Here is a 144,179-nt window from a genome sequence, read left to right on the forward strand (position 1 = left end):
GTCGCTCCTCTCATTCTCCAGAGAGGCCACAAGAAGTGAGAGCTGGAATCTGATTGGCTACCGATCTCTTGCACTAGTTTGGACACGTGACTGTCACACAGCCGCACTTTTATAGACACAACGCGGATCACATTCTCCAGGAATGTGTCACCTCTATTGTAATGTTCGCAGTCAGGTGGGGAAGCTGCAGTGTCGCCGGCGCCCTCTGCCGCCCTCTAGTAGAACTGCAGCCATGGTGACGCGCCTCCCGGCAAGCGTCAGGCAGCACGGGCGGCATGGTGACGCGCATCCGGCGGGGAGAGGGGAGTGCGCAGTAGTCACTGGAGAAGAGGAGCAGGAGGCCGAGCTTACCGGTGTGCCTGTGAGTGTGTAGGCGGGCAGGTCCATTCGGACCCGGGTTGGAGTCTGGATCCCTCAAAGGACGAGAGGAGGCCGGAAGAGGGCACCGGAGCTGACCAGCCCGAGCCTTCCTCCGGACCGGCGTGTGTCCCCCTGTACCCCGCTGCTAGCGCGGAGGAGAAGGAGGGACCTGTGCACCGTGCAGCCTTCCCCGTGCTGCTGACCCCGGCCTCTCTGTGCCCCGTGGCCCTGCACCCTGTTCTGGTGGCCGCCATCGACCTGTCCTCCAGCCCCGCGGAGTGTGCGGCGGAAAGTCCCCTGATAGTGACCCGGACGTCAGCGGTGACAGGAGCCGGCGCCCAGGAGGAGGATGAGGGCAAGATGAGCAAGAAGAAGGCGGCGACCGGCAGCAGGATCATGCTGGTCAAGAGGATCCTCATGAAGGATGGCAGCTCGGTGAGTGGGTGATTGGACTCTCTATCCGTTTAACGGGTCAGGTCTGTGTGCTGGACCCGCTCCTGGTTTTGGCTCACAATCACGGATCAAACACTGAAACCGGCCTTAGGACTGGACAGAAGTCTGGTAGCTGATACACCTTGAAAGTGGACTCTGTTAGGACTCCGTTTTTTTTTTGCGATCCGTATACGGAACCATTAATTTCAATGGATCCGCAAAAAAAAAGGAAGGTACTCCGTATGCCTTCTGTTAACATTTTTCCCTTCAAAGATAGAACATGTCCTATTATTGTCCGCATTACGGACAAGGATAGTACTAGTTCTATCGGGCCAGCTGTTCTGCAAAAACGGAATGCACATGGATGTCATCAAAATATTGAAAAAGCCATACGGTCATGTGCAAGAGGCCTTAATGTAAACTTATTGTGGCCTCTAAAATGTCAGTTTGGCCCCTGGGGTCTGTAGTATTTGGCCATTCCTGGCCTAGGCCCTGTACCGTATAACATCTCGGGGGTTTAGAGGTACTTTGTGGTTGCGGAGTCTTGTTTGCTGTGATGACTTGCAGGGCTGAGGAGTCGGAGTCGGGGGAAGTTTTGGGTACCTGGAGTCGGAGTCGGCAAACAATGCACCGACTCCAACTCCTACTAAATTTAGATTGGAATAAAAAAAAAAAAGCAAGTTTAAATGTCCCAATTCACAAAAAGTTATAATTAATGACTTCTCTACTGTAAGAATAAAGACACGTTAAGTGACCGTGAAGAAGCATGCTTTTCATGTGCTTCACTATATGGCGAGTCGGAGTCGGAACATTTATCTACCGACTCCACAGCCCTGATGACTTGTCCGTTCTTCTGCGGACTCCTCCGTCTGGATGGTGGCTTCCTCACATGTTCTCCTGGGTTTCCTTACTCGGATACGAGGCCTGTGTTTTTGGCTTCACCCGAAGTTCAGAAATCATTGCAGACCATACTCTGATCAGCCGTAACATTAAAACCGCTGCCAGGTGAAGTGAATAACATTGGTTATCTCCTGACACGGGCACTGTGCCCAGTTTCTGTCCGTGTGCACTCAAACGCCTCCTAGCTGCAGTCGTCTTCACCACTGATATCATTTTGGAGTGTGTATAGCTGTGTGATCACTTTTTATGGCATTATTATTTTGGGAAGGTGACATACTCCTGTAACAGTACGGGCGTTTTGGGATGTTTTTTATTTTAATTTTGGGGAAAGGGGGTGATTTGAACCTTTGTGTCTTTAAAACTTTTTTTTTGTTTTAGACCCCCTCCTACGTGACATGAACTTGCAAATTTCAGATGACCTTTTCCACAGTGTGTATATACCAATGCAGTGCTCCTACCTGAAATCAATCTGTAATAGGGCTGGCAGCCTTGTGCAGGCCCAGGCCATTTACCAATAAGGAACACCTTCCCCGATCCCAGGAGTGCTCCCGAGTTTCCTGCTTTCACAGTGCTGCCTTAAACGGTAGGCTGTTTTGAGGTGATCCAAAATTGGCTCCAAAAAACTCAGTGTGAACTGGCCATAACATAGTACATAAGGCTGAAAACAGACATCTGTCCATCCAGTTCAGCCTGGTATCCTGCAAGTTGATCCAGAGGAAGGCAAAAAAAAAAAAAACATGTGAGGTAGAAGCCAAATTTCCTCATTGAAGGGGAAAAAAATTCCTTCCCGACTCCATTCAGGCAATCAGAATAACTCCCTGGATCAACGACCCCTCTCTAGTAGCTATAGCCTGTAATATTATTACACTCCAGAAATACATCCAGGCCCCTCTTGAATTCCTTTATTGTACTCACCATCACCACCTCCTCAGGCAGTGAGTTCCATAGTCTCACTGCTCTTACCGTAAAGAATCCTCTTCTATGTTTGTGTAAAAACCTTCTTTCCTCCAGACGCAGAGGATGTCCCCTCGTCACAGTCACAGTCCTGGGGATAAATAGCTGATGGGATAGATCTCTATACTGACCCCTGATATATTTATACATAGTAATTAGATCTTCCCTCATTGAATAATTTTGATAATCTTTCTGGGTATTGTAGTCCACCTCTTTTCAAAACTGGAGTAAAAAAAAAAAAAAAACATTTTGGCACAGGTGATCTGAAAAAGTAGCAAAGCCCCTCTTTTACCACATTTTGAAGCCAGTAAAATGGGGTGTGGGGCGTGTTTCCCCCCCCCCCCCCCCCTTTCTATAGCCGAGTGAATATTTTTTTCATGCCAGATCCTCAGGAAACTGGACTGATGCAGTAAGTTATATGACACTTGTAAACTGGGCAGTAACCTAGGAGGAAACTAGGTCCTATAAAACTTTGAGAATACTCGCTGTGCCAGGGACAGAGGCTGTACTCTCTCTTTGGCGGTCCCATAGAGATAAAAGGAGTGGCAGTGCACATGCTTCACCTGCCGGGTATAGGGGCCCAGTCACCAGTCTGCAGATTTCACAGGGTTAAATGTCAGGCAGATAGGTGATGGGATAATGCAGGCCGTGGGGCGGACACGGTGTGTGGTTTAGTACTACAAGCGTTGTCTGCGGCTGTACCTGTATGTTACCATGCCGGAGCATGGCATCGGTAACTACCTGCACCTCCGGGAGGTCCTTTTTGTTTTCTTCACATGGAATTTAGACTGCTGAGCTGTAGGCAGGACCTGGGGACGCCCTGCAGGTAATGGGTACGTGCTGTCGCTGTGCAAGCGCTTCTCTGCTGAGGCAGGTGTACTGTAGAGTCATGTGCTGGAGGCCACAGTACAGGACTAATACATTCGTAGTCCACATGGAGGAGCCGCCTCTTATTCAGGGATTTAGAAGGGTTCTTTTCTAGCTTTGACAATGAAGTCTAAAGACCCCTTTACACGGCCAGGCATCTTCCAGATCGTAGGACCTCCCATTAGTGATTATCTGCCAGTGTAAAGGTGCTGCCGAATACCCGATGAACATAGATTGTTTGTGCGGTCACCTAAATCGTCGTTTGCCGGCAGCAGATCCCGCCATCTAAACAGCATCTGCTGCCGGCAAACAGTGTCTGTATGGGCAAGAGCGATTGCAATAGTGATCCGTACTCCCCATACTGTGGAGGAGATCCCTGCTTATAAATGTACTGGTCTCCTTCACTGACCAGCAGGCGCTTCCTTTCCGACAAGCGTATGCTAAGGCTACTTTCACACTAGCGTTAAAGTTTTCCGGTATTGAGTTTCGTCTTCAGTTCAGTGACTTTTACGGTATTTGGCTGGAGAAAATGCTGCCGCATGCTGCTGTATTTTCTCCGGCCAAAATTTCCATTGAAATGTATTAATGCCGGATACGGTACCAAGTGTTCCAGAAAAACGGATCAGTTTTCCCGGTCTGCGCATGCGCAGACCTTTAAAAATGTGAAAAAAAATAAATGCCGGATCTGTTTTTCCAGATCACACCGGAGAGACGGATCCAGTAGTTCAGTGCATTTGTCAGATGGATCCGGAAACAAATGATATCAGTTTGCATACGGATTTACGGTTCCGGCAGGCAGTTCCAGCAACTACAAATAGTACAGGTGCCATTTTGCCCAAACATAAGTCTAAGGCCTCATGCACACAAACGTATTTTCTTTCCTTGTCCGTTCCGTTTTTATTGCGGAACTATTCACTTCAATGGGTCCGCAAAAAAAAAACTGAAGTTACTCCGTGTGCATTCTGTTTCTGTATGTCCGTATTTCTTTTCCGCGAAAAAATAGAACATGTCCTATTATTGTCCGCATTATGGACAAGGATAGTACTGTTCTATTAGGGGCCAGCTGTTCCGTTCCGCAAAATACGGAATGCACACAGATGTCATCCATATTTTTTGAGGATCTGTTTTTTGCGGACCGCAAAATACATACGGTCGTGTGCAAGACCCCTAATTTTTAAGTTCAGAATGTTATTTATTTAGTTCTTTATTTGGCATTCATGGCAGCCAAGCTGTCCCTGCCTTTGTCCCTTTCTCAGCCTCAGATCTGCCCCCCCACCTCCATCAGCCTCCTATCAGACTCCCCAGCCTACATCTGCCTCGGATCAGACTCCCATCAGATCTCTCAGCCTCAAATCAGACCCCTCAGCCTCAGATCAGCCCCCATCCTTAACTTTATTTAATAACTATTAGCCTCCTTAGGGGCTAGAACCCTTGTCTTATTCACCCTGATAGAGCTCTTAATAAATCCAGCGCACCTTTGCCCTGCTGTGCGCCAGAAAGTGAAGTCTACACCAGCTAGGGCTTGCGTAGACTTCAGCTAAACTTCTGGCGAAAGTTATAGTAAATGCGGCGTCAAGCGTGCAGAGAAGCTCAAAAAGTCGCCTTAATGTGTGACTTTTTATCGACACCGTTGTGGCATATAGGGCTTAATAAATGTCCCTCAATATATAGAACAGGAATTTAAAGGGGTTTTCTGAGATTCACATATATTTCTGACCTATTCTCAGGATAGGCAATCAATATCAGATCTGTGGGCGTCTGTCACCTGGAACATCCGCCAATTGGCTATTTGAGGAGGCTGCGACACTACTATGAGCGCTGCAGCCTCCCCGCAGCTTACCAAGTAGGGTTGTCATGATACCCAAATTTTTATTCGATTTCGATACCATAAAAAAGTATTGCGATACTCGATACCACGCGAAAAAAATAAAACACCAAAAAAGCTGCGTGCATTCTGCATTTCATGGACCCTCCAGCCCATAATAAAACAGTCCTATCCTATTTTTTAGGGGGACAAGGTGACAAAAAAAATGGCGAATCGCGTATTTTTTATTTTTATTTTCCTGTTACGGTGTTCACCGCATAGGAGATATATATATATTTTTTTTAATAGTTTGCACTTTTTCGGGTGTGGCGATATGTAAATATTTTATTGTTTATATATTTTATATGTAAAATGTGGAAAAGGGGCGATTTAAACGTTTAGTATTTTGGTGTGTTTTTTTTTTTTTTTTTCTTTAAAAACTTTTTTATTTATTAACTATTAGCCCTCTTAGGGGCTGGAACCTGGGATCTTTTCATCCCTTGTCCTATTCACCCTGATAGAGCTCTATTATGGTGAATAGGACTTCACACTCTCCCTGCTGCCCTGTGCCTAGTACACACAGCAGCAGGGAGCTTACCATGGCAACCAGGGCTTCAGTAGCATCCTGGCTGCCATGGTAACCGATCGGAGCCCCAGGATTAAACTGCTGGGGCTCCGATTGGAACTGCCACTGCACCACCAATGAGGAGGAGGGGGGGGGAACCCTGTAGCCACTGCCACCAATGAATATAACAATGAGTGGGGGGGGGGGGGGGGGCGCCTGTGGCCACTGCGCTACCAATGATTAGAGTAGTTACAATACGGGGAAGGGGGGGGGGGGGGTGCACTGCGCCACCAATGAATATAATTAACACATTATTTAAGTGTAGGCAGTGGGTGCCAGTGCGCGGTATCGCATACCCGACACCTGCCCTCTATGACATGGCGCTGGGATCCCCAGGATTTAACCCCTCAGTGGCCACAGTCCCTCCCCTCCTCAGTACTAAGCTCCCATTGGTGGCAGCGGCACAAGGCGGGGGGGAGGGAGGGACTGCCTCCTCCACTGTGCTGTTGAGGAGAACATGGCGTGCGCTCGGAGCAGCGTGTGCCATGTTCTCTAACGGATACTAGGCTGTGCAGCCTAGTATCGTTAAATAGCAAGTCCAATATCGTATCGATTGGGTATCGAAACTTCAATACTCGGTGCAACTCTATTACCAAGTGCAGCACCGTCCATTTGATAGTGGCTTTGCTTGGTATAGCAGCTCAGCCCTGTTCACTTGAATGGGATTGAGCGCCACCTAGGTCATGTGACTGAATGTGCCATCACTGGCCTAGGAAGAGACTGCAGCACTCTGGTCTCTTCAGACAGCTGGTCGGCAAGGGTGGCGGGAGTTGGACCCCTGCCGATCTGCTATTGGTGACCTATCCCGAGGACAGGTCGTCAATATCAAACTCTCAGAAAAGCCCTTCAGAGAAAAAATGGGCAGTTTTGCCCTAACTGACGCCAGAGGTTTGAAGGGAGACCAGGTCCCATGAAAATCTCATGACACGACTTGCTGCTGTCCTCCTGCCTCAGTGGGCTTTTGTGTCAGATTCTGTCTGGAATGTGTCGCGTTCAGTAAGTAAAATGATCATGCCATTAAACCTGGGCACATCTAGGTGGCTTGGCACAGCGGGTGGTGAAACATTGCTGCTATTTTAGAAACCAGGTCACCCCTTTTCCTCAGACACTAGCGGGAGGCTTGCTGCTACCACTGAAGTGACACATTTGTCACCCGGCTCCTGACTCCTCCATGTACATGATGGATTTGGCATGGTTGTAGCAGTCATATATAATATGCATTGCTTCTTCTCCAACATGCACTAATTGTCACTTAATCCTGCTTAAAAATAGAAGTCGTCATTTCATAAGCGCAGGTTAAGCCTAGCTAAGCTCGTCTAATGCCTCCATGTTCTGTGGGGGGGGGGGGGGGCGCGAAATATCAGGCTATAGCGCTGCCATAGGCGTCCTGACCTAGGAGTATGGTCAAATAGGAGATCTGGGGAAAAGCCCCAGCACCGGGAGGGAACATCCTGAGGGAAAAGCCCTTTAAGAGCTGTGCTGTTTCTCGTAGGTGGTAACAATCAGTACACCATCTCTAGACGTATTCCGAGATGCGCTAAGTTTAGCAGACAATGGGAGACTTGGATACACTGACTGTAATAATTGTCATCTTGATGAATTATCCCCTATGGTCCTGTAGATTTTGGATTTCAGCCCCCCCTCCCTCCATGTAGAACAACTTATAAAGACATTTTGCCAGATACATTATTGCTTAGACCGTTTCTGCACCATAGGGGGAGAGGATGTGGGGGTCAGTGCCGCCAGTAATTCGCTGCTAAAGCCTAGTTTGTGTTGGTTTATCTATGGAAACGTGGGGGTTGCTTTCTTTCTGTTGTCCTGTGCCTTTTCCTGATACTGCACTTCAGTCACATATACTGAAACCACTAGTTTCCATCATATTATTCTTCATTTTACCAGCCAGAATGGCGCTGCATGCTGTCCTTTTTTAGCCGTCTTCTGGTAGGTAGAATTGTTGTTGCTCGTAGTTCACCTGATGCCCACCGCTGGGTTCCAGCTCCGTAGGTCCTGGGTCTCCCAGGGTCAACATACGGTATGATGCGGGTCACGTGACTGCTGCAGCCAATAACTAGCCTCAGTGGTGACCTGTCCCCAAGCAGCATGCGACCAATAAAGGCATGTGACCACAAAGGGGACTGGAAGCAGCGGGCCCTCAGAGCTGGAATACAATGAGCTGGGCCTTTATTAATGCTGCTTTGTGGGTTGGACAACCCTCTTAAAGGGGTTGTCCTACAAAAAGTATTCAAGCCAGCACCTGGATCTAAATACTTTTGTAATTAAAAATGTTGTATGCCCACTGAGTTATTCAATAAGATCTGTATAGCGCCACCTGCCATTTGCCCTTTTTCTAGTTTTCCTGTTCTGCTCACTGAGATGGAAGCACATGCTCAGTACCAACCTTCAACTACCACTAGCTGCAGCAGAAAGGGCATGCCCCCTAAGTTCTCAGCTCGATATAAATCTAGCCTTGCAGCAATGAATGTGGAGATCTCTGGACCCATGTGAGGTCCAGGGCTGGTTCTAGGTGTTTTAAAATAGATTGTCATGTACTATATGATTGGAATTTCATTTCTAACATTAATCATGGGATAACCCTTTAAGTACATGACGCTGTGTGCAATGTTGGAGAACTCTTTGAAATGACCTGATCATCTAGCATTTTCATAAGAGAACTAGGTTAATGTCCCATTTACAGGGCGGGCGGTCAGATAATTTTCTATGAATCGGTGCTGCTTAGTGTGACAAACCCCCCCCACCATGAAATTATGTGCAGTGCCTTTTAGGGGCCTGCCTTCATACATAGTCCTGTGAACAGCCTTTGCCATGTGCATGAATAGGGTTTTAAAGGGAATGTTTTGCCTCTTAGAAACCAGATAGCGAAACGTATTCCTCTTTGCTAATGTTTTTTATTTTCTAATAGCCTTTTTAAAAAAAAAATATTTAAATTATTTCTGAGCATGCCTGAGCTGCAGTTAACAGCATTTAGCGATATGCAGTATGTCCCGTACAGAGGTCAGGAGGGAGCTGGTAATCTTTGACAATCACCTATTGTTAATGTTAGATCCTGTGTTATCTATGACTACAGGTGTTATCCTGCCTGTGATGATGATGTGTGATGACTGCTGAAAAGGGATTGCAAAAGATAAAAAAATTGCCATCCTATTATTGGGCTTGGTTGCCAGAATTTCAGAAATAAAAATAGAGAAAATCCCCCCCCAAAAAAAGCCAAACATAAACATTTGATTTAATAGATAATTTTCTGATGAAGCATTTAAGAGTGTTTGATTTGTATCTTGTCATTTGTGAGTCTGGGGTCCAGCTCTTTGTATAGCTTCATGCACATTTTTATTATTATATATTTTTTTTTTTACCCTTAAAACTGAGCACGAGGTTATCTGATGCTATTCTGTGTGCTGTTAAGGATTTTGTGCTCATGTGACATTTCTCAAATTCTTTTCACAAATGGCTGTCCATGTGACTCCATCCAGGCACTTTCTTACTGACCGGACTGACCCGGAGGCTACATCTCACACGTACAGTTTGTGATTGACACAATGGGCGACTTTAAACCCTTTAGGACCCTGCCATTTTTCACCTTAAAGGAGTATTCCCATCTTAGACAATAGGGGCATATCGCTGAATGGAGGGCTGCTGCGCATGCGCATTGCGCTCTCCTTCGCTTTCGGGGCTCCGTTCTCGATATAGGTGTGGGACCCGCACCTATAAGACAATGGGGGCATATCCTAGAGATACGCCCCCATTTTCTGAGATGAGAAAACACCTTTTAAGGACCAGGCCATTTTTTGCAAATCTGACATGTCACTTTGTGGTAACTTTAAAACGCTTTTACTTATCCAAGCCATTCTGAGACTGTTTTCTCGTCACATATTGTACTTCATGACAGTGGTAAATTTGAGTCAAAATATTTCATTTTTATTTATATTAAAAAAATAGCAATTTACCAAAAATTTTGAAAAATGTGCAATTTTCAAAATTTCAATTTCTCTGCTTTTAAAACAGTGATAACTCCTAAAATAGTTATTACTTTACATTTCCCATATGTCTACTTCATGTTTGGATCCTTTTGTAAATGAAATTTTTTTTGGCGGGGACGTTAGAAGGCTTAGAAGTTTAGAAGCAAATCTTGAAATTTTTCAGAATATTTCCAAAACCCACTTTTTAAGGACCAGTTCAGGTCTGAAGTCACTTTGTGAGGCTTACATAATATAAACCACCCAAAAATGGCCCCATTTTAGAAACTACACCCCTCAAGGTATTCAAAACTGATTTTATAAACTTTGTTAACTCTTTAGGTGTTCCACAAGAATTAAAGTAAAATGTAGATGAAATTTCTGAATTTCCCTTTTTTGGCAAATTTTCCATTTTAATAAAAAAAATTCTAGTAACAAAGCCTGGGTTAACAGCCAAAAAAACCCTCAATATTTATGGCCCTGATTCTGTAGTTTAGACACACCCGATATGTGGTCGTAAACTGCTGCACGGGCACACGGCAGGATGCAGACGGAAAGGAACGCCATATGGTTTTTGGAGGGCACATTTCACTGGGATAATTTTAAGTTGCCAAGTCACATTTGAAGACCCCCTGATGCATTCCTAGAGTAGAAACTGCCCAAAAATTACCCCATTTTGGAAACTACGGGATAAAGTGGCAGTTTTGTTGGTACTATTTTAGGGTACATATGATTTTTGGTTGCTACACTTTTTGTGAGGCAAGGTAACAAATAATAACTGTTTTGGTACCGTTTTTCTTATTTACAATGTTCATCTGACAGGTTAGATCATGTGTTATTTTTTATAGAGCAGGTTGTTACGGACGCGTCAATACCAAATATGACTTTTTTTGGTTGTTTCAGTTTTACATAATATAGCATTTTTGAAAAACATGATTTATTTATTTTTTTGTGTTTCCATATTCTGAAAGCCATGTTTTTTTTTTTTTTTTTTGGGGCGACTATCTTATGTAGGTAATTTTTTTTTCGGTATGAGATGTCGGTTTGATTGGTACTATTTTAGGGTGCGTATGACTTTTTGATCGCTGGAATTACACTTTTTGTGATGTAAGGTGACCAAAAAATGACTTTGATCACCAGGCAGTACATTTACATCACTGGTCTTTAAGTCCCATATATATGTACGTCATGAGTCCTTAAGGGGTTAAGCAAAGCAGTGGCGTAAAAAAAAAGTTGCACGCCATATTTGTCCACTTTTGAGCTGGCGAGAGGTCGGTGCTTAGCGGGAAGCAACTGGCATAAGTTACTGCTCACGTCTATTCCAGCCCTTACCAGTTTCTGGCAGATGGAGTACCAGAGCTGCACCTCCAGCACGCAGGGAATCAATGCTGGGGGAACGGGAACGCCGGTCTTGATAAAACTTGAGGCATGTTCCTCTCCTGACTTGTGCCTGCACTACAGTCGGAGCCTATGGAGATCATATGGTGATTGGTTATGGAAGATAATCTATAACTAGGCTGGACCACGGCTGCTGGTATCCAGGATAAAGGAAGGGCGTATTATTCATCCAGGGTGGAGGAAGGGTGGAGGGTCGGAGGAAATCCATTGTCTATGTACAGTAATACAGCAGGAGTGTAATCCCACAGGATTCAGTGTATTATTACACACATTATGAGACTTCTCGGGTAAGATTTTCTTCCTGTTTCTGTACAGTTGTGGAAGTATCACAGGAGGAAGTAATACATACAATATTGGGCCAATTTTCCTTATATTACGGTTGTATACTGTATATTGCGTCAACATATTCTGCAATGCTTTACAGACTGGAATTACTGAGACAGTTTTAATAGGAAGCCAAGTAAAGGTTTTCTTTTTTGGGACTTAAAGGGAATGTGTCCATTTTTTTCTGCCAGTTAAAACCAGGTAGCAACACATCAAACTTTTTTTTCTAATTTGTTTTTATTTTATGATTGCAGACTTTTTTTATTGGATTTCCTGAACATGATTATGAGGGCAGCCATCTTGCCTGAGCGGCTGTTAACTGCATTTAGAGATATGCTTTACAGCAGCCACCATGGGCAATAGACAGAAGGGGGCTTCTGTGGGAGACTTGCTCTTTGACATGGAGAGAGGTCAAGAGGGAGAAGATTAGCTGTGATATCACCTATTGTGAATAGTGAATTCTGTGATCTCATTCAAATCCTGCCTGTAATGATAAGCAGATAACTGCAGTAAAGTAACCTGCACAGGTCAAAAAGTGGTGACGATTATTAGGCTTAGTGACCAGTGTGAATCCTGCAGGGTTTAAATTTCATAAATGTTCTTTAAAAATATGTTAACATAAAAACTTGATTTAAAGCAGGGGGGTGCACAACCTGCGGCCCCCAACCATCTGGCTGCACACATGTATGGCTACTTTCACACTAGCGTTCGGAGCGGATCCGTCTGATGTTTCATCAGACGGATCCGCTCCTATAATGCAAACGCTTGCATCCGTTCAGAACGGATCCGTTTGCATAACAGTTTATTTCAGATCTGATTTTTCACTTCGGAAAACTCAGATCCGACAGTATATTCTAAACACAGAAGCGTTCCCATGGTGATGGGGACGCTTCAAGTTAGAATATACTGAGAACTGTGTACATGACTGCCCCCTGCTGCCAGGCAGCAGGGGGCAGACCCCCCCCCCCCCCCCTCCTGTATTTAACTTATTGGTGGCCAGTGCGGCCCCCCCTCCCTCCCCAGTATTAATTGTAAGCAGTGCGGCCCCCCTCCCTCTATATTCATCGGTGGCCAGTGCGGATATTAAATATGAGCAGTGCGGTCTCCCCCTCCCTCCCTCCCCAGTATTAAATATGAGCAGTGCGGTCTCTCCCTCCCTCCCTCCCCAGTATTAAATATGAGCAGTGCGGTCTCTCCCTCCCTCCCCAGTATTAAATATGAGCAGTGCGGTCTCTCCCTCCCTCCCCAGTATTAAATATGAGCAGTGCGGTCTCCCCCTCCCTCTATTCATTGGTGGCCAGTGCGGATTCAAAGTATTGTGATCAGTGCGGCCTCTCCTCCCCCCCCCAATCATTGGTGGCAGCGGAGAGTACCGATCGGAGTCCCAGTTTAAATCGCTGGGGCTCCGATCGGTTACCATGGCAGCCAAGACGCTATTGCAGTCTTGGCTGCCATGGTTACTTAGCAACAAATAGAATCATTATACTTACCTGAAGAGCTGCGATCTATGTGACCGGCCGGGAGCTCCTCCTACTGGTAAAGTGACAGGTCTGTGCGGCGCATTGCCTATAGACCTGTCACTTACCAGTAGGAGGAGCTCCCGGCCGGTCACATAGATCGCAGCTCTTCAGGTAAGTATAATGCTGCTATTTGTTGCTAAGTAACCATGGCAGCCAAGACTGCAATAGCGTCTTGGCTGCCATGGTAACCGATCGGAGCCCCAGCGATTTAAACTGGGACTCCGATCGGTACTCTCCGCTGCCACCAATGAGGGGGGGGGGGGGGGGGGGGGGAGAGGAGAGGAGAGGCCGCACTGATCACAATACTTTGAATCCGCACTGGCCACCAATGAATAGAGGGAGGGGGAGGCCGCACTGCTCATATTTAATACTGGGGAGGGAGGGAGGGGGAGACCGCACTGCTCATATTTAATACTGGGGATATTTAACATCCGCCCTGGCCACCGATGAATATAGAGGGAGGGGGGCCGCACTGGTTACAATTAATACTGGGGAGGGAGGGGGGCCGAACTGGCCACCAATAAGTTAAATACAGGAGGGGGGGGGGGGTCTGCCCCCTGCTGCCTGGCAGCACCTGCCAGGCAGCAGGGGGCAGTCATGTACACAGTTCTCAGTATATTCTAACTTGAAGCGTCCCCATCACCATGGGAACGCCTCTGTGTTAGAATATACTGTCGGATTTGAGTTTCACGATGTAACTCAAATCCGATGGTATATTCTAACATAGAGGCGTTCCCATGGTGATGGGGACGCTTCAAGTTAAAATATACCATCGGATTGGAGAAAACTCCGATCTGATGATATAATCCTGACTTTACATTGAAAGTCAATGGGGGACGGATCCGTTTGAAATTGCACCATATTGTGTCAACGTCAAACGGATCCGTCCCCATTGACTTGCATTGTAAGTCTGGACGGATCCGTTTGGCTCCGCACGGCCAGGCGGACACGAAAACGCTGCAAGCTGCGTTCGGGTGTCCGCCTGCTGAGCGGAGCGGAGGCCAAACGGTGCCAAACTGATGCATTCTGAGCGGATCCGCATCCACTCAGAATGCATTGGGGCAGTACGGATCCGTTCGGGGCCGCTTGTGAGAGCCTTCAAACGGAACTCACAAGCGGAGCCCCGAACGCTAGTGTGAAAGTAGCCTTAGTCTGTCTTGTGGCTGCTCACATTAGATGGGGGCCCTGGAACTGGAACTAGACATTAATAGTATATACTGTGTGTTCAATATGCCATAAGTATAGTTCAGTTGTTAATACCCATTTACATTTTATTTTTTGGCCCTAGTCATAGGTTGTTTGGCAATGTGGCCCCCAACTAGAAAACGTTGTGCACCCCTGATTTAAAGAGTAGGTCTTTCTGAGGACATATTCACTATAAGTATTTTTGGGGGTGCCTGGTGTCAGACCCTCACCAGTCAGATATTGATGATGTATCCTGAGGATAGGACAATAAATATTTAAAGGGGTTCTCCAAGTTAAGTCACCAGTCAAGGTGATAAAATAACTAAAGACCTTGCCGTTCATTGTGCTCTGGTCCTTCAGCAGGGACGCCATCTTCCTGGCTGCAGCAGTGATGTCTAGCACACACCTGGTCACCTTCCATCACAGCCCTTGACGCTTGAGGCCTCTGATTGGCTGCAGTGATGATGTGGTGTGTGGGGGACGTCACCACTGCAACAGGGAAAACAAACACCGGTCAGGCCGTCTGAAGCTTGGTGCAGGAGGAGGTAGGTGAGAAAAGTGGTAAGGCTACGATGACTATAATGGGATCCGATGGTGATCTGGCCACTTTGAGGCATAAATATATATATAGGCTCCAATTAGCTTAGAAAATCTTCCCTGTTGAGTTGAGCTTGGTGCCCTTCTGTGAACGCCAATTGTCACTTAAAGATGATCTTTTATGTTTTTTTGATTGAGATAAATACCTTTACTTGGGGAGGAGCATCGGTACAGGGAGGAGGAGACGCCAGGGTTTCTCAATGGGCGCCTCCTTCTCCCTAACTGTGCCGCGATCCAATCACATCGGAGAGCGTCACAGCCAGGGAGGAAAAAAAAACTCGCCTTCTCCCTGGCTGTGACACTCTCCACTGTGATTGGACCACGCTACACCCAGGGAGGAGGAGACTATGCCCATTGAGGACCCCTGGCACCTCCTCCTCCCTGTACCGATGCCCAGTATTAAAATACTGAGTTGGAAACTGCCGGGGAACACAGTGGGGCACAGGAGAGTTATTTTAAAATATCAGGCAGGGTGGTAGCATCAGAGGGGTGTACCCTGCAAGTAAAGGTATTTATCTCAATTAATAAAAAACCATGAAAGATCCTCTTTAATAGTTAAAATGGTCAAGTCTCACTACAAAGGTCTGTGGGTAGCTGTAGCCTTCCATAGAGAAGCCTGATTTACTGCTGTAATCTACTTGGCTCTCTGTAATGGCACCAGAAGCCCAGGCACACAGCCTGCAAATCTCCTGATGTGCACATTGGACTGCACCTCGAAGGGTCTCTGCTTCAGATGTACCTCGTATACAAGGCGGCCACCTGCAAACATGGCGTACCCAGGGATGTCTTCAGGGACACCGTGACCGTATCTCATGTGAGTGGGTTCAATCTGGAGGGTTCATTTTCATCTGCCACTTTCTCCTGAGGGTTTGGCAATAAAGGACATCTGGCAGTAATCAGGTCTAATGGTAAGTGACCACTCGTTGGTCTGACGTCGGGAAGAGCTGTAAACGCGTTTCACTGCAAGGGCCTGGGTGACGTGCAAGTATTTTCTCCATATCCATGTGTTGACCGAGCTTTTCATGGTAACACAGACTGTCAGTTTATAGGTGCTGCTTAGAAACGGACAACGTCACCAGCTCAGATCTTCTCTAGTGTACACTGAGAGTCCTGTGACCGTGATATATGCTGGATCTGTTCTTCATACATCATGTGTTGTACAATGCATGAGCCATCGGAAAATGTCATACTACTTTTGAATCCGTTTTTTCTTGTGACCATGTAAAATGATAGCAGTATTCACACTGGCCACTAGAACCGTAGATATGGACTAACACATCCTGATTTGCTGTAAATTGTCAGTTTTGCCGTATGTCCCTCCATGAAGAGAGCTATGCAATACAAGTAGTGTTGAGCGAACTTGTGTTTTAAGTTCGGGTTATCGAAGAATCGCATTATGGATTCCGCTACCACAGACCATAACGGAATTTAGAATCCATAACGCGATTCTTCGATAACCCGAACTTAAAACACAAGTTCGCTCAACACTAAATACAAGACATTTTATTCCATACAGGTAAGTATGCAGTATGTCATGTTATGGCCACATTAATGGCAGACGTTTTCAGTCCACATAGGACCTTTCTCAGAGGTACATCTATGGCGTGGGAACAGAAGAATGCATGGACAGGTCCCAGTGGTAGGACCCCCACCAATCTCGGTTATCCCTTAGGGCTCATGCACACTACCGTTGTCATTTTGCGGTCCTCAAAACACGGACACCTGGTATGTTCATTCCGCATTTTGTGGAATGAAATTTTCGGCCCCTAATAGAACAGTCCTATCCTTGTCGGTAACGCGGACAATACTAGGACATGTTCTGTTTGTTATTGTGGAATGGACATCCGGTCACTGAATGCACTTGGAGTCATTTCAGTTTTTTGCTTTTTTTTGTGTGTGTGGCGCCCCATTGTAGTGAATAGTTTCACATATGAGACACATAAGAAAAAAAAACAAAAAACGGAACAGACACAAAATTTGTGTGCATGAGCCCTAATCCTGTGGATACTCACCAGCTTCTTACAGCTGCCGCTCCAGTCCTCACCTCCGGTCTGTTTACAGGCTGCAGATATCAGGCTGCCCTGTGTGTCACATGACCACTGCAGGGCCTGGCCTCAGCGACCTTGTGTGCCGTATGCTGCTGAGACCAGTGATTGGCTGTAGCGGTCAAGTGGAAACACAGACTGGCGGTGAGGACTGAAGCGTCGGCGCTGGAAACGGCAGGAGATTAAAGGAGTTTTCCAAGTGTATTATTCTCATGACCTATCCATCTTTAGGATATATCATAAGTATCTGATTGGTGGGGGTCAGACACCCGGCAAACTTGCTGTTTGAGGAGGTCGGGCTGCGGCCGCCTCTCAGATTACGAAGCACAGCACCATACATTGTACAGCGTCTGTGCTTGGTACCGCAGCTCAGCCCCATTCACTTGATTGGGACTGAGCTGTGTCTAGGCTTCGTAACCGATAAGCGTGACGCCACTCGCCAACCGTAAGCTGCGGCACTCCAAGGAAGCAGTTCTACAACCCCCTTAAGCCTTTTTGGGTTAGCATAGAGATTGCTGCAATGTAACCTGGATCTCCACTTATTGTTTTGTGTGTGAATCTATAGATGACACTTTTACTGTTCATGACCGCTCCATTGTGTGTGTATTTTATTGCAGCATGTATCAATGCCTTAGTTTTCTTCTTTTTCATCACAGCAGCAAGGAATGGGAAGGCCGAGTGTGTATCATGCTGTTGTGGTCATCTTCCTGGAATTTTTTGCCTGGGGCCTGTTAACGACACCAATGCTAATGGTGAGTATTACCTCAGCATTACTGCTATTATACTTACTTTCCTGCTTATCCATGACCTGACTCTAGACTGATTAATACTTCTCCAGAGTATAGCTCTTAAGTGGTAGATCAATGAGGCCCCAGCGTCCACCAGGACATTTATAAGCTTTACTGGCTGCTAGAGGGGTAGCACCAGTTGCACCCACAATGATCAAGCATCATATGTAATATAAATTAATATGGTTAGTGATATCTGAAGTGCTCTTAAGAGGGCTTTTCTAGTTACAGAATACATTACTGGGAGAGAAAGTAGAAAAGAAAAAACAAACTTTTTTTTTCTGTTCTGCTTTTTCTACTTTCTTTTTGTATATTTTACAGTGTTCCATACTGGAGAGCCACATTCATTAAAAGTCAGTTTTTCACAAGTCCTGACATTTAGTCCTAGCACACATTGCCTCTCTCGGGTCAGTTAGGATCACTATTTCAAGAAATGAAATGTCAGAATAATACCAGAGACAAGGATTTATTTCGGCTTTTCTTTCTTCACATTCCCGGCGGCTCAGAAGTTGACTGTGCCTTAAGGGTTCCAGACATGTCAAGTCTTTAGGAGCTTCTGATTAGATGTGTACAAGTCTGGTACATTATTGGGAGCAATTTCCAAATGCCTGAAGGTACCACGTTTATCCGTTCAAACTATAAGATGCAAGTTTAAATACCAAGGAACCACGCAGCCATCGTACCATTCTGGAAGGTGATCCTTTCGATCTCCTAGAGATGTATTTCGGTACAAAAAACGCATATCAATCCAAGAACAGCATTTGACCTTGTGAAGATGCTGGAGAAGCCAGGTACAGACATATCTATATCAACAGTAAAACATGTCCTATAGTCACACAGTCAACACTGTTCCAAAACTGCCAGGTTACAAATTGCAACGCAACGTGGGGACAATCCTCTTACTTTTTGGGGAAATAACCTCTGGTCTGATGAAGCAAAAACTGAACTGTTTGGCAATAATGAATGTCCCCTACAAGGGAGGGGGAAATCGGCCCCACCCTACTGCCCTCAACCACCATGACCAGGGTGTAACTCTAAGGGGTAGTGGCACTCCACAGCTTAGTCTTGCACTCACTCCATACTCAGGCTACCACTTACTTAAAGCACAAACCCCCCAACCAGTCAGAATGGGTTTTCCAACTTGAGTCAATTAAAATGTTCATGGTCACGTATTTTTATTTCCCATCATCATAAGGGGTCTGGCTGGAGGACAACCTCCTCCTTCCAGGTTCATCCCTGGGGGAGGAGATGTATTATTCATGCTTATCCCACCACCCCATCCAACTGGCAGATATAAACTAGGAACAAAAATATGACCACAAGCGTGTACAGAGTTACTGGCACACATCTATAATTCACATTTTGTCATACAGATTGTATAGACACTAAATATGAGTCTTGTGTCTACAGAAGAGCGGGGCCACATTCAGTAAGGTATAGGACAGGGGTAGGCAACCTCCAGCACTCCAGGTGTTGTGAAACTACAACTCCCAGCATGCATACTTGCTCTGCTCTTCTCAGAACTCTCATAGAAATGAATGGAGCATGCTGGGAATTGTAGTTTCACAACAGCTGGAGTGCCGGAGGTTGCTGATCCCTGGTATAGGATGTGTGAGCTTCATGCGAAGTCCATGATGTACCAAACACAGTTATGAAAATGATTAACACATAGGTCCTAACAGGAATGATTTTCAGCCTGTTATACACTGCTCAAAAAAATAAAGGGAACACAAAAATAACACATCCTAGATCTGAATTAATTAAATATTCTTCTGAAATACTTTGTTCTTTAAATAGTTGAATGTGCTGACAACAAAATCACACAAAAAAAATAAAAAATATGGAAATCAAATTGTTCAACCCATGGAGGTCTGGATTTGGAGTCACCCTCAAAATTAAAGTGGAAAAACACACTACAGGCTGATCCAACTTTGATGAAATGTCCTTAAAACAAGTCAAAATGAGGCTCAGTAGTGTGTGTGGCCTCCGTGCCTGTATGACCTCCCTACAACGCCTGTGCATGCTCCTGATGAGGTGGCGGACGGTCTCCTGAGGAATCTCCTCCCAGACCTGGACTAAAGCATCTGCCAACTCCTGGACAGTCTGTGGTGCAACGTGACGTTGGTGGATGGAGCGAGACGTGATGTCCCAGATGTGCTCAATTGGATTCAGGTCTGGGGAACGGGCGGGCCAGTCCATAGCATCAATGCCTTCGTCTTGCAGGAACTGCTGACACACTCCAGCCACATGAGGTCTAGCATTGTCTTGCATTAGGAGGAACCCAGGGCCAACCGCACCAGCATATGGTCTCACAAGAGGTCTGAGGTAGGGATCGACCGATATTGATTTTTTTAGGGCCGATACCGATAATTTGTGAACTTTCAGGCCGATAGCCGATAATTTATACCGATATTCAGGGAATTTTCATTTTTGAGAAAAAAAAAATATTCCTACACAAATCTGCTGAAAATTAATGTTTATTGTTAATGTGTATTTTTTTGTTTATTGTTAATGTGTATTTTTTTTTATAAATCTTTTTCATTTATACTTAATATTTTTGTGTTGTTTTTTTTTTTTACTAACTTTTAGCCCCCTTAGGGACTAGAACCCTTGTCCTATTCCCCCTGATAGATCTCTATCAGGGTAATTAGGAGTCACACTGTCCCTGCTGCTCTGTGCTTTGTGCACACAGCAGCATGGAGCTTACCATGGCAGCCAGGGCTTCAATAGCGTCCTGGCTGCCATGGTAACCGATCAGAGCCCCAGGATTACACAGCTGGGGCTCCGATCAGAGGAGCAGGGGAGAGGGGACCCTGTGGCCACTGCCACCAATGAGTAATACTGGGTGGGGGGGGGGCGCACTGCGCCACCAATGTTTTTACTATTGGCCGGGATTGGGATGGGTGTGGGGGGCGCACTGCGCCACCAATGATTAATACTGCGGGGCTTGGGGGGGGGGGGGGGGCGCACTGCGCCACCAATGAAGATAAGTCTCTCAATCATTCATATACAGGAGGCGGGAGCTGGCTGCAGAATCACATAGCCGGCTCCCGACCTCTATGAGCGGTAGCTGCGATCCGCGGCACCTGAGGAGTTAACTACCGCGGATCGCAGCTATCGCTCATAGAGGTCGGGAGCCGGCTATGTGATTCTGCAGCCAGCTCCCGCCTCCTGTATATGAATGAATGAAAGGCTTATCTTCATTGGTGGAGCGGTGGCCACAGCCCCTCCCCTCCTCTATGTACTCTCCTCTCATTGGCGGCAGCAGCAGCACAGGGGGAGGGAGACACGGCTTCCTTCTCCCCTGTGCTGCGGAGGGAACGCTGAGAGCAGCGCGTTCTGTGTTCCCAATATGTTATCGGTATATCGGCAAAATGGATGCCGATACCGATAACGTTCAAAATCCTCAATATCGGCCGATAATATCGGCCAAACCGATAATCGGTCGATCCCTAGTCTGAGGATCTCATCTCGGTACCTAATGGCAGTCAGGCTACCTCTGGCGAGCACATGAAGGGCTGTGCGGCCCTCCAAAGAAATGCCACCCCACACCATTACTGACCCAATGCCAAACCGGTCATGCTGGAGGATGTTGCAGGCAGCAGAACGTTCTCCACGGCGTCTCCAGACTCTGTCACGTCTGTCACATGTGCTCAGTGTGAACCTGCTTTCACCTGTGAAGAGCACAGGGCGCCAGTGGCGAATTTGCCAATCTTGGTGTTTTCTGGCAAATGCCAAACGTCCTGCACGGTGTTGGGCTGTAAGCACAACCCCCACCTGTGGACGTCGGGCCCTCATATTACCCTCATGGAGTCTGTTTCTGACCGTTTGAGCAGACACATGCACATTTGTGGCCTGCTGGAGGTCATTTTGCAGGGCTCTGGCAGTGCTCCTCCTGTTCCTCCTTGCACAAAGGCGGAGATAGCGGTCCTTCTGCTGGGTTGTTGGCCTCCTCCACGTCTCCTGATGTACTGGCCTGTCTCCTGGTAGTGCCTCCATGCTCTGGACACTACGCTGACAGACACAGCAAACCACCTTGCCACAGCTCGCATTGATGTGCCATCCTGGATAAGCTGCACTACCTGAGCCACTTGTGTGGGTTGTAGACTCCGTCTCATGCTACCACTAGAGTGAAAGCACCGCCAGCATTCAAAAGTGACCAAAACATCAGCCAGGAAGCATTACCACTCCAGAACCACTCCTTTATTGGGGGTGTCTTGCTAATTGCCTATAATTTCCACCTGTTGTCTATCCTATTTGCACAACAGCATGTGAAATTGATTGTCACTCAGTGTTGCTTCCTAAGTGGACAGTTTGATTTCACAGAAGTGTGATTGACTTGGAGTTACATTGTGTTGTTTAAGTGTTTCCTTTATTTTTTTGAGCAGTGTATTTCCACTCATATTCCTATGTAGAGACATGCATGTCTCTAGGCTTCCTGTTGTGAGTGGAGACTCTGTGTCTCTGTGTATTTTTGTGGGACAGAGTGATTTGGGTGTTTGAGAAAATGTACATGCCTAAAGGTGGATTTAGATGCCTGGATAATGGGGCAGATGATTGGAAATGAACATTCCTGAGATCGCTCATTCCTGACAATCTGCCCGTGTAAAGGTGTTGTGATCACCCGATGAACGAGCAAAACGCTCATTCCTCGGGCGCGTGTAGATGCGCCTTAACCCACCAGTTCAAAAAACCCAGTATTACCACCAATGGGGTTGGCATCTGATGGGCAGATGCTAGTTGAATCACAAAGGAAAATTTGGAGAATGCTTATACACCCACAAAGTATACCAGACCTAGCAGGGCCTCTATTACTATATACATAAGCCTGGCTGAGCACAATAGGGCATCACTTCCTGGCAATATGCAATAGATATAAGTTAGATAAAATCACATAGCATATAATGTATGACACAAGACAGGACGTCTACTTATCGCAATGACCATCTTTATGTATGGATGGAAAAGGAAGAGGCGTGGAAGCCACAGAAGACCATCCCAACCTTGAAGCACCGGCGGGCGGTGGCAGAATCATGCTGTGGGAGTGCTTAGCTACAGGACTGACCCGTGTACTTCACAAATCAGATGGAAGGAAAATTATTTGGATATATTAAAGCAACATCACATGACCCCAACGAGGAGGTTTAGGCTGGATCTTACAAATGGACAATGACCCCAAACATGCTTCCAAAGTTGTGGCTTTAAAGACAACATAGTAAAGGTATTGGAGAGGACATCACAAAGTCCTGCTCTCAAACCCATAGAAAATTAATGGGCTTAACTGAAAATGTGTGTGCCAGCAAGGAGGCCTACAAACCTGACTCGGTTACACCAGTTTTGGGAAGGGGTATGGGCCAAAATTCCAGCAACTTACTGTGAGAAGCTTGTGGAAGGCTACCTAATTTTTTTTGACTCCAGACAAATGCTACCACGTGTTTGTAAACTTCTGAGCCGCAAGGAAATTGATAAAGGAAATTAAACCTTAAAGGGAACCTGTCACCTGGAAAAGACAATTTACACTAATCACAGTACCTTAAAGTATCTCTGATAGTGTGCCCAAAGATCTAATCATATCTTCTTTCTGCGTTGTGCTGTCTCATAAAATCAACTCATAAAATCACCGTGGGCAGCACGGTGGCTCAGTGGTTAGCACTGTTGCCTTGCAGCGCTGGGGTCCTGGGTTCGACTCTGACCAAGGACAACATCTGCTTGGAGTTTGTATGTTCTCCCTGTGTTTGCGTGGGTTTACTCCGGGTACTCCGGTTTCCTCCCACAATCCAAAGACATACATAGGGACCTTAGATTGTGAGCCCCATTGGGGACAGTTGGATGATGATGTCTGTAAAGCGCTGCGGAATATAGTAGCGCTATATAAAATGCATAAAATAAATAAACTTATAAAACAGTATTTGGCACCTTTTTGAAGTCGTAGTGAAGTCACGGGGGCAGCGGCCTCCTTGACTCAATCGTCGGATAAGCCCGCCCCATGCCGCTTCTCCGCATATTGATGATCATTTTTCCCTGTAGCCATGACCGCGCTCTTCTCGCGCATGTGTCGTGCGTGTCCTGCCACAGCATGATCCTGGCGACGGCTCCCTCCCTCCCTGGCATCATCTTGTTCACTGCGCCTGCGCCGTTCCTATACAGCGCGCTCGCGCCCATCGCTTCTCCCCTGCGGCGTGAGCGCGATCACTGTTTGCTTGCACTGCAGCACAGGCGCAGTGAACATGCAGCTGCCAGGGAGGGAGCCGTAGCCGGGATCGCGCTCGGCAGGACCCGCACGGCACATGCGCGAGAAGAGCACGGTCACGGCTACAGGGAAAAATGTCCATCAATATGCCGAGGAGCGGCATAGGGGCGGGCTTATCCGACGCTTAAGTCAAGGAGGCCGCTGCCCCCGTGACTTCAGCACGACTTCAAAAAGGTGCCAAACACCTTTTTATGAGATTTTATGAGACAGCACAACGCAGAAAGAAGATATGAATACATCTTTGGGCACACTATGAGAGATACTTTAAGGTACTGTGATTAGTGTAAATTTTCTTTTCCAGGTGACAGGTTCCCTTTAAATAAATCATTGTCTCTAGTATTATTCTGATATTTCACATTCCTGAAATATAGTAGTGAACCTAAGAGTGGGAATGTGTACAAGAATTAAAGGGGCATTCTGGTTGCAGCAAGTTATTGCTTATCCACAGATATGGGGTTAACTAATAGGTTGGTGGACCCCCACTGATCATGAAAACGGGGAACCACTACCCCACGGGCTCTCCCTGAAATTAACAGAGCAAACTTTCACACATGTGACTGTCTTTGGAGAACTCCCTTAGAGATGAATGGGAGCGTCAGTGTACACACTCAACTTGCTGCTCACTTAATTTTGGGAGCCCTGTTCTCTTAGGGTCCATTCACACATCCTTGTGTGTTTTGCGGATCCGCAAATAACGGACAGCGGCAATGTGCGTTACGCATTTTGCGGACCGCACATTGCAGGCACTAATAGAATATGCCTATTCTTGTCCGCAATTGCGGACAAGAATAGGACATGTTCTATTTTTTTCGGGAACGGAATTGCGGACCCGTAAGTGCGGGTCCGCAATTCCGTATCCGGGTCGCACATTGTGCTGCTCCATAGAAATGAATGGGTCCGCAATTCCGTTCCGCAAAATGTGGAACGAAATTGCGGACGTGTGAATGGACCCTTAATCTGAGGAGGTCCCTGCGGTAAAACCCTCACAGGTCTAATAGTTATGCCCTATCCTATGGATAGGGGATAGCTTACTACAACTGGAATACCTCTGTAAATGTCAGGAATAGAGAAAACGGAGTTTTAAATGGAACCTGTCAGGAGAAGCTGAGCATATTGATATATAGTTTTATGGGAAAAGATTCAGTAAAACTTGTAATTTATACTGTGGTGATGTGTACAGTATAAGTGCTGGGAGGCGTGTATATCCCACCCATATACCTCAGCTGGGTGAGATAACTGAAATCCAGAAAGCTGCAGTGGTTTCAGCAAAGCGTAGTTTGCTGAGACAGTTTTGTCTAGATGTTGTTCTGGGCTAGATTTCACGTGGACTGGGGGATAGGTTTGGTAGTGGGATCTGCCAGTCCACACCCTTCCACTACATGTATTGTCTTTTGCCAGAGGTGATCGCAGGTGAGGCCTGCTGCTGTAATCACAGAGGGATAAAACAACCCTCTGTGTATGACTTGGAAGAAGAAAGGCTGAGGAAGCCTGAGAGGCTTTGTGTGGTCTCAGCCAGGAGGGCTGGGGGTCCACGAGGCTTTGTAAAGCCTGAAGTTTGGGGGGGCCCAGCGACTCCTACAGAAAGGGGGTCGCATGGTCAGAGTCGGGAGGAATTCTGGACCATCTCCTCCTCAGGTTGCTGGTGTGGTGACAGCCTGGAGGCTGCTGGACCGTATATGGCTGAGGAAGCCGGATCTAATCCCGTGTGTGAACGGTGCTCTATAGGTGAGGAATAGACAACACGTGTATTAGGTAGAGCCGAGGCGGGCAGGTGTTTATTTTCCATGTTTGTGTGTGATGGTGCTGAAGTGCTGAAATAAAGCACCTTTTGGACTTGAACCCTGTTGTCGGAGAAGAAGTCTGTGATTGCGACCCCATGAGAGAGAGCGATCCCTTAGGGCTGTTTCACACGAGCGAGTCCATTGCGGGAATCACGCTCCATGTGTGAGTGTGATCCTCTGCTCTGGACTTGCAGGAGCGCACGGCATGATCATGATTTATAATGCTATGTGCCTCTGCTTGACCTTATTTCTACAGAATCATACTGACAGCTTTATGTCACTATGATTCTGTGGGGAAAAGGCCATGCAGAGACACATAGCATTATAAATCATGATAATGCCGTGCGCTCCTGCAAGTCCAGAGCAGAGGATCACACTCACACATGGAGCGTGATTCCCGCAATGGACTCGCTCGTGTGAAACAGCCCTTACAATACATTTAAATTCCTGCTCATTCTTGTCTTTGTAGTTAGAGAGGCGGTCCTATCAGTGATTGACAGCTATCTCTAAACACTGTCATAGAGCTGCCAATCACTGATAGGACCGCCTCCTGGACTTCAAAGTCTAGAATTAGCAGGAATTTAAATTGATAAAATACAAGTTTTACTGAGACTTTTCCCATAATACTGTATATCAATCTGCTCAGTTCCTCCTACTCTATAACACGCTGCCTGCAAATATTTTTGCATTTTCATGGTGACCTTTATGGTGACTTTTAATGAGTGTGGCTAAGGTATGTGTAAACCTATGACTTCAACTGTATATCATTCAGGGCAAAACCTATTTTCCATATTCCCCAGTCACTTTAAGCATATGTTCCCACGGAATGGGTTTGGCAGCAGAAAAATCCAGTTCTTATCTGTCCCTTGGTAGCGTTTTCTAATGGAGAATACCTGCATATTTGCAACTACTTTTCCATGAAGTTGAGCATCCGCTCTGTTATAAGTAGTTGGAACCCCACAAATCTGACTTCTGTTGCACTTCTACCCTCTATGGTCTGAAAATGAGGACTCCTAAACCCTTACTGTATTAATTCATGCATTTTTATCTTTAAAAGCAGCTTTGGCTTTTGAAGGGTGTAATGATTCTCACTATGGAGATTGATCCATCTGCAAAGAGTCTTCGAGGGGTTGTCACCCATCCACATGATGGGTGATAAGTGTCTATTTAGTCGAGGTTTGACTGCTGTGCCCTCCACCCATGGGAGTCCACATCTTGGAGCGGTAGTTACGCATGCATACAGCTGCTCCATTCAAAGTCTGTGGGAGGGCCAGAGACTGGAGAGTACATCGCTTTACCAGGAGTCGGACCCCTGCCGATCTGACATTGATGACCGATTCTGAGAATAGGCCATCAATATAAAAAGCTTTTGGAGAACCCCTTTAAGTTATCCTTCCAGATCCCCTCGCTGTTCCAGTAGTACCTATTAGTGTATGGGAGCTAAGGAAACAACACAGCAAGCCATGCTATTTCCCTAACCTCAGAAACCACTTGGCTTACTACTCCGTTTCTGTAACGCCCAAGCACTGTAATAGGAGATATGAAACCCCTCCACTCCAATGTTTCCCGGCCATTGCGCCTTAGTAATGGTGAGATGAGACAACCCCTTTAAGGCACTGCTCTATGGGAAAAAGTATACAAAGATGCTCTAAACCAAAAAGGAATAAAAGGCTCTCTAGTGATACCTCTAGGTAGTTCTCTCAGTAAGTATTTCCAGTCCAGGGCTCCTTGTACCCTGATCACAGGTTCCCCAGAATACAGCAACAAGACCTGTTTTACCAGTAGGTAGGCAATCTGGTTTCACCTTGCCCAATGAGGCTTTGCAAAGCCCTAGCCTGGCTAACCAGATTATAACAGTGGACAAGAATCATGGAAGCTTCACACCAAGCTTTTTAGAAGCGGGGTTGACGTTAGGTAGGGGGTTCCCCAGGAGTGGAAACATTTTTTTTATGTGATGCCAGAGTCAAAACATGACTAGGGAAATGATCAGCTAAGCCGGATCCCCGACTGTAGGTGGGAGAGTATTCGTCCTTCTGGACAGCTTGAGAGTAACAAAGTTAAGAAACAGACATCATTGTCCATTTTTGGACTTGATTACTCGAAGCTGTCCACTTGTAGCCTCTGAACAGCCATAGACCTCTTGAGTTTCATATCACTGACTTCTGTCTCTGTCTGCAGGTGCTACATGAAACCTTTCCCCAACATACCTTTCTTATGAACGGCCTCATTCAGGGTGTGAAGGTAAGAGGACCTCTTCATGTACATGCTTAAAGGGCTTGTCTAGCAGTATTATTTTTTACTTATATATAGTATATATGACTCAAAGGTAAATAAAAAAAAAAAAAAAAAGCCATACTGTTTTGAGTATGCTGCTGTGGTCCTGATCAACAGGTCTGTGGGTATAGCGGTGACCACCTCAGACTGACTAATGCTTCTGTTATATTTCCAACCCACTATGGTCCATAAATGAAAGGCAACTTTTAATGTTATCTGTTGTCTGCCTAAATGAAGTAGTGGAAGTCATGACTTCATGGCATTTGATAGCGCGGTGTATGTCTCTAGGGAATCCTTAGTGGGCATGCATTAATTCTGACAAGCTAGCACTCACATGTGAAGATGAGGTATTTGTGAATAATAAGGAAAGATACTCTTACTGGGCTGACGTCTTAGGCTACTTTCACACTAGCGTTCGGGGCTCCGCTTGTGAGTTCCGTTTGAAGGGGCTCACAAGCGGCCCCGAATGGATCCGTAGAGCCCTAATGCATTCTGAGTGGACGCGGATCCGCTCAGAATGCATCAGTCTGGCTCCGTTTGTCCTCCGCTCCGCTCAGCAGGCGGACACCTGAACGCAGCTTGCAGCGTTCAGGTGTCCGCCTGGCCGTGCGGAGGCAAACGGATCCGTCCAGACTTACAATGTAAGTCAATGGGGACGGATCCGTTTGAAGTTGACACAGTATGGCTCAATTTTCAAACGGATCCGTCCCCCATTGACTTTCAATGTAAAGTCAAAACGGATCCGTTTGCATTATCATGAACAAAAAAAAAAAAAAAAAATATATATATATATATTTTTTTTTTTTGTTCATGGTAATGCAAACTGATCCGTTCTGAACGGATCTAAGCGTTTGCATTATAGGTGCGGATCCGTCTGGGCACATACCAGACGGATCCGACCTAAACGCAGGTGTGAAAGTAGCCTTAGGTATGTCTGTTGGTATGCTACATTGCATTCGATGTTAGATACTTAGATTCAATAGGTGGCAACAGTGTGCAGCCCAAAAAGCTGTGGTTAGACCCTTTGTACAATACCATGAGGGTGTCTATTAGTAAGTCCTTTCAAACATACCAGACTGTTCTTTAACCTGTGTCTGTATATCTTACATGCTCCGTGTACGGCTCCGGGAAAGCTGTCTAACTAGAACCAGTCACCAAACAGGTTACTTATGTCCCTATGTCATTTTAGAATTTTGTGTACCTTTCACAATAATTTTAGCTTGCTGTTGTTGTGTTTTGTGTATTACTTATCCTGTACCCATCAGGGGATGCTTAGAGGAGTGAGCTCAGTGTGCTGCATTTGTTTTAGTACAGGTCATAACCCAGGATAGCTACACAGTAAATGAGGCTGTGGGGGAGATTTATCAAAAGTGGTGCTGAGGAAAACGGACTTAATTGCCCATAAACACTAATGAGATTCCACGTTATTAGTGGAAGATGTATAGATGAATCTGATTGGTTGCTATGGGCAACTAAGTCAATTTTCCTTTGCACCAGTTTTGATTAAATCTCCCCCTGTGTGTTTACAAGGGTTCTTAAAGGGGTTGTCCAGGTTCAGAGCTGAACCTGGACATATCCCCTTCTTCACCCAGGCAGCCTCTCTGAGGGGAGCATTTTATGCCCCGATGCTCTCCCTTGCCCTGCGCTGCACCCGGACAACCCCTTTAACTGTTTATGCAAATTACTGTATATCTCTCTACATGTAAACTAGATTTAAATATGAATTGATATTTCTAAATTCTTAGCCCTAATATAAAGGGGAATTCCAGTTAGAGTAAGTTATCCCCTATCCACAGATCAGGAAGGGGGTAACTGCTAGATCAGGGAGGGCGTGCTGGGACCCTCATCGGCAACACAGTGCCCCATATGGAGTGGCAGTTTGAGCATGCGAACCCCACACCATTTATCTCTGTGGGACTGCAGGATATATCTGAGTACAGTGCTTGGCTGTCTCTGACAGTCCCATAGACTTTCAATGGAGTGGTGGTGTGAATTCTCAATTACTGCTCAATTCAAATGGGGGACTTAGTACCCCTGTTCTTGTGTTTGTTACAGGTCCCCGTTGTCAGACCTCTGTTAATCTAACAGTTATCACCAGTCCAAAACTTGTTCTAACCAGAATACCCCTTAAACACTTGTTAAACCAAGCAATTTTATATTTTTTAAGCTTTTATTTTTTGTTCTTTGTTCGTTCACTTTTTGCTCATCTCTAAAATGTGCTTTTTATTGCAACTGCAGTAATAAAGCTGCGTAATCTTCTCCACCTACTCTTTATTTTGTTTACTGGAAAACGTATGTAAGATTTCTCGACGTCTTCCTACTTTTCATCATTTGGCAGATTTTTCATTTTCTTAGTCAGTCCTGGATGTGTATGGATGAAGATGTAGTGCAGACATATAAATCACTTCCATCAGTTATCGCATCAAATGCCCAGCATAAACCCATTTCCATTTTTTGGGTGTCTTAGCTGACCATGTGCCCATTCTAATTACCCTCTTATCCCTCACCTCTTTAGCTCGTTATTCCTTTAGGTTAACCCTTTCATGCCTAATTATATTTCTTTTGTTTTTTCCTTCCCCTCCTTCCAAGAGCCATCATTTATTTATTTATTTATTTATTCAATTTTCTTTTGGCATATGAGAGATTATATTTTTTTTTTCAGTTGCAAGTTGTATTTTTTTTAATGGCACCATTTAATTTACCATAGTTTCTTTTAGAAAACAGGAAACAATTATTTCTGGGTTCAATTAGAAAAAATAAAGTTTTTTTTTTTTTTTTAGCATGTAACTATTAAAAAAATAAAAATAAAAGACCTTTGAAAAAAAGTTTATTTTCTTTGCATTGCAATATTTTGACACCCATAGCTTTTTATATTTCAGTCTACAGACTACCAGCTGTAGTCTTCATTTGGGAGGGTGACCAAAAACAGCATGTCTATTTTTATTTTTTTCCATTTACAATGAAAGGAAAATACTTTTAAAAGTTTGTACTTTTTCAATAGCATTGATACCAGTTACGTTTCATTTTTATTGCTTATTTTCCCCTCGTCCTATAACTGCACCAGCAGAGAGGATCCTCCACCCAGGACAGGAAACTCAGATATTTAAGAAGGAGGGGCCTCTCCATTCCTCAGTGGTTTCCTGTCCTGGAGAGGATTCCTACAGTGTTCGGTGGAGAGTAATTTCTCTCCCTATTCTTGTACTCCGGCTGGGCTGGGGAGCGTGCCGGGTCAGTTCCCTGCGAAGTGCTCCCTGAAGGGGATGTACATGGGGCTCCTGGACGAATCCTTGGCATGGCCAGTTAGGCTGAGGATGCAGGAGAACGTGGAGTGCACCTCCCCGTCCCTGGTATCGCAAGACCGCAGGGATTGCTGCTGGGAGCGAGATCTCGCGATACCTCGTCCCTGGAGAGGAAAATGTGGGAAATTCAAATTTTCATCGCTCTTAAGCCTAGCTGGAGCAGCCTGGGGTATCCTTGCTGTGTTTCTGCGGGTACAAGGCATTTTGTCCTCTGGCAACATGGACGATGGAGAGATGCACAAGGAACCGTCTACCCCTGCATCTGCGGTATGATTTAGAGGGTATGTACGTTCCCCCTTAACATGTGTTTATGGTGGCATATTTCCTTGCAGGATAAGCCCAGGAAAGTGGCGGCTAAGGCAAAGCATAAGGAGGGTGGGCTATGTAATACCAAACTGCCCCTCTCCTATGTTAAACTACTCTGTTGTTCCTGCTTAGGGAATACTATTGCGGGAGAGTACCCTTCAGTGTTGAAATGCATGAAAAAAGTTAATCAGAGAGGAAGTGGGTAATGCCCTGAAGTCTAAAAGGGAAGGCTATAGGAGTAAAGATAAGTCCCCCTTTGCACATGATTGTTCTGACATCTCAAGTTCAGATGAAGATATTTTGGCAGAAAGTGGTGAGCTCCTGTTAAACTCATCGTCGGAAGAGGATAGGGGTGGTAGGCCTTTTCTTTTTCATCCAGAACATGGATCAACTTTTAAGGGCCATCAGGACCGCTATGAATATTGAGGGTCCCAAAGAAGTGAATTCAGTTCAGGATGTAATGTTTGAGGGGTTGGAAGGTATAAAAAAAGATCTTTTTTCATTCACAAAAATGTGACGGCCATGATAACAAATGAATAGAAGAACCCAGATAAACGCAATTTTTTTCCACCATCGGTTAAGCGCAAATACCCCTTTGATGGATACGGATTCAATTCTATGGGATCATGCGCCCAAGATTGTTGTTCCGATTGCTAAAGTGTCACACAGGTAGTCTCTACCATTTGATGATTTAGGGCAGCTTAAAGACGCTATGGACAGGAAAGCTGATAGCTTCCTTGAGACGAACCTGGGAGTCGGCGGGGGCCTCCCTTAAACCTAATATCACTGCTACATGTACTGCTAGAGAGCTCCTTCCATGGGTGACAGAGGATCAAATTAGACATAAAACTCCTAGGGACCAGTTATTGGAGTCCTTCCCCATTATTGCCAAAGCCGCTGATTTAGAGTTCAGCTATTTGGATGTCAGAAGGTGTGTTTTAGCCTACCTAGATGTTTCTAGGGAATGGAGGAAGTCGGGGTCCTAAAAAAAGGGAAGCCCGCTAGTAAAAGTTCCCTAGCTAGGTGGATTAAACAGGTTATTTGTCTAGCTTATGTCTCCCTACAGAAGCCAGTGCCGACGGGTTGGACTGCACACTCCACAAGAGTGGTATCCACCTCCTGGGGGCGGAAAGAACGAACGCATCAATCCAGGATATTTGCAAAGCGGCCACCTGATCTTCTGCCCTTACCTTTTTATAAACATTTATAGGCTGGACCTTTCCTCTGTTTCTGACCTTTCTTTTGGGTCACAAGGTTCTGCAGGCTGTTATTCCACCCTAAGTTCTATCTCTGGGATCTCGCCTGGTGCTGTCATAGGACGAGGGGAAAAATGATTATTACTCTTACCAGTAATTTGGGTCTTGGTTATTGTGCACAGGGTGTGCAGAGAAAAAAAAAAGTGTTTGATTAATTAACCCCTTAAGGACCGGGCCATTTTTTGCAAATCTGACCAGTGTCACTTTAAGTGCTCATAACTTTAAAACGCTTTGACTTATCCAGGCCGTTCTGAGATTGTTTTTTCGTCACATATTGTACTTCATGACACTGGTAAAATGAAGTCAAAAAAATTATTTTTTTTGCACAAAAAAATACCTAATTTACCAAAAATTTGGAAAAATTTGCAAATTTCAAAGTTTCAGTTTCTCTACTTCTGTAATACATAGTAATACCCCAAAAAATTGTGATGACTTTACATTCCCCATATGTCTACTTCATGTTTGAATTGTTTTGGGAATGATATTTTATTTTTTGGGGATGTTACAAGTAGGGATCGACCGATATTGATTTTTTTAGGGCCGATACCGATAATTTGTGAACTTTCAGGCCGATAGCCGATAATTTATACCGATATTCTGGGAATTTTCATTTTTGAGAAAAAAAAAAATTCCTACACAAATCTTCTAAAATTTATTATGTTTATTGTTAATGTGTATTTTTTTATTTTTTTTTTTAGAAATCTTTTTCATTTATACTTAATATTTTTGTGTTTTTTTTTTTTTTTTACTAACTTTTAGCCCCCTTAGGGACTAGAACCCTTGTCCTATTCCCCCTGATAGATCTCTATCAGGGTGAATAGGAGCTCACACTGTCCCTGCTGCTCTGTGCTTTGTGCACACAGCAGCATGGAGCTGAACATGGCAGCCAGGGCTTCAATAGCGTCCTGGCTGCCATGGTAACCGATCGGAGCCCCAGGCTTACACAGCTGGGGCTCCGATCGGAGGAGCAAGGGAGAGGGGATCCTGTGGCCACTGCCACCAATGAGTAATACTGGGTGAGGGGGGGCGCACTGCGCCACCAATGTTTTTACTATTGGCCGGGATTGGGATGGGTGTGGGGAGCGCACTGCGCCACCAATGAAGATAAGTCTCTCAATCATTCATATACAGGAGGCGGGAGCTGGCTGCAGAATCACATAGCCGGCTCCCGACCTCTATGAGCGGTGGCTGCGATCCGCGGCACCTGAGGAGTTAACTACCGCGGATCGCAGCTGCCGTTCATAGAGGTCGGGAGCCGGCTATGTGATTCTGCAGCCAGCTCCCGCCTCCTGTATATGAATGAATGAAAGGCTTATCTTCATTGGTGGAGCGGTGGCCACAGCCCCTCCTCTCCTCTGATTGGCGGCAGCAGCAGCACAGGGGGAGGGAGACACTGCTTCCTTCTCCCCTGTGCTGCGGAGGGAACACAGAGAGCGCTGAGAGCAGCGCGTTCTGTGTTCCCAAAACGTTATCGGTATATCGGCAAAATAGATACCGATAACGTTCAAAATCCTGAATATCGGCCGATAATATCGGCCAAACCGATAATCGGTCGATCCCTAGTTACAAGGCTTAGAAGTTTAGAAGCAAATCTTGAAATTTTTCAGAAATTTACAAAAACTCAATTTTTAGGGACCAGTTCAGGTCTGAAGTCACTTTGCGAGGCTTACATAATAGAAACCACCCAAAAATGACCCCGTCTAAGAAACTACACCCCTCAAGGTATTCAAAACTGATTTTGCATACATTGTTAACCCTTTAGGTGTTGCACAAGAGTTATTGGCACATGGGGAGGAAATTTGAGAATTTCATTTTTTTGTCAAATTTTTCATTTTAACCCATTTTTTCCACTAACAAAGCAAGGGTTAACAGCCAAACAAGATTGTATCTTTATTGCCCTGACTCTGCCGTTTACAGAAACACCCCATATGTGGCCGTAAACTACTGTACGGCCACACAGCGGGGCGTAGAGTGAAAGGTGCGCCGTATGGTTTTTGGAAGGCTGATTTTTATGGACTGGTTTTTTGACACCATGTCCCATTTGAAGCCCCCTGATGCACCCCTAGAGGAGAAACTCCCTAACAGTGACCCCATCTAAGAAACTACACCCCTCAAGGTATTCAAAACTGATTTTACATACGTTGTTAACCTTTTAGGTGTTGCACAAGAGTTATTGGCAAATGGGGATGAAATTTGAGAATTTCATTTTTTTGCCTAATTTTCAATTTTAACCCATTTTTTCCACTAACAAAGCAAGGGTTAACAGCCAAACAAGACTGTATCTTTATTGCCCTGACTCTGCTGTTTACAGAAACACCCCATATGTGTCCGTAAACTACTGTACGGCCACACAGTAGGGCGTAGAGTGAAAGGTGCGCGGTTTGGTTTTTGGAAGGCAGGTTTTGCTGGACTGGTTTTTTAACACCATGTCCCATTTGAAGCCCCCCTGATGCACCCCTAGATTAGAAATTCCATAAAAGTGACCCCATCTAAGAAACTGCACCCCTCAAGCTATTCAAAACTGATTTTACAAACTTTGTTAACCCTTTAGGTATTGCACAAGATTTAATGGAAAATAGAGACACAATTTCAAAATTTCACATTTTTGGCAGATTTTCCATTTTAATATTTTTTTTCCAGTTACAAAGCAAGGGTTAACAGCCAAACAAAACTCATTATTTATGGCCCTTATTCTGTAGTTTACAGAAACACCCCATATGTGGTCGTAAACAGCTGTACGGGCACACGGCAGGGCGCAGAAGGAAAGGAATGCCATACGGTTTTTGGAAGGCAGATTTTGCTGAACTGTTTTTTTGACACCATGTCCCATTTGAAGCCCCCCTGATGCACCCCTAGAGTAGAAACTCCAAAAAAGTGACTCCATTTTAGAAACTACGGGACAGGGTGGCAGTATTGTTGGTACTAGTTTAGGGTACATATGATTTTTGGTTGCTCTATATTACACTTTTTGTGCAGCAAGGTAACAAGAAATAGCTTTTTTGGCACTTTTTTTTTTATTTTGTTATTTACAACATTCATCTGACAGGTTTTATCATGTGGTAATTTTATAGAGCAGGTTGTCACGGACGCGGCGATGCCTAATATGTATACTATTATTTTTTTTATTTATGTAAGTTTTATACAATAACTTCATTTTTAAAACCAAAAAAATGTTTTAGTGTCTCCATAGTCTAAGAGCCATAGTTTTTTCAGTTTTTGGGCGATTATCTTGAGTAGGGTCTCATTTTTTGCGGGATGAGATGACGGTTTGATTGGCACTATTTTGGGGTGCATATTTTTTGATCGCTCGCTATTACAGTTTTTGTGACGTAAGATGGCAAAAAATGGCTTTTTTTACACCGTTTTTGTTTTTATTTTTTTACGGTGGTCACCTGAGGGGTTAGGTCATGTGATATTTTTATAGAGCCGGTCGATACGGACGCGGCGATACCTAATATGTATACTTTTTTTTTATTTATGTAAGTTTTATACAATAACTTCATTTTTGAAACAAAAAAAAATCATGTTTTAGTGTCTCCATAGTCTAAGAGCCATAGTTTTTTCAGTTTTTGGGCGATTATCTTGAGTAGGGTCTCATTTTTTGCGGGATGAGATGACGGTTTGATTGGTACTATTTTGGCGTACATGCAACTTTTTTGATCACTTTTATTACCTTTTTTGGGAAGTAAGGTGGGCAAAATTTCAATTTTCTCATAGTTTTTATTTTTATGGCGTTCACCGTGCGGGGAAAGTAACATGACCGTTTTATAGATCAGGTCGTTACGGACGCGGCGATACCTAATATGTGTAGTGTTTTTTTTTTTTTTTTTTTTTTTTTTTATTCAGTGATAAATGTTTTTTTTTTATCTTAACTTTTTTCACTTTTTTTTTACATTTTTGTGACCCAGACCCACTTGGTTCTTGAAGATCCAGTGGGTCTGATGTCTGTATAATACAGTACAGTACAATATATATTGTTCTGTAATGTATTTTACTTATACTGAACAGATCTATGCTTTTAGCACAGATCTGTTCAGCACCATGGACAGCAGGACGCCTGAGCAGGCGTCCTGTTGCCATGGGAACCTTCCCCGTCTGCTCAGAACTTCGCAGACGGGGAAGGGTAAGCACAGGGCTGAGGGGGGCTCTCTGGGGGCTCTCTCCCTCTCCATCGGGGGGCTGCAAAGGCACAGCAGCCCCCCGATGGAGAGGGAGGGAGCTCCCTGACCGATGACAGTTAACTTTTTCCATACAGCGGTCTGTACGGACCGCGGTATGGAAAAGGTTAAACGGCTGACATCTGCACAGATGTCAGCCGTTTATACCAGGGTGCCAGCAATGTGCTGGCACCCTGGTATACCCACTAGAAGCCAACGATCGTTCATGGGGAGGCGGGCGGGGGATCGCGATCCCGTCTGCCGCACCGCCCGCCTCCCTCAACGCCCCCACCGCCTGCGACACCCCCCCCGCACCACCCGCCGGCATAAAATCGTGCAGGGGTGCAGGGGGGGGGGGGGGGGTGAAAAATATTGATTTTAGCCACTCTAAAGTTTCTGATCCCCGCGCTGCAAAAAGCGCAGCAAACCGCAGGTCTGAATTGACCTGCGGTTTGCTGCGATCGCCGATATGGGGGGGTCAAATGACCCCCCCCCTGCATTGTTACGGGATGCCGGCTAAATGATTTCAGCTGAAATCCCGTTCCGATTAACCCCTGAGGCGCCGGAATACAGATTTTAAGTCAGGACGTACCGGTACGTCCTGGGTCCTTAAGGACTCGGGAAATAGGGCGTTCTGGCGGCGGTCGATTCATTCCTCCTAGACGCATATACGCGTCATCTCGCGAGACGCGAGATTTGAACTGCAGGTAAGCGAGTGGATCTACAGCCTGCCAGCGGCGATCGTTCGCTGGCAGGCTGTAGATGCGTTTTTTTTTTTTTTTTTAAACCCCTAACAGGTATATTAGACGCTGTTTTGATAACAGCGTCTAATATACCTGCTACCTGGTCCTCTGGTGGTCCCTTTTGCTTGGATCGACCACCAGAGGACACGGGCAGCTCTGTAATAAGTAGCACCAAGCACCACACTACACTACACCCCCCTGTCACTTATTAACCCCTGATCACCCCATATAGACTCCCTGATTATCCCCCTGTCATTGATCACCCCCCTGTAAGGCTCCATTCAGACGTCCGTATGTGTTTTACGGATCCACGGATCGGATCCGGGAGTCTATATGGGGTGATGACCCCCCCCGTCATTGATCACCCCCCTGTAAGGCACCATTCAGACATTTTTTTGGCACAAGTTAGCGGAAATAGATTTTTTTTTTTTCTTACAAAGTCTCATATTCCACTAACTTGTGACAAAAAAATAAAATCTCACATGAACTCACCATACTAATCACGGAATCCAAATGCGTAAAATTTTTTAGACATTTATATTCCAGACTGTATAAATACCCCACATGTGATCCCATTTTGGAAAGAAGACACCCCAAGGTATTCGCTGAGGGGCATATTGAGTCCATGAAAGATTGAACTTTTTGTCCCAAGTTAGCGGAAAGGGAGACTTTGTGAGAAAAAAAAAAATAATTTCCGCTAACTTGTGCCAAAAAAAAAAATCTTCTATGAACTCGCCATGCCCCTTATTGAATACCTTGGGGTGTCTTCTTTCCAAAATGCGATCACATGTGGGGTATTTATACTGCCCTGGCATTTTAGGGGCCCTAAAGGGTGCGAAGAAGTCTGGGATCCAAATGTCTAAAAATGCCCTCCTAAAAGGAATTTGGGCCCCTTTGCGCATTTAGGCTGCAAAAAAGTGTCACACATGTGGTATCGCCGTACTCAGGAGAAGTTGGGCAATGTGTTTTGGGGTGTCATTTTACATATACCCATGCTGGTGAGAGAAATATCTCGGTCAAATGCCAACTTTGTATAAAAAAAAATGGGAAAAGTTGTCTTTTAGAGAGATTTCTCTCACCCAGCATGGGTATATGTAAAAAGACACCCCAAAACACATTGCCCAACTTCTCCCGAGTACGGCGATATAACACGTTTTGCAGCCTAGGTGGGCAAAGGGGCCCACATTCCAAAGAGCACCTTTCGGATTTCACAAGGCATTTTTTACACATTTTGATTTCAAACTACTTCTCACGCATTAGGGCCCCTAAAATGCCAGGGCAGTATAACTACCCCACAAGTGACCCCATTTTGGAAAGAAGACACCCCAAGGTATTTCGTGATGGGCATAGTGAGTTCATGGAAGTTTTTATTTTTTGTCACAAGTTAGTGGAATATGAGACTATGTAATGAAAAAAAAAAAAATCATCATTTTCCGCTAACTTGTGACAAAAAATAAAAAGTCCTATGAACGCGCTATGACCATCAGCGAATACCTTAGGGTGTCTTTTTTCCGAAATGGGGTCATTTGTGGGGTGTTTCTACTGTCTGGGCATTGTAGAACCTCAGGAAACATGACAGGTGCTCAGAAAGTCAGAGCTGCTTCAAAAAGCGGAAATTCACATTTTTGCTATAACTTTTACCCAAACATATTTTTTTTTTATCAAAAACATGTAGAACAATAAATTTTGAGAAAAATTTAAATAGAAATGTAGTTTTATTTGAAAAATTTTACAACTGAAAGTGAAAAATGTCATTTTTTGGCAAAAAAATCGTTAAATTTCGATTAATAAAAAAAAAAGTAAAAATGTCAGCAGCAATGAAATACCACCAAATGAAAGCTCTATTAGCGAGAAGAAAAGGAGGTAAAATTCATTTGGGTGGTAAGTTGTATGACCGAGCAATAAACGGTGAAAGTAGTGTAGTGCAGAAGTGTAAAAAGTGGTCTGGTCATTAAGGGTGTTTAAGCTAGGGGAGCTGAGGTGGTTAAAAGCATTTAACTTTTTTTTTTTTTTTTCTTTTTTTTTTTTACACTCCCCATAGGGGACTTGCACATACGGTCTTCAAATCGCTTGTACCATAAACTGCAATAGAATACGATCACAGTCTATTAGATTCTGACAGGCTGTGCCTTGAACAGAACTTTTCAGGCAGCTCGCTATGACAGCACTGAGAGCTTCCAGAAGGCCTCTGGCTCTGTCTCCTGCTATCTAACCCCTCAGATACGGTGGTCACCATTAATGGCTGTATTACACTGCCGGCACTTGCCAGGTACGGAACTCCATACACTTATGCTGCACCAACGATGTACAGTTAGTCAGGTTTCCTTATGCAGTTTTGAAAGCCAAAACCAGGAGGGAATTAAAAAATAAGTAATGTATATTGTCCTTAATACTTTTCCTCATTTTATGATCCATTCCAACAATAATGATTTCTCTTCATCAGCGCATGCTAAGCTAAAACTGAGCGATTACCGGTATGTACACTTCTATATACATACACTGCTCACTTTTTTCCCCCCTTTTTGTCTGCCCTCCTGTTACCCTGAATGCATCTAATACGTTACAGGATTTAACTAGTTAAATGGAGCGAGCCAAAGGAAAGGGCTTGGCACACTGATTATAGTGCTCTAGCTAAGCCCCGTTGAAGGAATTAGTAGATTCAGCTCGTGTAATAAGTTTGAGGATTACATTTTCTTACAGTGGCTGGAACCACTTGCTCTTGCTAGCGTGGCCCTTGTGTTGGAGCAGCAGCTGTGGAGCCACGTGTTCCTCTCCACCCTTTCATTAAACTAGAATCGATCGACAGATGTTGTCACTGGGATCTGTTCCATGTCCTTAAGCGTTACTGATCAGGAGAATGTACTGTATCAGTGATTTTCATGTTCTGTTAGATCATTTTTTTTTGTTCCCATGAGAATATTTGTATGAAGAGCTTTCCTCTTTACATTTAAAGGGGTTTTCTGGGATTATTTAGCTCATGACCCATCCTCAGGTATCTTATTGGTAGGGTCAGACACCCGGGACCCCTGCCGATCAGCTGTTGGAGAAGACAGCGGTGCACACAGTAGCGTTGCGGCCTTTCTTCAGCTTTGCCTAGTCCATCAGCCACATGAACTAGGCACATTGAAGTGATTGGGGCTGAGCTGTGATACCAAGCACAGCCGCTATACAATGTACGGCGCTGTGCTTGGTAAGCTGAGAGATGGCCGCGACTCTACTGCGAGTTTCAGTTCTCAAACAGCTGATCGGCGGGGGTCCGGGTGTTGGACCCCCACCGATCAAATACTAATGACCTGTCAGTACTGGAGTAAGATCGCACCTTGTTTTGTGATAAATCTGGTGTGCACCCAATTAACATGGCTAATAAAAGTGTCAAGAGGGTGTAAAATTACAAAGTCACACATTTCTGCACAAAAATGGGGAGCGCCAAAGTTTGTAACCTTTTTCTGGTGCTGAAAAGAATGATAAATCCCCCTCTTAGGGCCAGTTCACACTACTGATTTTGAAAAACGCGCATGATCTGCATTTTTTATTATTACCGGATTGTGACCATTACATAGAAAAAGGGATCAGCAACCCTCAGCTGTTGTCAAACTACAACTCCCAGAATCTTTTCACTTCTGTGGGACTTACAAGAACAGCCAAGTAAGTGGGCATGTTGGGAGTTGTAGTTTCACAGCAGCTGGCCTGCCGAATTTTGCTGGCCTCTGACCTAGAAGGAACAAACCTCCGTATTAAAGTACAGGTGGAACTCGAAAAATTAGAATATTGTGCAAAGTTCATTTATATCAGTAATGCAACATAAAAGGTGAAACTAACATATGAGATAGACTCATTACATGTAGCAGTGACTTCCACAGCCCAGTCCCACATGCTGCACTAATCAAGTAAGTTATATGATAAGCGGCACTGAATGGTAACTGAAATATTCATATGCGCAAAAAAGAGCCCTAACATGGATGGTGTGAGCTTCATCAGGAGGTTTCTTTAGAGCTAGCAATCCTCCTTTCTACATCACATAACCACAATCCAAAAGGTGAAAACGATATTTCTAGTCTCCTCTCAGTTGGAGTTCCTGAGAGGATGTGATAGGGCGAGTCTCACACCTGTTCACATGGTGCAGTGCTGCACGGCGGCCATTGTTGCTTTTGTGCTGTGTTAGTTGGGCCCAGTGCCAGAGTGGCTTTGCTGGATTGCGGTGGCGCTGTTTGACTACTGGGTCCCGCTGCCCACTGGTACGCTGCTGCGGCGCGGGTGGTTGCTGCGCAAAATTAGGTTCCCATTCAAAGAGGCAACCTTGTCGTGGTGAGTGGGCCTATGCTTTTTGATCAAATTGTATACTAATGCAACATAGGGTTAGGTATACGACAAATTGCGCTGAGAAGCGATGTTAATTATGCCGAGAAGCAGTTATTAGATAAAAGCATAGTATTGTGGATGTGCGATCCAGTTTCACTCTTAGATTTTACACACATTTATAGTCTCCTCCCGCTCTAGTGTTAGTACTTATTCAAAAAGATGGTTGGAAAAAGAGACATTGGCTTGTGTAAATGCATGCCATCGTCTACCTGCAGTGGTGACCAGGCCAGCTTAACCCTCCCCCTTTTCCTGTTTAGGTAAATCCTACATCCTAAAGGCTCCTTTTCATGGGCCAATTTTGCAGGTGATTGTTGGGAAGGAAGCGCTCCTTCCTGACAATCGCCTGCTAGTCAGTGAAGGAGACTGCTGCTATTACATGCAGCGATCTCCTCCACAGTATGGGGTGGAGCGATCGTTCATGCCGTTGCTTGTCCCCATACAGAATCGATGATTTAGGCTCCATTCACACGTCCGCAAAATGTGTCCGCATCCTTTCCGCAATGGTGCGGACTCATTCATTCTCTATGGGGACGGAATGTGCTGTCCGCATCCACATTTGCGGATCTGCACTTTCGCATCCGTGCTTCCGTTTCCGCAAAAAAATAGAACATGTCCTATTCTTGTCTGCAATTGCGGACAAGAACAGGCATATTCTATTATGTCGGCAATGTGCGGTCCGCAAAATGCGGAACGCACATTGCCGCTTTCCGTGTTTTGCGGATCCGTGACTCTGTGTATCCGCAAAACACATTGCGGACGTGTGAATGGAGCCTTAGGTGACTGCACCAATGATCCTATTACCTGATGAACGAGCGTCTCTCTCTTTTCATCAGGTGACCGGCTGCACCTTTACACCGGCAGATCCTCACGAATAAGCCTTCCTACAGTTTGTAGTGTAGTGAGGCCTCGCTTCCCCCCCTAGAGACTGGACCTTAGCAAAGTATGTAGGGACACATCCCATCGACTAATTGGGTGTTACCATCCCCTTACCAATCTGTACTTTTCCACAAGGTATAATAGAGGAGGAGCACAACACGTTCTTAAAGGGTAACTGTCATATTTTTTTTTTTTTTATGTAATTGGATTGGTCTAACTAAGTTTACCTTAGTTCCCTAGTTAATACTTTTGTATAGGTATTGAATTACCTAGTAATTGTAGCATGTTCTTTCATCCCCCAGACATTTCAGTGGTGCTGCTAAAACGGCATTGCTAGGTCTTAGCCTCAGGGTAAGGGCATCGGTGGCCATCTTGAGGAGATAGTCAGTCAGAAAGAAGTCTTGTGTGGAGCGGTTGCTATGAAGGAATCTTAAGTGGTATGTAAACACAATAATTAGTGATTATGGATTATCACCACAGCAGCAGCAACATATATGAAAATTGAATTTTGAGTGAAAATATGACAGTTATGCTTTAAACGATTCACCATCATTGCTACTTTTTGGAATAAAAGCATTTACTACAACCTACATTCTAGGAGGTAACAGGTTTTTACCCCACAGTCAGTCATATGTCAGATTTTCTGGAGCATTTCATAGTTTATGGTATAATCGGTCCTGGAAACCGTAGCGTGCTCTTTCACAGCTATAGCAGTGCTGCAGTTGGCATGATGGACCCTCTGAAATGTCTTTGGAACAGTGAACATGGGAAAGTCCTGTTAGAGGAATGTAGAACATCTGCTTAATTCTTCCCACTGACCACATGATGTTAACCCTGTGTGGCTGCATGGTCATATAACCGTATTTTTTCCATTTATGTTCTGACTAGGGGTGCACCAAAATATCGGCCGAAAATGTACCTAATCCATTTCGGCCGATATTGTTACATATCGGCCGAAAATATGGGGTGTGGGATTTGTCACCCACCATCTGCGGGCGGGCGCCGGGCGGGCGGTTTACTGCATCTTTATTTTACCTTACAATCGTGACGCTCCAGTAAGAACTCTGCAGGCAGAGCGGAGGGCGGCGTAACGTCACTTACTCACGTGACGCGCCTGCTCCGCCTCCTTCATTCATAAAGTGGGCGGAGCAGGTGCGTCACGTGAGTAAGTGACGTTACGCCGCCCTCCGCTCTGCCTGCAGAGTTGTTACTGGAGCGTCACGATTGTAAGGTAAAATAAAGATGCAGTGAGTGATGCTGTGAGCAGCAGGGCCGGGGCTGTTATGGGTAGGGGGATCGGTCTATGGCACTGCTATGGGGAGGGGGGATCTGTGCACTGTTATGGGGAAAGGGATCTGTGCACTGTTATGGGGAAAGGGATCTGTGCACTGTTATGGGGAAAGGGATCTGTGCACGGTTATGGGGAAAGGGATCTGTGCACGGTTATGGGGAAAGGGATCTGTGCACGGTTATGGGTGAAAGGGATCTGTGCACGGTTATGGGTGAAAGGGATCTGTGCACGGTTATGGGTGAAAGGGATCTGTGCACGGTTATGGGTGAAAGGGATCTGTGCACTGTTATGGGGAAAGGGATCTGTGCACTGTTATGGGGAAAGGGATCTGTGCACTGTTATGGGGAAAGGGATCTGTGCACTGTTATGCCCATAACAGTGCACATATCCCCCCCCCCTCCATAACAGCGCCACCCACAGATCCCCCTCTCCATAACAGCGCCACCCACAGATCCCCCTCTCCATAACAGCGCCACCCACAGATCCCCCTCTCCATAACAGAGCCACCCACAGATCCCCCTCTCCATAACAGAGCCACCCACAGATCCCCCTCTCCATAACAGAGCCACCCACAGATCCCCCTCTCCATAACAGAGCCACCCACAGATCCCCCTCTCCATAACAGAGCCACCCACAGATCCCCCTCTCCATAACAGCGCCACCCACAGATCCCCCTCTCCATAACAGAGCCACCCACAGATCCCCCTCTCCATAACAGCGCCACCCACAGATCCCCCTCTCCATAACAGCGCCACCCACAGATCCCCCTCTCCATAACAGAGCCACCCACAGATCCCCCTCTCCATAACAGAGCCACCCACAGATCCCCCTCTCCATAACAGAGCCACCCACAGATCCCCCTCTCCATAACAGCGCCACCCACAGATCCCCCTCTCCATAACAGCGCCACCCACAGATCCCCCTCTCCATAACAGAGCCACCCACAGATCCCCCTCTCCATAACAGCGCCACCCACAGATCCCCCTCTCCATAACAGAGCCACCCACAGATCCCCCTCTCCATAACAGAGCCATCATTAAAAAAAAAAAAGTATTTTAAAAGTATTTGGGCAAAAAGGCAGTTTCGGTCAAGGGCATCCTGAATTTTCGGTCTCGGACCAGAATTTTCATTTCGGTGCACCCCTAGTTCTGACATGCTGTAGTGCAGTTATAGAACAGGGTTGCATTATTTACATTGTACTTAGTTACATTGTATTTTTCATCCTATAAGACGCAGTTAGGTTTTACAGGCAGAATTTAGAGAAATATTTTTTTTAAATTGGCCCTCAAATCAGATCCAATGTTAATCGGACTTCACCTCAGACTTCAGCTCAGACCCCACCCCTTAATGTTATTTAACCTTCAGCTAAGGGTACTTTCACACTTGCGTTGTTTGATTCCGGCAGGCAGTTCCTTTGCCTGTACTGCCTGCCTGATCAGGCAAACTGATCACTCTGAAAAATGCCTGACCAGTCGGAAAAATGCATTGCAATACCGGATCCGTTTTTCCGGTGTGATCTGGCATTTATTTTTTTCACATTTTTAAAGGTCATGAGCATTTTCTTCCAACAAGGTACATCACAAAGTTTCTTATCTCTTTATCCTCTTTACTCATGTACAGTAATACAATCTATTAATACGAGGATAAGGCAGTTGTAAGAAGAGGAGTACACCATGTTTTACTGTGTAACAGCCCCCGTTTGTCACAATTTTTCCTTTAATATTGTGACAGCTTGAGAGTAGGCGCTATTGTAGGTGCCAGTTGGCTTCCACAAACATGATCAGTTACGTCTACGCCCTTAAATTTATATATTGGAAATGACTTCTGAAATTCTAGTCTGATTGCCGGCAGATATGTTCTAGTTGGCATGACAGATTTTGCTGATAAATGACATTTCCTACCAAAACTTGTTTTTCTCCTTAATTCTCTGAAGGATGAGCGTTGTTATTTGTAACATAGATATTACATGCAGTGGTCTTTTTAGAACTGAGGTTTTCTCATTAAATAGGGGTAGAGAAAAACATGTGCATCAAAACCGTTTCATTGCTGTGGAAAGAGTAAGTACATAACTGTGACGGGTCCTCCATGGGTACCATCACCCATACTATGGAGTGCGGACACATAATTGTTGCTGCCTACAGACTAGATGCGCTAGATGTCTATGGGTGGCATTGTACCTCCTAAGCAGACCTGTGTGTAGTCTGCATGGATCTGCTTAGAGGCTGTAGACACGTTTCACGTTGGTGGTCACTTATTGTGGTACTGCATCCTTTCCTCTGAGATTCTCCCTGTCTCATAAGCAGTGCCTTTCATGCAAGCTTTAGGAAGCTGCCAAGTACTGAGTTGGTTACCCCTCACGATATTGCAGGGTAGGACAACTCCCAACATCCAAGCAGCCAGGACATTTAGTAATTTGCTGCTGGTGCTTAAAATGTTAGATCCCAGGGAGCACTGATATTTTGTACTTCTCAATGAATGCCCCTTAGGGCTTGTGGTGGTTTAGTTTTTAGTGTACGCTGCTGGTATTGGTTGTCTGCATCCAATGCTTTTGTTAAATATGCACGCTGTTACTAAAAATGCCATCTGGTCTAGTTCCTTTGGCCGTTTTCCAGTAAAATATCACATACTGGAGAATTGAAACCAAATTTCCCATTTCTTGTATTGTCTGTAAACTGAAACCACTGCCAGCACTCTGTTTGCTTTTATAGATTTATTTTATGTGACTCTTTTTATTTGATATTATATTGCTTGGTTCTGTCTATAAAGTATTTAGTAATATTGAACTTTAAAGAGGACCGGTCACCTCTCCTGACTTGTCTGGTTTAGTATAGCATGTATACTTATGTCTCGATGTTGTTCCATTAGTCTGTTATTCCTACTTTATAAATGGTCACCAGTCTGCAATAAAGGTCCAGCTGGGTGTTAGCAGTTGAGGCTGTGTCTATGCACAGTCTGACTCTATCCAATCAGTGCTTCCGGTGTCAGACTGTCCTACCCCAGCTGGTAACACCTCGTTGGACCTTTATTGCAGACTGCTGACAATTTATTCCTAAACATCTTATAGGAATAATAGACAAATGGCACAACATAGTTATATGAAAAGATTCTTCAAAATGTTATTGCATGGAGAATGAAAGTATTGCTGAAAACAGATGGGTCAGGAGAAGGGGACAGGTCCTCCTCAGTGATGGGAAATTTCATTCCTGTAAGTAATGCAAGCCACGAAAACACGAGAGGAGAGACATGAACAGTCCACTTCAGGAGACAGATAAACTACTATCGGATCAAATACTACCCTCTAAGTGGGCAAGGCGCAAGAACTCTACTGCCAGAGGCAGAATTCCTCCATCCCCGTCAGTCCTGAAGCATTTGTCCAGCAGCTTTACTAGTTATTTCTCTTGTCCTGGTAGAATGTTTTATACAAGGGATCTCATACTTTTACCTCTAGAATTTTAAGATATGGAGAAGGGACTCCTGGTGGTATTTGAGTGGAGGAAGATACCCAATCGATACTTTTAGCCCGATATCGATATTGATACGATACCGGGATTTGTCTTTTATCGATACTCGGCTGTGCTACTGTACAGCCCAGTATCGGAGAATATGGATCGCGCTGCTCTCAGCAGCACAGGGAAGAAGGAAGCAGTCTGTCCCTCCCCGGGTGCTGCTGCTGCAGGCTCCGATGAGAGCGCAGAGGGGCGGACGAGGGGAAGGGCTGTGGCCACTGCGCCACCAATGATAACTAACGTTTAATACTGTACATTACAAATGAAGGCGATGGCAGAAACACATTGCCGGCACCCTGCCTCTGAGGGGTTAATTGCCGCGGATCGCATCCCCCTGTCAGAGGTCGGGTGCCGGCAATGTGTTTCTGCCGCCGGCTGTATTTGTATATTAAACGTTAATTATCATTGGTGGTGCAGTGCACCCTCTGCCCAGTATTAAAAACATTGGCGTAGTGCACCCCCCCCCCCCCTTCCTTCCCAGTATTAAAATCACTGGTGGCATTGGCAACAGAGTCCTCTCATTGGTGGTGCAGTGGCAGCCTCTGATCGGAGCCCCAGCAGTGTAATCCTGGGGCTCAGATCGGTTACCATGGCAGCCAGGATGCTACTGAAGCCTTGGTTGCCATGGTAAGCTCCCTGCTGCTGTGTGTACTATGCACAGGGCTGCAGGGAGAGTGTGAGGTCCTATTCACCATAATAGAGCTCTATCAGGGTGAATAGACAAGGGATTAAAAATAAACTTAAAAAAAAAAAGTAAAAAAACCACACCTAAATAAGTGTAAATCACCCCCTTTCCCAATTTTGCATATAAAATATAAACCATTAATAAATTTACATATCACCACGTCCGAAAATTCCAAACTATTTAAAATATTAAATATCTCCTATGCAGTGAATGCCGTAAAAGAAAAACTGCACGATTCACCATTAATTTTTCTAGTCTTCTTGTCCCCCCAAAAAAATAGGATAGGACTGTTCGATTATGGTCTGGAAGTTCCATAAAATGCAGAATGCACAGAGATTATTATTTTTTTTTGCTTGGTATCGAGTATCGCAATACTTTTTTATGGTATCCAAACCGAATCAAAATTTTAGTATCGAAATAACCCTATCTTCCTCCACCTCTTCCCTCACTTTATTAGCAAAGCCCCGGGTGTTGCCCCCTACAACCTAAAAAATGCAATTGAGCCAATAGGAATGTGACGTGTTTTAGCAGAGCTCCTCATAGTATAGATCTGGAAGCAAATGGGATACTCCAGGCGGGACAACCACAGCAGAGGAATTCCTCTGTCCAGATACATGGCGTCCCCTCTGTAGCCTTTTAGCTTTTATACCAAATATTGCATCCCAGCTATATCCAAGATTTAATTCTGTTTAATATAATCCTACCATATCACTCTCATTGCCAGATTCTAGGATGTAACCTGTTCCGAAAGTAATCACTGAAAGTACATTGCTTTAATGTGTAGGTTTTCTTTTTCTTTTTTTTCTTTTGTGACTAGGATACATTTACATAGGTTAATAAACGTCCTAAGAGAGGCTACAGAAAACTCCTGGCGATTATCACTTGTGTAATACATTTTGTCAGCCTAAGGCTTCGTTCACATTACCGTTCAGCCTTTCCGTTCTCCTGCTCCGTTTAGGATAAGGCACATAACTGACGCCAAACTGAGTCAAATGGGGTCCGTTATGTTTCCGCTCAGAAGATGATGCATGCACAACTTTTGTCTCCGCTTCAAAATCATCTTCTGAGCGGAAACATAACGGACCCCATTATAGTCTATGGGGTCCTAAGGGCTCCGTTTGACTCAGTTTGGCGTCAGTTATGTGCCCTTTCCGTCCTTTCTGTTCTCCTGCTCCTAAACGGAGCAGGAGAACGGAAAGGCTGAACGGTGATGTGAATGAAGCCTAAGGCCACCTGCACATGTTGTGGATTGTGCGTTTTTCCACGAGGATTCCCAGCGTATTACTGTACCAGCAGAGTGTATGATTTCTTCCCGTGCGGAAATTGGCCTGCATTGCGGTTTTCAAGCGTCAGTTAGGTTTGCGGTTTTAGCTGTGAATTTTTACCTTTTCAATGGAAGGGTGAGAGCTGCAGCAAAACCATATCAAATCCGCTGTTTAGACATTGCAGGTTTTTTTGGTGCGAATATTCTGCAGAAACGTGCATAAATCCGCATGGAAATTTGTGCGGAGCTTGTGTGTGTTCACCCGCACTCTTATGCAGATGACCTAATACATGGATAGCTATGATCCACCAGGTCAATAAACATGCTTTGTTTGAAGCTCTCTGGAAGGTAGTCAAAAGTTGGGGACCTCCCACCAAGATGTCCTCCTAAGACCAGTCTGTAGACCGCCGTTTCTTGTGATCCTTGTAGCTTTGTAGCTCTGCGAATGTTATTTTCTGTAATTTATTTCCGTGCTGTTTTCTTCTTCAGGGCTTCCTGTCATTTATGTGTGCTCCACTCATTGGTGCTTTATCAGATGTTTATGGGAGAAAGTCTTTCCTGCTCATAACCGTCTTCTTTACCTGTGCACCTATCCCTTTAATGAGGATAAGCCCATGGTAAGTGACCCGGAGATGTTCTCTGTTTATATAGTGCCAGTTCATCAGTGGTATAACATACTGTAGCAGTGTAATTGCATTAGTACATGAATTGTGTGTGCGCTCCTTAGCTCTGTAATATCTAGGTATATATATATTTTGGAGCAGGATTTCTGAGTAAGGCTTCATTCACAAAGTCAGTGTTCGGTCAGTGATTTGGAGCCAAAACCAGGTGCGGCTCTAAACACAGAACAGGAGCAGATCTTTCCCTTAGGGATCATGCACACGACTGTGTGCTGGTCGGGATCATGCAGATCGCGGCCCCTTTCACTTGAATGGGATCCGCATTCGGTGGCCCGCACCGCAAGAAAGTAGTGCATGCACTACTTTTTTGTGGTGAGGAACAGAAACCCCACAGAAGCACTCCGTAGTGCTTCCGTGCCTCCGTTCCGCACCGACCTTCCGGATTGATGGAGTGATGCAGTGCCAGAACGGCCGGGGCCCGTATTTTGCAGGCCGCAATACGTGCCCGACCGGCACTCGGTCGTGTGCATGAGCCCTTATACCTTATGTCTGTGGAGGCTCCAATCCTGGTTCTGGCTCACAATCACTGATGGAAATCACTGACCAAAAAGTGTGAATAAGACTTGGGCTACATGCACACGGCCGTATGTGTTTTGCGGTCAGCAAATTGCGGATCCGCCGAAAAAAATTAAAAAATTTTTTGTGGATCCATTGTAACAATGCCTATAACGTACAATTTTTTTGGCGGGGCTACGGAACGGACATACTGATGCGGACATTGAAATGAATGAGTCCGCATCCTATCCGCAAAAAAGAAGGAACGGACACTGAAACAAACACCGCTTGTGTGCATGTAGCCTTAAGTAGTAAATGCAGACAGGACTCCTGAGACACGGAGAGTCCTGATTGCCACGCCCACATAGGATGATTGACAACTCTCTGTATCAGTGTGCAGAAGACTGTCAGTTGCCATGCAACCAGGAAGTCCTGTCAAGATTTTCAGTTTTTTACTCAGAAATCCTGCCCCAAATGATATAAATCTATACATGTATATGGAATGAATGGCGCTTTAGTAGTAGTAATAATACATGCAGTATGTATCACAGGGCTCAGTGTCTCAGGTCTGCATGTATCAGCGGACAGTTTCCATTCACATATAGCTGTCCATTTCTGTCCCCTACAGGTGGTATTTTGCAATGATTTCAGTGTCTGGAGCGTTTTCAGTCACGTTCTCTGTGATTTTTGCCTATGTTGCGGACATAACACAAGAACATGAAAGAAGTACAGCTTATGGATTGGTGAGTGTCAGAATGTGCGTTCTAGTAAAATAAAACGTGACTCGATTCTTATCTGATTTATCTTGATATCAGAGCATCTTTTAGGATGTTAAGATCTTTGTGTCATGAGGTAGAAGCTTTCAGAACCTCGTTCACATTAGGCAGTTACTAATGGTGATGTCAATGGAAGAAAATGTATATAGAAAACCCAGAAAATCCCAATACTTCAACATTGTATATGAGATTTCCTGACAATAAGGATTTGTAAATGACAGGTGACTGCTGAGCCTCTGTGGTCACCTGCCTTCAGTTTCACAAATTTTTAATGTACAGTATGTGACAAAATAGGAACATAAACTCCATAAGCAAATATAGATTTTGTTCAGATCAATAAAACACTAAACACCAATTTATTTGATGGCATCCAAAAGTAATCTGCCATTTCATTTGTTTTAATGTGCGAGGATAGTGATTCTAAGTATTTTTGTAATGTACTTTATTTAGGAATCATTAAGATTTTAAATCTGTCTTCAGTAATACGCTAACTGAGCGTGGCTAGGGTACTTTCACAATTGCGGCAGAGGATCCGGCAATCCGGACACAATCTGGCATTTGTCAGACAGATCCGGATGCCGATCCGTCTGACAAATGCCTTGCAATACCAGATCCATCTCTACGGTGTCATCCGGAAAAATGCGCAGACCGAAAAGCCGGATGTAAATTAATGCCGGATCCGGTGTTCCGACAAGTGTTCAGTATTTTTGGCCGGAGATGAAACTGCAACATGCTGCGGTATTTTCTCCGGCCAAAAAACATAAAAGCGACTGAACTGATGCATTCTGAACGGACAGTGCTCCAGACTAAAAAAAAAATACCTTGGAGCCATTGGCTACTGAACTGAAAAATTTTGTCGCCAAATTTAAATACATATAATTATAATTAAAAAAGACTTGGAGGAGAAGATGACAGTAGTGAGCCAGCTCTACATACAGCATACTTTCTGCCAGAACTAGGAAACCTATAGGAGTCTACATCAACACATACCTCTTCCATCCATTGACATCTGTCATGTAGACGTTCTCTTTCCTCCTCTTCTCCTTTGTTTGACCCAGACCTCCATGACAGATTCTTTCTTTCAGCCGCATCTAGGCTCTGCAGAGTTTGTTAAAAACATGTTAGATTTCTTAATTTTTCTATAAGCCTCCCCACATTTTCAACACAACTTCCCCACCCTGGTTTCCCAACAATGTCATCCTGCTGTCCCTCCCAGCCCTTTGCCCACTGTGCTCCCCAATGCCCCTGCTGAAAAAATAATGACCCCAGTAGACAGTGTCCCTATGGTGCCTCCAGCAATTATAATGGCCCCTAGAGTGCCCTTCCCCAGGAATCATAATGTCTGCTAAAATGTCCTCAGTAATTATAATAATAATTAATCCCTATATTGTGCTCCTAGTAGTAATGCCTGTATAGTGCCCCCTATTATGTCCCTATAATATCTCCTATTTTACCCTAGGTAAAAATGCCACTATAGTGCCCCTAGTAGTAATGCCCATTTATAAAAAATTCTGCTACAGTGCCCCAGGATTAAAATGCACCCCCCCATTGCATCCAGTAATGCCCCCTATAGGGCCTCAGTGTTAAAAGTCCCCAGTGCCACCAGTAATGTCCTTTATACTGTCCCCTATATTAAGAATTCCTTTAGTGCCCCAATTATGCTGCCAGTTATGTCTCAATGAGTGCACCCCAGTATTAATGTCCTCCACAGCGTCCCTCCTGTAGTAATGTCCCCCACAGCGTCCCTCCTGTAGTAATGTCCCCCACAGCGTCCCTCCTGTAGTAATGTCCCCCACAGCGTCCCTCCTGTAGTAATGTCCCCCACAGCGTCCCTCCTGTAGTAATGTCCCCCACAGCGTCCCTCCTGTAGTAATGTCCCCCACAGCGTCCCTCCTGTAGTAATGTCCCCCACAGCGTCCCTCCTGTAGTAATGTCCCCCACAGCGTCCCTCCTGTAGTAATGTCCCCCACAGCGTCCCTCCTGTAGTAATGTCCCCCACAGCGTCCCTCCTGTAGTAATGTCCCCCACAGCGTCCCTCCTGTAGTAATGTCCCCCACAGCGTCCCTCCTGTAGTAATGTCCCCCACAGCGTCCCTCCTGTAGTAATGTCCCCCACAGCGTCCCTCCTGTAGTAATGTCCCCCACAGCGTCCCTCCTGTAGTAATGTCCCCCACAGCGTCCCTCCTGTAGTAATGTCCCCCACAGCGTCCCTCCTGTAGTAATGTCCCCCACAGCGTCCCTCCTGTAGTAATGTCCCCCACAGCGTCCCTCCTGTAGTAATGTCCCCCACAGCGTCCCTCCTGTAGTAATGTCCCCCACAGCGTCCCTCCTGTAGTAATGTCCCCCACAGCGTCCCTCCTGTAGTAATGTCCCCCACAGCGTCCCTCCTGTAGTAATGTCCCCCACAGCGTCCCTCCTGTAGTAATGTCCCCCACAGCGTCCCTCCTGTAGTAATGTCCCCCACAGCGTCCCTCCTGTAGTAATGTCCCCCACAGCGTCCCTCCTGTAGTAATGTCCCCCACAGCGTCCCTCCTGTAGTAATGTCCCCCACAGCGTCCCTCCTGTAGTAATGTCCCCCACAGCGTCCCTCCTGTAGTAATGTCCCCCACAGCGTCCCTCCTGTAGTAATGTCCCCCACAGCGTCCCTCCTGTAGTAATGTCCCCCACAGCGTCCCTCCTGTAGTAATGTCCCCCACAGCGTCCCTCCTGTAGTAATGTCCCCCACAGCGTCCCTCCTGTAGTAATGTCCCCCACAGCGTCCCTCCTGTAGTAATGTCCCCCACAGCGTCCCTCCTGTAGTAATGTCCCCCACAGCGTCCCTCCTGTAGTAATGTCCCCCACAGCGTCCCTCCTGTAGTAATGTCCCCCACAGCGTCCCTCCTGTAGTAATGTCCCCCACAGCGTCCCTCCTGTAGTAATGTCCCCCACAGCGTCCCTCCTGTAGTAATGTCCCCCACAGCGTCCCTCCTGTAGTAATGTCCCCCACAGCGTCCCTCCAGCGTTATCCTTCCTGTTTAGTAAAGGCCCCCAAGTTGGCAGTGAAAAAACAACTACTAAGGCTCCATTCAGACGTCCGCAAAATGGGTCCGCATCCTTTCCGCAATTTGCGGACCCATTCACTTTCAATGGGGCTGGAACAGATGCAAATCCACATTTCCTGCATCCGCATCCGTTTTTTCGGGATCCGCAATTTCGTTCCTGGAAAAAATAGAACATGTCCTATTCTTGTCCGCAATTGCGGACCAGAAAAGGCATTTTCTATTATAGTGTCTGTGATGTGCGGATCCGCAATTTGCAGATGCGCAAAACACTTACGGACGTGTGAATGGACCCTAATACTCACCTGTATCCCACGTTCGCCGGTGTTCACGATGCAGTCCACAACCCCTTCTGGTCTATGGCCACATCACTTCACTGTGTCCCGGCGCAGGCAGGTGTGATTATGTCATCACGCATGCGCCGGTCGTGATGACGTTATCACGCATGCCTGCGCGGGTATTTACTTCCTCATAGGCTTCAGGCCTTCTAAGCCTGAAGCCTATGAGGGTGATCGGCAGCAGGGCAGAGAACTATCATCTCCTGTGCCCCGCCGCATTATTGAACTGCAGAGCTGCAGCGTCGGGTCTAGTCGCCTATGGCGACAAGATTAAAAAGTCTTGTCGCCATTTGTAAATTCTAAGTCGCATTGGCGACCATTTTGGTCGCCATCTGGAGCCCTGACGGATTGCTCTCCATTCAGAATGCATTAGGATAAAACTGATCAGTTTTTTCCCGGTATTGAGCTCCTAGGATGGAACTCAATACCGGAAAACAAAAATGCTAGTGTTAAAGTACGTTAAGAAGAAGCTGTCTTCAGCATCTACTAAACTTTGACGAGTACCTCTTAAATGCAGAAGCAGGCTTCTCAGCCTGTCTCTCCTCTCCCTGCTCCAGCCCTTATACTGTACTAAAAACTAATTGGACTTGCTACAAGTGGTTATCACTAGCAGCCCTGCTCCCCTCTATCTGCACAGCCTGTTCCTGGTTAGTTAATAAGCCCCAGAAGATAAGGGGGCGCTGCCAGCAATCAGCACTGACAGTAAGTGCTACACACAGGTACACAGGCAGAAGGATTGACTGTTGTTTGACCTGTTACCAATTTCTTCTTCCATAGGTCTCTGCTACATTTGCAGCAAGTTTGGTTACAAGTCCAGCGATTGGCGCTTACATCTCGACGTTTTACGGTGATAACCTCGTTGTTCTTCTGGCTACCTTGGTGGCACTGTTGGATATCTGCTTCATTTTATTGGTTGTGCCAGAATCACTGAGGGACAAAATGAGACCTAACCTCTGGGGAGCACAGATTTCCTGGGAACAAGCCGACCCATTTTCTGTAAGACTCTTTTGCTTTTTATATCTACTATATTTTCTACTAATGTGTAAGTTTTGAGATGCAGAGTCCAGTAGTGTAAGGAGAAGCGATTGTATCTTCAGTGTAAAAGAAAGTTGTTTTTAAAGTGTTACGGTCGTTTCGGCTAATTTTTCAGATTAAGCTGCCATGTGTTTACATGAGGAATATACCACTGTTTCTGTCCATTATATGGTTTTTGTCTGGTATTTAGCAGTTATTCAGTTATTCCCTCCTTCAATCTGTAATATTTTTTTTTCCTGAACTGGCAAGTGGAGGCAAGCTGGAATTGTATCTGTCAATATACAGAACATGAAGATAAATGAGATTCTGATCCCTATCTGTAGCATGTCCAGCAGTAATGGAGGACATTACACAGTAGAACTAAGCAGTTTAGATGTTAAGACAGTAAGGCCTCTTTCACACAAGCGTGACGGATTAGATCCGGATGCGTTCAGTCAGTTTTGTCTGCGATTGCGTTCAGTTGTTAAGTTTTTTCCGCACGGTTGCAATGAGTTTTTCACTCAGCCCCATTCACTTCTATGGGGCCAGGGCTGCGTTAAAAAAATGCAGAATATAGAACATGCGGTGTTTTTCACGCAATGCAGAACTGATGCGTGAAAACCAAGGCTCATGTACACAGACCCATTGAAATGAATGGGTCAGGATTCAGTGCGGGTGCTATGCGTTCACATCACGCATTGCACCCGCGTGGAAAACTCGCTCGTGTAAAAGGGGCCTAAATCACTTACTAGCCAGCATCAGTCTCTGTATTAGCCTCTCCATGTCTATACCAGCCCCTCCCTCTTTCCTCTCCATAGACCTCTCTGAAATTTGATCTTTCAGTGAGCAGGCAGTCTGTCTTCACTGAAGACTGATCTATGCAATATTGTAAGTGGAGATAGGCATTTTGGAGTATAGTGAAAGTAATTGCCATTACAGAGATGGTAACAATGCAATATAACATCCTATCAGTATACACATTTACACAGAGAATGCTGTCAATCACCGATAACGCCCCCTCTGTGTACAACTGAAGTTAGAGCAGAAATATAAATGTATAAATTACATATTTTACTAAATCTTTTCCCACAAAACTTTATATCAATCTGCTCAGCTTCTCCTGCCCTGTAATGTGCTGCCTGCACTGCGTTTTGTGGTGACAGGTTCTCTTTAAATCGCCTACAGACAAAGCTTTTTGCCGTTTAGATGGCTACTGGGTCCCCTGCTTGCACACAGCACATATGTTGGTGCTGCATAGAGATTCTTTGTATTTTAGTAGTACATATGAATACGTGATATATTAGGCGAATCTGCTGTCTTCCTCGCCGTCCAGCAGCCTGTCTCCCTTTCCCCGACTGCAGGCTCTCTGCAGTTGGCCATGAACCTCCTCCTTCACCGGTAACGCCACCAGGAGGAGAGGGAAGAACACTCGGCACAGCTTTGACATCACATACATAGAGACCTGTTTAGATGAAAAGGGAAAGAATGGTGACATTCACTTAAATTGTAGCTACTGTCTCTAATTCACATCAGTGGTGACTATTGCACCCCTACAGCATTTTCCAAATTTACAGGGCTCTGATTCAGAGCATTTTCCGTATGCAGATTAGCTAGCATAGGTGAGAAGTAGCATCTTCTCACATGTATTTAAAGGGGTTTTCTGAGATTTTAATGCTGTCGACCTCTCCTCGCAGTAGTCCCGCTGCCTTCTCTCAACTTTTCCTTAGTCACGTGGGAATGGGTCTGAGCTGCGATACCAAGTAGAGCTGCTGTACGGTGCTGTGCTTGGTGAGCAGGGAGATGGCCGCAGTGTTCAAAGGAGAGCTGATCGGCGGGGGTCCTTGGTGTCGAACCCCTACCGGTCAGATATTAATGACCTATCCTGAGGGTAAGTCATTGGTATTAAATTCTCAGAAAACCTTTTTAAGGGATCTGTCTGGTCACAAACCCCTTTTAAGATGACAGCTGCTATTGAGCCTTAAATGGGTTTTCTGGTACTTCAAAATTCATGACCTATCCTCGGACTTTAGACACCCCTGTTAATCACCATTTTGAAAGAAGTAGCGTTTTTTTTTGTCGGCCTGTGTGACGATCATATGGCCATTGTGCAGCTTAGTCCCATCCAAGTGAATGGGATGGACCTGCTATACAATGTACAGCGCTGTGCTTGGCATTGATGGCCAGTTTGCAGTGTTCGCCCGTGAACACATGCGAGCTGCCATCTTAAATCACAAGTCCGGCGAGGCACAGGTAAGTCCTTACCTGTGCCTGCGCCGCGGGCCAGTCTGAAACAAATGCGGTCACTGGGAGCAGGCAGTTCCGAGAACAGCCACCGGGGGCCTTCATCGGGTGTTCTCGGAACTGCCTGCTCCCGGTGACCGCATTTGTTTCAGACCGGCTCGCGGCACAGGTAAGGACTTACCTGTGCCTCGCCGGACTTGTGATTTAAGATGGCAGCTTGCATGTGTTCGCGGGCGAACACTGCGAACTGGCCATCACTGGTGCTTGGTATACCAAGAGGCTTCATCTCTCGTCCAACCACTGGCACCATTAAATAGGTGACTTGCTGGAGTGTTGGTAGTCGTAACCCAATGATCAGATATCGGTGACCTATCCTGAGAGCAGGTCATCAATATTTAAGCCACAGTCAACCCTTTTAGGTAGAATGCAACACCCCCGGCATGGACCACCCTTACTACTAGGTACAGCTGTCTCGATTGTCTGGTGCTACATATACTGATGCTCAGTTTATAGAGGTAGCACTCTGACATCAACACTTGCAGTATGCCCCTACGTATGATTTCCACAGTTTCTAATACTGTGTTTCAATCCTCCAGGTAAACGTTCATAGTTTTTACATCCAGAGGCTGAACACTCAACCTAAACCCGTGCTATTAAACATACGTTCTCATGGGGGTGGTAATGTGGCCTTGTGTAATATCTGTGATCTAACCAGAGAAGCATGTTCAATTTGACCTATATTCACAGCGGTCTAAGCTGAATGTTTCTGCCCTCGTCTTGTCACAGATGTTCTTCAGCTTTTAGGCCTGGCAAGTACCAACATAGGAGATGCGAATTCCTGGTTCTGTTGAACAGTTCATTAGAAGTCATACATCAAGACAGGTTTCCAGATTCTGAATGTAAACGCTGAATATTTCTATTCACTGAGCTCAAATCTGGAACCCCCTGTGATTATCACTCTACGAGATTTTTATTTTTTTGCCAGGATCCATATTACTGTACACACATTTATATCTTGGACACTACCATTAATTTGAGTAGATACATCTGAATGTTTCATACTCTAAAATTTATTTTTCTTTTCTTTCAGTCCCTGAAAAAGATTGGTAAAGACACCAGAGTTCTTCTCATTTGTATCACCGTTTTCTTTTCCTATTTGCCAGAAGCTGGACAATATTCTAGTTTTTTCCTTTATCTCAAGCAGGTAGGTTTTTTACAAATTTTAGAATCCCTCCTGCTACACCATCAAGGGGTTTTCCTGCCATTTATTTTGATGACCTATCCTCAGGATAGGTCATCAATATCTGATCAGCGGGGATCCAGCACCACCGCAGATCACAAGTTTGAAGAGAAGGTGGTGCCCCATGAGAGCGCTTCTTTCTCCTTATTGCACTAAGTGTCGTCTCCCTTGAAGCGGTGGCATAGTGTAAATACAAGAACTCGCTCTATTCTTGCTCTAGTACTTGTAATTAAACTATACTTCTGAGATGAGACAGCGTAAAAGGAAGCAGCGCTCACATGGAGCCCCGTCTCCTCTTCAAGCAGCTGATCTGTGGGGGTACCGGGTGTCAGACCCCACTTATCAGATATTGATGACCTATCCTGACGATAGGTCATTAATATATATGGCCGGACAACCCGTTTAAATGTCATTTTCTATGCCCCCCACACCACAAACTGAAACTGTAAAAAAAAAGTCACACATTTGCAAATTTTTGAACACCCATGTGCCTAAATTTAGGCGCATGTGGCGTTTCTATGCCACTGGGGAACAGCAGGGTGGGGTATTGTGTGGTTTGGTCCATCGGGACACTTACATTATTATTTATGCCAATTTCCTAGCGTAAATGGATATAAAATCTACTCCAGCCAGAGACCTGCACCGCGTCTATAAACTAAGTGCATCCTCTGGTGGCCCAGGGAATATGAAAAAAACATTTTTTTACCCCATGACCCCCAGTAATGTTTTCCTGTTTGGGAAGGATAGGCTCATATTTCAAGCAGTTATTTGCCCAATAGAGGATTCTAATAAACTAGTAAAAATGATGTGGTGCGGGTTCAGATAAGTTTTTTTCTTTTCATCTCACCATTCATTTATTACAATGTGGAAGTAATCGTTTATGTACTTTGTTGCAGATCATAGGCTTTAATCAGGGGAGCATTGCAGCTTTCATAGCGGTGGTTGGGATTTTGTCCATCGTGGCTCAGGTATGTGTCGTTTTTACTACAGTGCCTTGCAAAAGTATTCACCCCCTTGACTTTTTTCATATTTTGTTACATTACAGCCTTAAGTTCAATGTTTTGTTAATTTGAATTTTATGTGATGGATCAGAACATAATAGTCTAAGTTGGTGAAGTTAAATGAGAAAAAATATATAAATCAAATTAATCTTTGGAAATAGAAAACTGAAAATTGGAATGTGCGTATGTATTCACCCCCTTTGTTAGGAAGCCCATAAAAAGCTCTGGTGCAGCCTATTACTTTCAGAAGTTACATAATTAGTGAAATGATGTCACCTGTGTGCAATCTAAGTGTCACATGATCTGTCATTACATATACACACCTTTTTTTTTTGAAAGGCCCCAGAGGCTGCAACACCTAAGCAAGATGCATCACTAACAAAACACTGCCATGAAGACCGAGGAACTCTCCAAACAAGGGACAATGTTGTTGAGAAGTACAAGTCAGGGTTAGGTTATAAAAAAATATCCAAATCTTTAATGATACCAGGAGCACCATCAAATCTGTCATACCCAAATAGAAAGAACATTGCACAACAGAAAACCTGCCAAGAGACAGCTGCCCACCAAAACTCATCGACCGGGCGAGGAGGGCATTAATCACTGAGGCAGCACAGAGACCTAAGGTAACCCTGGAGGAGCTGCAGAGTTCCACAGCAGAGACTGGAGTATCTGTACATAGGACGACAATAAGCCGTACACTCCATAGAGTTGGGCTTTATAGCAGAGTGGCCAGAAAAAAGCCATTACTTTCAGCTAAAAACAAAAAGGCACGTTGGGTTTGCGAAAAGGCATGACTCCCAAAATGTATGGAGGAAGGTGCTCTGGTCTGATGAGACTAAAATTGAACTTTTCGGCCATCAAAGAAAACGCTATGTCTGGAGCAAACCCAACACATCACATCACCCAAAGAACACCATCCGGGACTGGGAAACTGGTCAGAGTTGAGATAAAGATGGATGGTGCTAAATACAGGGATATTCTTCAGCAAAACCTGTACCACTCTGTGTGTGATTTGAGGCTAGGACGGAGGTTCACCTTCCAGCAGGACAATGACCCCGAACACATTGCTAAAGCAACACTTGACTGGTTTATGGGGAAACATGTAAATGTGTTTGAATGGCCTAGTCACAGCCCAGATCTCAATCCAATAGAAAATCTGTGGTCAGACTTAAAGATTGCTGTTCACAAGCTCAAACCATCCAACTTGAAGGAGCTGGAGCAGTTTTGCAAGGAGGAATGGGCAAAAATCCCAGTGGTAAGATGTGGCAAGCTCATAGAGACTTATCCAAAGCGACTTGGAGCGGTGATTGCCACAAAAGGTGTCTCTACAAAGTATTGACTTTAGGGGGGTGAATAGTTATGTGCATTGACTTTTTCTGTTATTTTGTCCTATTTGTTGTTTGCTTCACAATCCAAAAATAATAATACATATTCAAAGTTGAGGCATTTTCTGTAAATTAAATAATGCAAATTCTCAAACAATCCATGTTAATTCCAGGTTGTGAGATACCAAAATACGAAAAAAGTCAAGAGGGTGAATACTTTTGCTTAGCACTGTATATCTCTTGTATGATTTTTTTTTAACCAGATATTTACTTATTCTCAATGTAATATTCTATACAACCCATTACTCACAACCACCTTTACAGACATGAGGCGGATAATTTTACCTTGCCTGCCTCCAGCCTCATGGTTACCTGGATGTCATTGAAAGTTGCATATACAAGACCCATATTATTTCAAATGGCAAAGTTTTTAAATTCTCTTCCTTTTATTTTTTTTGGCCTACTTAAGGCTATATTTATAGTGCATTCAGGTTTGGCGTATGCACTTGGAAAGCATCAAAGGAGTGTCCTATTTCTTACTGTGTATCAGACTGCTGTTTCCTTTACAGCAGTGCTTCTCAAATAGTGGGGCGCACCCCCCAGGCTCCGTAAAGGGGGGCTCGTTCAGGGCCGGCCTTTGGGGCGTGCGGGCTGTGCGGCCGCACAGGGCGCCATAGCATCAGGGGTGTAATATGCGGCAGGGAGATGAGCGCTTCCATTGTGGAAGTGCTCATCTCCCGTCTGATCAGAGGCCGGCGCAGGCGCTGGACGCGATGTACGGAGCGGGGGCCGGAGGAGGAGCTGGGGGCCGGCAATAGCGGTGGGGCGGTGCGGTCACTGTACTATAGCCCCGCTCCCTCCGGTATACTAATATAAAATGTATTATTGAATTAAAAGTTATTAAACATGCCCCCCTCACTCCTAAAAGTACCGTATATCCGAATTTCTTCTGTATAATGCCGGCAGGCAGGCCGGGCGGCCGGCGCGTACCTCAGTGATGTCACGTGCCTGCGCCGCCTGCTTTATAAATGAAGCAGGCGGCGCAGACAAGTGACGTCACTGAGGGACACGCCGGCCGCCCGGCCCGCCTGCCGGCATTATACAGAAGAAATTCGGATGTGCGGTACTATTAAAAGTGAGGGGGGCATGTTTAATAACTTTAAACGGCTGCGGCGGGCACACGGAATCTGTGGATGGCACTGTTATGGGCTGGGGGGGGGGGGGCACTGTGGATGGCACTGTTATGGGGTGGGGGGTCTGTGGATGGCACATATATAACAGTGCCAGCCACAGATCCCCCCCCCCCATAAGTGTCCGTCATCCACAGATCCCCCCCCATAAGTGTCCGTCATCCACAGATCCCCCCCCATAAGTGTCCGTCATCCACAGATCCCCCCCATAAGTGTCCGTCATCCACAGATCCCCCCCATAAGTGTCCGTCATCCACAGATCCCCCCCATAAGTGTCCGTCATCCACAGATCCCCCCCCATAAGTGTCCGTCATCCACAGATCCCCCCCCCATAAGTGTCCGTCATCCACAGATCCCCCCATAAGTGTGTGTCCGATCCACATTTCTTTCTTTTTTTATTCTCTTATACGTTAATAAGGATACAGTGTTATGCAGAGGTGTACTTATAACAATTTTATAGACAAATGATACTATTTACAGTCGCGCGCGAAATGTTTTCTTCTTCCTAGGGGGGGCATGACAGAAAATAATTGAGAAGCACTGCTTTACAGGAACGTTGTGGCCAGTGTAACTGTATGGGTATACTGTGGTTTATGTCAGAGCTATATGTCTGGGTCTACTCCCAATATATACCTCTGACATATAATCCAAATGGCACGTGAACAGAGCCTAAATAATAAATCCGTTATCAAGCCCAAAGCTTTTAGGTAGATGACTCTTCTCCCAGATGTAAATCCTTGTGCTATACTTTATATTTTCCAGACTGTGTTCCTCAGTATTCTTATGCGCTCAATTGGAAACAAAAATACTGTTCTTCTTGGTCTCGGTTTCCAGATGTTCCAGCTGGCCTGGTATGGTTTTGGGTCACAGCCATGGTAAGTACAGTTATCATTTGCTACTACTTGCCTCAATGTTTTCTACTGGCCTCCCAGGTTGTAATGGACAATGTTCACACTAGATATATCCACACTAAAAGCTCTGTGGATGCCGCACTCGTGTACCCCATCATAAAGGAATGGACCCATTGATGATGGGACCACCTTTTCGTAATACTTAAATGTTGTCCTTTAGCCCATTGGATAGTTCATGTCCTCTGTACAAAAACCTCTTAAAACTTGAAACTGTAAACCGTCTGGAAAATAAGTAACTAGTTGTGAGGACCAGTCCAGTAAATTCAGAAAAAATGAAAAATAAGCAGATAACTAGTCCGGATGAAACCAATAAGTATATATGCTGATTGTCTGGTCCAAGCATTTGTCAATGTCTGCGGCATTATAAGGAATTATACAATTTCCCAGGAAGGTCCATTCAAAAGGGAATGTATCCTCTATTATTTGAATCAAGGTTTTTATGTTAAATATTTTTGTGAAAAAGTGTTTTTCTGCTTGTTCGATGTCATCTGTATTAAATAGAAACTTCCTAGGATATTTCAGTTTTTTCCACAATCAACCAAAACTGTTTTTACTGATACAGGTATTCTCATCACAGACGTTTCTGATATGTCTGTACTCCCATAGAAGTGAATGGAGAAAGCTGTACACGCACGGCCACGTATCCATTTGCTGTAGCCGTGGTGTCATTTTGAACACGAGAGCCCCATTCTGGAGACAGATGCAGGTCCCTCCTCATTTATCTCATACCCTGTGAATAAATCATAAATGTCTGTGATGAGAATACCTCTTAATTGGTTTCAGCGACGACAGGTCAGAGAACTAATAAATGAAACCACACACAATCTCAGTGTGCAGTAGGTCCTCATTATTCCCGGCATGTATATATCGTATGGGTAGTTTGCTCTTTTCACACGTTTTAAAATTACTTTCCAGGATGATGTGGGCAGCTGGTGCTGTAGCTGCCATGTCTAGTATCACGTTCCCTGCAGTGAGCGCCCTGATTTCCCGTTGTGCTGAGTCGGATCAACAAGGTACATTTTTGTTATGAAACAGCCTGTAGAGGTGTATTGTGTGTATGTATATTATCCATAAAAACACACACATACTGCTATGGTACTCTTGTTGTAAAGAAAACATGTGTGATAGAAGGGTTATTATGTTAAGACACCTGATCTAACATGATGGTTTTGTTACCATTGCAGGTGTAGCACAAGGCATGGTAACTGGTATTCGAGGTCTATGCAATGGTCTAGGCCCCGCACTCTATGGGTTTGTTTTCTTTCTGTTCCACGTGGAACTTGGGGGATTAGTGCCAGTGCCCAGCACAGATGATAAGACCACAAGCAAAGATCCTAGCGAAGAGGTAAGCGGTGAAAAGATGTTGTATGGCTTTGTAAACTGATGGAAATGACTTGGGTATTACTATGTATTAGTTTTGTTAAAGAAGTATTCTGGACAGTTTGAACTCCTCAGTCTGGTCCATAACACACGTCAGATAATGGGGCAAATTTACTAAGTGTCAAAGATTTTGACAATGTAAGGGCTTGTGCAGTCCGAAAATCACGCTGCATTTGTGAGCATGATCCTCCGCTCTGGACACTGCTCGTCTTGCAGGAGCGCACAGCATTATACTGATTTATAATACTATGTGCCTCTGCTTGACCTTACTTCTACAGGATCCTAGTGACCGCTTTAGGTCAGTATGATTGTGTAAAAATAAGGTCAAGCAGAGGCACATAGTATTATAAATCAGTATAATGCTGTGCGCTCCTGCAAGACGAGCAGTGTCCAGAGCGGAGGATCATGCTCACAAATGCAGCGATATTTCCGGACTGCACACGTTCGTGTGAACTCGGCCTTACACTGAGCCAAATTTAAGTGGCTGCTGCTGGAAGATAAATCATGGCGTACCTTTACACTGCCTAGTGTTTGTGCCACCTACTAGTTATCTTACTTTTCACCATCATTTTTAAGCCTCACCCATTTTCTTTCTTTTTTGTTCACATTATTGCAGACTTCTGGTGCATTTTGAGTAGTAAATCTCCCCTTATGTGTCAGTTACTGCATTTAGAGGCTTTTTGAAGTTTTGTTTTTTTCTGGAAGCTGCAGCTGCTTTTCTCAGACTGTGGGAGGATGAGCTTCCTTGTCCTTCTGTTTCTAACCTTCCACAGGCTGTGATTTAAACGTTCCCTGGATCTCTTCAGTTAACCCCTTAAGCCATAATGTTAGAACTGTGCTTCATGGTTTGACTTGCGTCAAGCCTCTATGAAGCACAGATACATCATGACGATCCCATGGGCACAGAAGTTGTGCTGTGGATCACCATGGGAGCATTACTGACAGCTAGGCTCCTGCTGTAATGGGCAAGATCAGAAAACTCTAATCCCAACTGCTCATCCTCTTGCTGTGGTTGATAGGGACTTCAACATGTAGGTGGTTAGGCTACTTTAACATTGGCGTTTTGGTTTCCGTTTGTGAGATCCGTTCAGGGCTCTCAGAAGCGGTCCAAAATAGATCAGTTTTGCCGTTAATACATTCTGAATGGATAAGGATCCGCTCAGAATGCATCAGTTTGGCTCCGTTCCGCCTCCATTCCGCTTTAGAGGTGGACACCAAAACGCTGCTTGCAGCGTTTTGGTGTCCGTCTGACAAAACTGAGCCAAACGGATCCGTCCTGACACACAATGTAAGTCAATGGGGACGGATCCGTTTTCACTGACCCAATATGGCACAATAGAAAACGGATCCGCCCCCCATTGACTTTCAATGGTGTTTGAAGACGGATCCGTTTTGGCTATGTTAAAGAAAATACAAACGGATCCGTTCTGAACGGATGCATGCGGTTGTAATATTTCAACGGATGCGTTTGTGCAGATCCATGACGGAGCCACACCAAATGCGAGTGTGAAAGTAGCCTTAGATAGAGATGAGTTCATGCTGCCCCCATAGATGCCCCACCAACACAATTGCAGGGTGTTGATGCATAGCCATGGCAGCTTGGTACCTGATAAAGGCCTCCAGTGTACCACAGATGTATGCTTATTAGGTTGTGCTGTGACAGGTATTATAAAATCAATAATATCTCACTGTGAAGTCCTCTGTTAACTAAATGTTACATTTAGAAGTAAAAAAAAAAAATCTTACCATTTTCTCCCAAAAAAAGTCTATAAAGCTGGGTTCACATCACTTTTTTCCCCCCCATCTGTTCAACGTATACGTTGGGGAAAAAAGATACAAAAGTGTAGCACACATAGCGTATCCAGTAAGAAAATGTATACGTTAACGTATACAATTTTTTTTACAGTGGAACTCTATGGTGAACAGATGACACGTTAAACAGATGGCAAAAACGTGATGTGAACCCTCAGTCCCTTGTATTAATAAACCATACCAAGAAAAACTGTCCCACAAAAAAAAGGCCCTCACACAACTAAATGGACAGAAAAAAAAAGTTACATCTCTTCTGCGGCAACTAACAGTACTGTGCAAAAGTTTTTGGCAGGTGTGGGGAAAATTATCTGAAGTAAGAATGCTAATATTTTATTTTTATCAATGAACAACATGCAAAGTGCATGAACAAAATAGAAATTTTAATCAAATCAATATTTGGTGTGACCACCTTTTTCCTTAAAAAAAAACAAAAAAAAAAAACTAAAGGGACTCAGAAGAGATGTTGTCCCAAACATCTCGGAGAACTAACTACGAATCTTTTGTGGATGCAGGCTTGCTCAAATCCTTCTGTCTCTTCATGTAATTCCAGACAGACTCAATGTTGAGATCAAGGCTCTGTGGAGGCCATATGATCACTTCCAGACTCCTTGTTTTTGCTGTATGCTGAAGATAGTTCTTAACCCTTTCCCTACCAGCACCGTACATGTACGGTGCTGGAGAGATGTGGGAACATGGCGCCCGATCACACGTGCAGTGGGCGTCATGGCCGGCAAGTCCGTGACTGGCAATAATGCCGATCGCAGTAATTAAAGGCTTTAGATGCTGGGATCAAGTGAGATCACGGCATCTAAATGCGCAAAAAAAAGGGTCAAATTGTCCGATTTGCCATTTTTTCATTGCTTCTCTTACCTGAAAAAATTTAATAAAATATGATTAAAAAAAGTCACGCACACTCCAAAATGGTATCGATAAACTCTACGGCTTGTCCCGCAAAAAATGAGCCCCTAAACAGCTCAGTAGACATAAGTATAAAAAAGCTATGGGGTCAGAATATGGTGACGTAAAAAAAAAAAAAAGTTATTGAAGTTTACATTTTATTTTTACGCTATTTAGACATACAACATAAAAACTCTATACATGTGGGGTATTGTTGTAATCGTACTGACCCAGAGAATGAAGGGCATGGGACAGTTTTGCCGCAAACGAAACGCGGTGGGAACAAAACTCGTAAAAACGTGGAGGAATTGCGTTTTTTTTTTCCAAGTCCACCCCATTTAAAAAATTACCGCTTCCCACTACATTTTATACCATAATTAATGATGGCATTAAAAAGTACAACTTGTCCCACAAAAATTTAGCGCTCATACAGCTATGTGAACGGAAATATTAAAAAGTTATAGCTCAAGGAAGATGGGGAAGAAAAATGAAAACAAAATAAAAATAAAATAAAAAAACTCCGGTAGTGAAAGGGTTAATGACATTGGCTGTATGAGTTTGTTATCCGGCTGCAGAATACATTTAAGCTACTAACACCTATTTTTAAGTGCCTTCTTACTTTGCAGCATTTTTTTCCACTCCTGCCTAAAACTGTGGCTTAGTATTGTAAAAATAAAATTTTTCATTGAATGTGCTATTACTGTGCAACAGTAGTAGAGCAAAAAATACACATTTGGTATCGTCATAATTGTATCGACCCATACAATAAAAGTAGCCTGCTAGATATGCGGAATGGATCAAACTTTGAATGCAAAATGCATTGGTATAATTGTTATATTTGCAAAAAAATTAGCTTCCAAAAAAGTTGTTTATATGGATACAAAAAGGGTCTAATAAAATGACTTTTCCTGCAAAAATCAAGCCCACATGACTACATTTATGGAGAAAAAAAAAAATAAAAATGGATCTTGGATTGTGGCCACAAACTTTTTTATTTTCATGAAATCTGCAGTTGTGCAAAAGTAGTAAACCGCTAACACTACATAATCATACTGACCCATACATTAGAGCAGGATTTACACGGCCCGATGTTCAGACCAGTTATTATGAACAAACGTTTCTCTGAATGTCCGTTCCCGATAATCTGCCCGTCTAAAAGTGTCACAAATCAAGTCATTGTTTCTGGGCAGCAGATCGTGGAGGTGATCTGTGAATGTAAATGCAGTGTTTCCCTTCCACTAATGAGCAGGCAGTTGTTGGGAAGGAACACCTTCCTGTCAGTCGTCTGCTCATCTGCACAGTGTAAATGTTTCTTTAAAAGGAACACGTACATTTCAAATGCAAAATAAGGTGGCTTCTACAGATGGGTACCTAACACTAAGGTCCCTTTGACACGAGCGAGTATTCTGCGCCCGCACGGAATCCAGACCCATTCATTTCAATTGGGCTGTGTACATGTGAATTGGTTTTCACGCATCGCTTGTGCGTTGCAGCATGTTCTGCCATTTTCACGCAACACTGGCCCCATAGAAGTGAATGGGGCTGCGTTAAAATCGCATCCGCAAGCAAGTGCGGATGCGATGCGTTTTTCATGGATGGTTGCGAAGAGATGTTGTTTGTAAACATTCAGTTTTTTATCTCGCGCGTACAAAACGCATTAAATCGCATTGCACCCGTGCAATAAAAACTGAACAACTCAACGCGATCGCAGACAAAACTGAATGACTTTGTTTGCAAAATGACGCATTTTTCACTGAACGCATTCACAACGCATCCGGACCTAATCCGCACACGCTCTTGTGGGGCCTAACAGAACTGCCTCTCCTGGGCCGACAATGTTCAGGGCAGTGCAGGAACCAGCTATATTTATACTGGGCGGGGAGTGCTCAATCTAAAAGAGGCATCTACCCTCAATATATACTACAAGAAGATTTAGACTAGCACGAAGAGCTTCCATTTTTCATGCCTAGTAGGTATAGTACCAGTGTAATCCAGAAAAATGCCTAATCCCTAGTTCTGTTTGCATGTGTAATGGTGTGCTGCCATTTTGCTGTCTGCATGTTAGCCTTATGGATGTACCCCTGTGACTTTGGATGTGCTAGTCTAAGAGTTCTTGTAATGTGAGTTAGTGAAACAGCGGAGCACCAGCCACTCGGCGATTTCCGTAAGTCTGCCTCCCCTGGCACAGTGGTTATTCACATCTCGGCCACGAAAGGCCCAGCTGGAAAAACCACTTGTTATGCCATAATAGGTTTGGTTAGTCCTGCATTCTTAGGATACCAAGGGTTGAAGCATGGCCAAGTATACCAGACTGAGAGCTGTGGGATTAACCTAGTCATAGACATGACGCACACTATTACTAGTGTGACCTACGGATGAAAATAAAAACTGACAGAAATCAGGAGTGGAGGTTAGTTGGGAGGGCACAGTTTTTTGTTTTTTACCTGGATTGTGTTGCTAATTCTGACTTGTTTCATCCTCCTTTCATCAGGGAGCCGTTATTCCAGGACCACCATTTTTATTCGGAGCAATTGCTGTCCTTCTTGCTTTCCTGGTTGCCTTGTTCATCCCTGAACACAGCACTGACTCCAAAAACATGATGGGTGGAAAGCACAGCATCGGCAGCAATAGTCAAGCGAATACTCCAGACTGTGGCGGCAATGAAGACATAGAACCTTTGTTACAGGACACCAGTGTGTGACTCCCTTCTAAACTGTCCCTTGGCATCGCCCGCAGTCAGAAGAGAGGAGACTGTACCAAGCTCTGCTGAAGAAAAGGTCATTACACAACAGCAACCACAATATAAGGCGTTGGATCTCCATGCAGATGTCCCATTGACTGCCATTGTTATATTTATTTTCACAGTTTTTTTTTTGTCTTAAATATCAATTATTACTTATTCACTGCATGGGAGGTTGCATGTGTAGCGAAACATCTCCAGCAGTAAAGAAGCTAAAGGTTTGAGATTGTGTTTTTCTGCTTATGCTACCTCGAACCTTGTCATTGCATTTTATATTGACTGTTGACAAAAAGAAAATCCCTAGAAGTTGCAGTGACAGAGAGCATCTGACTCTGGTACCATATGCAAAGAGAGACCGTGTTGTTACACGCCCTACAGTGCCTGCTATTACATTTGTGTCGTTGTATTTTATTGTGTAGGAGGTGGTGGGGAGAAGACTTGGTTTTGCCTTTCTTGCTGCATTTTTGGAGTAACCTTGTCTTCTAGAATAACTCTGAAGTTCTCAGTAACTTGTTTACAGAGCTGTACTATGATGAGCGGGATGCTGCAGGAATTCCCAAAACCAACCCAGCGTCCGTGATGATATACGTTATAGGCAAATGCTGCTAGGTCAGACCACATACAACCCTATGGCTGGTAGCAAGCAGTAGAGTAGTAGACCTACAAAGAATAAGGTCTTTACTGTTGTGTCCTAAATAACAGGTATGGCTTGGAACGAGCCTAGCGGGAGAACCAGAGGATCCTCTGGTGGGCACAGGCTCTGATACCACAGTAGGCCCCAAAGGTACAGAGAGAAAATAAAAAAAAAATGCCTTTGGAGACAACAAATTACCGTTAGGGTCTATGTCTTTGAATCAAACCCTGTTAGACTGTATAGATCATATAAGGGTTGAGCCCTGAAAATAATTCCATCTGGTGGGCCCAAGGAAACCCAGTCCGGCCTTGGAAGGAGCTGCCTGATTGTCGCCTAAGGCAAGTATTTGCACAGAGCATAGTTAGATAAAAATGTACATATAAAATGAATGGTATTAAGAGTGGCAGTGTAGTACATTAAAAGTAGTTAGCAGAGTATTTATATGGCAGCTTTCTCATATGTTGCAGATTTCCCAACATGAATTTCTGACCGCTGTTCAAACAAAGATGACTATTTTTTGGAACTCACTGAGAAGAGGACCGAACGTTAAAACCGATTAGTGATACCAGTGTGCACTGTAATATCAGGTACTTCGTAACGTTGCACGTGGTGATGCCGGATTTACACGGGGCAGCTGTTGGTAATGAGCACTCATTCCCTATTAATCTACCAGTGTAAGGGCGTCACAGGTCGCCCAGTGAACAAGCTCCATCATCGGTTGAAATAATCGTTTCTGGACAGCAGATCGTCCTGTGTGAATGAATCTGTATGAGGATGAGACATCCTTCGTCCCCATACAGAGAAGGATGTCTCATCCTCATACAGATTCATTCACACAGGACGATCTGCTGTCCAGAAACTATTATACGATTATACAGATCTGTCTGTATAAGCTGCTTTTTACCTCCTGGGTCCTTCCCAGTGGACTGGTGTAAATGCACTTTTAGGTGTTGATTTTATCACAGCATTCCTAATTTCCTGCATAATGCAGATGGATGCCAGGAGCTACCAGCATGCCTACTCTCTTCTTTTTGGTCCAGATATTAAGGTCACCTCATTTGTTACACTCCGCCTTAACTGCTATGTAGAGTGCATTGGACACATATCATAGCCTTCCTATTCGAAACTCTTCCTACACAGCTTTGGTGAAAGATATGCAGATTAATATTTTCTTTTTATAGCTCAATCTTGGGACACTTTGTCACGTCGGTTTTGTTTTCTTTTTTCTCTCTCAAATGTTACTTTTGAAGATTTAATGGTTTAAAGAAAAGATGCAAATAGTATTTTTCTGAAATGCAGACCGGAGTAAATAAGACATTAACAGATTGCCGCTTTTAATGTTTTATATGTAGATATTTGTAAGAAACATTTTTCCCTACCGAGAGGCTGTGTATATCTTGTATTTATAACTGTAACAAGATTCTTCACTGAAAAATATATTGCTTTTATATAAAGGAATATCTATGACTGAAAATGTTTTTTTTCTTTCTCTTACATAAGGTATATATTTTGTGATGTTTTTTTTCCTTCAAGATAACATACATTTTATAATATGCATTTGATTTTTATGTTAACTCTGATCATGATACATAATAAACAAGGCATATTATACTCCCTTTCTGCTGTGTGGTAGCTTTACTTGGTGTGTAAATAATTCATTGGATAAGGTCTTAAATTGTGGACTCAATATTCATAGAAAACATTTTTTTTTTAATTTTTGCCAGTTTCTTTTTTCATGTTAGCAGTACTAAGCCGTTAAGAATGAAGAATACCAAATATTGTCCTTCTGTAGCAGTCAGCACAAATAAGACCTCCTGTGTAGATAAATAATCAAATTGTCCGTTTACTAATGCTGTGAGGGGAAAATGTTACCAGAAGGGTAATCCTCGTTCTAATAGTAGGTGTAGAGCTAGGATAACAGTAGGACAGCTCTTATTAGTGTTTAAACAAAACTCTGTGGCACTCTGCCTTTGTTAGTGCTCAAACTCAGGTTCCTACCCTGTTTGCAGTAGAAATAGAAACTCCAACAATATGGTTTCAAAGTCGTGGATATTTATTAGACATACGACTGTACAGATCAAGTGACGTTTCGGCCTCACTCTGCCTTTATCAAACTGGTGCCGCTGGAGATAAGAAGTCGGGAAGATCTCCTTGACATCTTCCTGACTTCTTATCTCTAGTAGGACAGCTCTATCATTCTTTTGATAGGCCTAGTCAATAATTTCCACTGGAGAGCACTGCTCTTATCAGTGTAAGGCCTCATTCACACGACCGTGCAGTTTTTAACGGAACTGGTGGCCCATTGTAGAAAAGCCTAATCTTGTCCACAAAACGGACAAGAATAGGACATGCTATATTTTTTTGGTGATGCCACGGAACGGAGCAACGGATGCGGACAGCACACAGAGTGCTGTCCAAATCTTTTGCGGCCCCATTGAAGTGAATGGGTCTGCACCCGAGCCGCAAAAAATGCAGCTCGGATGTGAAACACAACGACGGTCGTGTGCATGAGGCCTAAGGCTACTTTCACATTGGCATTTTGACTTTCCGTTTGTGAGATCCGTTAAGGGCTCTCACAAGCGGTCCTAAACGGATCAGTTTTGCCCTAATGCATTCTGAATGGAAAAGGATCCGCTAAGAATGCATCAGTTTTCCTCGGTTTGCCTCCTATCCGTCTCCATTCCGCTCTGGAGGCGGACACCAAAACTGCCTGCAGTTTCGTCCACTTGACGAAACTGAGCCAAATGGATCCGTCCTGGCACACAATGTAAGTCAATGGGGACGGATCAGTTTCCTCTGACACAATAGAAAACTGATCAGTCTCCCTTTCACTTTCAGTGGAGTTCATGACGGATCCGTCTTGGCTATGTTTCAGATAAAACAAACCGATCCGTTTATGACGGATGCATGCGGTTGTATGACGGATCCGCCAAAACGCGAGTGTGAAAGTAGCCTTATGCGTGATGCTCTAATTGAGTCACTCATCCCCCTTCCCTGTTTGCCCACAGTGGTGACCGGACTGAGAGAGGTAAGCAAGACTGTCTGCCATGCTGAAAGCCTAAACGAAGAAGACGTTAAAAATCTAGGACGAGAAGTAGAATACATGGAGTGACTTCAAAAACTCATCCAGAAAACCAGCAAACAAAAAAATAAATAATACAAAGGATATTCATGCATAGGTTGTAGTCATTAAAGAATGTCAATGTGTGTTCCTTTAAATGTTTTCTTCCACTTTAAAAGGCTATTTGTTTCACGATTGCATTTTGTTAATTTTAGACAAAAAATATTTTTTTTTTATTGTCTTTTTACGCAAGCTAAAAATGTTATCATAAAAAAAAATTGCCAAGCATTTGTCCATAACCTTTAAATATTTTCTCCAACATGGTTTCTTGCTCTTGGTGAATGGAAGCATTCTGCGTTGCTTCTAAAGGCCCATTAGTTTAGATCCAAATGTGATGTAGGAATCTGTTTTTCTCCAGGATTCTCTGTCACAGGAAATTTATATTGCTTTATATGTATCCCCTGCATGCTCAAGAGAAAAAAATGTATTCGCATATGCCCAAAAAATGATTCCAATATATTTAATGTACATTGCAGGAATTTATTGAATTTAAAAGTCTAAGCATACATACACTTTTACATAAAAAATATAAGTGCTAGTCATGAACATATGTATACCCTAATCCTCTATGATTTGAATAGGAGGAAGGAAAGATCTGCACTAGAGGTTCACTGTAATGTGGCTGTACAGCTAAGCTGCTCAAAAGAACACTTCAGACCTGGCTTGGAGCAACTATTTTAGGAGTGTGTGCAAGACAGTTATCATGAGCCGCCAGATCTTTTCTAGAATAGCGCCCTATTAGTTCTTTATATACACATCCTAGACAGGGGTGGCCTAGTACAGGGGTTACTTTTACGCATTAAGAAATAGAGAGAAGGTCTCCAAATCACATTATTCCAACCTGAAACTATTTTGGATGTTGTCAAATTGAGTTAGTCTCTAATGAACACATCCCTTCCAGACTACATAAAGTCCTTAAAGGAGTTGTCTCACCTCATTATATACAGGTTCCTTTGTGGCTCTCAGGTCCTTGGTCGTCTGCTTGCTGAAGGCACAGCAAGCAGGGCAGGGAGCAGGCAACCCTGCCCCTTGCTTGTGTGCGCGTGCTCCCTGTAGATCGTATTAGCTTGTAATAAAGCTCAGATGAGGTGGCCGGGACAGGAGTGACTGCGAATGGACAATAATAAGTGCACGCTCGCTCCCATGAAACCCGGCCACCAGAGCAGCCGGCTGATGGGGTTCCTGTGCGCCTGCACGGCCACCGCTGATAAAATGTTTCTAGATATTACTAGTAAAAAGCATGAAATTTGGGGCAGTATGAGGCATAAAAGGTGACAGAGAAAATTGATCTACATTACAGAAACAATCCTAGGACTACAGAATAAATGGTGATTTATTTAGGTGAGAGACAACCCCTTCCAAGGCTTGGAAAAATGGAGACTATTTGTGAATAGGACCCTTCTGTACCTTACTTCTTGACACGATCAGCTTTCTCTAACATACTTGCTTGTGGTCCTGCAGGTTCAGAGCTCAGTGGACATTCCCAGTGAAGGATGCAATCTCACTCCTCCCACTTAGGGCTCATGCACACAAATGTATTTTCTTTCCGCTTCTGTTCCATGTTTTTGCGGACCGTATGCGGAACCATTTACTTCAGTGGGTCCGCAAATCAGCAGAAGGTACTCCATGTGCATTCCGTTTCCGTTCCACAAAAAAGTAGTGCTTGTTCTATTATTGTCCGCAAATCACGGTCCGAGGCCCCATTCAAGTCAATGGGTCTGCAAAAAATACATAACGCACACGGAACACATATGTATGTCACCCGTATTTTGCAGATCCATACTGTAGAAATGCTATGCCCAGCCCATATTGCTCATGTGTTTGATTTAATAAGTTACTGTTTCCGTTTCCCTTCCGCAAAAAACAGATCGCATACAGAAACCATAAGGATATGTTTTGTGGAATAATGGAACGGAAGAGGACTTAAATCGGGGGAAAAAACCTCAGATTCGGAACAACAGATCTGTGAAAAATGGATCGCAAAACAACAATGGTTGTGTGCATGAGCCCTTACTCTTATTGCTGTGCAAGCTGTGGCCACATAAGCCTGTAGGTTTGGAGGAAGCAGGGGAGCACCTGCATAAACCTGAGTATTTGCGAAGCATTAACTTCACACATTGCACCTGCGCTGAAAACTCGCTTGTGTGCAAAGGGCCTTATATAGATAAATAACCTATTTAGTTTACTGCTGCTATGAGGGGAAGGTATTATCTGCTACTGTAATAGTAGGTATAGAATTAGGATAACCGTATGACAGCTCTATGCTTTCATGATACTTACAGCAGATAAAGATGTCCACAGAAGAGCATTGCACTTATCAATGTAATGTGTGATGCCCTAATTGATTCAGTCGTCTCCCTTCCCTCTGTTCTGACTGAGACAGTCATGAGTGGCTGTTTGCCATGATAAAAGTAAAAAAAAGAGGAACTAAAGAACTAGGACAGGAAGTAGACTACATGGAGTGACATAAAAAAAACTTATAAATATCCAGAAAAACATCCACCCGTTCTCTGCAAAAATGTGTGATAAATACAATTAGATGGCAGTGTCCCTTTAGGGTACCTCTTATAAGAACATGTTCTTGATATTTCCAATAGAAAGTGAGCCAATTTCATTTTGTTCCACGTTCTCCTTTTATTATTTGTTCCTAGTTATAAACCGAAAAAATAACTGTTGTGCCTAGATTGTATGTGCTTCTAAGAGAATATAGCCCCGCTCCCAAATTGTTTACGCTAAACCTAACCCTAATGCCAATACACGCAAGAAACCACACATCATGTAACATAACAGACCCCCTAAAAAAAATACATAAATGCTACTTATTGACACTACCTTCTCCTGGTCCTTCTGCTGCAATAACTTTTTTCGGTGCAGCTTAGGACCTTCCTCTCCATGTGCGGAACAGATCCTTTAGCCTTTTTTGAATGCACTGATCAGATCGGTGTCAGGCAGACGCACAGCTCTCTCACTGATCAGGGAAAGTGCTGTATGAGCACTCTGCTGGATCATTAACCCCTTAGTGATGAGCCTTTTTCTTCCTTTTTTCATAGTCGCGTTTCAAGCTATAACTTTTTTTATTTTTCCGTCCATATAGCTTTAAGGGCTTGTTTTTTGCCGGACAAGTTGTAGTTTTTAATGGCGCCATTTTGGGGTACACATAACTTTCTGATTAACTTTCATTAACTTTTTGGGAGGGAGATGGGAAAAACAGCAATACTGCCACTGTGTTTTTAGGTTATAAATTTAGCGGCGTTCATTTTTCAGTATAACATAATATCTTTATTCTCTGCGTCAGTACGATTACAGTGATACCAAATACATAGTTTTATTTATATTTTACTACTTTTTTGCAATAAAACCCCTTTTTTAAAAAAAAAAAAAAAAAAAAAAGTTTTTGCATTGCTGCTTCCCAAGACCCATAACTTTTTATTTTTCTTTCTTTGGAGTTGTGTGAGGGCTTGATTTTTGCGGGACGACTTGTATTTTTCATTGGTATTATTTTGGAGCAGATGGCGCTTTTTGATCGCTTGTTATGTTTTTTTCGGTGGCAAGTAAGAATAAATTAGCAGTTCTGTCTTTTTTATTTTATCCCCGTGGAGGATAATTTACATGATATTTATGTAGTCCGGGTCGTTACAAACGCGGCAATACCAAACATATGGGGGAGTTTTTTTTGTTTTAATTGAAAAGTGTATTTTGAATGGGGAAAAAAAAGTGTATTTTCTTTTATTGAATAAATGTCTTTTTTAACTTTTTTTTTTTTTTTACCACTTAACCACCTCCGGACCGCTGTACGCAGATTCGCGTTCCGGAGGTGGCAGCGCTGCGCACAGTCACGCATATACGCGTCATCTCGCGAGACGCGAGATTTCGCTCCAAGCCGGCCCGCGCATGCGCATCGCGGGCCGGCAAAAGTTAAAGAACAAGTTCGTCACCAGCCTGCCAGCAATGATCATTGGCTGGCAGGCTGGCGATTTTTAAAAAATCCAATCACAAGCCATATAACAGATCATATTAGTAAATATGATCTGTTATATGGCTTCTCTGCTCCTCTGCTGGTCCTTTTCGTCGGTTGGATCCAGCAGAGAAGCAGACATCACTGTGAGTACACCAAACACTTCACTGTAGCCCCTGATCACCCCCCTGCACCCCAATTAACCCTTTGATCACCCCTTTGATCGCCCCTGTCAATCACCAGTGAAAGGAAAAAAAGTGATCAGTGTAAACTGTCACTTTTTTTTTTTCACTAGTATTGGCTGTTAGGTTTTAGGGATAGTTTAGGCCCCTTGGTTAGGTAGTTAGCGTCAGTTAGCGCCCACCCCACCGCACCGCAGTCACTTTTATTCGCTGAATAGCGTATCGCCAATCAGCATTTGTACTTTTATAGTATCTGTAAGTGATCAAAACTGATCACGGTCAGATCTATAATAGTATTAGTGTCACTTTAGTTCGCCCTCCACCCAAAACGCAGTGTTTGCCCGATCAGGCCTGATCGGTCGCCCACACGTGCGTTCACCCACGCCCCGCCCCACCGCAGTGACAAAAAAAATATATTTTTTGATCACTGCACATTCATTTTACACGCACTGCGGCGATAAAAAAATCAGTTTTGATATTTTTTATCAACCGCAGCGGCCTCCGGTACTTCGCTAGCCTCCCCTTTGTAAGACAGGCTTGCTTTTTTTCTTGGGTAGTCTCAGGGAATACCCCTAAATTTAGTAGTCCAAAATGTCAAACAGGGGGTATTCTTCTGAAGAGGCCTACAGGATTCTGACCCAGTCGGATGAGGAGTGGGAACACTCATCTGATGAATCTAGCGGGTCAGAATATGAACCTGTGGAAAGCAGTGGCTCTCTGACCCAAAGTTCGGACGAGGAGGTGGAGGTCCCTGGCAGCACCAGGCGTACCCGGCCCCGTGTCGCTAGACCACAGGTTATGCAGGATCCGCTTCAAGAGCAGCAGAGTGGGGCTGTCGCTGCCGGATCACGTGGTGAGGCATACACCAGCAGCGCAGCCCTCCCTGGAACTAGTACCAGCACTGCCGTACAACATGGTGACGTGGCGAGCACCAGAAGGGCAGTTGAAGCTGGTACGGTGGCACGTGCACTAGTTACCCCGTCGCAGCCACCACACAGACAGGCCCGTAGAGCCGCTAGAATCCCTGAGGTGCTGGCAAACCCTGATTGGCAGTCACCAACTTCAGCCGCACCTGTAGTTCCCCCTTTCACCGCCCAGTCTGGAGTTCGGGTTGAGACGGCTCAAATCGGTTCGGCCCTGGGATTTTTTGAGCTGTTCTTGACTGCGGAGCTCTTGGACTTAGTCGTGGCAGAGACCAACCAGTATGCCACACAATTTATATCCGCCAACCCGGGAAGCTTTTATGCCCAGCCTTTCCGGTGGAAACCAGTCCAAGTTTCCGAAATTAAATTTTTTTTGGGCCTTCTCCTCAACATGGGCCTGACAAAAAAGCATGAATTGCGGTCATATTGGTCAACGCACCCGATTCATCACATGCCCATGTTCTCTGCTGCTATGTCCAGGGCACGATTTGAGGCCATCCTCCGTTTCCTGCATTTTAGCGACAACACCACCTCCCGTCCCAGAGGCCACCCAGCTTTTGACCGGCTCCACAAAATTCGGCCCCTCATAGACCATTTCAACCAGAAATTTGCAGATTTGTATACCCCCGAGCAAAACATCTGCGTAGACGAGTCCCTAATACATTTTACCGGACGCCTTGGCTTCAAACAGTACATCCCAAGCAAGCGTGCCCGGTATGGGGTCAAATTGTATAAGCTCTGTGAAAGGGCCACAGGCTATACCCACAAATTTCGGATCTATGAGGGAAAAGATCAGACCCTGGAGCCGGTCGGTTGCCCTGACTACCTGGGGAGCAGTGGGAAGACAGTCTGGGACTTGGTGTCACCCTTATTCGGCAAGGGGTACCATCTTTATGTGGACAATTTTTACACAAGTGTGGCCCTCTTTAGGCATTTGTTTCTAGAACGGATTTGCGCCTGTGGCACCGCGCGAACTAGTCGCGTGGGCTTCCCCCAACGGCTTGTAACCACCCGTCTTGCAAGGGGGGAGAGGGCTGCCTTGTGTAACGAAGAACTGCTCGCGGTGAAATGGAGAGACAAGCGTGACGTTTACATGCTCTCCTCCATTCACGCAGACACGACAATCCAAATTGAGCGAGCAACCCGTGTCATTGAAAAGCCCCTCTGTGTCCACGACTATAATAAGCTCATGGGAGGGGTGGACTTCAATGACCAGATGTTGTCTCCGTATTTAGTTTCCCGCAGAACCAGACACTGGTATAAGAAGGTGTCTGTATATTTAATTCAATTGGCGCTCTACAATAGTTTTGTTCTCTACAGTAAGGCTGGGAGAACACGATCTTTCCTCAAATTCCAGGAAGAGATCATCGAGAACCTCCTTTACCCAGGAGGTTCCGTGGCCCCATCCCCCAGTGTAGTTAGCCGTCTACACGAGCGACATTTCCCCAGTGTCGTTCCTGGTACCTCAACCCAACCGTCACCCCGAAAAAGATGTCGTGTCTGTAGCAGGAGTGGAATAAGGCGTGACACCCGCTATTTCTGTCCTGACTGTCCGGACCACCCTGCCCTATGCTATGGAGAGTGTTTCCGGAAGTACCACACACAGGTACACCTAGCATAGGGATTGCATCTCACAGGACAGGCACACAGGGCTATTAGGGCCCTTTTACTCTCAGCTGCTGCAAACCTCTCCTTTCACCTGGGATAAAGTGCATAACGTACTTCGCCACATCTTTGGGCGATTTGCGCTTTGCACATTGTCCCATGGGGAAGGAGAGGTTTGTTCTATAAAGGTAAAAAAAACTAAACAAAAAAAAAATTACCGGTAAGTAAAAAAGTTTAAAAAAGTTAATATGTTCTGTTCTAAAGTTAATAAAGTTATTGCTTTGCGGCCTGGTTTTTTCTTTTTTGTTTTGTTTTTTTTACCTTCCAGGTGGACCAACCGATCGACCAGCTGCAGCACTGATGTGCATTCGGACAGAAGCATTGCGCTGCTGTCAGATTACACGCAAGTCGGTGTATGCGGCGCTGCAAGACGAGATTTCTCCTCTGCAGTAAAAGATATGTTTGCCGAGGCATATGAGCTGAGGAGGTGGCGGTGTTCATATACTTTGGCAAACACTTTGTATATATAAAAAAAAAAAATCCCGGCAATGATTTATTCATCCACATCGATTGATGTGAATGGAGAAATCGGGTTTGCCAGGGCATACGAGCTGAAGTGGGTATGGATGTTGGGCGGAGCTCCTATGTCCTGGCAGACGCCTTTCCCCTCCTTTTTCTTTTTTTGGCAGAGATTTTTTCATCCACATTGATCGATGCGAATGAAGAAATCTGTGCCGTTCATTTTTTTCTTTCAGCCCAGAGGCTGAACGGAAAAAAAAAATCTCATTACCCGTATGCTCAATATAAGGAGAATAGCAGAAACTCCTAATGCTGGGCATACATGTAATGATTGCGGAGACCCTCAAATGCCAGGGCAGTACAAACACCCCACAAATAACACCATTTTGGAAAGAAGACACCCCAAGGTATTCGCTGAGGGGCATATTGAGTCCATGAAAGATTGAAATTTTTGTCCCAAGTTAGCGGAAAGGGAGACTTTGTGAGAACAAAATCCAAAAAATCAATTTCCGCTAACTTGTGCCAAATTATTTTTTTTTTCAATGAACTCGCCATGCCCCTCATTGAATACCTTGGGGTGTCTTCTTTCCAAAATGGGGTCACATGTGGGGTATTTATACTGCCCTGGCATTTTAGGGGCCCCAAAGCGTGAGAAGAAGTCTGGTATCCAAATGTCTAAAAATGCCCTCCTAAAAGGAATTTGGGCACCTTTGCCCACCTAGGCTGCAAAAAAGTGTCACACATGTGGTATCTCCGTATTCAGCAGAAGTTGGGGAATATGTTTTGGGGTGTCATTTTACATATACCCATGCTGGGTGAGATAAATATCTTGGTCAAATGCCAACTTTGTATAAAAAAAATGGGAAAAGTTGTCTTTTGCCAATATATTTCTCTCACCCAGCATGGGTATATGTAAAATGACACCCCAAAACACATTCCCCACCTTCTCCTGAGTACGGAGATACCAGATGTGTGACACTTTTTTGCAGCCTAGGTGGGCAAAGGGGCCCACATTCCAAAGAGCACCTTTCGGATTTCACAGGTCATTTACCTACTTACCACACATTAGGGCCCCTGGAAAATGCCAGGGCAGTATAACTACCCCACAAGTGACCCCATTTTGGAAAGAAGACACCCCAAGGTATTCCGTGAGGGGCATGGCAAGTTCCTAGAATTTTTTTATTTTTTGTCACAAGTTAGTGGAAAATGATGATTTATTTATTTATTTTATTTTTTTTCATACAAAGTCTCCTATTCCACTAACTTGTGACAAAAACAAAAAATTTCCATGAACTCACTATGCCCATCAGCGAATACCTTGGGGTCTCTTCTTTCCAAAATGGGGTCACTTGTGGGGTAGTTATACTGCCCTGGCATTCTAGGGGCCCAAATGTGTGGTAAGGAGTTTGAAATCAAATTCTGTAAAAAATGACCTGTGAAATCCGAAAGGTGCTCTTTGGAATATGGGCCCCTTTGCCCACCTAGGCTGCAAAAAAGTGTCACACATCTGGTATCTCCGTACTCAGGAGAAGGTGGGGAATGTGTTTTGGGGTGTCATTTTATATATACCCATGCTGGGTGAGAGAAATATCTTGGCAAAAGACAACTTTTCCCATTTTTTTTTATACAAAGTTGTCATTTGACCAAGATATTTATCTCACCCAGCATGGGTATATGTAAAAAGACACCCCAAAACACATTCCTCAACTTCTCCTGAGTACGGGGATACCAGATGTGTGACACTTTTTTGCAGCCTAGGTGGGCAAAGGGGCCCATATTCCAAAGAGCACCTTTCGGATTTCACAGGTCATTTTTTACAGAATTTGATTTCAAACTCCTTACCACACATTTGGGCCCCTAGAATGCCAGGGCAGTATAACTACCCCACAAGTGACCCCATTTTGGAAAGAAGAGACCCCAAGGTATTCGCTGATGGGCATAGTGAGTTCATGGAAGTTTTTATTTTTTGTCACAAGTTTGTGGAATATGAGACTTTTGTATGAAAAAAAAAAAAAATCATCATTTTCCACTAACTTGTGACAAAAAATAAAAAAATTCTAGGAACTCGCCATGCCCCTCACGGAATACCTTGGGGTGTCTTCTTTCCAAAATGGGGTCACTTGTGGGGTGGTTATACTGCCCTGGCATTCTAGGGGCCCAAATGTGTGGTAAGGAGTTTGAAATCAAATTCTGTAAAAAATGACCTGTGAAATCCGAAAGGTGCTCTTTGGAATATGGGCCCCTTTGCCCACCTAGGCTGCAAAAAAGTGTCACACATCTGGTATCTCCGTACTCAGGAGAAGGTGGGGAATGTGTTTTGGGGTGTCATTTTACATATACCCATGCTGGGTGAGAGAAATATCTTGGTCAAATGACAACTTTGTATAAAAAAATGGGAAAAGTTGTCTTTTGCCAAGATATTTCTCTCACCCAGCATGGGTATATATAAAATGACACCCCAAAACACATTCCCCACCTTCTCCTGAGTACGGAGATACCAGATGTGTGACACTTTTTTGCAGCCTAGGTGGGCAAAGGGGCCCATATTCCAAAGAGCACCTTTCGGATTTCACAGGTCATTTTTTACAGAATTTGATTTCAAACTCCTTACCACACATTTGGGCCCCTAGAATGCCAGGGCAGTATAACTACCCCACAAGTGACCCCATTTTGGAAAGAAGAGACCCCAAGGTATTCGCTGATGGGCATAGTGAGTTCATAGAACTTTTTATTTTTTGTCACAAGTTAGTGGAATATGAGACTTTGTAAGAAAAAAAAAAAAAATCATCATTTTCCGTTAACTTGTGACAAAAAATAAAAAGTTCTATGAACTCACTATGCCCATCAGTGAATACCTTAGGGTGTCTACTTTCAGAAATGGGGTCATTTGTGGGGTGTTTGTACTGTCTGGGCATTGTAGAACCTCAGGAAACATGACAGGTGCTCAGAAAGTCAGAGCTGCTTCAAAAAGCGGAAATTCACATTTTTGTACCATAGATTGTAAACGCTATAACTTTTACCCAAACCATTTTTTTTTTTACCCAAACATTTTTTTTTTATCAAAGACATGTAGAACTATAAATTTAGAGCAAAATTTCTATATGGATCTCGTTTTTTTTGCAAAATTTTACAACTGAAAGTGAAAAATGTCATTTTTTTGCAAAAAAAATCGTTAAATTTCGATTAATAACAAAAAAAGTAAAAATGTCAGCAGCAATGAAATACCACCAAATGAAAGCTCTATTAGTGAGAAGAAAAGGAGGTAAAATTCATTTGGGTGGTAAGTTGCATGACCGAGCAATAAACGGTGAAAGTAGTGTAGGTCAGAAGTGTAAAAAGTGGCCTGGTCTTTCAGGGTGTTTAAGCACTGGGGGCTGAGGTGGTTAATAGTCCCACAAGGGGACTATAACAGACAACTTTTTGATTGCTTTTAAAATGCAATGCACTATCCCATTGACCAGCCTTGAAATTACTCAAGGCTGGTCTGGGGCCTACATCAGACCTCAGGTAGCCTTAACACGCATCTCCCCCACCCCGCGATCCCATTTGCGGGGTGTCGATGGGAGACAGAGGGAGTCTGCTCCCTCTGTCAGCACTTTACATGCGGCGGGCGCCATTGCCCGCGGCATGTAAAGTGTTAAACAGCCCAGATCCAGACTGTTAGAGCAGGGCCACGGCTCTCATGTGAGAGCGGCTCCCCGCTGCACAGGGGACCCGTGCAGCACTTAGACTAGGCTGCCGTAAAAAAGCGGCCGCCCAGCCTAAGGCCTCTTAGTGACCGCCCTAAAAATACGTATGGGTGGTCACTAAGGGGTTAAGGAAGCATTCAGGCAGGTCTGGCACTGATAGACCACCCTGACTGAGGACTATAAAGCCCCATTCACACTTACAGTGGAAACCTGACATTCTCTTGAGTTTACCCGGAGGGGCTGTGCTGTATGTGTGAACGCACACATCCGCAATATCGGTCCCGGACTTTACCCAGACTTTCTCCCCAGAGCCCTAGTACTAACTCCGGGTTATGTCTGAGTGAGCACATATGTGAAAATAGCAGTAAATGTTCCAGAAAATCACAGTGGCCATGCCCAACGTTCCTGCCCTTTGTCTAGGCACCTGGAACATTTCCTCTGTAGTGAGAACTCACCCGACATTGAATTTTTCTGGTAAAACTGGTAAACTCTGGTAAACTCCAGACCTGATAGTCTGGAAATATACCGGAGTTCAGGTGTGAAAACAGCATAAGGCCTATTGCACACGACCTTATGGCTTTTTTAGTGTTTTGCGGTCCGTTTTTCCCGGATCCGTTGTTCAGTTTTTTTGTTTCCGTTTTTCCGTATGGCATATACAGTAATTACATAGAAAAAATTGGGCTGGGCATAACATTTTCAATAGATGGTTCCGCAAAAAACGGAACGGATACGGAAGACATACGGATGCATTTCCGTATGTGTTCCGTTTTTTTTTGCTGACCCATTGACTTGAATGGAGCCACGGAACGTGATTTGCGGGCAATAATAGGACATGTTCTATGTTAAAACGGAACGGAAATACGGAAACGGAATGCATACGGAGTACATTCAGTTTTTTTTGCGGAACGCAAAAAACGGCCAGTAAACGGGGGGGTGGGGGGGGGAAACTGCTGTGTGAAGGAGGCCTAAGAGGCATATGCTTTTTAGCAAGACTTTTTTTCTTGCAAAAACATACTGATATGGAACTTAGATTGTGAGCCCCATTGGGGACAGCTTGATGCTGATGTCTGTAAAGCGCTACGGAATATGTCAGCACTATATAAGTGAGTATAATAATAATTTAAAAAAAAAAGTAGGTCTTGTAGTCCAAAATGTTTTATTTCCTTTCTAGGGTGGGCTGGCCATAACGCTAGGAGCACCACTAGCGCAATGCTCCCTGTGCTGTCTGTACTCCTCCCTCTCCTTTGAGTGATAGGGCTGGATATCTCATCCAGCCCTGTGTTCTTGTGGCAGTACCGAGGCTCAGTGAATTAGATGCTACTTCCTTAGGCTGGGAAACAGCAGAAGATTAACTGCGCAGGTGCTGAAATGGCTCAGTGACTTGGTGCTGCACAGTGGATCCGATGAGCGTTGGTGTCTAGGCTCATCAGATCCACAGCGCAAGTGAAAAGTCACTGAGCCTCGGCCCAAGAACACAAGGCTGGAAGAGCTATGCTGCCTGTCACTCAAAGGGGAGGGGGGATACAGAGAGCACAGGGGGTGATGCTCTAGTGGTGCTCCATGCGCTATGGCCAGCTCTCTGGTGTTTCAAATACCTAATTTACATAAATAGAAGAATTAGTATATGTCAGCACTTACTAATAGGGATGAGCGAATCGACTTCGGAAGAAACATCCAAAGTCGATTTGCATAAAACTTCGTTAGAATACTGTACGGAGCGAGTGCTCCGTACAGTATTAGAACTGAAACCGAGTAATCACTTCGGCCAATACATTCTAAGTGGTTGAAGTTATTACCCAAAGTCTCATTAGACTTAGCAAAGTAATAACTTTGGCTCATAGGAGCCAATACATTCAACTCCAGGCGATTCAAGTGCTGCACTAAAGTTTTTCAGCAGGCTTTTTTGGAGCCTGGTCCAATAGGCCAGTCCTACTCTGCTTGTGGGAGATTGCAGCAGACCTCCCAGGGCATTGTCTGAAATCAGGACTGTCCTGCTGGATGTAGGATGGTCATTCTTCTGCATACCAAGTATATTTTAAGGCTGAGTTCACATCACCGTTTATCTTTCCATTCTTCTGATCCGGCAGAAGAAGAGAAAAAATATATATATTTTTGATGGGAGAAAAAAAAAAACCCTGCATGTAGTACTTTTTCTCCTGTCAAAAACAACTGATCTCTGATGAAACTGACACAAACGGATCAGAACTGATGCTCAAAATAACTGATCCGTTTTTTTAATATATATTTTTTCTGTTCTTCTGACGGATTAGAAGGACGAAAAGCTAATCAGCAATGTGAGCTCAGCCTAGGCCAGATGCACACGAACATTGTTTCAGTGTTCGTTGTTTTTTTTTTTTTTTTGAGGATAGTATGCAGACCCATCAGTATGTCCGTTCCGTAGCCCCAGAAAAACAATAGAACATGTCCTATTCTCGTCCATTTTAGACATTGTTACAATGGATCTGCAAAAAAAAACAAGAAACGAATGGCATATGGATGTCATCCGGTTTTTATTTGCGGACCGCAAAACACGGTTGTGTGCATGTAGCCTTAGGGTGCATTTAGATGACCGTATCCAATCCTCAATTTTGTACAACTGGTGAGGACCCATTCATTTAAAAAAAAAAATAGAGAACATGTTTTATTCTTGTCCGCAATCCGGGACAAGAATAGGCATTTCTATATAGGGCTGGCCCTGTGAGTTCCGCAAAATGTGGAATGCGCACGGCTGGTTTCCGTGTTTTGCGGATCTGCAATTTGCGTACTGCAAAACACTTACAGTCGTCTGAATGTAGCCTAAGTAAAACATTTGTAATACTTCCAGTGCTATCAATGAGAGAAAATCTTTCTCATGATGTAGCATTTCAGTTTGGTTTTGTAACGTTATAAATTGAATTGGATCTCATCCTAGAGCATATACTGTATATGGATCATTCATATCCTACTCATGTGGGTGACTGCATCAATGTTTTAGACTGGGAAATGTCTCTCTTCTGCCATCTAGTGTCTGTTATAATCATTGAAGAAGGCATGCAATACAAGCCTTTATAAAAGTGGGGAATCAGCAATAGAGAGAACATATTTTCCAGCAGACGTGTGTGCATTTCTCTTAACAGCTTAGGATCTTATTTGTGAGGTTGAGGTATCCACAAGTGCACACAGCACATCCATGGATGAGGGGAATGAACTGATGTAGCAGAGCTCACAAGCTCAGAGCTGTTTTTCTGTTTCTTTCACTGAGTAAGGCCGAATGCACACGGCCGAGAGCGGTCCGTGGTATGCCGGCCTGGATTCCTGTTCAGAGCAGCAGCGCACGGCTTCATTGGTTGCTATGACGCCGTGCGCTTCATGCCGCCGCTGCACTACAGTAATACACTGGTATGATCTATACAAGTGTATTACTGTACAGCAGCGGCGGCATGAAGCGCACGGCGTCATAGCAACCAATGAAGCCGTGCGCTGCTGCTCTGAACAGGAATCCAGGCCGGCATACCACGGACCGCTCTCGGCCGCGGAACACGGCCGTGTGCATTCGGCCTAAGAGAGAGCAATAGTTTTGACCTGCAGCGTTTGGGCTCATGCACATTGTCGTGGGTTTTTTTCCGCATCCGATCCGCATTTTTTGCAAAAGATGCAGACAGCACACCCGTAAATCTGTTCCGCAACCCTGCAAAAAAATACATGTCCTATTCCTGTCCATTTTGCGAACAAAGGACATTTGTGAAGGAGTGCAAAAAAATAGCGGCAGGCTCTTGGCCGATATCCATGTTTTGCGGATCAGTGATTTGCGGACCACAAAAACGTCAACGGCGGTGTGCAGGAGCCCTTAAGCTAATGTATTCACTGGAGCAATGTATAGAAAGCTACGGACTATCAGGAAAGCTTGCACAGGTAATGTTCAAGATATACAGGAGAACTGTTTCAGGTTTTCTGCCAAGAATCCTGTATTACTTTCAAACAATGTTCTTCGTGTAGATCAAAGAACAGAGGAGTGTATGGGGTGAGTTTGGAACCCCCCCCCCCTTCCCATTCTGCCCCGTCCTGCAAAGGTAAGTTGACTTACCTGCTTCCTGATGTTGGTTCCCCGATCCTTCTCCTGCAGTCCTGGGCTCCATCAATGTCAACATCTGTTTTATCGCCACAGCCAATCACAGGCTGCAGCGGTGTCCAGATCCCCTTGCATCATGACAAATGGTGACACGAGGCAAGGGGAGTCAGATTGTGATTGGCTGTGGTGATGTCAAACCGGATCTTGACCTCGATAGAGCCCAGGGCTGCAGGAGGAGAGTGAAGCAGGTATGTCATCTTCGCCTTTGCATGTCGGGCAGAATAAGGAGGTTTGCCAATACCTATTCCCCCCCCCCCCCCCCCCCATCCCATCCTTGCACAACTTCTTTAACTGCCTGGTGTCACCACACCATGTAAAAGCCTGCATACAAATTGCACAGAGCTTTACAACCCGTTTCTTTTCAGTTCTACCATTTATAGGAGCATCCCACTTAAGCTCTCCATACACATTGGATGATGGTTGAACAGCAGCTGAACAAACATCTGGTGAGACATACACACTTTAGTCCATATTGTCTGTTACAGTTACACAAATGACCTTTCTTTAAACTAAACATCTTGTGTCTATTAGACAAAAATATTAAACACGGTCGGCTTCTTTTCAAACCTTTTGGCTGTAATCGTCCATTTTGACCAACTTTAGACTAAGGGCTCATTCAGACGGCCGTATGCTGTCCGCAAAAATGCAGATCCGTTTTTTTGGGGGAAAGTTTAGCGTGTCCGCAAAAAAACTGATTGCATTCCATTTTTTTGCTGATCCATAGACTTCAATGGGGCCATGTCCTGATTTTCACTGACAAGTATAGGACCTGTTTCATTTGTTTTGATGAGCTGTGCAATAAAAGAAAAGGCCCCATAGAAGTGAATAGGACAAAAAAAACGTATACGCTTTTTTGCTGACAGTATACGGCCATCTGAATGAGCCCTAATGTGTATGGTCACCATTAGGATTTCAAAGGCCCCTTTCAGACGAGCAAGTGTCACGCTCCGGACTCGCAGCGTGAGTATGCAGCAGCACCCGCCCTGCCCTTCCAGTACTGCCGGGGTCACATAGCATTATACTGATTTATGATGCTATGTAACCCTTAGGGCTCTTTCACACGAGCGTATACCGTGCGGGTAATCCGCTGTGTGAAAGAGAGCCAAACATGATTGATAATGCTCTTTGCCTGTCTGTGATATTTTTACTACAAAACCACATTGAGATAAAGTTGTCACTGTGATTTTGTGGTAAAAAGATCACAGAGAGGCAAAGAGCATTATCAATCATGTTACTGCTCCATTTCTCTGCTGACCAGAACGGGGCTTGGCTCTTTCATGCAGCGGATTCCACGCACGGGATCCGCTCATGTGAAAGAGTCCTTAGAGTTCTGGAATGTATTGGATAACACTGACATAATGCTTATAAATCTGAACCCGGACAACCCCTTTGACAAGCTCTGCCTCTGATGCTACCAGCTATCTTATAAGTCAATGTTCAACCCTTTAACTAGCCCTTGAGACATGACTGATAATAAATAAACAAGAACCTAATCTACAGACAGCTGTTTCAGGGGTGACTTTGTTTTTTAACCTCTTACGGACATAGGGCGTACAGGTACGCCCTGATGTCCCGATACTTAAGGACACAGGGCGTACCTGTACGCCCTGTGTATTTCCGATCACCGGTGGGCGGTGATCGGAGCTGGGTGCCTGCTGAAATCAATCAGCAGGCACCCTGGGTCAATGCCGAGGGGGGTCCTGTGACCCCCATATCGGTGATCGCTGCGGAATAACCCCTTCTATGCCGCGATAGGAGTTTGTGTTTAAGGGAGCGCATTGAGTCCCCGCCCTGCTGTGGCGGGGACTCAGTGTCTCAGAAGGCAGCCCGATGCCGTGCAGAGGCTGCCCAATGCCTTGCATGGCATCGGGAACTGCTTTCTACAGGAGCCGAGGAGATCCAGCCAAGATGTATTGTAATGCATTGCAGAGGGGAGCAGACCCTCAAAAGTGAACATCAGAAATAAAGTAAAGGAAAAAAAAAGTGTTTTTAATAAAATGTATAAAGTAATAAAATAAAAAAAAAAAAAAAAAACGCCCCTTTCCCATTATTCCCCAAAATCTGAAAAAAAACACCCACACATATTAGGTATTGCCACGTCCGTAATGACCAGCTCTATAAATTTATCACATGATCCACCCTGTCTGATTAAATACCATAAAAAATAAAAACGGTGTAAAAAAAGCAATTTTTGTCACCTTACATCACAAAAAGTGCAACACCAAGTGATCAAAAAGGCGTATGCCCCCAAAAATAGTACCAATCTAACTGTCACCTCATCCCACAAAAAATGAGCCCCTACCTAAGCCAATCGCCCAAAAAATAAAAAAAACTATGGTTCAGAATATGGAGACATATAAATAAAAAAAGTATACATATCGCCGCGTCCGTAAGAACCTGCTCTATAAAAATATCACATGACCTAACCCCTCAGGTGAATACCATTAAAAAAAAAGCTATTTTTTGTCACCTTACATCACAAAAAGTGTAATAGCAAGCGATCAAAAAGTCATACGCAGCCCAAAATAGTGCCAAACAAACTCATCTCATCCCGAAAAAAATGAGCCCCTACACAAGACAGTTGCCCAAAAAATAAATAAAACTATGGTTTTCAGAATGTGGAGACACTAAAGAATCATTTTTGGTATTGTCGCGTTAGTGACAACCTGCTCTATAAAAATACCACATGATCTAACCTGTCAGATGAATGTTGTAAATAACCAAAAATAAAAACGCTGCCAAAACAGCTATTTCTTGTTACCTTGCCTCACAAAAAGTGTAATATAGAGCAACCAAAAATCATATGTACCCTAAAATAGTACCAACAAAACTTCCACCCTATCCCGTAGTTTCCAAAATGGGGTCACTTTTTTTGGAGTTTCTACTCTAGGGTTGCATCAGGGGGGCTTCAAATGGGACATGGTGTCAAAAAAACAATCCAGCAAATTCTGCCTTACAAAAAACGTATGGCATTCCTTTCCTTCTGCGCCCTGCCGTGTGCCCGTACAGCAGTTTACGACCACATATGGGGTGTTTCTGTAAACTACAGAATCAGGGCCATAAATATTGAGTTGTGTTTGGCTGTTAACCCTTGCTTTGTAACTGGAAAAAATTGATTCAAATGGAAAATCGGCCAAAAATTAGAAAATTTGAATTTTCCATTAATTCTTGTGGAACACCTAAACGTTTAACAAAGTTTGTAAAATCTGTTTTGAATACCTTGAGGGGTGTAGTTTGTAAAATGGGGTCATTTTTGGGTGGTTTCTATTATGTAAGCCTCATAAAGTGACTTCAGACCTGAACTGGTCCTTAAAAATTTTTCAAGATTTGTCTCTAAACTTCTAAGGCTACTTTCACACCTGCGTTCAGGTGTCCGCTCGTGAGCTCCGTTTGAAGGGGCTCACAAGCGGCACCGAACGCAGCCGTCCAGCCCTGATGCATTCTCAGTTGACGCGGATCCGCTGAGAATGCATCAGTCTGCCAGCGTTCAGCCTCCGCTCCGCTCAGTGAGCGGACACCTGAACGCTGCTTGCAGCGTTCGGTTGTCCGCCTGGCCGTGCGGAGGCCAGCGGATCCGTCCAGACTTATAATGGAAGTCAATGGGGACGGATCCGCTTGAAGATGACACCATATGGCTCAATCTTCAAGCGGATCCGTCCCCCATTGACTTTCAATGTAAAGTCTGGACGGATCCGCTCAGGCTACTTTCACACTTAAAAATTTTTTCTAAGTCATAATGCAGACGGATCCGTTCTGAACGGATGCAAACGTCTGCATTATAGGAGCGGATCCGTCTGATGAAACATCAGACGGACCCGCTCCGAACGCTAGTGTGAAAGTAGCCTAAGCCTGGTAACGTCCCCAAAAAATAAAATGGCATTCCCAAAATGATCCAAACATGAAGTAGACATATGGGGAATGTAAAATAATAACTATTTTTGGAGGGATTACTATCTATTATAAAAGTAAAGAAATTGAAATTTGGAAATTTGCCAATTTTTCCCAATTTTTGGTAAATTTGGTATTTTTGTATTAATAAAAATGAATTCTTTTTGACTCCATTTTACCAGTGTCATGAAGTACAATATGTGACGAAAAAACTGTCTCAGAATGGCCTGGGTAAGTAAAAGCGTTTTAAAGTTATTCACACATAAAGTGACACTGGTCAGATTTGCAAAAAAAGATAAGAACCCCCTTCAAAATGCTTTATCTTGGGTCAGGATGAATCCTCCATTCCTTTACTTCCTATCTCCTACTCCAGTCTCCCCAAGAAGAGCCACATCCCCTCCCCTCAGCCTCCATCATGTTTTCTGACACACCGGCACAAATACGACAAATGTTTGTACTAACACACAAATCTTCCATTAGCTCTTGCTAACAAGAAGGGGGCTATAAATTAATGTTCTGTTGGTATATAGTCTACACCAGGCTGCCTGCTCTCATGTCAAGCATATGGGAGATGCAGCTATACCCTTTTCCACAATTTTTGATCCTGCTGAGTCCTCTAGCCCTGGGAAAATGTCCAACAGGTAATAAATACTGTTACTGGCATAACATTTGCCCTTGACCTGGATTATTCTTTCTTCGCAATCTCCTTCCCAGCCTATTAGGTAGTCTCTACTCTGTGTTTTAGTGATAGTGGCACCAGTTTGCATTCCCTTGCTGTGAAAAAGGTTCCCCCTTGGATTTCCAAAGTGAGTGACACCATGTAGAACCTGACGTCACTGCTGAAACATCTGACAGGTTTTATTAAACGTAATACTACTGGATGTAAGGTACTGCAGTTTCCTTCATGATTTAGCCCGACTGGTACCACTTGGCGATATCTCTCCATCTGAGAGTGCTACTTCCCTTTATTTATTTTTTCTTCCTCCTTCTCCCATGCCCCCCCTTTTCTCTCTTCCCTTTCTTATTCACTTCTCACTACCCAGTTGTGGCCATTAACCCCTTTTCATCCCCCAATTCTCAAGTTTTATCCACAATAGAAAGCCAGACGGAGTTGAATTTTTAATCCCTGTATCATCTGTTCTGGACACTCAAATGTGACATATAGGTTTTTATAGTTTGCACTTGGTTAATTCAATGTTCTTTGATACAATTGTATATATGGTGCAGGGGCTTTGCTCTCACTTTGTTTCTAAATAATTAATAAAATACCATTTAGGCTACATTCACACGACCGTATGTGTTTTGCGGTCCGCAAAACACGGTTACCGGCCGCGTGATTGTAGCCGCCCCTATGATAGAAATGCCTATTCTTGTCCACGATTGCGGACAAGAATAGGACATGCTCTATCTTTTTTGCGGGGCCGCGGAACGGATCTACGGATGCGGACAGCACATTGTGTGCTGTCCGCATCTTTTGCGGCCCCATTGAAATGAATGGGTCCGCACCCGTTCAGCAAAATTGCGGAACGGATGCGGAGCCAAAAATACGGTCGTGTGAATGGACCCTTATCCATATGTCTACATGAACCTATGTAGTATAATCTTGAAGGTCACAGCACTTATCAAATGTGTGGCTTCCACCAGGTGCTTGTCTATTCTGACCCTTTCTCCACCCCAGGGTCAATTTCTTCTAGACGTACAATATAGACAGCACTCCAGTATTATGTGTTAGGCTACTTTCACACTAGGTGCAAGGAACTCCGGCAGGCTGTTCTGGCGGGTAAACAGCCTGTTGGATCCATGCTGCCGCAAGTGCACGCATGCCCCTGGACTTCCGCTATGTACATCGTAACCAAAAAAAACATTCCTCCCATTTTGGGTGTATGTCTCTGATTTTCTTCAAAAAGTGGGTGGTGTCTTCGATGAACGTTTTACCATCCTGTACATAAGGTCTTAAAAGGCAATCGAGCATCCTAGATGCTGGCAGAAAGATTGAGTCACATCCAGACACAATAGGTCTTCCGGGTGGACGTTCATGTTCTTATGAACCTTGGACAGTATGTAAATGACAGGGTTCCGAGGATGTTTAGGAGTAAAGAATTCTGCAAATTTCTTATTTATTATGCCCTTGCTAAGAGCATCCTCCACAATCATTGAGAGTTCTTTCATAAGATCTCCTGTCATGATCAATAGGTTGGTATATATTTTGGTCACTAAGCTGTCGTATGATCTCATCTCTATAGTCCGTCTTGATCGTGATTACAATGTTTGAACCTTTATCTGTGGGCTTTAGCACTATATCTTTATTATGACTTAGATTTGTGAGAGCCAATGATTGCTTCTTCATCATATTGTGTCTTACCTTATTGTGTGGAATTCTTTTTTCTAATTTCTTCAGGTCCTCTTGGACCAAGGACATGTAGGTTTCCACTATATCATACTTTCTTGGAGGATTGGTGGTTTACACATTTTAGTTTATTCCTGGAACGGAGTCAGAGGGTTTGTTTCAGGATTGGTCTAATCAGGTTTTTCAATGTCGATGTATGCTTTCAACCAGATTGACCTAAATAATCTTGCTAATTCGCTAACTAGTGTGAAGTTCGTTGGTGCGAATCCTAAGCCCAAATTGAGTGTGGAGATTTCATTGTCAGTGAGGGGGTAGTCGAGAGGTGGATTACCAGGTTATAGGAATTCTTATCTTCTGAGTTGTATGTGACACTCAGGGTTGGGTCCTGTTGTCAATAAGTACTATATTACATTGCTACAATTTTTATTTCCTGATAATGAATGATATTCTAATGTAATCTGGTAAAGAATAACCCTCTTAAATTGCCATTAACGCTTTCTTGCATCCCTGCCCTCACCTAACATGGCCGCTTGCCTGTGATATCAAGGAAATAACCTCCTTGAATAGCTATTAATGCTTTTGGGCTTCTCATCTAAGATGACCGCCCACCTAGAAATTCTAACCGTGCATGCGCCGAATCGCCTGGCTCGCTCCCGGGGATAACATGACCATTATAGCCTCTAATACTATGGAGCAAGCGCGCATCACGCTTCTCAACCGTGGGACATATTTCTTAACTTCCTCTTTTCAATCAGAGAGCCCCACCAGTGTCCAAAAGTGACGTGCCTCTTTACTTCCTATGTAAGATGGAGCCGGCCGGTTCACTTTCACGCCGGCCAGCGTCCACATTTGCGGCACATAAGTTGGTAAGTCCTGTGTATTCACTCATGCAGGAGGTTATCTCTGAACCATTGGGCTACAGCCATCTATGCTAATACATTTCCTTGCCTGTCTTACCACATAGCCACACTTATCATGTGTGTATTACTTCCCAGCCTAATGCACAGTTACCTCATGACTGAACTACTCCATGGGGTATTGAGAGAAATGTATCCCTGACTACCCGATGACATATTTTGATGCAAATTGATCTCATTTTGGATTACCTGATGATATATGCTGACACAAGAAATATTGAACCTAAAATGTATGAACTGATGACGTACACAGAAATTATAGTCCATCATGTCAATTTATTTGATCAGGCATCAATTATCATACAAAGCATGTGGCAACTGCTTTATTCGGTATAATCATGTTTGCTTTATGAAATACAATTATGTATTATGTATTTATTAAGAAGATGCAATCATGTTTTACAGTAAATCCTGAGCTACCTATCACCTTTAGTGAGTGAATTTTGACACTATGTTGATTATATTTGTTACCAGCAATCATGTACTAATAATATACCCTTGTTTTGTTATCATTTTGTGTACACTAGAATGATGAAGGACTTCAAATAAGCCCGAAACATTGCTGCTATAATTGTACTGATGTGTACAACCATGTCTGGCTGAATAAAATCTTCACTATAACACAAAATACTGGAGTGCTGTCTATATTGTATGTCTACATGAACCTATGATCACAAAATCCCCAGATGTAAAGAGACCAAAAATCTCAGCGAACAGATGAGCCATGGAACCTAGTGATCTTATGCCTAAGGGGTGATGAGATGTGAAACTACTCATCTTAGCCCTTAATAGAAAGAAGGTTCTCCATATATGCACATATACTCTCTAATTAGTAAATGGGGTTCATAAAATGAAGAAATGTTCATGTATCAATGCCCTTATCACAGTAACAGACTCTGTTCTTACTCCCTGATGGGACTCACCAGGGGCGTTGCTAGGGTCTCAAAAGATCCGGGGCCCAAGCCCCAATGTATATGGCCCAGTTCTTTAAGTTGACCCCCCCACACACCACATTTTGTTGTTTTTGCTATACAGCAGCACATAGCTGTCACATCCAGTGCCTCCCAGGTGATGATGTCTCCACCGATGTAGATCTTCTCATCATCTTCTCCATTTGGTCAATACAATTTCTCTTAGCTGCCTCATCTCTGCAGAGTGTGACACAGACATCTTAGCTTCCTCACATTTCTTTGATCATCTCCCAACCTGGAGTCCCCACAGTGTTATCCTGCTGCTCATTGTGCTCCCCAATACTCCCAAATACTATCATGAAGAAATATTAGTGCCCCCCATAGTAATAGGGCTCCTCATAGTCCCACCAATAGTAATTCCCTTCTAGAAGGCCCCCATTAGTAATACTGCCCCCTACAGTGCCCCCAACCGTGATAACGCTCCCCAAGAGTACCCCCATTAGTAGAAGAGCCCTTCAGTATTAATAATAATCTCACAGAGCCCTCAGTAGTAATAAGTAGAGATGGCCTTGCGGTTCGCCCGGCGGTTGTTTTGCGGCGATCTTTGCTCGTTCGCTATTTGCCGAACGGGCGAACATATGGAGATGTCCGCCGGCGCCATATTCTTTTACATTGTGAAGAACTTTGACCCATCACACATCCATCAGGTGGTACAGGACAGCCAATAAAGACGTTTCAGCACATGGACATACCCCCTACCTTATAAATAAACCTGATCTGTGCGCCATTTTACATTCAGTCTTTTGCCAGTGTAGGAAGATGTTGCTGTGTGGAGCAGGGACAGACTGTTAGGGACACCAAACGTTAGCTAATAGGGCCATATAGGTGTGATATCGATAGATTTGATACACAGAGGGTGCGATATACTTATAATATACACTGCTCAAAGAAATAAAGGGAACACAAAAATAACACATCCTAGATCTGAATTAATTATATATTCTTCTGAAATACTTTGTTCTTTACATAGTTGAATGTGCTGACAACAAAATCACACAAAAATAAAAAAAATGGAAATCAAATTTTTCAACCCATGGAGGTCTGGATTTGGAGTCACACTCAAAATTAAAGTGGAAAAACACACTACAGGCTGATCCAACTTTGATGTAATGTCCTTAAAACAAGTCAAAATGAGGCTCAGTAGTGTGTGTGGCCTCCACGTGCCTGTATGACCTCCATACAACGCCTGTGCATGCTCCTGATGAGGTGGATGACGGTCTCCTGAGGGATCTCCTCCCAGACCTGGACTAAAGCATCTGCCAACTCCTGGACAGTCTGTGGTGCAACGTGATGTTGGTGGATAGAGCGAGACATGATGTCCCAGATGTGCTCAATTGGATTCAGGTCTGGGGAACGGGCGGGCCAGTCCATAGCATCAATGCCTTCGTCTTGCAGGAACTGCTGACACACTCCAGCCACATGAGGTCTAGCATTGTCTTGCATTAGGAGGAACCCAGGGCCAACCGCACCAGCATATGGTCTCACAAGGGGTCTGAGGATCTAATCTCGGTACCTAATGGCAGTCAGGCTACCTCTGGCGAGCACATGGAGGGCTGTGCGGCCCTCCAAAGAAATGCCACCTCACACCATTACTGACCCAATGCCAAACCGGTCATGCTGGAGGATGTTGCAGGCAGCAGAACGTTCTCCACGGCGTCTCCAGACTCTGTCACGTCTGTCACATGTGCTCAGTGTGAACCTGCTTTCATCTGTGAAGAGCACAGGGCGGCAGTGGCGAATTTGCCAATCTTGGTGTTCTCTGGCAAATGTCAAACGTCCTGTGCGGTGTTGGGCTGTAAGCACAACCCCCACCTGTGGACGTCAGGCCCTCATATCACCCTCATGGAGTCTGTTTCTGACCGTTTGAGCAGACACATGCACATTTGTGGCCTGCTGGAGGTCATTTTGCAGGGCTCTGGCAGTGCTCCTCCTGTTCCTCCTTGCACAAAGGCGGAGGTAGCGGTCCTGCTGCTGGGTTGTTGCCCTCCTACAGCCTCCTCCACGTCTCCTGATGTACTGGCCTGTCTCCTGGTAGCGCCTCCATGCTCTGGACACTACACTGACAGACACAGCAAACCTTCTTGCCACAGCTCGCATTGATGTACCATCCTGGATAAGCTGCACTACCTGAGCCACTTGTGTGGGTTGTAGACTCCGTCTCATGCTACCACTAGAGTGAAAGCACCGCCAGCATTCAAAAGTGACCAAAACATCAGCCAGGAAGCATAGGAACTGCAAAGTGGTCTGTGGATACCACCTGCAGAACCACTCCTTTATTGGGGGTGTCTTGCTAATTGCCTATAATTTCCACCTGTTGTCTATCCTATTTGCACAACAGCATGTGAAATTGATTGTCACTCAGTGTTGCTTCCTAAATGGACAGTTTGATTTCACAGAAGTGTGATTGACTTGGAGTTACATTGTGTTGTTTAAGTGTTCCCTTTATTTTTTTGAGCAGTGTACTTTCTAACATAGAAAGTATATTATAGTGCATTTTTATTGTGCAGCAGTTGTTTGCGGTTCTGCTGCGCTACTGCAGCTACAGATAGTGACAAACGCTATTGGAACAAATAATTTCTACTGGTGTGATATACCAGCTGCCCCCCCCAAAAAAAACTGATTGAAGCAGGGGTGTTATATACCAATAATATACTTTCTATATAGTGCATTTGGGTAGTGCAGCATTTGTTTGCAGTTTTGCTGCGTTACCTCAGCTACACAGAGTGACAAACGTCATTGGAACAAATAATTTCTACTGGTGTGATATACCAGTTTCCCCCCAAAAAAACTGATTGAAGCAGGGGTGTTATATACCAATAATATACTTTCTATATAGTGCATTTGGGTAGCGCAGCACTTGTTTGCGGTTCTGCTGCGTTACCTCAGCTACAGATAGTGACAAACGAGATTGCAACAACGTACTCCCGTGGCCTAAAATAAAAAATTTCTAGGCTCCAACAGGACACATTTCAGAGGATTTCCCTTTAAGACGCATAAAAATGTCCCCTGATTAAGATACATATTTTTTGTTGGAATTTTTGACATTGATCCCCCTCTAGTATGTCACTGTCCACGTTGTGGGACTATTTGTACACTTCTACTAAGTATTTGGTGGCTGCAAATATGAACTGAAGGTTTTTCAGGTTCGCCTGCCATTAAAGTGAAAGGAGCCCGCCGCGAACTTGCGGTTCGCGAACATTTGATCGTCCCGGCCGATGTTCATCCATCACTAGTAATAAGGCCCCCCATAGTGCTCTTAGTAGAAATAACTCCTTCCTATAGAGCCCCCAGTAGTAATAAGAATGTATATAATGTCCCCTGCAGTGCCCCCTGTAGTTATTTTCCTCCCTCCACCATACAGTCCCATGTAAATAACATCACACCATCTCTCCTGCCCCTCCAATATACAGTTCCATGTCAATAACATCACCTCCTCCCCAACCGCCTTCAACATACAGTTCCAAGTAAGTATCACCCCCTCCCCAGCCACCTCCAACATGCAATTCCATGTAAACATCGCTCCTTAATATTCAGTCCCATGTAAATAACACCATTCCCCCACCAGCCACCTTCAACATACAGTCCCATGTAAATAACATCATTCCCCTCCAGCAGCCACCTTCAACATACAGTCCCATGTAAATAACATTTCCCCCTCAATATTCAGTCCCATGTAAATAACATGACTCCCTCCCTCAGACCCCTGTAACATGCAGTCCCATGTAAATAACATCACTCCCTCCCACAGTCGCCATCAACATACAGTCCCATGTAAATAACATCACTGCCTCCCCAGACCCTTCCGACATACAGTCCCATGTAAATAACATCACTCCCTCCCACAGTCGCCAACAACATACAGTCCCTTTTAAATAACATCACTGACTCCCCCAGCCCCCTCTGACATACAGTCCCATGTAAATAACATAATCCCCTCCCCCAGCCCCCTTCAACATACAGTCCCATGTAAATAACATCACTCCCTCCTACAGCCACCATCAACATACAGTCCCAAGTAAATAACATGACCCCTCCCCAGCCACCTCCAACACACAGTCCCATGTAAATAACATCCCTCCCTTCAGCCCTAACATACAGTCCTAGTTAAATAGCCACAACTCCCAGTCCCAGCATTGCTCTGCCTCTCCCTTCACTTACCCTCCTCATGTAGCAGACATCACCACAGCTTCTCCTCCTCTCCACTGCCGTCCTCTCCTGCACTGGTCACATGACTGTGACATCATCGCAGGTCCTTCTCAACCACTGCCTGTTTTACTGGTCACATGACCTGTGATGTCACCACAGTGCATTAGATTCAATTGTATTGCTGTCCTCAGGACGGCAATACAGTTGTATCTAGCTGGCAGGCAGGACATTTGGGGCCTGGGACAAAACATCAGGGGCCCAGGCCCCGAATTTTTTAACCTAGCAACGCCCCTGGGACTCACAACTACCCTGTCCTGCAGTCATATTGTGACCAACTGTAAGAATTAGAGGACAGATAGAACAGAGTATAATTGCAAGATCAGACTACAAAGAGTTTGTAGTCTGTGGCCATGGAAACATAATTATTTTATACCAAATTATAAATGGTGATGTCACAGTGTTGAAGAAATAAATTAAAACAGTCCGCTAGGCCAGGGACGGATTGGCCATAGACCTTACAGGGAAGTTTCCAGGTGGGCTGATGCCCAGGGGGCCACCTGGGCCCTCTTCGTGGCTGGCCAGTGGAAGTTTTTGAGGATGTATTTTGTGCTGTTGGCAGTATTTTGTGAGGGACTGTTGTATGTGGCTCTGTTGGGGCGGTATAATGTGCCACAATATGGAATTGCTGGCCTGGCCTTCCATCAATTTGGACCTGACTACAAAACGGGGCTACTTTTAGTAAATTTTCCAGGGCCACTTTAAGTTCTTAGTCCGCCCCTTGCTAGGCTCTTCCTTTCTAAGGCTCATTAATATGTGGAGGTTACCTTTGAAATCATCTGTCCATGCACTTCTCTTATAGTGAACCTGGGATAAACTTGCACTTATACACAATGGTTAATCAGAATAGGTAGAACTGGAGATGAGACAGGAGGTGTGTCTCAGGCTACCTCAGACTCCATATAGACGCCATAGCCTTGCTGTAGTCATCAATCACATCTCTGTCCTGATGGAACTGAGCTAAAAAGCAGCCAAGCAGCAACATCTGAGGAATATAAATAGCAAAAAAGCAGGTGCCGTAAGTAATGACTTGAGCTCCTGAAAGGACAGTTGCTTTAACCTCTTCAGGACTGGGCCACTTTCAATTTTTTTGTTCTCGATTTTTAGTCCCAGCATTCCCAGAGCCAAATTATTATTATTTTTTTCATGCACATAGCCATATGAGGGCTTGTTTTTTGCAGGACGAGTTGTACTTTCTAATGGCACCATTTACAGTTGCATACAATGTAGTAAGAAGTAGGGAAAAATTTCAAATGGGATGAAATTATATTAAAAAAAAAAACAGAATTTCCTTTAAATTTTATTCTCCAGGTCAGTATGATTACAACGTTACCACATTTATATAGTTTTTCTTGCATTTTAATACTGAAAAAAATAAAATAAAAATTTCTGCATTGCCATATTAAGACCCTCATAACTTTTATTTTTATGTGTACGGAGCCGTGTGAGGGCTTATTTTTGCAGGACGATCTTTAGTTTTTATTGATACGATTTTGGAGCGTGTGTGTCTTTTCGATCACTTTTATTACATTTTTGGGGGGAGATGAAGTGACAAAAAAATGGCAAATCGGCAAAAAATTTTTTTTACATTACGCCATTTACCACATGGGATAAATATATTTTAATAGTATGGGCATTTTGCATCTAGCAATGCTTATGGTGTTTATTTTTATTTTTGGGAATGGGGTGATTTAAATTTTTATATTTTTAATTTTTTACACTTTTTTTTTTTTAGTTCTCCTAGGGAACTTGAACATGCAATCATTAGATTGCTTCCCTAATAGACTCCAATGCTTTAGAATTGAAGTCTATGAGAATTTCACTGTGTTCCTATGGAGCCCTACCACAGGCAGGATCTTCACATGAACATAGCTACGGGAGCCTCGGATCATTCAGGAAGACTGAGGCTGCCCCAATCCCTGCTAGGGGGAACCAGTAGCGCACCCTCCAGGTTTTTGAGCTCCCAGATGCCATGGTCACATTTGACCATCTGAGGGATTAAATGTGTACGATCAACGTTATTGTTTAAAACAGTAGGCACTCGGTGGCTATGGTTCCCGCTTGCCAGCAAGTACCAGCTTAAAATACCCGACTCCCAACGCATATTTATGTTGGGCGGTCGGGAAGGGGTTAGTTACTGTTATCGAGAGGATTATTTTCTCATTGTTAGGACACAAAATGAGTTTAATTCACCCATAAATACTCTTCAGAGAATTATTTTCTAAAACTATGCCGTATGAAGCCAATACTGTTTATTCTGGCTTTCTACATGTAAAGATATTCAACTGAATTTACCCCCACTCAAGCTGTGCATCCAGTGACAGGAGCAGCATTATAATGAGGGTTAGGTTATGAGGGGCAAGTTTGTGATTGATGTCTCCAAGTCTTCTTCTCAGCATCTTTATTCTTGAATGTACCACTTCAGACACATGGACCGCTTGTATTCATGCTTCATGCATCCATTAAGAACAATATATGAGATTTCCTAAATGCAATGTACGCACATCTTCTCCTTAATCAAATGTTCCCCATGTATTAAATCTTTTCATATACAGTACAGACCAAAAGTTTGGACACATCTTCTCATTCAAAGAGTTTTCTTTATTTTCATGACTATGAAGGCATCAAAACTATGAATTAACACATGTGGAATTATATACATAACAAACAAGTGTGAAACAACTGAAAATATGTCATATTCTAGGTTCTTCAAAGTAGCCACCTTTTGCTTTGATTACTGCTTTGCACACTCTTGGCATTCTCTTGATGAGTTTCAAGAGGTAGTCCCCTGAAATGGTCTTCCAACAGTCTTGAAGGAGTTCCCAGAGATGCTTAGCACTTGTTGGCCCTTTTGCCTTCACTCTGCGATCCAGCCCACCCCAAACCATCTCGATTGGGTTCAGGTCCGGTGACTGTTGGGGCCAGGTCATCTGGCGCAGCACCCCATCACTCTCCTTCATGGTCAAATAGCCCTTACTTTCAAAGTTTTCCCAATTTTTCGGCTGACTGACTGACCTTCATTTCTTAAAAGTAATGATGGCCACTCGTTTTTCTTTACTTTGCTGCTTTTTTCTTGCCATAATACAAATTCTAACAGTCTATTCAGTAGGACTATCAGCTGTGTATCCACCTGACTTCTCCTCAACGCAACTGATGGTCCCAACCCCATTTATAAGGCAAGAAATCCCCCTTATTAAACCTGACAGGGCACACCTGTGAAGTGAAAACCATTTCAGGGGACTACCTCTTGAAGCTCATCAAGAGAATGCCAAGAGTGTGCAAAGCAGTAATCAAAGCAAAAGGTGGCTACTTTGAAGAACCTAGAATATTACATATTTTAAGTTGTTTAACACTTGTTTGTTATGAATATAATTCCACATGTGTTAATTCATAGTTTTGATGCCTTCAGTGTGAATCTACAATTTTCATAGTCATGAAAATAAAGAAAACTCTTTGAATGAGAAGGTGTGTCCAAACTTTTGGTCTGTACTGTATGTATGTTCTCATAATTAGAGGAACAAGGTCTCCTGCTCTTTGTTCTTTTTGTTCACAGGTTGATGACCCATTATACACAACATATTAATGTGAAATTCTTAGAAAATCATATCAATTTGAATGTTTATTGAGGTTATGACTTTTCTATAGGTTTATAATTTGTAAGGATACAAAAAAAAGTATGATGAACAGTAGAATAATGTCTGATAAGTGAGGGTCTTCTGACACCGTTCTGCCAAGTGAAAGACATTCACCACATCCAAACAGAAAATCAGTGGAGAGGTGGGCAAATGTACGTTGCTCCTCATACATAGACCTATGGGTCTCATACACATGGCAGAGATGGGTGAAGGGGACTGCATGACAGTAATGAGGAGTGTTGATCCAGTGTAAGCGAGATTGAGAGGGTCAAAAAAAAAGGTTAGCCCTTTTAGGGGAAAATAACTGATGCCTTAGAGGAGTTTCTAACTTCCAATGCAAGTTTGAAATATAATAATTTCTTTTCTTGCTTTCGGGTGACAAAATATGGTCCAAAAACACATTAAGCCTCATGCAGTGGCATAGTTATTGATGTTGAAGTGGTTGCTATTGTGATGGGGCCTCCTCCACACACTAACACTGATTGGGCTAAGCGACCCATATGCCATTCATATAGAGAGCTGTGCCATCCTTTAGTTAAACTGGCACAGTCTTCTCTATCACCTCTCTGCACTTATCTCTCTGATCAACGCAGGAAGGAAACAGAAAGTTACAACACTGGAGCCTGGAGAGGTGAGTAACTACTGAACCTCAGATATTCAGTAATCACCCTTCCACTACCCTACACCACTAGAGATCCTTACATTAATCCTCAATTAATGATATTGACATTAATCTTTTGACTGCCCTAGACCACCAGGTATACTAACATTAATCCCTTCACCTCAATAGACCACCAGGGATCCTTACTTTAATCACTCCAATAGCCTAGAACAACAGGCATTTTTGCATTCACCTTTTTATAGCCCCAGACCACAATGGATACTAGAATTACCTCCTCACTATCCTCCTAGATCACCCAATATACTGACATTAAACCCTTCATGTCCTAGACCAGGCATGCTCAACCTGCGGCCCTCCAGCTGTTGCAAAACTACAACTCCCAGCATGCCTGAACAGCCTACAGCAGGGCATGGTGGGAGTTGTAGTTTTACAACAGCTGGAGGGCCACAGGTTGAGCATCCCTGTCATAGACAATCACACCACCATATACAGTTGTGTTCAAAATTATTCAACCCCCACTGAAATTGAGTGTTTTGGCCAGTTTGACATTGATTTTGATCATTTCAGTCATCTTGTTTACAATTAAATCAAAGAGGCACTTGACAAATATAACATAACATTTATAATGAAATAACCACAAATGTCTTTTCTGTGCTCACATCATTATCAGTTTTATTCAACCCCCAAGTGACATTCAATCTTAGTACTTAGTACAACATCCTTTTCCAGTTACAACAGCTTTTAAACGTGAAGCATAGCTTGACACAAGTGTTTTGCAGCGATCTACGGGTATCTTCGCCCATTCTTCATGGGCAAAAGCCTCCAGTTCAGTCACATTCTTAGGCTTGCGCGCTGCAACTGCTTTCTTTAAGTCCCACCAGAGGTTCTCAATCGGATTTAAGTCTGGTGACTGCGATGGCCACTTCAAAATGTTCGAGCCTTTAATCTGCAACCATGCTCTAGTGGACTTGGAGGTATGCTTGGGATCATTGTCCTGTTGAAAGGTCCAACGTCTCCCAACCCTCAGGTTTGTGACGGACTGCATCACATTTTCATCCAATATCTCCTGGTACTGAAGAGAATTCATGGTACCTTTTACACGCTGAAGCTTCCCTGTACCTGTAGAAGCAAAACAGCCCCAAAGCATGATTGACCCCCCGCCATGCTTCACAGTAGGCAAGGTGTTCTTTTCTTCATAGGCCTTGTTCTTCCTCCTCCAAACATAGCGTTGATCCATGGGCCCAAACAGTTATAATTTTGTTTCATCAGTCCACAGAACACCATCCCAAAACTGTCCACATGACTTTTGGCATACTGCAGTCGACTCTTCTTATTCTTTGGAGACAGCAAGGGGGTGCGCCTGGGAGTTCTGGCATGGAGGCCTTCATTACGCAGTGTGCGCCTTATTGTCTGAGCTGAAACTTCAGTACCCACATCTGACAAATATTTTTTTCAGTTCCTCAGCAGTCACACGGGGACTTTTCTCCACTTTGCGCTTCAGGTAGCGCACAGCAGTCGAAGTCAGCATCTTCTTTCTGCCACGACCAGGTAGCGTTTCAACAGTGCCCTTTGCCTTGAATTTGCAAATGATGCTTCCTATGGTGTCTCTTGGTATGTTTAACATCTTTGCAATCTTCTTATAGCCATTGCCCTTCCTGTGAAGAGAAATCACCTCTTCTCTTGTCTTCCTGGACCATTCTCTTGACTTCACCATGTTTGTAAACACACCAGTAAATGTCTAGAAGGAGCTGAGTATCACAGTCCTTTTAAATCTGCCTAATTGGTGCTTATTATGCTTGATTGCTGCTCCTTGACATCCACAGGTATTTTCAATACCTGATCGAAAACACTTGAATGAACCTCTGTTCTTAAGAGTGGTAGTCTTTAAGGGGTTGAATAATTGTGTCAATGAAGAAATCACAAAAAAACCCATTTAATACTGTATTACAAAAACAATTGATGTCATTTTAGTTGCATTTGGTTCTTTAAAAAGTCCTTGTAAGACTTCATTCTGAACACAATTACAAATGTACACTAAATTCCCTAAAACCCTTTACAGCATTGGGGGTTGAATAATTTTGAACACAACTGTACATGGAAACTTTTGCCACCTTGCCCATGAACCTTTATTCTATGCTCCTGGTCTCATGACATGACCATATTATTGCCTTATACAAGTTCTGCGTTGTATAGGGCCGTAATACCGCATCCATAGATGTTTGTAGCCTCATACTGTATCTCTGTATACCTCTAATTTAATATAAAGAAAACAATATTTTTTTGCGTAGATTCATATGCAATCTGGCAGAAAAAACGATGTCACCCGCATTGGATGCCCTGTTACTTACATTATGGGAGCATATCACTCTGAGGGGCCTTACACATTTTCATATAGGACCATGTTGAAGTGCCATATGGCGGAATGCTGAGTGCATACAGTGCGGCTGTACGCGTATCGTTTTACTGCCCGTTGAGCCAATTAAAGGGCTAACCTGCATGGATATGATAATACTCTATTCTAAAGCTAAATTGTGAGTTAGGGTTGTATTACACCAACAGATTATTTGACTAATTTCTGTCCTTGTCAGAGCGGCAGTTCCGCCCTCAGGTAGGGCAATAGTAGGGGACACTAGGGTTTTTTACTGGGGTTAATCTTTTCCTTTTTATGAATACCAATAAAGGTTACATTTTATGGGGTATTTTTTTGTTTTTGCTGTGACACCACTAATTCATTACCTCTGGTTGATATCCTGAGATCTGTGATTTCAATTTCTGCCCATTCAGACCAATAGTTGGCGTGTACAACAACAGATCTGTGAGTGTAATTGGCCATCTGACCAATGATTGGTCAGAAAATCTGTCAGATAATCTGGTGGTGTAATACAGCCCTTGCTGCACACGAACCGCAGTTTTTTTTTTTGCTAACTGATATGAAATGAATAATTAACTCAATTCAGAAGCAGCATTTTATCAGAAAGGTAGGTATGCAGCAATCCATTGAGCTTTTGTTCAGATTACAGGATTTCAGCCAATCAGAGGAGAAAAAAACACAGTTATCATCTTAGAAATGCTTCACTGTTATTTCCATCTATTTAATTTGGCCATTTGCCTTACGGAGGAAATAAGCCAGATAGCATCCTGAAACATGCATCTGCGTCTAATGACACCTATTACACAAGGCTGGAACTGCTGCAAACATAGCGGCTATTAGAACTAGTCTTCAGCAAATCAATATATTAGATGACATTTCGGCAGCAAAAAAGCTTGCTACAGAAAACAAAAAAAGTTGCTTTTTTTCTTTAAAACTGCTAGTGTAAATGTCAAGTGGATTTCACTGACATTTGAGGGCCATTTTTGCTGTGAATTATTTGCAATGAAAATACTTTATTTAGTTTTCAAAATGAGGAAAAATAACAGCAGGCGTACAAGGCGCGCTACCTGGATAGAATGAAGAGTCTTTAGAGACAGCTGAAAATGCAGAATGTTGCATAAATTACTGAACACTGTCAACAGCCTTCTTCTATAAGCTGCAAAGAATGGATCTGATGTGACGTGCAAGTATTGGACAAGCACAATAACTCAGCTCAGTAAGATTATAAATATGTTTAAATCAGCTGCTTCCCCACAGATGTGTTTTCTGCATTACAATACAATATGCATAAATCATAGGGAGGATTTCTTTTTCAGATGTTTTACCCAGGGGCGCACCTAGCCTTTCTGCTGCCTGAGGCGAAAACTGAAACAGCACCCCCCATCCCCCATGCCAATTTCTTAACCTAACCCCTTCCCTTCAGCCCTACTGTTAAAGACATACTTGGAAAACATGACATACAGAGCTACAAGACATACAGGGTAATACAGCGCCACATACCTCTTACATCCAGTGACGTGTCCTCTGATATAGATGTTCTCTTTCTTTATCTTCTCTATTCAGACCAGACCGCCATGATGATTTCTTTCAGCCATCTCTTGTCTCTGCAGAGTTTGACAAACAGACATATTAGGGAACTTTTACACTAGCGTTTTTCTTTTCCGGCATAGAGTTCCGTCCTAGGGGCTCAATACCGGAAAAGAACTGATCAGTTTCAACCCCATGCATTCTGAATGGAGAGTAATCCGTTCAGGATGCATCAGGATGTCTTCAGTTCAGTCTTTTTGACTGATCAGGCAAAAGAGAAAACCGTAGCATGCTACGGTTTTATCTCCGGCGAAAAAAAAAGACTTGCCTGAATGCCGGATTTTCCCATAGGAAACCGAAAAAAAGGTGAAAAAAAAAAGTAAATGTCGGATCTGTTTTGCCGGATGACACTGGAAAGACAGATCCGGCATTTCAATGCATTTTTTTGACTGATCAGGCATTTTTAAGACTGATCATGATCCTGATCAGTCTTACTAATGCCATCAGTTGGCATACGTTTTGCTGGATCCGGCAGGCAGTTCCGGCGATGGAACTGCTTGCCGGATCTCTCTGCCGCAAGTGTGAAAGTAGCCTTAGTTTCTTACTTTTCCGTTCTTCCTCCCCACATTCTGAACCTTACTGCAGCAACAGATAATCCCTGTCCTTATGTGCAAGAAATGCTCCCTTATAACGTGTGTCTGTACAGAAAACTACCCCCTTTTAGTGCCCCCAGTAGTTCACATATCCCCATAGTGGCCCCCTTATAATGTGTGCAGTACAAAAATGCTCCTTTTTACAGCTGAAATGTCCCCATAGTTCTTTCTCCAGTTACAAAATAATGACCCCCACCCATTGTGGCACAACAGCATGCTGCCAAATAATAATGATAAACTCAAATACTTTCCTCCATTCTGCTGCCAGTGATGCAGTGCAAGACACAGACCTCTTCTAGTCTGTACCCTGAGCTCTATGCAGCCCGGCTCAGGCAGCGTGATAATAGTGACACTGGCCTCTGATAGGCTACAGGAACTAGGACTAAAGCCTGTTAGAGGAAAAGGTTGGCCAGAGAGACATCGCTCCCGTGCCCCATTGCGGAGTTCAACTGTATTGCTATCCAGAGTACAGAGATGAGCGTTTCCACAATGGAAGTGCTCATTGCCCATGGCCCTTCTGCCCCCTAGCTGGTGCTGCCTGAGGCAATCGCCTTATCTCGCCTCATTGGTGGTGCACCCCTGGTTTTACCCCTTAACCACTTAAGGACCACAGGTTTATACCCCCCTAGTGACCAGGCCCTTTTTTACAAATCGGCACTCCACAACTTTAGCGGTTTATTGCTCGGTCATGCAACTTAACACCCAAATGAATTTTACCTCCTTTTCTTCTCACTAATAGAGCTTTCATTTGGTGGTATTTAATTGCTGCTGACATTTTTACTTTTTTTGTTATTAATCAAAATTTACCGATTTTTTTTTTTGCAAAAAAATGACATTTTTCACTTTCAGTTGTAAAATTTTGCAAAAAAAACGACATCCATATATAAATTTTTCTCTAAATTTATTGTTCTAGATGTCTTTGATAAAAAAAAAAATGTTTGGGTAAAAAAAATGGTTTGGGTAAAAGCTATAGCGTTTACAAACTATGGTACAAAAATGTGAATTTCCGCTTTTTGAAGCAGCTCTGATTTTCTGAGCACCTGTCATGTTTCCTGAGGTTCTACAATGCCCAGACAGTAGAAAACCCCCACAAATGACCCCATTTCGGAAAGTAGACACCCTAAGGTATTCGCTGATGGGCATAGTGAGTTCATAGAACTTTTTATTTTTTGTCACAAGTTAGCGGAAAATGATGATTTTTTTATTATTTTTTTTTCCTTACAAAGTCTCATATTCCACTAACTTGTGACAAAAAATAAAAACTTCCATGAACTCACTATGCCCATCACGAAATACCTTGGGGTATCTTCTTTCCAAAATGGGGTCATTTGTGGGGGGTTTTCTACTGTCTGGGCATTGTAGAACCTCAGGAAACATGACAGGTGCTCAGAAAGTCAGAGCTGCTTCACACATCTGGTATCGCCTGAGTATGGCGATATCAGATGTGTGACACTTTTTTGCAGCCTAGATGCGCAAAGGGGCCCACATTCCTTTTAGGGGGGCATTTTTAGACATTTGGATCCCAGACTACTTCTCACGCTTTAGGGCCCCTAAAATGCCAGGGCAGTATAAATACCCCACATGTGACCCCATTTTGGAAAGAAGACCCCCAAAGGTATTCAATGAGGGGCATGGCGAGTTCATAGAATTTTTTTTTTTTTGCCACAAGTTAGCGGAAATTGATTTTATTTTTGTTTTTTCTCACAAAGTCTCCCTTTCCGCTAACTTGGGACAAAAATTTCAATCTTTCATGGACTCAATATGCCCCTCAGCGAATACCTTGGGGTGTCTTCTTTCCGAAATGGGGTCACATGTGGGGTATTTATACTGCCCTGGCATTTTAGGGGCCCTAAAGCGTGAGAAGAAGTCTGGAATATAAATGTCTAAAAAATTTTACGCATTTGGATTCCGTGAGGGGTATGGTGAGTTCATGTGAGATTTTATTTTTTGACACAAGTTAGTGGAATATGAGACTTTGTAAGAAAAAAATAAAAAATCAAATTTCCGCTAACTTGGGCCAAAAAAATGTCTGAATGGAGCCTTACAGGGGGGTGATCAATGACAGGGGGGTGATCAGGGAGTCTATATGGGGTGATCACCCCCCTGTAAGGCTCCATTCAGACGTCCGTATGTGTTTTGCGGATCCGATCCATATATCAGTGGATCCGTAAAAATCATACGGACGTCTGAATGGAGCCTTACAAGGGGGTGATCAATGACAGGGGGGTGATCAATGACAGAGGGGTGATCAGGGAGTCTATATGGGGTGATCAGTGGTTCATAAGGGGTTAATAAGTGACAGGGGGGGGTGTAGTGTAGTGGTGTTTGGTGCTACTTTACTGAGCTACCTGTGTCCTCTGGTGGTCGATCCAAGCAAAAGGGACCACCAGAGGACCAGGTAGCAGGTATATTAGACGCTGTTATCAAAACAGCGTCTAATATACCTGTTAGGGGTTAAAAAAATTGCATCTCCAGCCTGCCAGCGAACGATCGCCGCTGGCAGGCTGGAGATCCACTCTCTTACCTTCCGATCCTGTGAACGCGCGCGCTTGCGTGCGTGCGTTCACAGGAAATCTCGGCTCACGCGAGATGACGCCAATCGGCGTTAGTGTAGCCTGGGAGAGCCGCCGCAATGACGCCTTTCGGCGTTAGCGTAGCGGCAAGAGGTTAAAGGGAATGCGTCATTAGAAAATTTGATTTACATCATGTTATGTTAAACATAATTTTAAAGAATTTTGGGTGATTTTTTTTTTACTTACTTTGGGAGTAGAGCTATTTTGGCATACTATTTTTAAGAAAGAATAGACAAGGAAATTGCAGCAATAGCACAGCTGATGCATCTGACTTATTTTATAGTACTTTTATGATGCCTCAAAATGTGTATCGTACTTTCACACTAGCGTTTTTGTTTTCCGGCACTGAGTTCCTTCAAAAGGGCTCAATGCCGGAAAAGAACTGATCAGGCATATCCTAAAGCATTCTGAATGGAGAGCAATCAGGATGTCTTCAGTTCAGTCATTTTGACTGATCAGGCAAAAGAGAAAACCGTAGCATGCTACGGTTTTATCTCCAGCGAAAAAAACTGAAGACTTGCCTGAATGCCGGATCCGGCAGTTTTTTTCCATAGGAATGTATTAGTGCAGGGTCCGGCATTCAAAATACTGGAAGGCCGGACCTGCCGTTTTGCCGGATGACACCGGAAAGACGGATCCGGCATTTCAATGCATTTTTTTGACTGATCAGGCATTTTTAAGACTGATCAAGATCCTGATCAATCTTACAAATGCCATCATTTGGCATGCGTTTTGCCGGATCCTTGTACTGGAACAGATCAGCAATATAATGTAGCATAAAAAAAAAGCTTTGAATATATCCTTCCGAATTGTAAAAACATGGGAGCTACACGTGTTTATTTAAGTATTTGGTAAAAAAAAATAAAAATGTTTCCATGTAAAGATTGGATTTTAGATTTGTTGCAGAAATTTCTGTGACCGGAAATCAGTTTCATACAACTGAGGTTATAGCCACAGCGGAATTGTATGCAGGAAATCCACAGTGTTTACAGTAGCAGCAAAGAGGATGAGATTTTAAAAATTGCCATCCCCACACTAGTTCGGATTTCCTAATCCTATAGCTGGCGTAAGCTTAGACGGGCTGTCTAGTCCTGAACCAGATTTATCACAGGGGCTTAGGTTGGATGATACATGTGGTGACAAATTGCACAAACAATGCACCAAATTGAGCCAAACGTTTGTGCGGTATATGACAGTGGGACGCAGTTGACATATGGTGCTGATTTAAAATCCTTAGCATAAACTCTGGTAGAAGCATTTCTGAAAAGTTTCAAGATGTTATCCAGGGAAAACAAAAAGAAAATACTAAATGCAGTTTTTGTGCATTTTGATATTAGTTAAATATTAACGAATGTAATGGTCTTTTTACGGGTTCATGGAAACTTTTTAGCGAAACCGTGTATATTTGTAACCTGTAATAAGCATCAGACTGTTAAAGGGGTTTTCTGAGATTGTTTTTACTGATGGCCTATACTTAGGATAGGCCATCCGTATCTGATTGGTGGGTGTCTGACACCTGGGAGCCCCGCCTATCAGCTGTTTTAGAAGGCAGCGCTGCTCCTGAGTGCCGCATCCTTCCCTCTGCTTTGCATAGACCAGTGATGTCATGTTCATCAATCACGTGGCCTAGGAACAGCTTAGCCTCATTCAAGTGATTGGGGCTGAGCTGCGATACCAAGCACAGCTGCTATACAATGTACGACAGCTAATCGGCCAGACCTCCACCAATCAGATACTGATGACCTATCCCCAAAATAAAAATAAAAATACATAAACAATAAAAAAAATCACATCATGGGCATCGCCGCATGCAAAAACACCTGTACTATTAAAATCTAAAAATATTTATCCCATACAGCAAACGGCGAAACGGAAAAAAAAGTCATAATGACCGATTAGCCGTTTTTTGGTTGCATCACCTCCCTCAAAAAATTAAATAAAATGTGATCAAAAAATGTACTCACCCCGAAATAGTACTGATTGCCCAGCAAAAAATGAGAGTTGTACACATAACTACAAAAAGTTATAGGGGTCAGAATATGGTGACAAAAAGAAAAAAAAATTTTTTCAAGGTTTTTATGTTTCAGGTTGGTTTTACCGCATAGTGAACGCCATAAAAAAAAAAAAAAAACAGAAATCTGTTTCGGAATTCTTTTTTATTTTTTTCAATTTCACCTCATTTGGAATTTTATTCCAACTCCTGCAATAATAAATGGTGCCATTAGAAAGTGCAACTTGTCCCGCAAAAAACTAATTCTCATACGGATATATGAACAGAAAAATAAAAAAGCTGCGGGTCCAAGAAGGCAGGAAGTAAAAAACAAAAATGGAAAATGGCTCTGTCAGGAAAGGATTAAAAAGCATTGGACAGAGTCCTTTGCTAAAAGGAGAGAGAATGAGTACACCATGTGGCTTCTACTTAGGGCTCATGCACAAGAATGTGTGCGCTATTTGCCGATGTGGACCTATTCACTTAAATGAGTCCACGATCCAAGATTCAGTCCACGCCGCAAAAAAAATAGAACATATTCTCTTTTTTTGCACTGTGGAGGCACGGACCGAAATCCCATGGAAGCACTCTGTAATTCTTCAGTGGGATGCCACTTCGCACCACTCTGTATCTTGCAGATTGCGGATCCACTACTGGCAAGGGCTTCACATGTTTGTGTGCATGAGGCCTTAGGCCTCATGCACACTACCGTTGTTGTGGTCCGCATCTGAGCCGCGTATTTTGCGGCTCGGGTGCGGACCCATTCACTTCAATGGGGCCGCACAAGATGCCGACAGCACTCCGTGTACTGTCCGCATCCGTTGCTCCATTTCGTGTCCCCGCCAAAAAAATATAGCATGTCCTATTCTTGTCAGTTTTGCGGACAAGAATAGGCATTTCTACAATGGGCCACCCGTTCCGCAAATTGCGGAAGGCACACGGGCGGCTTCCGTTTTTTGCGGATCCGCGGTTTGCGGACCACAAAAAAGCTATATTTCCACATTTAATCTTCCCTACTTGGTTGCAAATGTTCGAAAAGGTTTATTGTATTTTGTAATTTTGAACACTAGATGGCAGCATTAAGCTGCAAATCGATTACCACTAAACACTAGTAAACATTTCATGAGATTCCTCCAGGCTAAGCACAAACATACACTCCTGTAGAAGCATTACAGAAAAGTTTAAAGATTTTATCCAGGGAAAGTTAAAAGGAAATTTATATTTTAGCAGGGCCAATTTTTTTTTTAGTACATTCTGATAATACTTAAATATTAACGAATGTAATGTTCTTTTTATGGGTTCATGCACAAAGTGGAAAACTTTTATCAAAAGCGTATATATTTGTAACCGAAAATAATCAGGCGTCAGAGTGTTAGGCAAAAAAACAAATCAAATGCTGTGCAAAAATGCGTTCAATCTGCTACATTTTTAATGAATATAAAAGGGAAATACCGATTCTAATTACACAATTCTAAACATTAGCACTGGGGAAACATTTGAGGCATCAGTATTTATGTATAAGTATACTGGGCAGCCTCCCTGGGCTATTTAATAGTAGTTTAAGCATATTTTTCTATGCTGAATCAATATTGCTATATAAAATATAAGCACCTTCCAGTATTTTTGGCATGAAGATATGCAGGGTTATAATGATACAAGCACCGACTGTCGTCACGAGGATAAAAGCTTCACACACAACTCATACTCCTCTCATTTTGGTTCCTTTTTCTTTTTTTCTTCTTTGTTTTTTATTACCCTCATCCTTCGTTTTTTGGGCACTGATTTTGGCATGTTTCCGTATCAAAAGTAGCTACAAAAAATGCCTCAAAACAGCCTCCCTCAGCCTGGTGTGACACATGAAAGAAATGATGAAACTGAAGTGGCTGCTGCTGCTGCAACGTCTGCTGCTTGTGGTACTGGAGACGGCAGGAGATGGGTGACTCTGTAGGGGGCAGAGAGGGGCCTCAGATACAGCTGTGGCAAGCTGCGTACACAGTGTTTCCTGGTAATAAAAGTAATTTGGCCTCCCTTTCAGCAAATGGAAAACATTCCCTGATTTTTCTTTGATAACGATGGTCTAAAAGCATGGCTATCCAGTAACCGACTGATTTATGTAAATGAAGGGCGTTCCTTGCACATATGAATAGCTGAAATGCGAGAACAGTCCCCTGGATATTGCCAGTTCCCTCTGCAAACCAGGGTACTTTTTCAAAAAGAGTTGCAACTACAGCTTTTTCACGTGCACCATGTAGGGAGCATTTGTTATTTCCCCCAAATGCAGCACATCAGTGATTTTCCTGCCATTGTCGCTGACCACCTTGCCCAGTTGGAGTTGGCAGGGAGACAGCCAGCGAGAATTTTGCTGATTAATGCGGTGCTGTGTCACGAGAAAAAAATGACCTAGTGGGCCGTGAAAGGCATGTACTGTCCCTGCCCATAACAGCTACTCTACGTGTCCACCATGGTGTGAACCTTGACACACAATTTTAATATATATTTTTTTAAATAAATGGACAGCTGGGCAGAAGTATGAATATGATACAGCAGAGTTAAATTCTAGTGAAGGTCCAGAACTGTGCCAACATTACCACATCTAAATTGTACGGCAGCAAATGCACCGTCGTCCGCAACTTGGCCAGGTAGAAGTGCAACACAAGTTAATTGCTAGTCAAGAATATTTTTTCATGGCCACATATTCCATTTTTTATGGAGTGGAGGACAAGGAGCAGGGGAAGGAGTCTCAACAGGAGAAGAAGCAGCTGATGATTATCATAAGAACACTATATTGTTAGGGATGCGGACTGGCTGCCACAAAGACCAGGAAAAGGATGACAGGAATGCTGGCCAGTTGTATTTCCCCCAGGATCCGGTGATCCGGTGATATTCCAGCCCTGCCATACGAAAGTAGCTCGCACAGAGCTAGGGGAAGCCAAGATTGACTTACGTCTGGCATGTTTTGAGCCTGCATCCACAGTAACGGTGGCATCACCAGTTCCTGAGCTGACCACAAGTGAAGCAGATCTGGCCCTGCCAGTTTCTAGGGAAGTTTTGGCTGTGCGTTGCCTCTGCTTTTTATAGCCGCCACAGCCACCACCATCCTACTCTGATGTCGTCACCTCCTCAGCACTCTGATCTGCTCCTAGTTCCTGTCCAACACACAATTGTTATCATAGTCCTCACCCTCACTGCCACTTTTATCAGACTGTGACCCCTCTCCCAATTCCCTGCTCTTTATTTGCCCTGAGTGCCACTATCACTACCAATGTCCCTACAGCTACCCTTGACCTACTACTACTCCCCTAATGGCTAGGGCTGCTGCTGCTGTTACTGCCACATTCCGACTTCCATTTTGCACTCTTCTCTTTTCCAGACATTTTATTATGGAGCCTATAAATGAAAAGTTATGGGTCTCCTAAATTAAAAGTCCCAGGATTGGTACACACAGATTATTAAATGGTATTAGAAAAATTGCAAGTGTTTTTTCTGTAATTTAAAGACAGAGGTTCAATAAAATATCCCTCCCCTTCTACAAACACACTGCACACTGCTATTTACTTTGGGAATAAAGCAGCATTGGCGGTTACATTGTTTTGAACTATTTATGTGTTTAATAACTGGTTCAAAAATTATATTATGGAATTATAAACACAGTGCAATGCATCCGCCTACCACAAATATAACAATGCAGTGTTGGTGGTGAAATTTTTTGACCTATGTAATTTGCCTTTAGTATCACTGTTCAAACATTAAATTTTGTACTACAGATGTAACGAAGTTAACAGTCACCGTCATAACACAGTAACTAGAGTGTGACTGTTAGCTCTGCTACATCTGTATAAAACACAGAGCAATGCAATAATATGGTCACCTACGACCATTATAATAATGCATTGTTGACAGTGAAATTTCTTTGAATTATGTAATTTGCACTTAATATCACTGGTTCAACTAATGACATTTTTGTACTATAAAAGACATGGTGCAATTCAATGATACAGCCAACAATATAACAATGAAGTGTTGGCAGTGAAATTTCTTTGAACTATGTAATTTGCATTTAATGTCACTGGTCCAAAAATGACATTTATGTACTATCTATAAAACACATGGTGCAGGCAATAATGTATCCGCCTACCACCAATATAATTATGCAGTGTTGCAGACCCCAAATCCTCATCAGACCTCAGATCAGACCTCCAATCTTCTTCAGACCTCAGATCAGACCTGCAAATCAGACCTTCAATCTTTATCAGACCTCAGAGCAGATCCCTAATCCTTATCAGACCTCCAATCTTCTTCAGACCTCAGATCAGACCTGCAAAGCAGATTTCCAATCTTTATCAGACCTCAGAGCAGATCCCTAATCCTTATCAGACCCCCAATCCTCATCAGACTTTAGATCAGACCCCCTATCTTCAACAGACCACCAATCTTTGTCAGACCTCAAATCAGACATAAAATAAATAAGGCAACTTACCTCTCCTTCTCCAGACATCACTCCTGAGATCCAGCACGTTCTTCCTGCAGCGCTGCATTGTGTCCTGATGTCACACAGTGTCAAGTCCTAGTGCACACTTACGTGCACTACATCCTGATATTGTATGCAATACGGATATAGCACAGCACTGTGGAAGACCAGGGAGTAGTGAGTAAGGCCCCTTTCACACGGGTGAGAATTCCGTGCGGGTGCAATGCATGAGGTGAACGCATTGCACTCGCACTGAATCCGGACCCATTCACTTCAATGGGGCTGTGCAGATTAGCAGTGATTTTCACGCATCACGTGAAAATCGCAACATGTTCTATATTCAGCATTTTTCACGCAACGCAGGCCCCACAGAAATGAATAGGGCTGCCTGAAAATCGCATAGCATCCGCAAGCAAGTGCGGATGCAATGCGATTTTCACGCATGGTTGCTAGGAGATGATGTTAGTAAATTGATAAAAGTCAATTTACTGTATTATTTTCCCTTATAACCTGGTTATAAAGGAAAATAATAGCATTCTTAATACAGAATGCTTACTAAAATGTTGCTTGATGGGTTAAAAAAATAAATAAAATTAACTCACTCCATACACTTGTTCGCGCAGCTGCCATCGTCTTTTTTCTTCATCTTTCAGCACCTGCAAAAGTACCTTTGATGATGTAATTGCGCTGAAGAAAGAAGACGATCCCGGCTGAGCGAACAAGTGGATGGGGTGAGTTAATTATTATTTTCTAACCCATCAAGCAACATTTTAGTAAGCATTCTGTATTAAGAATGCTATTATTTTCCTTTATAACCAGGTTATAAGAGAAAATAATGAAATAAATAGAACACCTAACCCAAACTCGAACTTCAGTGAAGAAGTCTGGGTTCGGGTCTGGGTACCACATTCAGTTTTTTCTCATGCGTGTGCAAAACGCATTGCACTCGCGCGGAAAAAACTGAACATCGGAACGCAATCGCAGTCAAAATTGACTGCAATTGCGTGCCTACTTGCGTGGTTTTCCCACAATGTACATGCGACGCGTCCGGAGCAAATCCGGGACGCCCGTGTGAAAGAGGCCTAAAGCCTGCACCAGGATCAGTATATTCACTGCTCCCTGGTCCTACTGATAACTAATGAGCGCTTTTATAATAGAAATGCTCATTATGATTCACTTGATAAGATGCACTGCCATTCCCCACCCCCCCCAAAAAAAAGCGCTTCTTATGGAGCAAAAATGTAATTAGCATTTAATATCACTGGAAAAAAAAAATCACAGATTACAGCTGTGCTGGCAATAAGCCTATGATGCTATGAAACTCAAAGTAAAAAAAAAAAAAAAAAAGCTGTCTCTTCATATAAAAAAAGACTTTTTTTCCTGCAGTGGGTGAGTTTTTTTTTAATGTAGGACTTCTAGAATGAATTGCAGCAGCAAACATCAAGCAGCTTTAACCACTTCAGCCCCCAGTGCTTAAACACCCTGAAAGACCAGGCCACTTTTTACACTTCTGACCTACACTACTTTCACCGTTTATTGCTCGGTCATGCAACTTACCACCCAAATGAATTTTACCTCCTTTTCTTCTCACTAATAGAGCTTTCATTTGGTGGTATTTCATTGCTGCTGACATTTTTTCTTTTTTTGTTATTAATCGAAATTTAACGATTTTTTTGCAAAAAAATGACATTTTTCTCTTTCAGTTGTAAAATTTTGCAAAAAAAACGAGATCCATATATAAATTTTGCTCTAAATTTATTGTTCTACATGTCTTTGATAAAAAAAAAAAAATGGTTTGGGTAAAAGTTATAGCGTTTACAAACTATGGTACAAAAATGTGAATTTCCGCTTTTTGAAGCAGCTCTGACTTTCTGAGCACCTGTCATGTTTCCTGAGGTTCTACAATGCCCAGACAGTACAAACACCCCACAAATGACCCCATTTCGGAAAGTACCCACCCTAAGGTATTCACTGATGGGCATAGTGAGTTCATAGAACTTTTTATTTTTTGTCACAAGTTAGCGGAAAATTATGATTTTTTTTTTTTTTTCTTACAAAGTCTCATATTCCACTAACTTGTGACAAAAAATAAAAAGTTCTATGAACTCACTATGCCCATCACGAAATACCTTGGGGTCTCTTCTTTCCAAAATGGGGTCACTTGTGGGGTAGTTATACTGCCCTGGAATTCTAGGGGCCCAAATGTGTGGTAAGGAGCAGGGGCGTAACTAGAAGTGACTGGGCCCCACAGCAAATTTTTGTAAGGGCCCCCCAGCGCGCTTCGCACCTCCCTCCTCCTGTGTAAACCCCACTCCTTTGGCAAGTCACGATCTAGACCAGACCAGGCTGCCACGCCATCCTTTTTCTATATAATTTGTATAACACCGGCCCCCCCGCTGATCAACAGTTTGAAGAGAAAGCAGCGCATACAAGCACTGCCTTCTCCTCATTGTTTGCTTGCTTGCCCTCGTAACTGCATTCACTTCAATGGGACAGCTCCTTCCTGTCCAAGTGAGTAGTAGGGTAATGTCCCATAGAAGTGAATGTGGATGCCATAGTAGCAATTACACTGCTCTTCACTGCAGTTGGTAAGCAGGTTAACAATGAGGAGAAGGCAGCGCTTGTATGGATAGGTCATCAATAGAAAAAAAAACAGACAAAGCCTTTAAGGAGATTCTCTTAGTAGTCTGCTGCTGCCCTCTTCCAACACCCTGCACATTCCAAGTCCAAATCCCATATAGCTTGGCGGCCAGTGCCGGATGCCACGGAAGTCCATCCTTCTCCTCCTCTAATTTTACTAAGATGTAGAGGCTGAGAAGGAGACACTCGGGTCCACAGCACTAAAGCCAGCCTTACTCACCCTTGTTGGGATCTTTCTCACTGGACTGTAGTCTTCACTGACGTGCTCTTCTCCTCTTCAAGTTCTGGCGACGCACTGCTCCAAGCAATGAAATCTAGAAGATAGAAAAAAATTTTTTTGTAATATACTATTAGAAGAAATAAACTATTAGAAGAAAACAAAGAAAAACTATACATATGTGGTATCCGCCAGATTCATACTGACCTGGAGAATCAAGATCACAAGTGAAAAAACAAAAACTATAGAACTGTGGTAAAATTTTATTTTTTCCACTTCCCACTACATTTTATGCAATATTAAATGGTTGCGTTGGAAAGTACAACTTGTCCTGCTAAAAACAAGCCCTCATACAACTATGTTAATGGGAAAAAAAAAAGTTAAGGCTCTGGGAAGGCAGAGAGCACAAAACGGAAATGCAAAAGGAAAAAAAAGCCTCTGGGGTAGAAGGGGTTAAAATAAAACCTTTCAGAAAAATACTTTTTTCTTTGCATCACCATTTTCTGATATCCATAAGTTTTTCATATTTCTGTCTACAGAGCTTTATGAGGGCATTTATGTGGGTGAACTGTAGTTTTTATTGGCACCATTTTTGGGGTGTGTGCAATTTTTTGATCATTGTTAGGGCCCATGCACACAACAGTATGCCCTCCGAGACATACAGTCCATGAGCGAGCTGCGAGCAATGATTGTGGGCACAGGAGCGCACAGCATCATAGGTTAATTGCGCGTTGGGCTGCGCGCGAGACTACTGTCCCATAATCATATGTTTTAGTAATCTACGAAGCTGTGCGCTCCCGTACACAGGATCAATGCATCTCAAGGACCGAATGTTTCAGAGGGCGTATGGTCGTGTGCATGGGCCCTTATTAAATTTTTTTTGCTTGGTGTGCGCGTGTGAGTGTTGGGGAGGAGGGGGGGTTGTGTATTTTTTATATTTTAATAGTGAAGACTTTTTATTTTTTTGGTTTATTTATCTTTATATAAAATTTCTATAGCTTGCAGTACATGGCAGCCTCCCCTTTCTGCCCGCAGTTCTGCCATGTACTAGTGGTTATTATGGCACATATAAGCGCACACCCTCTGCATATATAAGAGCAATAAAATAAGCAGTAGTAGATGGCAGAACAGCAAGCAGGGGGGCACAGGTCGGGGCGGCACAGACAAGGGCCGGGGGGAGGGGGGCACAGACAAGGGCCAGGGGCACAGCCCACAGGCCAGGGAGGTGCAGATAAGGCCAGGGAGGTGCACACAGGGGCCAGGGGCGCAGACAAAGGCAGGGGGGCACAGATAAGGGCCAGGGCCCAGGGGTTCAGACAGTGGCCAGGGAGGCGCAGACAGTTGCTAGAAATGTATGGGCCCCAGCCAGAGCTAATTTATGAATGCCCAGAGCAACTTCCCCACAACCCCTCCCTCCTCCCTCAGCAGCGGATTGTAAAACGCCTACAGTCACCACACAACGTCGGACGTCCCACTCACTCAGTAGTTATCCCCCCCTTAGTACCCCTAAACAGTAGTTATTATGCTCTATTATTTCCCCTTCACAGTAGTTGTGCTCCCAGCCCCCCTTATTGCCCCCACAGTGCCCACACAGTAAAATGTTGTTATTATTCCCCAAGGCCCATTCCATTAGTGTCCACCACAACTCCACACACTAGTTATGCCAAGCAATGCCCCTTTATTGCCCCAGGGCCCAGGCCCAGCCCCCACAGTAGCCATATTCCTTTACCTCAGTCACAAAGTAGTTACAACTTACTAACTAGTAGTAGTACCACTACCACACTCACACTCTGGCTCTGGGCTGGGCACTGGACCGCTGGTGCAGGGTGCTGGACTGGTCTGCTGGACCTGATGATGTGGTGCTGCTCTCAGACTCTCAGGCTCGTCTGCCTCTGCCGTCTTCTTCTCTACTGGCACTGCTGCCTGCAGCTCCTGTCCTCCTGCTCCTGGCTGTTTTCTCCCGCCTTCTGTGACCTGACCGCTGACCTGTCAGGGCCAGGCTGTGACTGAGTGTCACTTACTGCTGCCGCTTGCTGCTCCCTGCATTTGAAAAATCATTCATCACAGTATGTGGGCGGGGCTACAGCCTGCCTCCGCAGACTTCAGGACAGGAGACAGTAAGATAAGATTAGACAGGAGGTCACAGAATAAAGACAAAGAGTGAGCATGATCCGATCAACATATTTAAGGGGGGTGGACATATTTAAGGGGGGGGGGGGGGGCCGCCGCCACTGCGCCTGCTGTTAATCCAGGGGCCCTGATGAGAATCGATAATTTTAATTAACTATTTAAGTTGAAAATAAACTGTCACACAAGCTGGGCGCCGGGCCCCTTGGCAGTCCGAGCCCCGAAGCAGCAGCTTCCCCTGCTTCCCCGGTAGTTACGCCACTGGTGAGGAGTTTGAAATCAAATTCTGTAAAAAATGACCAGTGAAATCCGAAAGGTGCTCTTTGGAATATGGGCCCCTTTGCCCACCTAGGCTGCAAAAAAGTGTCACACATCTGGTATCTCTGTATTCAGGAGAAGTTGAGGAATGTGTTTTGGGGTGTCTTTTTACATATACCCATGCTGGGTGAGAGAAATATCTTGGCAAAAGACAACTTTTCCCATTTTTTTATACAAAGTTGGCATTTGACCAAGATATTTATCTCACCCAGCATGGGAATATGTAAAAAGACACCCCAAAACACATTCCTCAACTTCTCCTGAATACAGAGATACCAGATGTGTGACAGTTTTTTGCAGCCTAGGTCATTTTTTACAGAATTTGATTTCAAACTCCTTACCACACATTTGGGCCCCTAGAATGCCAGGGCAGTATAACTACCCCACAAGTGACCCCATTTTGGAAAGAAGAGACCCCAAGGTATTCGCTGATTGGCATAGTGAGTTCATGGAAGTTTTTATTTTTTGTCACAAGTTAGTGGAATATGAGACTTTGTATGAAAAAAAAAAAAAAAATCATCATTTTCCACTAACTTGTGACAAAAAATAAAAAATTCTAGGAACTCGCCATGCCCCTCACGGAATACCTTGGGGTGTCTTCTTTCCAAAATGGGGTCACTTGTGGGGTAGTTATACTGCCCTGGCATTCTAGGGGCCCAAATGTGTGGTAAGGAGTTTGAAATCAAATTCTGTAAAAAATGACCTGTGAAATCCGAAAGGTGCTCTTTGGAATATGGGCCCCTTTGCCCACCTAGGCTGCAAAAAAAGTGTCACACATCTGGTATCTCTGTATTCAGGAGAAGTTGAGGAATGTGTTTTGGGGTGTCTTTTTACATATACCCATGCTGGGTAAGAAAAATATCTTGGTCAAATGCCAACTTTGTATAAAAAAAATGGGAAAAGTTGTCTTTTGCCAAGATATTTCTCTCACCCAGCATGGGTATATGTAAAATGACACCCCAAAACACATTCCCCAATTTCTCCTGAGTACGGAGATACCAGATGTGTGACACTTTTTTGCAGCCTAGGTGGGCAAAGGGGCCCATATTCCAAAGAGCACCTTTCGGATTTCACTGGTCATTTTTTACAGAATTTGATTTCAAACTCCTTACCACACATTTGGGCCCCTAGAATGCCAGGGCAGTATAACTACCCCACAAGTGACCCCATTTTGGAAAGAAGAGACCCCAAGGTATTCGCTGATGGGCATAGTGAGTTCATGGAAGTTTTTATTTTTTGTCACAAGTTAGTGGAATATGAGACTTTGTATGAAAAAAAAAAAAAAAAAATCATCATTTTCCACTAACTTGTGACAAAAAATAAAAAATTCTAGGAACTTGCCATGCCCCTCACGGAATACATGCATTTTCCAGGGGCCCTAATGTGTGGTAAGTAGGTAAATGACCTGTGAAATCCGAAAGGTGCTCTTTGGAATGTGGGCCCCTTTGCCCACCTAGGCTGCAAAAAAGTGTCACACATGTGGTATCGCCGTATTCAGGAGAAGTTGGGGAATGTGTTTTGTGGTGTCATTTTACATATACCCATGCTGGGTGAGAGAAATATCTTGGCAAAAGACAACTTTTCCCATTTTTTTATACAAAGTTGGCATTTGACCAAGATATTTATCTCACCCAGCATGGGTATATGTAAAATGACACCCCAAAACACATTCCCCAACTTCTCCTGAATACGGAGATACCACATGTGTGACACTTTTTTGCAGCCTAGGTGGGCAAAGGTGCCCAAATTCCTTTTAGGAGGGCATTTTTAGACATTTGGATACCAGACTTCTTCTCACGCTTTGGGGCCCCTAAAATGCCAGGGCAGTATAAATACCCCACATGTGACCCCATTTTGGAAAGAAGACACCCCAAGGTATTCAATGAGGGGCATGGCGAGTTCATAGAAAAAAAATTTTTTGGCACAAGTTAGCGGAAATTGATTTTTTTTTATTTTGTTCTCACAAAGTCTCCCTTTCCGCTAACTTGGGACAAAATTTTCAATCTTTCATGGACTCAATATGCCCCTCAGCGAATACCTTGGGGTGTCTTCTTTCCAAAATGGTGTTATTTGTGGGGTGTTTGTACTGCCCTGGCATTTGAGGGTCTCCGCAGTCATTACATGTATGGCCAGCATTTGGAGTTTCTGCTATTTTCCTTATATTGAGCATACAGGTAATGAGATTTTTTTTTTTCCGTTCAGCCTCTAGGCTGAAAGAAAAAAATGAACGGCACAGATTTCTTCATTCGCATCGATCAATGTGGATGAAAAAATCTCTGCCAAAAAAAGAAAAAGGAGGGGAAAGGCGTCTGCCAGGACATAGGAGCTCCGCCCAACATCCATACCCACTTAGCTCGTATGCCCTGGCAAACCAGATTTCTCCATTCACATCAATCGATGTGGATAAATAAATCATTGCCGGGATTTTTTTTTTTATATATACAAAGTGTTTGCCAAAGTATATGAACACCGCCACCTCCTCAGCTCATATGCCTCGGCAAACGTATCTTTTACTGCAGAGGAGAAATCTCGTCTTGCAGCGCCGCATACACCGACTTGCGTGTAATCTGACAGCAGCGCAATGCTTCTGTCCGAATGCACATCAGTGCTGCAGCTAGTCAATCGGTTGGTCCACCTGGAAGGTAAAAAAAACAAAACAAAAAGAAAAAACCAGGCCGCAACGCAATAACTTTATTAACTTTAGAACAGAACATATTAACTTTTTTAACTTTTTTACTTACCAGTAATTTTTTTTTTGTTTAGTTTTTTTTACCTTTATAGAACAGAGCCTCTCCTTCCCCATGGGACAATGTGCAAAGCGCAAATCGCCCAAAGATGTGGCAAAGTACGTTATGCACTTTATCCCAGGTGAAAGGAGAGGTTTGCAGCAGCTGTGAGTAAAAGGGCCCTAATAGCCCTGTGTGCCTGTCCTGTGAGATGCAATCCCTATGCTAGGTGTACCTGTGTGTGGTACTTCCGGAAACACTCACCAAAGCATAGGGCAGGGTGGTCAGGACAGTCAGGACAGAAATAGCGGGTGTCACGCCTTATTCCACTCCTGCTACAGACACGACATCTTTTTCGGGGTGACGGTTGGGTTGAGGTACCAGGAACGACACTGGGGAAATGTCGCTCGTGTAGACGGCTAACTACACTGGTGGATGGGGCCACGGAACCTCCTGGATAAAGGAGGTTCTCGATGATCTCTTCCTGGAATTTGAGGAAGGATCCTGTTCTCCCAGCCTTACTGTAGAGAACAAAACTATTATACAGCGCCAATTGAATTAAATATACAGACACCTTCTTATACCAGCGTCTGGTTCTGCGGGAAACTAAATACGGAGACAACATCTGGTCATTGAAGTCCACCCCTCCCATGAGCGCATTATAGTCGTGGACACAGAGGGGCTTTTCAATGACACGGGTTGCTCGCTCAATTTGGATTGTCGTGTCTGCGTGAATGGAGGAGAGCATGTAAACGTCACGCTTGTCTCTCCATTTCACCGCGAGCAGTTCTTCGTTACACAAGGCAGCCCTCTCCCCCCTTGCAAGACGGGTGGTTACAAGCCGTTGGGGGAAGCCCACGCGACTAGTTTGCGCGGTGCCACAGGCGCAAATGCGTTCTAGAAACAAATGCCTAAAGAGGGCCACACTTGTGTAAAAATTGTCCACATAAAGATGGTACACCTTGCCGAATAAGAGTGACACCAAGTCCCAGACTGTCTTCCCACTGCTCCCCAGGTAGTCAGGGCAACCGACCGGCTCCAGGGTCTGATCTTTTTTCTCATAGATCCGAAATTTGTGGGTATAGCCTGTGGCCCTTTCACAGAGCTTATACAATTTGACCCCATACCGGGCACGCTTGCTTGGGATGTATTGTTTGAAGCCAAGGCGCCCGGTAAAATGTATTAGGGACTCGTCTACGCAGATGTTTTGCTCGGGGGTATACAAATCTGCAAATTTCTGGTTGAAATGGTCTATGAGGGGCCGAATTTTGTGGAGCCGGTCAAAAGCTGGGTGGCCTCTGGGACGGGAGGTGGTGTTGTCGCTAAAATGCAGGAAACGGAGGATGGCCTCAAATCGTGCCCTGGAAATAGCAGCAGAGAACATGGGCATGTGATGAATCGGGTTCGTGGACCAATATGACCGCAATTCATGCTTTTTTGTCAGGCCCATGTTGAGGAGAAGGCCCAAAAAAATGTTAAGTTCGGAAACTTGGACTGGTTTCCACCGGAAAGGCTGGGCATAAAAGCTTCCCGGGTTGGCGGATATAAATTGTGTGGCATACCGGTTTGTCTCTGCCACGACTAAGTCCAAGAGCTCCACAGTCAAGAACAGCTCAAAAAATCCCAGGGCCGAACCGATTTGAGCCGTCTCAACCCGAACTCCAGACTGCGCGGTGAAAGGGGGAACTAATGGTGCGGCTGAAGTTGGTGACTGCCAATCAGGGTTTGCCAGCACCTCAGGGATTCTAGGGGCTCTACGGGCCTGTCTGTGCGGTGGCTGCGACGGGGTAACTACTGCACGTGCCACCGTACCAGCTTCAACTGCCCTTCTGGTGCTCGCCACGTCACCATGTTGTACGGCAGTGCTGGTACTAGGTCCAGGGAGGGCTGCGCTGCTGGTGTATGCCTCACCACGTAATCCGGCAGCGACAGCCCCACTCTGCTGCTCTTGAAGCGGATCCTGCATAACCTGTGGTCTAGCGACACGGGGCCGGGTACGCCTGGTGCTGCCAGGGACCTCAACCTCCTTGTCCGAACTTTGGGTCAGAGAGCCACTGCTTTCCACAGGTTCATATTCTGACCCGCTAGATTCGTCAGATGAGGGTTCCCATTCCTCATCCGACTGGGTCAGAATCCTGTAGGCCTCTTCAGAAGAATACCCCCTGTTTGACATTTTGGACTACTAAATTTAGGGGTATTCCCTGAGACTACCCAAGAAAAAAAGCAAGCCTGTCTTACAAAGGGGAGGCTAGCGAAGTACCGGAGGCCGCTGCGGTTGATAAAAAATATCAAAACTGATTTTTTTATCGCCGCAGTGCGTGTAAAATGAATGTGCAGTGATCAAAAAAATATATATTTTTTGTCACTGCGGTGGGGCGGGCGTGGGTGAACGCACGTGTGGGCGACCGATCAGGCCTGATCGGGCAAACACTGCGTTTTGGGTGGAGGGCGAGCTAAGGTGACACTAATACTATTATAGATCTGACCGTGATCAGTTTTGATCACTCACAGATACTATAAAAGTACAAATGCTGATTAGCGATACGCTAAACAGCGAATAAGTGACTGCGGTGCGGTGGGCTGGGCGCTAACTCACGCTAACTACCTAACCAAGGGGCCTAAACTATCCCTAAAACCTAACAGCCAATACTAGTAAAAAAAAAAAAGTGACAGTTTACACTGATCACTTTTTTTCCTTTCACTAGTGATTGACAGGGGCGATCAAAGGGGTGATCAAAGGGTTAATTGGGGTGCAGGGGGGTGATCTGGGGCTAAGGTGTAGTGTTTGGTGTACTCACAGTTCAGTCTGCTCCTCTGCTGGATCCAACCGACGAAAAGGACCAGCAGAGGAGCAGACAAGCCATATAACAGATCATATTTACTAATATGATCTGTTATATGACTTGTGATTGGATTTTTTGAAAATCGCCAGCCTGCCAGCCAATGATCGTTGCTGGCAGGCTGGTGACGAACTTGTTCTTTTAATTTTGCCGGCCCGCGATGCGCATGCGCGTGCCGGCTTTGAGCGAAATCACGCGCCTCGCGAGGTGACGCGTATATGCGTGATTGTGCGCAGCGCTGCCACCTCCGGAACGCGAATCTGCGTTAGGCGGTCCGGAGGTGGTTAAAAGGGTTTTCCCTATACTTCATAACTCATGACCTACTCTTAGGATAGGTCTTCAGTATCTGATCGGTAGAGGTCCAACCGCTGCCCCCGCCGATCAGCTGTTTGATAAGGTATTAGCATTTCTGTGAGCGCCGCAGCCTTCTCAGTGCTTACCAAGCACAGCGCAGTACATTTGATTGCAGCTGTGCTTTGTATAGCAGCTCAGCACCATTAAAGGGGTTGTCTCCCTTCAGCAAGTGACATTTATCATAAGAAGAAAGTTAATACAAGCCACTCACTAATGTATTGTTATTGTCCATATTGCTGGCTTGATTCATTTTTCCATCACATTATATACTACTCATTTCCATGGTTAGGACCACCCTGTAATCTCCCAGTGGCGGTCGTGCTTGCACACTATAGGAAAAAGCTTTGGCGTCTCTGGTGGCCTGGACGGTGGGAGTGCATATAGGCTAGTGCATTTTCCTATAGTGTGCATGCACGTCCACCGCTGCTGGATTGCAGGGTGGTTGAAACCATGAAAACGAGCAGTGTATAATGTGATGGAAAAATGAATCCAGCCAGCAAAGGAAGCAATATGGATAATAACAATGCAATAGTAATTGGCTTGTATTAACTTTCACTATATAATAAATTATATTTGCTTGAACTTCAATGGGGCTGAGCTGTGCCTAAGCCACGTGACCGATGAATGCGTTGTCAGTGGCCTAGGAAAAGCTGAGAGAAGGCTGCGATGCTACTGCATGCACAGCTGCCTTCTCAAACTGTTGATCAGCGGGGGTCCCGGGTGTTAGACCCACACCATCAGATACTGATGACCTATCACGAGGGTAGGTCATCAGTGTTAAAGCTTGGAAAATTCTCGGAAAGTACACTGACCAGCCTTCTGTTGCCAACTCCCTTAAAGCTTTCGCTAATGGAATTTTCTAAAATCTATACACGGAAGCCCTTCTGTGTGCATCCGGGTTGATGCAGCCACACTGCAAAAGATACATGTGTATTGTGGACCCATTGAAGTTAATTGTTTCCGCCTTGCGATGTGGTGTGCACAAAATGGACACGGCCGTGTAAAAACACCCTAAATCTCTGCTTTTGCTGATTTCACTATATACACACTTCAAGGAATGCTATCAATCACTGATAACACTTCCCACGTGAACAACTATGTCTGAAAAAGCAGAGATTTAATTGTATAAATTACAAGTTTTAGTGCATATTTTCCAGCTACATATATCTAATATATAAAGCTGAGTGTATGTGTGTGTGTGTGTATGTCCGCTAAAGGAATCCGCACCGTCATATTTACAATCACGAAATTTGTTACACAGGTACATCAGGTGTCCGGGAAGTTTTTAGACTAGGTTTCAGCTCTCTAGGACGTTCCATTCCTGAGATATTCCCAAAAAATACATTAGGTAATAGAAGCCTGGTCACATGACCCTTATCAGCCAATAGAAGTTCACAGGCCCTTAGTCTCCACATACAAACAGTTTTAAACCTTGTTTCCATAACAACCGAGCCATTTTTCTTCACTGCCGTAGGTCAACTTTAAAGGGGCAGGACGCTGTGCATGACACTGTTAAGGGAGCGGAGTGCTGTGGAGGTCACAGTTCAGGGGCAGGTGGGGTAGCCATTCAGGCCATCCTCAAAAGATGAACTTAAAAAACCTGCCCCCGATCCATCTAAGCCACGCCCCGACCCAGTTAGGTCACGTCCCTTCCCACTCCGCAGCCGATGGGGATTGAAAAAAATAAAGGTAAAAATCTCTCAGCTGCAGGGGTGCGAGGGAGGGTGATTTTCTCCCTGCAGCTTACGATCAGACAGTACAGTGCTGCTGTCTGAGAGCGAGCTGATCAAAAGGACATCCCTGTGTCCGTCCAGGACCTGCGCCGGACGGAGAACAGAGAGTCTGAAAGCCGGACTGTCCACCCTAAAACAGGACCTCTGGCCACCCTAGGGGCAGGCTGCTGTGGAGGTCACAGTTAAGGGGATGGTCCACTATGGAGGTCAGTGTTATGGGGCAGATAGCTGTAGCGGCCACTGTTAATGGGGCGTGGTGTTGTGGAAATCACTGTTAAGGAGACGGGGTACTGTGGAGTTCACTAATAAAGGGGCGGCTGCTGTGGAGGTCTCTGTTAAGGGGTCAGGGAACGGTAGAGGTCACAGTTAAGGGGACAGTTCGCTATGGAGGTTAGTGTTAAGGGGCGCGGTGCTGTAGAGGTCACTGTTAAGGGGGAGGGGTGTTGTGGAGGTCACATTTTCAGAGAACAGAGCTCTGTGGAGGTCACTGTTAAGGGGGCGGTATATTGTGGAAATCACTGTTAAGGAGACGGGGTACTGTGAAGGTCACTAATAAAGGGGCAGCCGCTGTGGAGGTCACTGTTAAAGGGGAGGGCACTGTGGATGTTACGGTTAAGGGGGCAGGCCACTGTGGAGGTCACTGTTAAAGGGGCAGGCACTTTGGAAGTCACTGTTAAGGCAGCAGGGTACTGTGAGGTCACTGTTAAGGGAGCAGGGTACTGTGGCAGTCACTGTTAAAGGGGCAGTTGCTGTGGAGGTCTCTGTTAAAGGGGCCGGAAATGGTGGAGGTCACAGTTAAGGGGACTATAACCTATGGTCAGTGTTAAGGGGCTGGTGCTGTAGAGGTCACTGTTAATGGGTCGGGCCCCTGTGGAGGTCACTGTCAAGAGGGTGGGGTGCTGTGGAACTCGCTGTTAAAGGGGCAGGCTGCTGTGAAGGTCAAAGTTAAGGGGGTGCCCTGCTGTGGAGGTCCCATTTTAGGGACACGGGGCATTGTGGGGGGTCAGTGTTAAGGGGGCGGGGTGCTGTAGATGTCACTGTTATAGTGGATACTGGTGATATTTTTTAATGACACACAAATGGGTACTTCAGCTAATATATATATATATATACTGTTGCAAGAAAAACTATGTGAACCCTTTGGAATGATATGGATTTCTGCAAAAATTGGTCATAAAATGTGATCTGATCTTCATCTAAGTCACAACAATAGACAATCACAGTTTGTTTAAACTAATAACACACAAATAATTAAATGTTACCATGTTTTTATTGAACACACCATGTAAACATTCACAGGGCAGGTGGAAAAAGTATGTGAACCCCTAGACTAATGACATCTCCAAGAGCTAATAGGAGTGAGGTGTCAGCCAACTGGAGTCCAATCAATGAGATGAGATTGGAGGTGTTGGTTACAGCTGCCCTGCCCTATAAAAAACACACACCAGTTCTGGGTTTTCTTTTCACAAGAAGCATTGCCTGATGTGAATGATGCCTCGCACAAAAGAGCTCTCAGAAGACCTACGATTAAGAATTGTTGACTTGCATAAAGCTGGAAAGGGTTATAAAAGTATCTCCAAAAGCCTTGCTATTCATCAGTCCACGGTAAGACAAATTGTCTATAAATTGAGAAAGTTCAGCACTGCTGCTACTCTCCCTAGGAGTGGCCGTCCTGTAAAGATGACTGCGCAGACTGCTCAATGAGGTGAAGAAGAATCCTAGAGTGTCAGCTAAAGACTTACAAAAGTCTCTGGCATATGCTAACATCCCTGATAGCGAATCTACAATACGTAAAACACTAAACAAGAATGGATTTCATGGGAGGAAGCCACTGCTGTCCAAAAAAACCCATTGCTGCACGTTTACAGTTTGCACAAGAGCACCTGGATGTTCCACAGCAGTACTGGCAAGAGATTCTGTGGACAGATGAAACCAAAGTTGAGTTGTTTGGAAGAAACACACAACACTATGTGTGGAGAAAAAGAGGCACAGCACACCAACATCAAAACCTCATCCCAACTGTGAAGTATGGTGGTGGGGGCATCATGGTTTGGGGCTGCTTTGCTGCGTGAGGGCCTGGACGGATTGCTATCATTGAAGGAAAAATGAATTCCCAAGTTTATCAAGACATTTTGCAGGAGAACTTAAGGCCATCTGTCCACCAGCTGAAGCTCAACAGAAGATGGGTGTTGCAACAGGACAACGACCCAAAGCATAGAAGTAAATCAACAACAGAATGGATTAAACAGAAGAAAATACGCCTTCTAGAGTGGCCCAGTCAGAGTCCTGACCTCAACCCGATTGAGATGCTGTGGCATGACCTCAAGAAAGCGATTCACACCAGACATCACAAGAATATTGCTGAACTGAAACAGTTCTGTAAAGAGGAATGGTCAAGAATTACTCCTGACCATTGCGCACATCTGATCTGCAACTACAGGAAACGTTTGGTTGAAGTTATTGCTGACAAAGGAGGTTCAACCAGTTATTAAATCCAAGGGTTCACATACTTTTTCCACCTGCACTGTGAATGTTTACATGGTGTGTTCAATAAAAACATGGTAACATTAAATTATTTGTGTGTTATTACTTTAAGCAGACTGTGATTGTCTATTGTTGTGACTTAGATGAAGATCAGATTACATTTTATGACCAATTTGTGCAGAAATCCATATCATTCCAAAGGGTTCACATACTTTTTCTTGCAACTGTATATATATATATATATATATACAGTCCTGATCAAAAGTTTAAGACCACTTGAAAAATGGCAAAAAATCATATTTTACATTGTTGGGTCTTAACAAGGTTCCAAGTAGAGCTTCAACATGCAACAAGAAGAAATGAGAGTGAGACAAAACATTTTTTGAGCATTCAATTAATTGAAAATAACGATTAAACTGAAACAGGCTGTTTTTCAGCTGATCTAAATTATAGGATTACATGCCTTTAAAAGGCCAAATCTTAAAGATGTGGATTCATTGACATTTTCTGTCGGGTAGTCACACGTTGTGATGGCAAAGGCAAAAAAACTCTCCCTTTTTGAGCGTGGTCGGGTTGTTGAACTGCATATGCAGGCTCTCTCACAGCGCGCCATCGATGCAGAGGTGGGACACAATAAGACAGTCATTTGGAATTTCTTAAATCATTCTGAGGGTTATGGAACCAAAAAAAGTCAAGTGGAAGACCCAAAAAAATTTCATCAACACTGAGCCGGAGGATCCAATTGGCTGTCCGTCAAGACACTGGACAATCCTCGACCCAAATTAAGGCCCTTACTGGTGCTGACTGCAGCCCCATAACCATCAGACGGCATCTGAGACTGAAGGGCTTCAAAAACAAAAAACGTCTTCAAAGACCTCGTCTCCTTGAACGCCACAGAACTGCTCGTTTGGACTTTGCAAGAGAGCACCAAACATGGGACATTCAAAGGTGGAAGAAAGTTTTATTCTCTGATGAGAAAAAATTTAACCTTGATGGTCCTGATGGTTTTCAACGTTACTGGCATGACAAGCAGATCCCACCTGAGATGTTTTCTACGCGCCACAGTGGAGGGTCACCATAATGGTCTGGGGTGCTTTTTCCTTCAGTGGAACAATGGAGCTTCAGGAAGTGCAGGTGCGTCAAACGGCCGCTGGCTATGTCCAGATGTTGCAGAGAGCATTCTTCATGACTGAGGGCCCTCGTCTCTGTGGTAACGACTGGGTTTTTCAACAGGACAACGCTACAGTACACAATGCCCGCAGGACAAGGGACTTCTTCCAGGAGAATAACATCACTCTTTTGGCCCATCCTGCGTTTTCCCCTGATCTAAATCCAATTGAGAACCTTTGGGGATGGATGGCAAGGGAAGTTTACATAAATGGACAACAGTTCCAGACAGTAGATGGCCTTCGTGCAGCCGTCTTCACCACTTGGAGAAATGTTCCCACTCACCTCATTGAAACGCTTGCATCAAGCATGCCGAAACAAATTTTTGAAGTGATAAACAATAACGGCGGAGCTGCTCATTACTGAGCTCATGTTTGGAAGTTGGATTTCTGTTTTGGGGGGGTTTAGTTTTTTTTGGAGGTGTGGTCCTAAACTTTTGATCAGCTGAAAAACAGCCTGTTTTAGTTTATTCGTTGTTTTCATTAAATTGAATGCTCAAAAAATGTTTTGTCTCACTCTCATTTCTTCTTGTTGCATGTTGAAGTTCTACTTGGAACCTCAACCTTGGAATCCAGCCATGCTAAATATGATTTTTTTGCCATTTTTCAAGTGGTCTTAAACTTTTGATCAGGACTGTATATATATCTGCTCAACTCCTTCTGCTACATGTCATTCTTGTTTATGTCATACTACTGGCAGATTGCACTGTATTTTGTGGTGACATGTCCTCTTTAAGCGTTTGGTAGTTGTGACTAGGGATGAATGAAGTAAGCTTCGGATCATAGATCCAAAGTCACTTCGCTCAACACTTTGTTTTAATGCTGTACAGAGATTCATCTCCGTGCAGAATTAAAATGTATTTGGGCTCCGGCGAGGTGAAATAAGACTTCGGTGAATAACTTTGACATTTGATCATTAAACTTGAAAATCATTTTAAAACTGGTATCTGAAGTTGGCTTCGGTACCGACTGATACCTCGGTACCAAAGCAGACTTCAGAACCAAGTTTTAAAATGATTTTCAAGTTGAAAAATTAAACCCCGAAGTTATTCACCAAAGTCCCACGAGACTTCGGTGATAACGAATTTGCCTCGCAGGAGCCCATACCTAATTAAATCTCTGACAAATTCAATAAAAATAAATAAATAGAATACTTTATCCGAAGTGAGTGCGAACCCAGAGCTTAATTTATGATATATATATATATATATATATCTGACATAGTGGGTGGCCAAAAGCTTCTTTATACAGTGCATAAAGAAGCTTTTGGCCACCCACTATGTCAGTTAACATGAGTGAGGTGCAGAGATGCAGGATGACTTTTTATTATAACTTTTTGATTAAAAAAATTTCCACTTAAAAAATGGTATATATATATATATATATATATATATATATGTATATTAATATGCTCTTTTAAATTATTTTCTGCATCAGCGAAACTGTAGGCAATATAAATAGAGGTCATAGAAAACCCTCAAATGGTACAAAAGCATGGATGATGATGAAATCTCTAGTTTAAACATATACATGATCCTCTTTACTTACTTATATGTCCCCTTTAGCTATTTGTGATGTGCTTGGATAACCTCATGCTAATAAATGTAGGGAAATGTTCTTCCCTACTATTCCACAGGCGTATTTAACACTGCATCATGGCTTATAATTAAGATTTCCCACAGTATTCCAAATACTAATGGCCCCAGGCTCATTTCTATCACTACTTGTAGAATGTATCTTAAGTGTCTTTCAAGGCAGGCACAAAGTGATATAAAACACACCTACTGAATTATTTACCCTGTGTATCAGGAAGGTTGCCTTTACTCTATGTTCTACCATCCCCTTAAGAGCTACAGATGAAGGGCAAAAAGCATTTTGTGCTTGTAAGTAGCAGTTGTAATAAAATTCTTCTAGAGGAACATGAATTCCCCTCAGATTTCACAGAGTAAATTATTTATGTAATAATATGTGTACATAAAAATGTTTGTAAATTCTATTTATGAGTAGTTCCAAGATCTTCAGTGAGCAAATGAGGAGGTTAGTAAGAGTGGGTGTCAAGAGGAAAGAGGTTGAAAGAGGCATTCCGTATTGTATTCCGTCATAATAGAAGTCTATTCTGGCCATAGACTTTGATTATGACGGAATGCAATATGGAATGCCTCTTATAGGCTTCCTTGGTGCATGCCATCATAGAATTCCGTTATGGTCCGCGGTAACAGAATCCATTATGGAATTCTTAGATAACCCGAACCCTGAACTTGCAAATCACAAGTTCACTCAACACTACTTATGACAGCTCTGATAACTGTAATGGGCTGGGCCCTAATGTGTTTCCATCACATGTCTAGGATAGATTGTATTCCTCAGGAATAGAATGTACATAATGTATTGTCCAAAATCATATGAAATGATAAGAAATGTCTGAAATCTCATCCACACGCTGCTGAGAAAACATGCAGCATAAGGCCTCATGCCCACGACCGTTGTTCTGGTCCGCATCGTAGGTGGAGCATCCTTAAAAATGATTTTAGGGACATAGGTCACAAGCTTGGGCAAGGATCTCAAAGGTATTATTTTTTGAAATACTACCCGTACCACAAGCCACACCAGAAAGGCAGCCAGAGATGCTAGGGAGGTTAACAAGCAGGGCTAGCAATACAATATTTTGCCACATTATACCACGAAAACAGAGCCAAATACCACAGTGCATCACAAAATACTTCTAGCAGCACAAAATACATCCCCAAACACTTCCACTGGCTTTCCCCCTGGGAATCGGCCCACCCTGTATTTTACCTGTAAGGTCTATGGCCAATCGACCCCTGGCTATGACTGGGCAATTATCGTACAGGTTACAGTCTGTTTAGAAAGAATAGTAATAACCAGAATGGGGGAGGTGTTATGTAAAGTCCTATATAAAGCCCACACTCCGGGGAGATATAAGTGAGGGAAATGAACATGTGGAGTGACTATGGGTAGAAATACATGGAGGCAAAGACAATAATAAAATACTGATAGGGGTTTGTTAAAAGCCACCTAATATACCAGAGTCCACAGAAAATCTACTACTAAATGAGATAGATGAAGCGGCAAATCATGAGGTTGTTATTATGGGGGACTTCAACGACCCAGATATAGACTGGGAAACTGAAACCTGTAGACCTCAGGTTCATGGCAATAACCAAAAACGATTGCATTTCCCAACTGGTTCATGATCCGACTAGAGGGACCACCCTACTGGACTTAGTACTAACTAAGAGATGGTGATGGTGAACTCACTAAAAGAGTTCAAAAGAGACATGGATGTATTTCTGAAGTATAATAAAATTACAGGTTATGGTTATTAGATTTCTGGAGATGTTGATCCAAAGAATTATTCTGATTGCCTGATTCGAGTCGGAAAGGAATTTTTTTCCCCTAAAATGAAAAAAAAAAAGGGTTCTACCTTGTTACATAGTTACATATTTAATACAGTTGAAAAAAGACATGAGTCCATCAAGTTCAACCAAGGGATAGGTGGGAACGCGAATACCAGAATGAAGTGAGACTCAGATATCTAGACGTTTTCATAAGCATTAATGTCCTTTACTTTTAAGAATTCATCTAAACCCTTTTTAAACCTGTCCACTGTTCCTGCTGTGACCACGTCGTGAGGAAGTCTATTCCACAGATTTACAGTTCTTACAGTAAAGAAGCTTTGACGCTTCTGGAGACTAAATTTTTTCTTCCCCAGTCGGAGGCAGTGTCCCCTTGTCTTTTGAGGGCATTTTACATCAAACAGTTTTTCGCCGTATTTTTTGTATGGCCCATTTATATATTTGTATAGGTTAATCATGTCCCCCCTTAGACGTCTCTTCTCAAGACTAAATAAATGTAATTCTTTTAATCTTTCTTCATAACTAAGACCTTCCATGCCCCTTATCAGTTTAGTCGCTCTCCTTTGCACTTTTTCCAGCTGCAGAGTGTCCTTTCTATGGACTGGTGCCCAGAACTGAACTGCATATTCCAGATGAGGCCGCACCAACGCTTTGAAAAGTGGTAGTATTACATCCCTGCCCAGTGAGTCCATGCCTCGTTTAATGCATGACAATATCAATATCCTGGTAGTCTTAGAAACATCTGATTGACATTGTATGCTTTTATTTAAAGGGAACCTGTCACCTAAAAAACATATATAAAACCGCCAGCATTACCTTATAGTAGCCCCCAGTCTGTTATTAATGATGTGTTTGATCCGGTAATCTGATGCTCCATACATGACAAAAATGATGTTTTAATCGCCATCAGCGTTATCTGATGTTACAGTCACTAAACCACCACGTGCACAAAATCACAAAAAGTTGCCTGGACATTCAGGCCTTTTTTGGGTCATAAAAGGATTAATTTAGCTTGGACCATATCTACAGTTAGTTTTAATTTTTTTACTTCCTCTGGATCGACTTGCAGACTGAACTGGATGGACATATGTCTTCTTTAAACCTTATAAAGTATGTTACTAAGTTAGGCTATTTTCACACTAGCAGCAGGACGGATCTGTCCTGCCGCTATTTCGCCGTGCGCCGGGGGCCGAGGGACGGGGGCCGAGCTCCGGCGCAGCACGGCAGTACACGGCAATGGCCGCCGGACTAAAAGTAATGCATGTCCGACTTTTTAGTCCGGTGGCCTCTCACCGCGAACTGCTGTGCTGTGCCGGAGCTATGCCCCCGTCCCCATTATAGTCAATGGGGATGGAGCGGCGGCACGGCGAAATAGCGGCAGGACGGATACGTCAGGGTGAACAGCCTGTCGGATCCGTCCTGCCGCTAGTGTGAAAGTAGCCTTAATCCTAGTACTACACTTGTAAATAGAGGTGTGATGTACAAGGAAGATAGTGATCAGTACTGCTAAGAGCGGATATGTCAAACATGTGCACATGAGCTATATTGCTGCTCTTGGAGCTTTGGTGGTGCTCTATGACAGAACAAAGTCCCAATAATATATCCAAACAAAGAAAATATCTCACCAGCATAAAATATTCTTCCTTTTTTAATCCACGTAAAAAGCAAACAGGGTCAGACGTGCGGCACCCAGGCAACAGCTGTTTTGTGCTGGTTGGCGCTTCCTCAATGCCTGCATCATTAAGCACTGACCAGCACAAAACAATTGTTGCCAGGGAGCCCCGTGTCTGACTTCCCTGTTTGATGTTTAGACTGAGAAATGAAGAAATAAGACTTTAACCCTTTCAGGACCAAGCCATTTTTCACATAAAGGACCAGGCCATTTTAGCTAATCTGATGTGTCACTTTATGTGGTAATAACTTTAAAACGCTTTTACTTATCCAGGCCATTCTGAAAATGTTTTCTTGTCACATATTGTACTTCCTTACAGTGGTAAAATTATGTCAAAGAATGTCATTTTTATTTGTTAAAAAAATAACAAATTTGCCAAAATTTTTAAAACATTAGCAAATTTCCAAATGTCAAATTCTCTACTTTTGTAATAGATAGTAATAACTCCAAAAATAGTTATTACTTTGCATTCCCCATATGTCTACTTCATGTTTGGATCATTTTGTGAATGCCATTTAATTTTTTGGGTACATTAGAAGGCTTAGAAGTTTAGAAGCAAATCCACTTTTTAATGACCAGTTTAGGTCTGAAGTCACTTTGTGAGGCTTACATAATAGAAACTGTAACGGATCACCTGGCACCCCGACTGAGTACCTCCGTTGACGGGTGCTCCTAGCTTTTCCTGAGGTTTCCAAGCACTCTGGCAGACACCACAATCACCGAACCGAAGAAGCATATGAATCCTCTCAAGCATATGAATGCTGTAGACAGTTGAATAGGAAACCATCCGAATAGGTTTACAATCCTAGCAGTCAAACTGGAACAGCATACCATAAATCCTCCCCCAAGAATGAGACGACACTTCACTTTGAGGGTTAAAACAGGAACTCTTTATTGAGGGCTACCCGCCCGTATTTATGCAGGTCCCCATCTGGTGGACACGCCCCTAGGGGACCAGAAGGAAGACTGTGACACAGGACAGATACGTAGCACTCAGGATACACAGACACAACACATCCCCACAATGCATCATGGTTTCCTCCTCTCTGCCCTGGAGACACCCGAGGAGCAATTCAATTATCTCTCAGGACAAAGGGAAATCGCCAATACACATGTGGAGACAACAGGACAGAAATCACCACCCAAACACACAATGTCACACCCCCACAGCAAACACAGACATTTAACATATCCCCAGATAGCTCAAGTCTGAGTGCATATCATTAGGTGAATGGCACTCAGAATACACGAATACAATAAAATTAGCTATCTGGGTACCCTCACATAACAAAATACAATTCCAAAGACAGATTTAAGCTGTGCGGCCGGTCTGTCTTCTCCTTTAAAGTTAGTATGGGCCATAATCCTGAGGCAAGAGGCTGGTAAACAGGCCTCTCCAAAACCCAGTGGCGAGGTTGGTTTCGCCACAGAAACCCCCCAAAAATGACCCAATTTTAGAAACTACACCCCTCAAGGTATTCAAAACCGATTTTACTAACTTTGTTAACCCTTTAGGTGTTACACAAGAATTAATGGAAAATAGAGATGAAATTTCAGAATTTCCCTTTTTTGGCAGATTTTCAATTTGAATCAATTTTTTCCGCTAACAAAGCAAGGGTTAACAGCCAAACAAAACTCAACATTTATTACTCTGATTCTGTAGTTTACAGAAACACCCCATATGTGGTCGTAAACTGCTGTACGGGCACAGGGCAGGATGCAGAAGGAAAGGAACGCCATATGGTTTTTGGAACGCAGATTTCACTGGGATAATTTTAAGCTGCCATGTCACATTAGAAGACCCCCTGATGCACCCCTATAGTAGAAACTCCTAAAAAGTGACCCCATTTTTGATTTTTTTCAGTATGAGATGACGATTTGATTGGTACTATTTTAGGGTGCATATGACTTTTTGATTGCCTAGTATTACACTTTTTTTTATTTTTTACGGTGTTCACATGAGGGGTTAGTTCGTGTGATTTTTTTATACAGCAGGATTTTATGGACGCGGCAATACCTAATATATATACTTTTTTTATTTATATAAGTTTTACACGATGATATCATTTTTTAAACAAAAAAATATCGTGTTTTAGTGTCTCCATAGTCTGAGAGACATATTTTTTTTTTTGGGGAATTGCCTTAGGTAGGGTCTCATTTTTTGCAAGATGAGATGACGGTTTGATTAGCACTATTTTGGGGTGCATATGAGTTTTTGATCGCTTGCTATTACACTTTTTGTGATGTAAGGTGACAAAAAATTGCATTTTTTTACACCGTTTTTTTTTTTTCACTGTGTTCACCTGAGAGGTTAGGTCATGTGGTATTTTTATAGAGCAGGTTGTTACGGACACGGCGATACCTAATATGTCTACTTTTTTTTTTTTTACATTTAACACAAAAGCATTTTTGAAACAAAAAAAAATCACGTTTTAGTTTCTCCATCGTCTGGGAGCCATAGTTTTTAATTTTTTGGGCGATTGTCTTAGGTAGGTGCTCATTTTTTTGCGGGATTAGGTGACAGTTAGATTGGTAGTATTTTGGGGGCAAACGCCTTTTTGATCACTTGGTGTTGCACTTTTAGTGATGTAAGGTTACATAAAAACTGTGTTCATCTGAGGGGTTAGGTCATGTGATATTTTATAGAGCCAGTCGATACAGACCCGGCGATACATAATGTGTCTACTTTTATTTTTTTCACAATTTTTTACAATTTTGTATTACTTT

General features: G+C 43.9%; 1 protein-coding gene and 1 long non-coding RNA gene across 2 annotated transcripts; both read left to right on the forward strand.

The window, feature by feature from the left end:
* The first annotated feature begins 277 nt into the window (after nt 1-277).
* Nucleotides 278-73,147, forward strand: LOC120989083 (hippocampus abundant transcript 1 protein-like). The gene is made up of 13 exons (XM_040416964.1): nt 278-795; nt 17,639-17,734; nt 27,980-28,042; nt 50,307-50,434; nt 51,621-51,735; nt 55,921-56,139; nt 59,489-59,602; nt 60,535-60,606; nt 63,920-64,032; nt 64,984-65,081; nt 65,253-65,413; nt 70,649-72,339; nt 72,410-73,147. Exons 1-12 carry the CDS (start codon nt 721-723, stop codon nt 70,856-70,858), a joined length of 1,464 nt encoding a protein of 487 aa, XP_040272898.1. The 5' UTR covers nt 278-720; the 3' UTR covers nt 70,859-72,339; nt 72,410-73,147.
* A 59,257-nt stretch (nt 73,148-132,404) lies between these two features.
* LOC120991491 lies at nt 132,405-137,639 on the forward strand. Its single transcript, XR_005776687.1, has 3 exons — nt 132,405-132,579; nt 135,663-135,665; nt 137,628-137,639. It is a non-coding gene; the product is annotated as an uncharacterized LOC120991491 (long non-coding RNA).
* The last annotated feature ends 6,540 nt before the right edge of the window (nt 137,640-144,179 follow it).

Source organism: Bufo bufo, chromosome 2, assembly GCF_905171765.1.
Source record: "Bufo bufo chromosome 2, aBufBuf1.1, whole genome shotgun sequence".
NCBI lineage: Eukaryota > Metazoa > Chordata > Amphibia > Anura > Bufonidae > Bufo > Bufo bufo.

Excerpts from the sequence above, each read along its gene's own strand:
- LOC120989083 (XM_040416964.1), top strand. The coding sequence starts at position 721 with ATGAGCAAGAAGAAGGCGGCGACCGGCAGCAGGATCATGCTGGTCAAG. Across the intron at positions 796-17,638 it reads TCATGAAGGATGGCAGCTCG|CAGCAAGGAATGGGAAGGCC; the intron begins GTGAGTGGGTGA and ends TTTTCATCACAG. Across the intron at positions 50,435-51,620 it reads TTAATGAGGATAAGCCCATG|GTGGTATTTTGCAATGATTT; the intron begins GTAAGTGACCCG and ends TGTCCCCTACAG.